This window comes from Ursus maritimus, unplaced genomic scaffold, assembly GCF_017311325.1.
Source record: "Ursus maritimus isolate PB19 unplaced genomic scaffold, ASM1731132v1 scaffold_27, whole genome shotgun sequence".
NCBI lineage: Eukaryota > Metazoa > Chordata > Mammalia > Carnivora > Ursidae > Ursus > Ursus maritimus.
The window spans coordinates 5,078,386-5,222,564 of NW_024425230.1; the positions used below are offsets into that span (position 1 = coordinate 5,078,386).

At 40.3% G+C, this 144,179-nt stretch overlaps 1 protein-coding gene across 2 annotated transcripts; it reads right to left on the reverse strand.

Annotated features, from left to right (window-relative positions):
• Window positions 1-5,928: 5,928 nt before the first annotated feature.
• Window positions 5,929-110,821, reverse strand: CHRNA7 (cholinergic receptor nicotinic alpha 7 subunit). 2 transcript variants are annotated; one of them, XM_040642664.1, is made up of 10 exons: window positions 110,776-110,821; window positions 110,369-110,508; window positions 65,839-65,883; window positions 53,872-53,981; window positions 20,848-20,927; window positions 15,521-15,688; window positions 14,331-14,525; window positions 13,288-13,374; window positions 10,440-10,549; window positions 5,929-6,447 (listed from the first exon to the last, which is right to left on the reverse strand). In XM_040642664.1, the coding sequence occupies exons 1-10, from the start codon at window positions 110,819-110,821 to the stop codon at window positions 5,929-5,931; spliced, it is 1,500 nt and encodes a 499-aa protein (XP_040498598.1). The 2 variants fall into 2 exon arrangements, with proteins under 2 accessions (XP_040498598.1, XP_040498596.1); XM_040642662.1 differs by having other exon boundaries at window positions 110,686-110,821.
• Between the last annotated feature and the right edge of the window lie 33,358 nt (window positions 110,822-144,179).

Sequence of the window (144,179 nt, forward strand, 5' to 3'; positions counted from 1 at the left end):
AAAATTAAATTTAGGAGAGTGTACAATTTTAAATGAGACATTGGAGAGTCAGACAGGAAAGGCTGAAGAACTGGGCAGAATTCTGGAATATTGTGCACGCCTGTGATTCCTAAAACGGGGTGTGCTGAAGATACAATGATGTTTGACCACAGGAGTTCAAAAAGTCTGAAACCGTGAACAATTCCCCCCTCTTCCCCTTCCCCCAGGTGTGAGACATCAGGGCCCCCTCCCCATATTATGATAAGCTCTGATATTAGAAAATCAAACCCATATGCAAATGAAGTAAACGGTAATTAGTTAAGAAGCCATGAGCAGTGAGGTCAGAAAGAATGTAGCAATGAGAGAACCTTAAATTATGTGAGAAAGGGTTACTCCCAGAGGCCTGTGCCTCAAGATGGCTTCTGCTTAAAGCTCTAAGTCAGTCTCTTCTCCAACTAACTGGTGATCATCTTACCAGTAACATGGCTAGTCACGTGTGCCACATTTGTGCTGCCTGGCCTGGTCTGACCCTTTAGCTCCTGCTGCCAAGTGACACTCCTGTCGAGGCACCCAGAAGCCAGTGAGGAAGGTGGCTCCTCCCAGCTATGGGTCCCCTTGCACAGTGTGCAAGCTGTCCCAGGACAGCTCAGGTCAGCACAAAGCCAACAGGGGCTTCAGCCAGTTCCCCAAATGGATGAAAAAGTCTAAGGGTTTGGTGTCTGAAAATATAAAAACAAAATCCTTGGTAAGCCACATCAATAAAAACAGAAGAAAAGAGAAATGTACACAGTTAGAAATAAAAAACTGCGAAGTAGCCACCAATACAGAGGAAATTAAGAAATTCTAAGTGCCTGTATTGTAAAAACTATGCAAATATGTCGAAAAATGGATCGTAATTAATTTTCTTAAAAATATGTAATTGAAGTTGACTCCAGAAGTGCTTGAGGACCTAACCTTCCCAATGGGAGGAATTCAGAAACATATCAGTGGATGCCCAGACAGCCCCCAGGCGAGTTCTTTTACACTTAAAAAGATGATTCTAAAACCAAGTAACCAGTTGCAGAATATAGAGATTTTTGTTTAGCACACAAAAGCAAGCGGCAAATGATTAATCTCAATTATCAATATTAATAGGAAAAATCACAAGTAGGGATCATCTCAGGACCCTAACAGTGGTTTGGTCTTAAGGAATCTATTAATATAATGCAACATACTACTAGAGCAAAGAGGAAAACCTTCTGATCATCTCCATGGATACTGAGAGGCTGTGACAATAATCTAACATCTACATTTTCCCCAGAAAACCTTAATAGTTTGAGAATACATGGATACTTTTTTTATTATGACAAGGAAAATACATGTCTTCATACAAGTTGAATAGTGAGACACTGAACCATCCCATTAATGTCAAGAACAAGATAGGTATGCCACCTGAATCGCTATTATTTGACACTGTTCTCAAGTGAATTGCCTAAGGGAAAGAAATAAGGGAAATTATTGGAAAGGAGAAGGCAAAAGAAAATCTTAGAAACAATAAGAAAATACAATTAAAGTGGTTGATTATGACATTAATATACAAAATCAACTATATTCCTATACATCCAGTTAGCAAATAAAATGGAAGAAATATTCCATTGAAAATGGTAGCCAAACAACTACCTAGAACCAGACAAGAAATTCATAGGACCCATCTGAACAAAACCATAAAAATCTACCAAGTGGCGTAAAATTAGATTTGAATATAAGCCTAGACTGCAGCACTCTTGAATAGGAAGACTCATAAATTCATTGTGACTTCAATGAGGGAGACAAACTATGAGAGACTCTTGACTATAGGAAACAAACTGAGGGTTGCTGGAGGGAAGGTGGGTAGGGGGCTGGAGTAATTGGGTGATGGGCATTAAGGAGGGTACATGATGTGATGAGCACTGGGTGTTTTTTTTTTTTTTTAAAGATTTTATTTATTTATGTGACAGAGAGACAGCCAGAGAGAGAGGGAACACAGCAGGGGGAGTGGGAGAGGAAGAAGCAGGCTCCCAGCGGAGGAGCCCGATGTGGGACTCGATCCCGGTACGCCAGGATCACGCCCTGAGCCGAAGGCAGACGCTTTAATGACTGCGCTACCCAGGCGCCCCGAGCACTGGGTGTTTTATGCAACTGATGAATTACTGAACTCTACATCTGAAACTAATGATGTACTATATGTTGGCTAATTGAATTTAAATTAAGAAATGTCTGTATGAGAGATGGAAATATAGAAGAGAGAGAGAGAAAGGGAGAGGCAAGAAGTGTTAAGGGGATGGTTAACTTGAAAATACCGATGCATGAATATTGGATATTAACATGAATAAAGCTTCAGAAATGAAAGGCATTCACAGAGATAAATCAATCGGTAGAAATAGCCCCCAAACACTTAACAGGTATTTAGTTTACAAACAAGGAGGCATTTTGAACAAAATGAGGAAAAAACTAACTGTATTACAGGGATACATTATTATATATTTTGTTGGCACAACTGACCAACCATTTGGAGAGAAAAAAAAAATGCATTTTTACCTTCATTTCCTGCAGTAAATGAATTCCAGGGAGTGAGAAGATGTAAAGGCAAACAAATGAAACCATAAAAATTTAGAAGAAAATACGAGTAAATTTATTTATAATCTCAGAATGGGGAAGGCCTTTTAAAACTGGAAACAAATCCCAGGATCCACCAAGGCAAATATGGATAAATTGACAACATAAAACTTCAAACCCTCTATATGTTAAGAAATAAATAAATCAATAAATAGCATCAAAAGACAAATAATAAACACATAAAAATATTTTCTAAACAAATAAGAATATTTTCAAGATATAAGACAGAAAAATTCTAAATTACACCAGCAAATTAATTAAGAAAAATCCAAATAACCCAAAATTATATAAAGGACATAAATTTACAAAAATTGAAATTTCTAAAAAATATCTGAAAGATACTCAACTTCATTCATAATAAAATGAACTAAATCAGAATAACATTACAATATAATTTTTCACCAGGTTGGAAAAAAATATATTAAGTTTGATAATACCCAGTACTGAGAAAGTTGAGAAACTGGCCTTTTCATTATACTCTTGGTAGGTATATCCATTGACTGGTATTTGGACGGTAATCTGGCAATATCTACCAAAATGTTTAATGCACATAGCCTTAAATCCAGCAGTTCCATTTCCCACTTAGAATTTATACCAAGATATGGTCACAAACGTATGCTAAGATACAAATCAAGTATGCTAATTACGGATTTGTGTATAAAAATAAAAACTGGAAATACTCTCTACATTCACTAATAGACTAGCCAAAGACATTATGGCCACCAAGACAATGGAGTGCTAAGCAGCTATTAAGAATGAGGTAGATCTTCACATGTTCTTACGGAAGGATGAAACACTAATGGCAGAAAGCAAAGTGCAGAGTGCTGTGCATAGCATGAGCCCTAGTACAGGAGTCTCTCTCCAAGCCCCCTTCCTCCCCCTCCTGGCCTCCCGCCCTTTCTTTTTCTTCCTTTCTGGAAATGCCCCCAGTCCTCAGAAGCTTATTCACCGGTGGTCCCTGTAGCTATGCATGCTTTTCTTACTACATGGGCATCTTTTCCTTATTATTACTTTTTAAAACGGCAGAGTATTAGTCGAGTGGTCAACACATAAACTACTTTGTTTGCTTTTTTATGTTTTTCTGTATAAAATACAAAATCAAAAAAGTTTTTTTTTCCAAGCAAAAGTGTTGTAGGGGTTAATTTCGGGTAGCAATAAGAAATGAAGCATTCTCCTATATATCAAAACACTTCTACTTGTGTCTACAATAGAAAAACAAGGACTGTGCATTGTTCATCCATCTCCTGTCGAATGGCTGAACTCTGAGTACAGCCCTGCTGCAAACGGCGTGATGCTAGCCACAACGCCCTTACTTATCAATCTCCTTGTTGTAAACAAGGTGTCCCCCCTGCAGCTGCACACTCAGTGCTCACGCGCCCACACACACAGAGCATGCACAAGCCTCCATTCTCCTCAGTGCAAATACATCCACGTGCATTACCCAGAAACGAGCGAAATAAATGGCTGGAGAAAGGTATGCAATTTCTTTTGCAGTGAAAATCTAATCTTCCCTCATAATACACCCATCTCAGGGGTCGGAAGCAAATTAAAGATCCCCAGGAGCTCAGAGCTTTCTGCAGTTTTGAGCTCTCATCTGTTACTAGATGAAACAACAGAACGGGAGAGATTTTGTTGTGTCTCCCTCTGATTGCATTTAAAAAATTAGGAAAACGGGAAGAGGCAAAGTGACCATTGTCAGCTAGATAATGTAAGTGGAGAATTGTGTCACCACACAGGTTTAAAACGGAGCATGAGAGACTATGGACTCTGAGAAACAAACTGAAGGCTTCAGAGGGGAGGGAGGGGTGGGGGAATGGGATAGGCTGGTGTTGGGCGGTGGTGAGGGCACGTATCACACGGTGCACTGGGTGTTATACGGAAGTCATGAATCATCGAACTTTACATCAAAAACCAGGGATGTACTGTATGGTGACTAACATGATATAATAAAAAAATATTTAAAAAATTAAATTAAAGTTTCCCTTGCTTTCAAAAACGCTTATCTCCAGTGAAGTTACCTGTTTGAGCCACCTTTCTGGGCTAATGTTGGGGTAGGTGAGCTGTGGGAAAGCAGATCCCTTAAAGCCAGAGACTGAAGTTACTGGTCATACAGCCACTCAGCCTGCCAGCCCCTCCTGCTGACTACCATTGGCCTTGCATCCAGGAAAGCCACTGGGCACATCCTCCCCTTCCCAGTTCCTGCCATACAAGGAACCAGAAGAGATCCCAGATCCTGCTCCTTGGCCATGACACATAAGGAAAAGCATAATATGCTTTCACTTTATGTTGTGCATTTGTATGGACCCACAAGTTTCTACGACTAAACAACTCTAGTACAGGAGAAACATCTAATGCATTATCAAAACAAAACAAAACCGAGAAACAAAAAACCACACACACACACACACACACACACACACACACACATAGCTGGCTTAACTTAACTTTAGCTATTACATTGGGCTGGTAATTCTAATAGAACTCTATTTGTCCTGGTTTTTCAGAATAGAGCAAACTCAACTGCCCAGTGCCCGAGGGCAGCACAGAAAGTTTGGGAGTCTCCTGTATCTGCAGAAATCCCCCTGACTTGCCCGGGTCTGGTCCTAGTTCAGAATCAACAGACATCTGTGTCCCTCCTGATTCCCACCACAGGGTAGGTTGGTAGAAATCAGGCTGGTAAAAGCATAATTTACAAGACCAACTAGGTCTGTCTCTCTCTAATAAGATGCAGGAACAGTGTGAAATTGTTTCTCTCCACCATCTTTGGTAGAGAACATAAAATCTGAATCACAGAAAAATCTGCAGTTAGGTTTTTAGTTTTAGTTTTGTGTCCTTTTACCAATTATTAGCATGGATCTAGTGACTGTGGTTTATTACTATTATTATTACTTTCAATCTAGGTTTGTAAACAGGCAAAAGCTTATGCTGAATTTTCACGTAGGCCTTCTTGGCAAGTGACATGCAGGCATGCAAAACCAACTGTACAGGCCTCCCCTGGCCATCCTGAGCCACCCTGACCTCTCCGAAGGGCTCACCAGGCATTGGGGAAGGGGCAAAAGGACCTCTCAGTGGTCCTGGTGACCCTAAGGATGTTCCAAGAATATCAAGCAGCCCATCTGAGAGGATTAAACAAAAACGTGCTGAGATCCTATTACTGAAAGTAACAAGGAAACTGTAACGGACATGACTGGCAGCGAGGCTACAGGTACTTCGGCAACCTCACGTCTAGTGTGGCTGTGGGATTAGCACCCCAAATTCTCCCCAAGCCAACGGCATCGCCTGTGTGTTTCCTACATGCCAGGGACCAGAACCAGGTTAAGCAAAGTCTTTGGACACGGCCTCGACGAAGTTTGGAGCTGACATCAGGATGCCGATGGTGCAGATGATGGTGAAGACGGAGAAGGCCATGAGACACAGGCGGTCCACCACGCAGGCCGCAAACTTCCACTCACTGCAGATGGCCTCGCTCTCGTCCTGGCAGCGAAAGCGGTTGGCGATGTAGCGGACTTCCTCCAGGATCTTGGCCAGATCCGGGTCCCCCTCGGAGGGCTGCCCGCTGTGCAGAAGGTGCTCGTCGTGCGTGGGGGAGCAGGCCATGCGGCCGCACACTACACCCGAGTCGGGGGTGGGGGCGCAGTGCACCCCGTCCAGGCCGCGGAAGCCGATGTAGAGCAGGTTGCCGTTGGTGGTGGGCGGTCCTGCCACTGCGCTCATCTCCACGCTGGCCAGGCTGCAGCGGCGCTGCTTGTGCTGACAGGCCGGCCTCACCTTGTCCTCCCCCGGCCTCTTCATCCGCAGGAACCACGCGCACCAGTTCAGAAGGATGACTCTGGTCTGGGGAGACAACAGGGCGGTTAGGAGCAGGCGGAAGCGAGCATCAGCGGGTCCTGATCCCAGCCCTAAGTGGTGGATCCTGGGGGAGACCGGCCCCCACTCCTTCCCAGGTGAGTTTACACAGGCAAGCAGTGCCAACACGTCGCAATGGTTGAGTCAAATGTGAGCCTAGAATAAACCAATGCAGAAAGTCACCCTGGGAATGAGCGGATTTCTCAGTGGCAGGCACACTGCAGTCTCGGGGCAGACAGGCATGTGGGAGGAGAGGGCTGTCTTGCAAAAAAGCACCCTCCCTGAGCTGTGTGAACAAGACAAGTCACTTTCCCTCTCCAACCTTTCCTCATCTGTCACTAGTAACCCTCATACTTACTGCCCGTGAGGCACCCCAGCGTCATGCAGACTCGCAGGGGCCCACCCCTGCAGATTTTGTGACACCTATGAGATGCTGCATTAACCCCTAGCTTGAAGCAGTTCCGACTGTAACATCGGGTCCCTTGCAATGATGGCATATCATTGCAAAGCAGGTTTGTGTCCCGATGAAAAGGAAGTGCCAAGAAAGTCAACGTGGAACAGAAAATGGGGGCACTGTCCTCCTAAGATTTGAAAAGGTGTGCTGTACCAACAGGTGCCCAGGGGTCAGGGCGTAAATACTTCTTGTTTTGACCAATTTAATAAAGAGAGCCATTAGGGGTTTCTTTTGCCCTAGGGGCTGTGAAAGAAATCCCTGAGACACTAAAGGTGCTGTGAAACAGGGAGGTTTAGGAACCTCTAACCTAAGTCGTTAGGTTACAGTGAAGACTGAGTAAGATCATGTGCAGGAAAGTACTTGGAAAAGTCTAAAGCAGGGGTTGGCCGACTTTCTTTAAAGGGCCACATAATAAAGTCCATATGGTCTCCGTTGTAACTACTTAGCTCTGTTACTAAAGTACAAAATAGTCAAAGAAAGCATTTAAAGAAATAAGCATGGCTTTTTCTAATAACATATTATTTGCAAAAGCAGCTGGTGGGCCATAGTTGGCTGACCTCTGGTTTAAAGTGTTCTATCAACATATACTGCCTACATGCATAGATGATGCTGGAGAGAAATCACTGATATTTCTTGTTTTTCCCTCTAATGTAAAGAAGGAGCCATGTGAAGCCTCAATCCAGGTTAAAAAAAAGTCTTGGAAGCTTATTTAGACAAGTGTATGAACAGTGGGCCCTTTCGCTGGGATTATCCAGATACTGACATTAAATTTGGTTTATGGTTGTAGGCAAATTCCATCAGCAACATAACAGGTATGTTTCCCATCTGTAAGTACAGGCAGTAAGTGGTGACGTTTGTGTCTGTAGCACTTTTTGTGGCATCTTAGAGATAACTGCAGTAGACCGGTCTGGAGACAGGCAATGAAAAGAACAAGAAGGCCTAAGAGCAGGTTCAGTGCAGCTGTAAAGACACCCTTTGCTCCGAGCAGACGGCACTGTGTGTATCCTGCCCACACCCTGTGGACAAACCTCAGAGCCTGGAAAAGCCTGTCTGCATACCCTAGAGGGCTGTCCGTGATCAGTAAGGGGCAGGGACACATGGCCCCACGGGAATCTGCAGGTCAGTCTGGCCTTCCACAGGAGGCTCACGAGACATGCTGGCACACCCGGGCCTCTCGGGGGCTCTGGAAAGGGAGTATAATCCCCCCACCCATTTTACAGATAAAGAAACTGAGGCTTCAAAGAAGCTGATAAATTGGCTCGAGGTCACACGAAAGCAATGTGTTTATGCTTCCACAGCTCATCTGTAAAAGGGTCTACGAGGTCTTCTTCAAAACTCCTGTGACTTTAGCCCAACCCCCACTTGGAAGGCACTGGGAAGACTGGATCAGAGCTCAAGGGAATGCATTGGGCAATGAGTGCGTCCAAACCCAGAGACAGCGGGACACGTGGAGTATGTGTGTGTGGGGGCTGGGGAGAGGGGGTCTGTGCCTACCCTGGAGCACATCTCAAGCTAATGCGATCCATACTAGCAAGTCTAGTTTGAATTCCATGGCCTGAATCATTAGCTTTCAAAGCTAAAGCATCTCAAAGGATGAAATTATCCTCTTGGCACTTATCAAACTGTGCTTATGACCTCTTCTGTTAGGTTATGGTTTTGTGTCTGGCTGTGTAAATGTCACATAATGCCACGGCATCGGCACTATCTTCTTCATAGCAACACATCATAATAAAAGTTGGAGGCTGTTTATTTTTCAAATACACACAGAAAGAAAGAAAAATGCAGGAGGCTACATAAATGAAAGCGAGACATACAAGCTTCATATTCCATTTGCAACCATTGGTTTTAATACACTCCTGTGCTGAGAGGTGAATAATTAGCATAGGCTCTTAATTAAGATTTTTTTCTGGACAGTAAAGTACTACCAGGTCATTAAAAATGGTTTTGTGTCTTCATGTCTTAAACATAAGAAATAATAATATGTGTTTTCAGTTTTACATTTGCATAAATAAACACTTGAAGGATAATGGAGAAATTACTTAAAATGGCTATCAGTATTGGTGGTGAGGGGCAGGAATGAGAGCAGGATTTCCTTCCGTATGATTTTACTTTTATTTTGACTTTTGAAACATGTGAATGTATTACCTATTTCAAATGGAAGGAGGGTAGACAGAAAGTGTGTCAGGGTTATAAAAGTCAGATGACAATGTAGGTGAATGTGTGCAAATGTGTCCCAGTTTTTAATGGAGGGACCTTTTCAAAAGATGCCCACAGACTGCAGTGATGTGACATGTGTGGGAGACAGCACCATTTCTCGGAGCTCACTCCACTGCTGATGCAATGAGCTATGAGAGAAAGTCATTATTAAGTGTATGAATTTGCTGTGGAAAAGGACCCAAGAGGACACAGCAACTTGGTAAAGTCATTTTTTTTTTTTAATTGGTCTTTCCTAAGTTCACTTTTGCGTAACTATAAATTATTGCACAATGAATATTTTTAGAAGGCCTGGGAACTCTCTGTTCCTGGAGGTTAACAAAGTGCACCTTACTTCTTGCACCTGCATTTGGCATGCTGGGGAGTCTTAGACACCCTTCTGAACTTGGATGCAAGGTTATAGGTCTCCAAAGAAAACAAAGACTTGTTTTGATGTGAGAGGGTTCCTTTAGCACCTACTGTCCCTAGGCCATGCTGTCTGGACAAGAACACTGGAAGGTTTGCAGGGCCCAACTAAGAATCAGGGGTAGGGGGCATCCTTCCCCTGGCCTTGGGTGCTGTCACACTGTGCTGAGGTGAGGAAAGCCCAGGCCACATGTGGCCCTAATCAAGGTTTCCTGAGTGTCAGGTGAGGATGGGCATACAGCTTCAGATCCTGGACACCGAAGGGCACAGCATGGGTAAGCATCCGCCCACCTCCCAGTGCATGGTGCTAAGCAGGGGCTAGGAAGGTGTGGCATGCCCCCAGGCTGACACAACAGGCTGTGATATTCAATAATTTATCTTTCATCCTTTTGCTTTTATCCTAGTCCCCTTCCCCACTGGTAACGACTAACCTTTTTTTTTATAGGCCTGTGGTACAATTACATTCCTATGTGTATTGACTGCATGTATTATTACATGGTTCACTCCCTCTCACCCTATTTGCTCCTCATTCTGTTTGGAAGATCCAACCACATGGCGGGGTGCTGAGCTAGTCTGTTGCTTCCAACCACTGTACTGTTCTCCTTTGTGTACGTGCAAAAGTAGTTCTAGAAACATTCTGGCAGCAACATGCACAGAGCAGTCAGTGTGTGGGCCCTGTTCTGGAATGTCAGATTGCAAGAACAGTGCCCTGGGCCCCTATGAGCATGCTCACCATAACGGTCCAGGGATAATGCAATAGTGCAGACAGGTGAGGTGGTATGGAAAACACGGCTCTGTGTTTAGGAAAACTAACTGTTTGTGGGATTTCTAAAATAGATAATTCATCTGTGGAGCTGCCCCCGGCAAGGGCCCCTGATCCCTGTGGGGAAGGGCAGGAGGAACGCACCCACTTGGGCATCTTGCCGCCGTCAGGGTCGTGGTGGTGGTACTGCAGCACAATCACCGTCACCACCACGGAGAGGCCCACGATGATCATGGTGCTGGCAAAGTACTGGGCTGCAGAGACAAGAGATGCAGGGTGAGCCCCAGCCCCTCCACAAGCATCACAGCATGGCAGGCAGACCAAGACGGCACTCTCTCACTGCCTGGGACCAGGCAGCGAAGCCTAGAGCAGGGCAGGGCTGCCTCCAGGCGTGCAGACCCCCTGCCCACATTCCCAGCAGGCAGAGCACGGAGACCTGCTTTCCCATCCATGTCAGCAGCCTGGCCTGGCTGACTGCACTTCTGTGAACGCCATCAGCCTCCTCCTCCAGTGAGGATTAACAGTGCTACACAGGATGCCAATAAGGTTGTTCCCAGGAGAAAGCTGTGGACTGTTATGGGAACTGAGAACACTGAGGTAGTGAGGGTCTGGTCCCCATCATGATAACTGCAGGCCAGGGACATGCTGGAGGCAGGGATGTAACAAGGGCACACCTGGGCATCACTGGCTGGGTACCTAGTATTAGTGTGGAAAACGAGTCTGGTCCCATCTAACGAGAGATAGGAGGAGGTGCCAGTTGTCTGAGGAAGACATGAAAGACAGTGACTTTCCCAGGGGAGAATATCAGCTCCAGCTCCGAAGGGCAAGGACGCATTTCTCCACCTTGGCCCAGGTGAGAAGCAGCATGGAGTATCTGAAACAGCTCCCCCCTAACCCATTGCCTCCATGCATGAGTTCAGACATCTCTGAGTTTAGACAGGCTACTCAGCCTGTCTGGGCCCCAGGTTCTTCACCAGTATGACAGGGATGGCAATGGCTTCTTTTGGCAAGGTTGGTGCAGAATTAGCAATTATAGGAGCCAAAGCTCTAGAAGAAAGCCTGGCAAAGGGAAGACATTCCTTGATTGGCAACTCTGATTATTAAACCTTCGGTGTGGCTTTCAGCTCAAGGGGGCTGAGCTCGAAGCAGAGAACATCCTGGTTCAGAGGCTAAGTGCATGGCCACATGCTCGGTTAAGAACATCTACTTCTCTCCAGGTGGAAAGGAACTCACTGTCCCCCTGGGGGAACCAAGAGGTACCTGTGAGAAGCTGCCAGAGATGGATGTTTGAGACTCCAAGTTAGCACCAAGGACCTCTAAGAAGGGGAAGGAGGGTGAACAAAACTGTGACTGCTATGGGCTGAGTTGTGGCCTCCTAAAATTTCTATGTTGAAGCTCTACTACCTGGTACTTCAGAATATGACTGCATTTGAAGACAGAGCCTTTAAAGAGGGGATTAAGTTAAAATGGGGTTCTTAGAGTGGGACCTGATCTGATCTGACTGGTGTCCTTGTAAGAGGGGAAATTTGGACACACAAAGGGGTACCACGGAATCACCCAGAGAAGAAACACCCTGAGAGGGCACAGCAAGAGGGTGGCCATCTACAAGTCAAGCAGAGAGGCCTCAGTAGAGGTCGAACCTGCTGGCACCTTGGTATTGGACTTCCGACCTCCAGAACTGTGAGCAAATACATTTCTGTTGTGTAGGCACCCGGTCCGAGAGATTTTCTTATAGCAGCCCCAGCCAACTAAGACAGTGACCTGTGGAGGTATCCAGGGTCAAAGGATCCCACAGCTGAAATCTCAACAACAGAGGTCAGAGGCCAACAATATCCCATCTTTCTAGACATGGGCTATGCATCAACTATGCCTTTTCCCCACCCGTCCATCAGTCAAGGCCCACTGCCCCACGGAGGGTGCTTTCCATTGCAAGTCTCTACTGAAAGCACTGCGTTGGAAGGTAGGAAGAGTGGGTCAGACCATCAAGCTGAAACATGGTTCCTCGCCCTCTGGATGGTGGTGAGAGAACTAGGAATACCCACAAAGGCTTTTCATACCAACACTGTCTCTGGCCAAAATATTACACATTGAGGGAACAAAGAAGAACTGTGGCTTCTTAGCTTGTGAAGCCTGGGAGTATCTGTGTAAGAGAAATAGGCTCCCCTACTCCTACCCTCCCCTGTTAACCACATAGGGTGGCCCTCTGGTGGCCTGTGCCAACAGGAATAATCATAGACTCCATTCTTCTTTCTGAACTCCATTACCAAACTGGAGGAGTGATTCTCATATTAAACCTAATATCCACTATCAGACTGTTGCTCCCCATTTCCAAAACTGGCTTGGAGGTTTGGTTCCCTGACCAGGAACAGAGCCCTGGGTGTGGTGGCGAGAGTACCAGACCCTGACCGCTGGACTGCTGAGTACCCCCGCGGGGGCCAGAGTACCGGATCCCAACTGCCGGAACTCTGAGCACCCCTTTGCACATTCCTGCTTACTCCAGTCCAGGGAGGGGCACAGCCACAAGCGATGCTGTCTCTTGTCATCCTGCCCTGGGCAGAAGGTCATGCCTTACATCTGTCTTGGCCAAAACATATTTGTCCTGTTTACATTTCCTCACAAACTTTAACTTTATCCAGAGACATTGAGGTACCTCAGGAAACAATGGCCGAGAGTTAAAACATGAGCTCCTCCCATTTTGACAAAGGATTTGTGGAAGAACAATGACTCAAAGCTAAAGTAACAGATCTCTAATGGTAAAATCTCTGGCTGCATAACAAGTGTGAGGGGGAGGATGATGGGAGAAAGGGTGCACTTCTGCCCCTTCAAGCCAAACCACAATGCTGGACTCCCCACACCCCCCTTACAGGTGCCCAGGTGAGCAGAGGCCATAGGTCACTTGAACAGTTACAGAAAGTCACTCCTCCTGGGGCCATGTGGCTCTCCAGGGCCCTCTCTAGCCCGTGTCTTCCAGAGAGGCCCGACACTTGCTTACCTATCAAGGGCACTGAGTCGGATGTCGCAGGCATGATCTCAGCCACCAGCAACATGAAGACAGTGAGAGAGAGTAAAACGGTTATCCCTGAAACATGAACACAGCAGTGCCTGAGACAGAAGAGATGATAAGGCCTCAATTCCATCTAACTGTGCCTAATCTGAGGTTCAAAGACTAGGGAGGTGTGGGGGAGGGGCCAGTGACATCCTGAAACCAGATGCAGTCTTCTCTGTCTGTGTGGGCATGGCCATTTTTCTGGGGGCTGTTCACATCATTTACCAGAGTTTCAGATGGAGGTAAGTTTAGAAGCCGGAACTTTAGAACAACAATACAGAATGAATTACTGAACTTAACACAACTATCTCTCATTTTCTTAATTACATTAGATTGAGAGGTACATACAGCAGGGAAAAAAAAAAAAAACAAAAAAACCAAACATGCAATCTTAAGACCTCACTTTGCTCTTGACTTTGTTACTTACTAGCTGTGTGACCGTGGATAAGTCACGTAACGTGCCTGAGCCTCGCAGTCAGGAGATATGGGTTTGAGGATGATTTCTACATGTACTAAATATGACTCTTTAAGATGTTGAGAAATTCACTTCACCATTCTAAGTCTTAGTTTTCTTATCTTCCTATTGGATGATGGTAAGGAATTACCCTGTTACAGTGATATACAGATGCAAACTGATATTAAGCTAACCAAACTGTTTCCTGCCCATAACAAATGCTGGCCAGCTGTCCCCAAGGAACAGGACAGGGTGGCAGGAGAGGAGAAAGTAAGGCCCCTCAGGACAGAACCCAGTGGCCTCTTCCAGGCATTCCCATCTTCTGTGGAGGATCAGAGGATCCTACAGAGTCTCAGGAGTGCACTGGGCATCTAGCAGTGGTGGCGGGGCAATGTCTTGGGCTGGGAGGTCAGTGTGTGATGCCCCCAGAGCCGTGGCATGTCCTGCACCGTGCACGGTGATCCCTATGGAGCTGACCTCAAGGCCAGGCCCTCCCATCCTGTCTCAGACTCCCGCCCAAGATCAGGACACTTACCCAGGGAAATTTTCTCCCCTGAATCTGCAGGGAGCAAGAAGACGAGGAGGGCCAGCGCAGAGATGAGCACACAGGGGATGAGCAGGTTGAGGCCATAGTAGAGGGTTCTGCGGCGAATGGTCACCGTGAAGGTGACGTCTGGGTAGGGCTCTTTGCAGCACTCATAGAACTTCTCACTCCGCTTGCCTGGGATGCCTCCATGAGCAACAGGGGAAAGGAACCGTGTCTGAATAAAATTACCCTGCTTGTTTATTTTAATGGGTATATCATACAAGCAACCATGGAGTTTGTTAAATGCTAAAAAACAAAAAAACTGGGCAATCAGTATTTGAATAAACTCCTTCTGGTGCATTTGAGTTGTTCAGGAATATCATAGTGATACTGGAGCAAATTGGGAGGATTTTTTTTTTTAATGGATTGCAACTAAATGTGGTATATAGTAAAAGTTTGGTCTCCCTCAATATTCATATGTTGAAATGCTCACCCCCACAGTGATGATATTTGGAGATGGGGCCTTTGGGGGCGGTGCGTAGGTCATGAGAGAAGAGATCTCATGATTGGGATTATCGACCTTAAATAGAGGCCCAGCGGACTCCCTAGTCTCTTTTGCTATGTAAGAACACAGCCAGAAGACAGCCAGCTATGAACCATGAAGTCCGCCCTCCGCAGACACTGGGTCTGCCTTGACATTGGACTTGATCTTGGACTTCCCAGCCTCTAGAACTGTGATAAATAAACTTCCGCTGTTTATAAGCCCCCCAGTCTATGGCATTCTGTTTTAGCAGCCTGAAGGGACTAAGACAGCATGATTATAAATAATACATTATGAGCTTAACACCATTATAAGTGTAATTATTGTTTTTCTATATAAAATCACCACATGCAGGTTCTCATGAACTGCAGTTTGCTATCCAACCTGATTCAGGAATGGAGCAGATTCTAATAATATAGGGATGCCTGTACTAGCGCTGACTTGTTTAAATAGCTGCACGTTTCTCATGGAAATCATCGAATTTTCTGTTTTTTGTTTCACATTGTATAGCTCTCAGTAAATTATAGAGATTGCTGCAGGGTTCAATAAATGCTCACACTGAAAAGCAGAGTGGAAAATCCCAAACTTTTAAAGCCAGCACAGGAATACAAAGTGGCTTTCTACAAGGCTGCTAGTCTCATGTCTTTGTCGGGCTTACCCACTAGGTCCCATTCTCCGTTTGGGATATAGCCACTGATATCTGCCTCTTGCATCTGTAGATCCAAGGACCACCCTCCGTAAGACCAGGACCCAAACTTCAGTTTGCACTGCTGCACATCAAAGGGGAACCAACGCACATCGATGTAGCAGGAGCTCTTGAATATGCCTACGTGGGCAACAAAACAGTCAGAAAACCAACGGGAATGGACCAAGCTGGGCTTCATATACACAGCACTCTCACGCTGCTGGAGGTGCAGTCATTATGAAAACAGTATGGAGATTCCTAAAAAAAAATTAAAAATAGAATACTATATGATCCAGTGACCCCACTTCTGGGTATATATCCAAAGGAAATAAAAATCACTAACTGGAAAAGATATTTGCACCCCCACACTCGCCACGTTCACTGCAGCATTATTTGCAATAGCCGAGGAATGGAAACAAGCTAAGTATTCATCAATGGATGAATGGAAAAGATTATCAAATCATACACACACCCAAACACATACCCACATAACAGAATACTATTCAGCCTTAGAAAAGATGGAAATCCTGTCATTTGCAATAACATGGATGAACCTGGAGGGCATTATGCTAATTGAAATAAGCCAGACAAAGACAAATACTGTATGATCTCACTTACATGTGGATTTTAGGGAAAAAAAAAAGGTGAACTCATTGAAACGATGAGTTGCCAGGGGCTGGGGAAGGTGGGGAAATGGACAGGCGCTGGTCAAGGGGTATGAACTTTCATTTACAAGAGGAGAAAGTTCGAAGAATCTAATGTACAGTATGGTGACTCTAGTTAATAATATTGTATAAAGAAGATGTGGTCCATATATACGATGGAATATTACTCAGCCATCAGAAAGGATGATTACCCAACATTTACATCAACATGGATAGAACTGGAGGAGATTATGCTAAGTGAAATAAGTCAAGCAGAGAAAGACAATTATCAAATGGTTGCACTCATTTATGGAACATAAGAAATAGGAAGATCAGTAGGAGAAAAAACGGAAGAATGAAGGGGGATAAACAGAAGGGGGAATGAACCATGAGAGACTATGGACTCTGGGAAACAAACTGAGGGCTTCAGAGGGGAGGAGGGTGGGGGAATGGGATAGGCTGGTGATGGGTAGTAAGGAGGGCACGTATTGCATGGTGCACTGGGTGTTATATGCAAACAATGAATCATGGAATGGTACATCAAAAACTAAGGATGCACTGTATGGTGACTAACATAATAAAAAAAATAATAATATCGTATACTTGAAATCTGCTAAGAGAGTTGATCTTAAACATTCTCATGAAAAACAAAACAAAACAAAACCCAACCAAGTAAGGTGATGGATGTGTTAACTTGATTGTGGAAATCATTTTACAGTGTATGTGTATATTAAGTCATGTTGTACACCTCATTACATTTTCATTTGTCAACTACACCTCAATAAATATGCAAAAAAATGGAAGTAATAATAAGTAAATAAATAAATAAACACAGAGCTACCCCTTGGGTCTCTAACCTTGTATGCTGTTCATAATATGTAGTGCCTCTTCTTCCTAGAAAGGGTTGGTGAGCTAGACAATATGTTTTTAATGTTCAGCATGTCTTTTTGACCAGTGCGTCCTGCACACACTGTGCTGACCCGCCTGTGTCCCGTTCAAGAAGCAGAGACGTAGGCTCTGAGGCTGCTAGACTGGGTGCGACCAGCGAGGGCTTCAGCCCATCCTGCTCCTCCAAACTATAGCTACACCTGTCCAGAACAAGCTTGGTCTTTTTTGGAAAAATCTCTAGAAAGGAAGCTCAGCTGAAGCTTCACTGTCTTTTAAAATTCACAGACCAACCGTCTTGCTCTGAAGACTCATCTTAAGGATTTCTGTGCAAAGAATTAGAAGTTCTGTAAACTTGCTCCTACCGTGTCTATGCGCCTTCAGACTCTAATAGCAGAAAAGTAAAAAATGTAAAAAACAGAAAAATTCATAAAAATGATGAAGGGTTTAGAAGCAGAATATAAAAGGGACATGCGTCTGTGTGTGTGTGCATCTTTGGTAAGGAGCAGGGTGGGCATTTCCTTAGGTTAAAAATTGAGAAAAAAATACTAGAGCGCCTGGGTGGCTCAGTCGGTGAAGCATCTGCTTTCAGCTCAGATCATGATCCTGGCGTCCTGGGATCAAGCCCCATGTTGGGCTCCCTGTTCAGTGGGGAGTCTGCTTCTACCTCTCCCTCTGCCCCCCTCCCCCACTCATGCTCGCTCTCTCTCAAATAAATAAATAAAATCTTAAAAATATTGAGAAAAATACTTGGTTATCTAGAAATATATGTGGAGGATAACTTTAACTAGTTTAGATTTTAGATTAAGAACAAAGACTGATAGGTTTAAGTTGAAGACAGTGCTTGGGCACAAGCAGGAGTTTCTACTGCAAAGAGTGACTTCACCCTAAGACAAGCTGGAGGTGAATTTCTGGCAGGTTATGGAGAGGAGACCAGATAAGCCCCCTCTGGCAATTTATGGTCATGTGCTTCTCCCTGCCCAGAAAAAAAAAAAGGCTTGAAGGCAATGGAAGGCACGAAGAGCTAAGGGGGGCTCTGTTCCTGGGGACAGGGTCAGTGCTCCATATATTTTTGCACTAAATTAAAAAAAAAAAAAAAAAAAAAGAATGGAGGAAGGGACTCAGCAGCCTTGCAAATATGAAACCTCACCCCACAACCAAGCTGGGAAAGGATAAAAAAATGTCCTGTCCTTTCAAGTTCCTTTAAGTACCATGTGCAGCATGATACCCAATGTTCATAGGAACATTCACAGATGCTGTCCTCCCATTAATGGGCGAAATCCCCCCAAACCCACACTGCTTGTAGAAAATATAACTCTATAACTGAATTATTCCATTTCTATGAAATGGCCAGAGAAAGAGAATCTCTAGGGATAGAAAGCAGATCAGTGGTGGCCTGGGGCTGGCAGTAAGGGTGGGGATTAACTGCAGAACGGCAAAAGGGATCCCTTCGGGGTGATAAAAAATGTTCTAACACTAGATTTTGGTAATGGTTGTACAACCCTGTGAATTTACTAAAAATCACTGAATCGTGTATTTAAAATGGGTGAATGTATGATATGTAAATTATACAATAAACCTGTTAAAAATAAAAATATGAAATAGAAATGTAATTTCATAACCAAGTCTCTATTTCAAACCTTGCACCCAAAACTGTGTTGTTGTTTTTTTGTTTGTTTGTTTGTTTTTGCCTGTGCTTGGTTGCATGAACAGAACAGCATCCCAGATCAGTCCTATATGACCCCAGGGCACAGGCTTGCTGCCCTAGGCCAGAGAGCCATGTAGGGGACTCCCACACTCACAGCACAACATGTCCTGTCCTTCCCAGGCTCCTGAAGGCCATGAAGGCTGGGACACAGGAATGAAGCCCCAGAGGGGGGTGTTGCACACAGGCGGTTTGGGGCTCACGGATGCTGCTTCTTATAGCTGAAAATAGCCTCAGCCTTCAAAACAATCTGCAGCACCATATTCTTGTATACTGATGACTACCAGAGATCCTTTTCTAAAATAGCCCTCATAATAGAAACTGCAGCTCACAGGCAGGGGAAAAAGAATGTAGGGGTGTGTGATGGAAGACTCATCCCATAGTCTCAGTCCCTCAGGGGCCTGCTGTTAGGCGGAAAGCTTGCTTGGGCTGGGGGAGGGGTGAAGGCACAGAGGAAGTAGCAAGGAAGCAGTTGCTTTCAGATAGAAAACCTGAAAATCTGTGGTTCTTCAGTCTATCCAAACCTGATTGGGAGGTATCTGCCTTTGATGGGTTTAATCACTCATGCATTCATTTATGAACAGGTGGGCCAGGCACCTGGTTGATTAGTGGTGGTTCTAAGGTGTGTAAACAGAGAATCTGCCCACGGAATGCTTATTATCTGCTAATGAGGAAGATATGTAAGCAACAACTAAGAAGGCAAGGCCAGCTTTGCTGTCTGCTGTGAAATGAAGGTGTGAGACTGGGGTTTACTGCAGCGGAAAGGCTGTGTGTGTGGTATGTGTGGTGTGTACTGTGTGTATGCAGGGGTTGTGGTTGGTGTGTGTGGATATGTGTGCAGAAGATATGCATGTGTGGTGTGGGGGAGTAGTAGGTGTATGGATATGGTGTGTGGGGTGGGGTGTGTGGTGTGTGTGAGGGGGTGTGGTTGGTGTGTGAATGTGTATGGATTTGTGGGGGGTACACATGTGGGGTGTATAGGTGGGGTGTGTATAGGGTGTGTAATGTGGGGGGAGTGGTAGGTGTGTATGTTGGTGTTGAGGTGGGAGTTGGCTGCAGATTGCCTGCGAACAGGAAGTTAAACAGTTGCAGTGGGGGAGATAATCCTGGAAAAGAACATGTAAAAAAATCATTTAAAGATTTTTAAAACTCTGTTAATATCTGCCTCACAGCATTAAAACGCAGGTTCCCCATGCTCTGTATTATTCAGTGAGCAGCCCAGGGCCCAGTGAATTGAGAGAAATGAGAAGCTGGTGGGGAAAAAAAAAATCAATCCCAGGAAGCAGTTAACCATCAACTGGTTGCAAAGGAGAGCTCAGTCAGGAATAAGGCAATAACGAGGGGCGCCTGGGTGGCTCAGTCGTTAGGTGTCTGCCTTCGGCTCTGGTCATGATCCCAGGGTTCTGGGATTGAGCCCCATGCCCGACTCCCTGCTCGGTGGGGAGCCTGCTTCTCCCCTCTCCTGCTTCCCCTGCTTGTGCTCTCTCTCTCTCGCTATCTCAATCTGTCAAATAAATAAATACAATCTTAAAAAAAAAAAAGGAATAAGGCACTAATGAGCCCCACTTTGAAACCACTTGCTCTTATATCTAACACGCAAGTGCTTTTTAATGCACACGCTCAAGAAGCCAGCAAGTCCACCATCTTGCCCCCAGCACCTGGAGAGCAGCACCAGCCGTAAGCAGTCTGGCAGGAGGGGCAACGGCAGCTGATGTGGAGGAGGGAAAGGCCGGGGTGTTTGCCTTGCAGGCTGTAAGGAGAACTGGCAGTGACCTCATGAGGGAGACTTGCTTTAGCTGTGGATTAACTTTAAAGAACACTTGGCACACAATAAGGACATATGACACATATCGGCAAAGACAGCTTGAGCCATGACCCCAAGACAAAAAAGAGGAAGATGGCATTGTCATGTTCAGGAAATATTTGCAAGCACAGAGGGAAAGAAAGCAGGAGGGGTTGGGGGTCAAGGAGGCCGAGGATGGCACTCGTGTCAGCACCGTCGGGACTGGCGCCCTGAACTGGCTTAAATTGTGTAACTATCGGAGGACAAAGGAAGCGGATCTTACCTGGAGGGAGGTACTGGCAATACCCAGAAGAATTAACTAACACGTTGGTGTGGAATGTGGCATCGAATCGCTCATCAGCACTAGAAACACGAAAAGGGTTTCATGAGTCAGCACTGCCAGGCGGTGGATTTCCCCGGGCCCTGAGGTCTGTCCTGACTGCAGCTAGAAGAGCTTTAAGAAGCACTACTCTTTGTGCTCGGATCATGACGACACCATTTGCAGTTGGCCTGGGAGATCTTCTCAGAGCACAGGTAGGTGGCGGCCAATGTCCACCCACCCCCACCCTTTCATACACACTGTGATTTTCATATGCACATAAAACAAAGTTTTCTTGGCAAAAGTTAAACCTGAAGACAATTTCATAGTACATTAGCAGATGAGACATTTCTTCTATCTGAGATAGAGTGTGTAAAGCACTCTGCCAATGACAGCCCCATGTGGGCAGGGATTTTGACCCACTATCTCCAAAACTCTAGTTCCAGCTTCCCAAATGCACCCAGCACTAGGCTGGTGCTTAACCAATACATCGTGAGGGACTGAGCTGCAAGTACAGGAGGCTGCTGGGCATCGGCAGAGCCCAGAGGCATCCTGGGCTCCACGATCAGCGATGACAGGAAGGAGGGCAGGGGAAGAGAGCAGAGTTGGGTACAGGTTCTAGACAGGTGCACCCCAGCACTCTCCCGTGTTCAGAACCTCCCACAGCCAGGAGTTACCAACTTGAACAAAGAGGCTGAGAAGAAGACACAAAACAGGAAAAAAAGAACAATTAAAGCCAACAGCCCTTATTATCCATGTCTTGTGTCTTCTGTATTCTGATGCTTTGCCAACCCTGGAGGAACTGTCCCCCCTCCACTCCCAGGTTAGCCAGTTCCTAGAGATAGGAGACAACTCGCTCACCCAGTGCATCTCTCAAATGCAAACCATCTAATCCAGAGCCCATACTCCAGCCTCTTCCTCCGGGTCTCACACTCCAACCCTCTATCCCTCTCACCTAATAACCTGAGGGCCAGGTACCGAGCAACCAGGGACAGCCCCTGTGACCCAGTGCCCACTGAAATTCTTCAAACTAGCCAATCTGAACCCTGCTCACCCTGCCTCACCAGTTCCAATCCACAGAAACCACAACAAAGGCTCTTTTCCATCCAAGAAGACGCTGTCAGCGAAAGGAATAAAAAATTGCTCCTTAAAAAAGTAATATCCTCACAGAAATTCAAGAGGATACTGCATTTAGTAAAACAAAGAGCAACATGAAAGTTAAAATATGATTTATGAAATAAATTCTTATAAATGGGTGGGAGGTTTGGCTGAGAAGAATTACAGAGCTGAAAGGTAGGACAGAGATGAGGAAAGCCTCCAGAGTAGAAGGCCAGGGGAACTCACTCGACAGATGCTGGAGAGACAAAAGGGCAGAAGACAATTACCCAAGAAATCACACAGAGAAATGCTAGAGCTAAAAGAAACCAGTCACGCATGAAGGCAAAGGGAGGCATTTTCACGAACCTTAAAGGCTCAGAGGGCTTGTGTCCCACGTATATTTTCTTGGTTATGGATTTGAGGATAAGCTCTAGGAAAATGAGGGTGAATACTGAAAAAATAAGAAATAAACTTCTGGAGTAAACCTGGGGATCAAGAAAATGTATTTCCATGAAGAACTCTGCTGTGGGCCTAGAACAGGCAGGGGCGGAGGACGTGTCCAAATTACAGCAAGAGATGAGGGGTCTCTGAGGAGAGCGAAGTAGATTCAGAGCAATGAGAAGAGAAATAAGCTGGAAAATACCATGCAATCTATTAAGGACACATTTTTTAAAAAATTACTGTAATAAGAAAGAAAAATATCAACCAGAAACTTCAGGGGAAAAAAACTATACAAAAAAGCCAGGTTTGAATATGAAACAAAAATGTGATGAAGTGCAGAGGAAGGAGGGGGGGAGAGAGACTAAGCTACCATAAAAGGATAATCCTTTCAGATGAAGGACACCCCTACCTCCTTACTTGCAAGCATGCACAGGGAGAGAGAGGAGGAGGAAGCAGGCTCAAGATGCAAATATTCTTTGCTTGACTGTGGTCTGCACCCAACTGTCTCCATGAATCACAAGGTAAACAGTGACTGGGCACAAAATAGCTGAACACATGGACCTTCACAAAATCGCTCTAGATCAAACCATGATTTTCAAACCGGGTTCTCTGGAACCCTGAGATTCTCGGCGTGTGCTCTGGAGTTTTTGTACACGTGGATTCCTATATTCTCTTTTCCTTGTATTCTAAAATGCTAATAGAAATCCAAACGCACTTAAATGACTTTTAGAAAATTTTACCTCTTCAGACTAGATGACCGATGGATTACTCCATGTGGCCCATTTAACTCCCTTTTGGCTGAAAGTTAAGCTAAAACTTCTCTTGCCAGGCATGGACATGTATATAAACCTCTTGTAAGTGAGTTAGCCAGTAAGATTTCAGTTTTGCACTGCTGTTTTTAAAAATCCACACTGGACCCCACTGCACACCACCTGTTCCCACCACTGCAACAATGGAAAAGGTCTTGTGACTCAGGACACAGGATGCATGGTTTTGCTTATTTTAAGCTTGGGCTTCTTCTTGTCTGATTTTTATATTTATAACAAAGACTGTGAGCATCTGTTAGATCAGTGACTTAATTCTGGAAGGAAAAAAAAAAAAAAGAATTCCTCCCAGCTCTTCCTCCACACATTTGGATCAATTTAATTGAAGAGACTCTTGAGATCACAAGACAAATGAGTAAAAACAAGATAAAAATCGGTTCCCATTAGCAACAGTTTACCTGTGTGACTCACTGATTTCTAAATACAGTTCAACCCAAACAGAATATTGAGATAAACAGAACTGTAACACTGTTATCATTATCAACATTCAAATCTTAATATTCATTTTGGCAGTTTTAGAGTTCTTGGCTGTTTTACACATAAATAATATAAAAGTGAACTGCTGTAATAATTGTATGCTAATACCGCTTCATCTGTTTTGGCCATTAGAACTGGAGACGAGGTTTGTTTGCAAAAGGGCTCTATTGCTAAAAACTGAGGCTGAACACAGCTCTGTAAAACATAAGGGGCCCCAAACCACTACCATGACACAGGAGGCGACAGTATCAGCCCAGCACTAGGCGGCCCAGCATTAGCTGCCTGCAGCAATGTACAAGGGGTGCCAGGGTATAGGGAGCATGAGGCCATGTGATAATATAGCTTTGCAGCCAGCAGACACCGATAACCGTGGGAGCTGCGGTGGGTCCACAGGACTCGGTTCGCTCCTCCTTCCGCTCTGGTATGGATGTGAAACTTTCTGTATTAAACAGTTTGACTATATATACTATTTATGTACTTAAGACGTGATGGACCCTCAGAATTCTTGAAGACTCAGGCATGTAGCTGCTTCATTCCCTTTGACAGCTCCTCTCTCCAGCTGCCTGGGTCCTTGTCCAGCCAGCAAAGGACAGACAAGCTCTCAACTGGTGTGGGGAGAACCCCGGGAGCACCCCCTCCACCAATGGGGCAACAAAGGGCAATGGGGCCTTGTCACTGAAAAGTAACCATGGAAAGGAGGGATATTTAGCCCAATTATTCAGGGTGCAGACCCTAATGTCTTTTGCGGGGTGGTCAGGAAGAAAGGGCAACTGGACAGGCTCTAAAGATGGGCATAACTCCAGCACGTGGAAAGGAAGATTGGTACATCCCCAGCAGAATACATGGTCCCATCACACACCTGGAAGTAAATTAGACAGAAGTAAATTAGACATGAAGGTGTCATTTGCCTGGACGCTGGGGTGAGTGAGGTATTGCCCCAACGCCTTACCTTAGCACCTGCCTTAGCAGGAAGGCTAGCATGAGGGCTTGAGAACAAACCATGGGTAGCCATGCCTGCAGGGTCCAGTGTTCAATGCTTAGGGAATTAATTGCAAATTGCGTTTTCAGAAGTCAGTGAAGGCACAGGCAGGCAGAGGTGAACCTGGGGGTCTGGGATTAGATTTCTTCCTGTTTTCCATTCCCCTGGGGCTCATGAACTGCTTGGTTCCACCCCGGCTCCTGACCAGGGAAGCAGAGCCTCTGAACCCAGCTCAGTGCAACCTCCTGCTCAGCTTGTCCTGTAGCACTGATCCCCACTGCTGAGCCTGGGGGAGCTCAGCCCTAAGTCAGGGAAAAGAAAGTGGCCTTGCCACTCACAGCGTCATCTGGCCCTGGACTCCAGCTGTCAGTGACCTGAGAGAGAAGAACAGGGTGGCCAGCCATCAAGGAAGCCCAGAAAGACCAACTCCCAACAGGACACATGCTCACTAAACTAAGACTCTGCATATCAGTAATCCTGAATGATTAGGAAAAAAAAAAAAAAATCCAGGGTCACCCTGCAGTACCAAAGAGGGCACTAAGTGTGTGGGCTCATGAGGACTCTAATGAATAAGGACTCATGTGCAGCCCATCCTGTCCCCTCTGAGCTCACATCGTCCTTGAAAGAGAAACGGAAAAGCAGAAGAGAAGAAAAATGATCTCAACTGTTCTCACCACAAAATGAAATAATGATTATGTGATGTGATAGAGGTGTTACCTAATGCCACAGCGGTAATCATATTGCAATATACACATGTCTCAAATCAATACATCGCACACAGTAAACTTTCATAAGGTTTTATGTCAATTATATCTCAACAATAATAAAATTAAAATGTTGAAGGAAGAAAAGTAAAGGAGGAAGACAGAGAGAGCCAATCTATCTCAAAAGACAGGGGATCTAAGGTATCATTTATTTTAAATTTCTTTAAAAAAAAAAGTTGTCAATTCCATGTGAAGACCCCTCTGATGTAAGGTATGCCCAGATGTCAGAGGGAAACGGTCTGTTTAAAATAGATGATTTTTGTTTCAAAAAAAAAGTAATACATACTTTGATTTAGTTCTGTATTTTAATCTAAGATGTTAAGGGTCTAGAACCAGCATAGTGGCCAGTCATAGTCCATGAACAAAAAGTCCTGAGCAGAACTGAAATTTTATGGTCATTTCTACCTGTCAGAGATCCCAGGAGGCAGTTATCTGGGCATCAGCAGGAGGCTTCCAGAGGGATGCATTCAAGATCCTTTCTTTATCCACCAATTTCCATGTTAGGTGGCATATAACACGAATGTTATTATAATAATTGAATGTAGCACTGGATGGATTATAAAATGTTATAAATAGGATAATGTAAGTATAATATATATATATATATATATATATATATAATGTAAGTAAGTATAAAGTTTCTGAGCTCCCTATTTTGTTCCTTGAACTATATGACTATCCCTGACCTAGTACAATATATATTTTGTTTTTTAGAGAGAGGGGTTGGGGGAAGGGCAGAGGGAGAGGAGAAAGAATCCCAAGCAGTCTCTATGCTCAGCACAGAGCCTGATGTAGGGCTTGATTTCCTGAGATCATGACCTGAGCCAGAATCAAGGACCGAATGCCCAACTGACTGACCCACCCCCGCACCCCTAGTATAATATCATCTTAATCACTATAACATAATGAAAATGTTGTATTTAGCAGAGTAAGGCCCCTAACTTTGTTCTTTTGTTTAAACGTTGTATGACTTATCCTCGACCCTTCACTCATCACTATAAATTTTAGGATCCACTTGTCCAGTCCCACAAAGACCTTGCTGGAATCACATTAAATTTACAGAACAGTTTGGGAAAATTGGACATCTTTGTGATACTGAGTTTTCCCAGAATTTAATACGATATTATTCGTCATTTGCTTTGGCCTTTCTTATATTTGTTTATTGGTAATTTTTACCACTTGCAGATATTGGAAATAAAATTTATTAAAAATTAAATTACATTTCCTAATTGTCACAAGGGTAAAGAAATACATTTGATATTTTTACACTTGTTTTGTATCCAACATATTTTGTCTAGATAGTCTCTAAAGAGTTCTTTTCAATGTAAAAAAAAAAAAATCACAGTCTACGAATGATGGTAATTTGGTTTATTCCTTTCAAATCCTTGACATTTTATTCCTTTGCTTTTATTACTACTTAAATTCATACCATTATTAAGATATGTGATGACAATGGATATTCTTCTTTTGTTCCACATACAGAAACTTCTAATGTTTCAGCATTAAATGGCCTTTGGTAAAGGCCTTACATCAACTGAAATCAAATTTTATTCTATTTCACAAATGGGTATCAAATACTGTCATTTGATTTTTCTCCACTTACCAAGGTGATCACATGACTTTTCTCCATTCTGTTAATAAGATGAATTATATAAATTGACTTTTCTAAAATTTAAACAAAACTTGTATTTCTAATAGAAAACTAAATTTGATTGGATTTATTTTTAATTATTGTCAGATTCAGTGAGCTAATATTTTAGTTAAGATTTATACATGTAGGGGCGCCTGGGTGGCACAGCGGTTAAGCGTCTGCCTTCGGCTCAGGGCGTGATCCCGGCGTTATGGGATCGAGCCCCATATCAGGCTCCTCTGCTATGAGCCTGCTTCTTCCTCTCCCACTCCCCCTGCTTGTGTTCCCTCTCTCGCTGGCTGTCTCTATCTCTGTCAAATAAATAAAATCTTTAAAAAAAAAAAAAAAAGATTTATACATGTGTGTTCATAAGTGATATTGTACAGTAGGTGGAACTTGCCTATAAAACCCACCTTTTACGATTTCTTTTTCAAAACATGTGAATCAAGAGAATGAAAAGGCAAGATTCAGATGGGGAGAAAATATCTGAAAAAAGATGTACCTGATAAAGACTGTTATCCAAAATATACAAACAACTCTTGAAATTTAACAATAAGGATAAAAACAACCTGATTTAAAAATGAGCCTAGGGACCCCTGAGTGGCTCAGTCAGTTAAGCATCTGCCTTCGGCTCAGGTCATGATCCCAAGGTCCTGAGATCGAGCCCCACGTTGGGCTCCCTGCTCAGTGGGAGCCTGCTTCCTCTCTCCTTACTGCTCCCCCCCAACTTGTACTCTCTCTCTCCCTCTGACAAATGAAAAAATAAAATCATAAAGAAAAAATGAGCCAAACACCTAACAGACACTTCAGCAAAGATAAACAGATGTCAAATAAGCATAAGAAAAGATGCTCCACATCATATGTCATTAGGTAAATGCAACTTAAAATAGATTTTGTCCAATCTCTTAGATTGGTCAAAATCCAGAACACTGACAACACCAAATGTTGACAAGGATATGGAGCAACAAGAACTCGGATTCATTTCTGGTGGGAATACAAAATGGTACATACAACCACTTTGGAAGACAGTTGGGCAATTTTTTTATAAAACGAAGCATACTCTTACCATAAAATCCAACAATCCAACAGTTATACTCCTTGGTATTTACCCAAAGGAGCTGAAAACAGGTACACAAAAATCTGCACATAGATGTTTATAGCAGCTTTATCCATAATTCCTAAAACTTGGAAGTACCAAGATGTCCCTCAGTAGGTGATTGGATAGATCAACTGTGATACATCCAGACAATGGAAAAGTATTCAGTAATAAAAGGAAATGAACTAACAAGCCATGGAAAGACATGGAGGAACCTTAAATGCTTATTACTAGGTAAAAGAGGCCAAACTGTAAAGGTTGTGTATGCATGATTCCAACTATATGACATTCCAGAAAAGGCAAAATGATGGAGACAGTAAAAAGGTCAGTGTTTGCCAGGAGTTGTGGTGAGGAAGGGAGAAATAGATGGAGCAGAACATTTTTAGGGCAGTAAAACTACTCTGTATAATATAACAATGGTGGATATATGGTATTACACATTGGTCCAAACATAGAGAATGTACATCAAGAGTGAACCCTAATGTAAACTATGGACTTGGATGATAATGATGTGTCAATGTAGGTTCATCAATTACATCAAATTTCCCACTCTGATGTGGGGAGGCTGTTCATGTGTGTGGGCAAGGGATATAGGGAAAATCTTTGTATCTTCCACTCAGTTATGCTGTGAACCTAAAACTGCTCTAAAAAGTAAAGTCTATTTTTAAGAAATATATATTGATTCAATCTTATCTATTTTTTTCTATTTTTGTCTAGAACCAGCTTCTGTTTTTCCAGAAAAAAATAATTCTGGCTAAATTTCCAAATTTATTGGCTTAAAGTTATCCATAATATTCTCACTTGTTTTAAAATACTTGTCTGCAGTTATAAACCCTTTTTATCACTAATAAACATTTGTTTGTATCTTCTTTATTTTCTTGGTAATTATTCTGAGGTGTGTTCATTTTATTAGTTATTTTTAAAACCAGCTTACTGGGGCACCTGGATGGCTCAGTCAGTTAAGTGTCTGCCTTTGGCTCAGGTCATGATCCCGGGGTCCTGGGATGGAGCCCTGCCTTGGGCTCCCTGTTCAGCAGGGANNNNCTGCTTCTCCCTCCCCTTCTCCCTCTGCCACTCCCCCTGCTTGTGCTCCCTCTCCCTCTCTCTCAAATAAATAAAATCTTAAAAAATATATATAAATAAATAAATAAAACCAGCTTATTCCTTCTTGATTTCTATTTTTCTTATTTAGTGTATTTCTACTCTTTGTTCTTCCTTCCTTCTACTTAGTATTTTTTCTAACTTCTTGAGATTGGTGATTAAATCACACATTTTCCCTTTTAAACCTTTTCTAATGTAAGCATTTAAGGCTATGTATTCCCCCTACATACACATACACACACACACACACTGAAGATTTTTTTATTCATATATGATATTTAGTTCTCCAGATATTTATTTTTAGTATAGCAAGACTAAATCTATTCCTATATCTGCATCTATCTCTATAACTGTTTCTATATTTATATATTGGATAAGTCTTGTTAACTGTGTAGTTCAAAACTTAGATATCCTTATGCTTTTTTCTCTTCTTTAACTATCAATTACTGAAAAAAAAATACATCAAAATCTTCTACTATAATTATGGATTTGTTTGCCAATTTTCTTCATTTGTTTCAAAGATATTTTGTATTTAGTGCACACATGTGAGATTTGTTATATATTCTAAGAAAATTTTTTTACCTTGACTTGGCCTTTAATTTTAATTGTATCTTTTTTTTTTTTTTTTTCCTTACAGTTTGTGTTGTGGTTTTTGGTTTTCTTTTTTTGGGGGGTTTATTTTCCTTTTTGTTGTAGTTGTTTTTCTGTTGTAAACATAGCCATTCTCATTCCTGGTTCCTCTTTGTCAGGTATATCTTCTCGTTTTTTACTTTTTATTTTAATTAATGTGTTTATTTTCGTTTCTTGTGTGCTTAAATGCTTTAGTTCCATCCAAATGGCCTATAGCTAGATTTTTAAAAGTATATATAATATAGTTAGGAAATCTTAGTACTTTTAACCAGCTGCCCAATTCATTTACTTTTACCTTCTCTGGTGTTACACTTGGTTTTATCTCTACTACTTAATTTTGTGCTTTTGATTTCTCTCTCCTTTGATTGCACTTTTTCCTCCCTTCTTTGGGTTTATCATGTTTTCCTTATTTTCCCCCACTCTCTCCCTACCTGTTTGAAAGTTCACTATGTTATTCTTATGCTTTTAATGGTTATTCTTAATTTTTAACATGTGTCTCTTACTCAAAACTGACCACTCTGTGCCGTGTCAGAGCAAATTTTATTTTTAATACCCCCAAGTACATCATTATTATTTTATGTATTCCACTTTGTTTATATTTACCTGAACATTTTTTTAAGACTTTATTTGAGAGAGAGAGAGAGAGAGAGAGAGAGAGAGAGTGTGTGTGTGTGTGTGTACGGGAGGGGGGAGGGGCAGAGGGACAAGCAGGCTCCCCACTGAGCAGGGAGCCCATCAGGGGGCTCCATCCCACAACCCTGAGATCACAGAAGGCAGACGCTTCACCAACTGAGCTAACCAGGTGCCCTTATATTTACCTGACTTTTAAACTAACTGCTTTGCTTGCCATTCCTTCTTAAACCTTGCTCCTTGTTCATTCTGGTAGTTTCTTTAATAGTAGTATTTCTGGTCATTTCCCACTTCATGGGAAACTCTTTTAGTCTTTGTTTTCCTGAAAATGTCTGATTTTGCCCCTCACATAAAAAATGGTTTGGCTAGGAAAAGAGTTCTAAGTTGATAATTATTTTCTTCCAGTACTTAGAAGATACTTCCCCCCCCACCCCCCCAGCTTCTACTGTGGCCTCTAAAAGGTCTGCAGTCAGTCTAATTGCCGTCTCTTTGTTAAGAAGCTGCCCTTTCTGTCTTCCCTTGCTCCCAGGATCTCCTTAGCTTTGGGTGTTCTACATCTCTTAGCACAGTATGTCCAGGGGCTCATTTCTTACTATCTACCTTTCCGCAGGCTTGTTGTATGCCCTGAATCTGAGGATTTATGTTTTTCATCAATATTATTAAATTTTCAGCCATTCTTTCAGAACATGGCTTCTGTTGGAAAAAAAAAAAAAAAGGTGTTGTGTTTCAATGGAAAACGGCATCGTCTCTAACACACAGTTCTGAGTTAGCCTGTCCTCGTGTCGAGCCATTTAGCAGTTCTTTGTAAGCCGTAAGCAATTGATAGATCTATAAATTATATGTTGTCTGGTAGTGATTTAACTGGCAGTGATTGGACTTTCTGTGCCCTGTAGATAAACAAGTTTTGTGTCCACTTATAATTTATCTCAACATTCCCAGTCCATATAAATTTGTCCTGATTTGACTTCTCCTTTGAACTGGTTCTAACATCTGCCTGGTTCCCTTGTGTTTTAGGAGTAAAATAAATTCTTTAACATGTGTTCACTTTTTATATCTGTACACAAGTCACAATTTTATCTTTCTTCTGAAAATAATCTTTCAACACTTCTCCCACATTCTTTCTATTATTTCCTTTTATTGTACTAGCAAACGTGTGGGAACACTAATCCTTCATATGAGAGGAACCCATACTGCAGGTCTTGCAGGATTAAGTACATGGTGTCTCTTGGGTGGTTTCACGCCTCTGTAACTGTTTTCTGCATGACCTCAGACACACTGTAGTTTATTATGATTATGATTATTTATTCCTGTTTTGCCCTATTGGAAAATAGGAATAATAATAGTACTTCCTCATAAGGTTGTTAATATATATAAAACTTCTGGCCCAGGACCTGGCAGAGAGAAGCATCATAGAAGCATCAGATATTTTTCCAACTGTTCACTATTCTTTCATATTTTCCTCTATTTAGCTTGCTATGATTCATCTGGGAAATAGCTTCTTCTCTTTCAACTGTGCCTCATCTGATAATCAATGCCTCTACTGAATTTTTAATTGACGGCTAAATTTCTCACTCTATTAATTTTACTTGGCTTTTTAAAGCTGCTTTTTAGAGGGTGTGCTGTTCTTTTCTTGTGTTTTTGATTCTTAATCATGTTTAATTATCTTAAAAGTATTTGTTAGTTTCTATTACCTAAGGTTTAGATATAAATCTGTTGTTTGCCATGTTTACTATTTGCTCCAAGTGAGCTGTTTCTTTCTAATTTTTATAATTCTAATTTTCAATTCATCTTCAGCAGGGTGTGTGTGTGTGTGTGTGTGTGTGTGTGTGTGTTAATTGAGTTCTGTCTTACTTTCTCTACAGTGTTATTCCTGATAGCGTCTTTGTAAGATTTTCTGTAAGAATGAGACCTCGGGGTGCTAGGGTGGCTCAGTCGGTTAAGCATCTGCCTTCAGCTCAGGTCATGATCTCAGGGTCCCTGGATCAAGCCCCACATCAGGCCCCTGTTCAGCAGGGGAGTCTACTTCTCCCTCTGCCTGCCTCACCCCCTGCTTGTGCTCTTGCTCTGTCAAATAAATAAATAAAATCTTAAAAAAAAAAAAAGAACGAGACCTCAGGAGGCATAAATGCAGCAAGTGTTGGTGGGAAAGGATGCTGGGGAAGTGAGGGGACAGTGGGGAAAAAAAGAGTCCTGTGGCTTTCTTCTCACAGCTGTACACCCCCGACTCCAGACACTTATCTAGTTGTTGTGCCTTGTAGTATTTGTCAGGCTGCACAAAACTCTTGGCTCAAGCACAGATTTCCCGCCCACAGAGCTTGAACTGGGCACACTGAAGCTTCTTGATGGGACAGACTGGGATGAACCTTCAGCCTTTTAGCCCCAGAAGGCAGCTTCCCCTAGCACAGCCTAAAACAGGCAAGCTTCTTTTTCATTCTCCTGCACTGAGAAGTAAATGCGTTTTCAGTCCAGTTTCTCACTGAGAGCAGCATTTCCACAGCAGGCCAGCTTTCTCAGTTCCAACCTACCTCGTCTGGGGCAAGAGAGAGGAAGCACCAGGATAACTCCTGCCTTGGTGGGTAATTAGTTTTATGACACAGAACAGTTCATTGAACTCTCCAGGGCTCAATGTGGGAAAGAGAGAGCTGATCTCCATTTTCCTAAGTCTGCTTGTAGCCTGGGCATTCCCTCTAGCAGTGTTTTAGGTAGCCCATATAAATCGACATGAAGACGTCAGTGAAATAAAAAGTAGTTTTTCATCCCTACACTATGTAACCTATGACAGCCCTTCTGACTCTAGATCTGTGAAACAAAGAGAAAAGAGGAAAAGCTAATCACTTCTGCCAGTGGAAGACAAAGTGTTCTGCCACTGCTGTAACTATGTATTAAAAGACTGTAAGTCATATGCAGAAATTCACGCGCGCGCATGTGTGTGTGCGCCTGCGTGTGTGCGCGCGTGCAGAGTGACTGGAAAACACAATGGTAAAGGTAACAAAATCACACTCTGCCCACCTGTACTCCAGCGATCTCTGTGAGCTTAGGAAATGCCTACATAAATGGGGGCCCCGGTCCATGCCTAGGTAACTGCCTAAAAAGTGACCACAGAAATTTTTTAAGGGAGCGTTTCTCTTCAGATTGAAGACAGTAAAGAAATTCATCAGCATTAATCTGAATGAATATGACGTCTAAATAAACTAAGCATATCCTTTCAAAAAATACCGAAAAATACCACTTGCTATGACATTATAAAAAAATGATAAAACAAAAACATTGTTTTTGTCTTTAAGAAGTCAATCTAAAGATTTCCTGCCCATTATCATACCAAGTATTTCCACCAAAAAACTGAAACAGGTTAATAATTAATTATAAACACCTAACTTGATTTAGAGTAAGTGGAATATAATATGGGGGCCTAATTTTCTTTCTTTTTTTTTCTTTTTCTTTCTTTCTTTCTTTCTTTCTTTCTTTCTTTCTTTTCTTTTCTTTTCTTTTCTTTTTTGAAATTATGCGAAGTTTAGGACAAAGAGGTAAAATAAAAAAAGCTGTTGAGAATGAAGGGGACCTATTTTCTTTATGAGTAAACCAAGTTGGTATAACATGCTTGGAAAGAAATTTCACAAAATATAATAAGAGCATTTAAGAGTCTTAAAAATTCCATGCTTTGTCTGGAAAGTTACCTAAGATTAAAGCAATTATAGTCACATGTTTATTACTATTATGATAGAATAAAAAATAGAGCTCAGACTTTCAATTTTAGAAAGACAGAACATTACCACGGAATGATTTGTGTCCTCCCATCTCCAAAATCCACATGTTGAATCCCTAACCCCCAAAGTGACTGCATTTGAAGATAGAGCTTAAAGGCTTAAAGGAGGGAACTAAGGTTAAATGAAGTCATAAGAATGAGGCCCTGGCCCTACAGGATTGGTAGTCTTATAAGAAGAAGGAGAGATCTCTCTTTCCATCTCCCTTCCCGCCCCCGCCATCCTGTATATATGCCATATGAGCACACAGTGAGAAGGCAGCAATCTACAAACTGGGAAGAAAGCTATCAGCAGTAACTGAATTGGCTGGCTCCTTGATCTTGGACTTTCAGCCTCCAGAACTGTGAGAGATGAAAGTCTCCATCTTTATGTATCCATTAAAATTACTTTGAATGCTTCTTGGGAGCAGCACAGTACATAAATAAATAAGAAATAAGCTTTAATGGCTTGAGGATTCAGCCCTCCAAAAATATCTACTTTGGTACAAAAAAGAATAAAATAAAACAAAAACAAATACCACACCCACTGTATAGTACTTTGTATGGCAGCTCAAGTTGACTAATCCACAATCCCCTCTATTAATTTTGACTAAAAACTCTGAATATATAAATAAACATAGGGAGACTGTGAAAAGTGCAGAGAAGACAGAAGGAATGACACGAGGTCCCTGTGTGTTCCATTTGTCTCCTATATTCCAAACTGGGTACTTGAGAAGCACCAATAGGCATAGACCTAAAGAAAAAAAAAAAAAAAAGCCTTGAGAAAAGACTGCTCTATCTAGCCCAGTGACGAGAAGGGCAGCAGGGAGACAGAAAACTTTTAGACAATATCCATGTATCAGCTAAACACCAAAGAAGAAAATCATGTTCCATCACCAACCTCATCAGCAACAGCCAAGTGAGGACTCTAGATTTCCAACGAAATTGTATATACCAAGAAAACAGTATCCGAAAAAGCAAGAATGACTATATTATTATCAGATCAAATAGACATTAGAGGAAAGAAAATTACAAAGGGCAGACATAAATTTACACATTGGTAAGGGCTCAATCCACCAAAAAGACACAGTAATCATACGTTCTTTCCCACAAACAAGTTGCAGAATATGTGAAACAAAACCAGATGGAAGTGAAAAAAAGGATGAGACAAACCCACAGTTATAGCTGGGGACTTCAACACTCCTCCCTCAACAATGGAAGACAGGACAAATAGACATAAAATCAGCAAAGATACAAAAGAACTTAACACACCCTCAACTGAAAGGACCTAATGGAGAGAAAACCCTTCCCCCAACAACAGCAAAAACACATTCTTTTCTTTCTTTCTTTCTTTCTTTCTTTCTTTCTTTCTTTCTTTCTTTCTTTTTAAATTTTATTTATTCATTTGGGGGGGCAGAGAGCAGGAGCAGGGGGAGTGGCAGAGGGAGAAGCAGGCCCCCTGCTAAGCTGGGAGCCCGATGTGGGGTTCAATGCCAGGACACTGAGATCATGACCCAAGCCAAAGTCAGGTGCTTAACCATCTGAGCCACCCAGCCACCCCAACAGATTCTTTTCAAGACCCTATGGAGCATATACTAAGACCATATCCTGAGCCACAGGACAAATCTTGACAACATTTATTAGAATTGAAACTATACAGAACGTGATTTGTGCCCACAACAGAATCAAATCAGAAACAACAGGAAGTGTCTCAAAACACTTGGAATCAAACACCAATTTTCTAAATAATCTATGAGCCAAAGAGGAAGTTTAGAGGGAATTCAAGACATACACTGAACTGAATGAAAATAAAAAATACATATCAAAATCTGTAAGTTGTAGGTAAGGTGCTGACACGGACATTTATAGTAGCAAATTGCTTACATTAGAAAAAAGCCTCAAGTCTATAATCTATGATCACCTCTCAACTAACTAGAAAAAGAAGAGAAAAATAAACCCATAGTAAGTAGAGAAAATGGAACAACAGAGATAGGAACAAAAATCAGGAAAGCGAAAAGAGAAAAAAAGTGGGGGAAATCAATGAAGCAAAAATCTACCTCTTTGAAAAGATCAATAAAATTGACAAACCAGTATTGGGAATGAATCTGAGTATATCACTACATGCTCTGGAGACAATAAAAGAATGATAAGATGATAAGGGGATACTATAAACAACTCTTCATACATAAATCCAATTCCTTGGAAAGCACAAACTACTAAATTTTAACCAAGAAGAAACAGATAAGCTGGATAGCCCTAAAACTATTTCACAAACTAGATTAATAATTTAAAAACATCCTTAAATGAATTCTCTAGACCCTGATGGTTTTACTCGAGAATTTTATCAAACAATTAAAAAAGAATTAATACTAATTCTAGAACTCTCTCCCAGGAAGCAGAGGATGAGAGAATGTCTATTAACTCATTTAAAGAGGCTAATATTCTGAAACCAAAACCACAAAGATAGTACCCCTCCAAGAGAAAGAAAAAATAACTACAAACTACATTCCCTCATAAATAGACATAAAAACCCTTAACAAAATATTAGCAAATATAATTCAGCTGCATATTTAAGTAATTATACACATGACCAAGAGGGGTTTAGTCCATGTGTGCAAAGCTGGTTTAGTAATCCAAAAGTGATCAGTGGAATCAACCATATTAAGAGCCTAAAGAGCATGATTATATAAATTGATACAAAAAGAGAGAATGATAATATTCAACACTCATCCATAATAAAAACGTTCAGAAAACTAGAATAGTAAGGAGATCCCTCAGCCTGATAAAGAACATCTACAGAAAAACTAAGCTAGAGTTATACTTAATGGTAAAAGGACTGAATGTTTTCCCCCTAAGATCAGGAACAAAGCAAAGACACCTGTTTTCAACACTCTTATTCAACATAACACTGGAAGTCCTCACCAGGAAAATAAAGGAAATAAAAGGAATAAAGATCAGAAAGAAGGAAAATTGTCCCTATTTGAGTCGACATGACAGTAGAAATCATCCACATGATTATGTAGGAAAAAAATCTGAAGTCTCTAAAAAAACCCAAAAAAAACCCCAACAAAACAACAACAACAACAAAATCCAGCTCCTAGAATACATGAGTTCAAGGTCAGAAGATACAAGATCACCATTAAAAAAATAAAATAAATTATGTGTCTAATATACTAGCAATAAACATATGGAAACTGAAAACAATACCATTTATAGTCACTCAAATAAATGAAACTCGAATATAAATCTAACATTAATGGGACTTTTATGCTGAAAATTATAAAATGCTGATGAAAGAAATCACAGAGGATTTAAATATGAGACACATACTGTGATCATGGATTGGAAGACTCAACATAGGATGTCAATTCTCCCCAAAATGATGTGTAGGTTTAACAAAATTCCTATCAAAATTCCAGTAAGTTATTTTGTAGACATAGACAAGGTCATTCTGCAATTGATACAAACAGGCAAAGGAATAAAAGTAGCTTAAACAATTTTGAAGAAAGAAGAATAAAGTGGGAGAAAATACTCAATGTTTAAGTCTTACTGTAAAGCTAAAGCAAGGAAGACTGTAGTATTGGTGGAGGGAGAGACACAGAAATCAACAGAACAGAGAACCCAAGCATAGACCCACATGAATACAGTAATTCCCCAGCCCTTATCCAAGATTTAACTTTCTGTGATTTCAGTTACCCGGCATCCAGAGGCAAATCATCCTCCTTCTGATGTACTGTAAGAAGGTCAATAGCAGCTTAAGTCTATGTTACAATGCCTACATCGTTCGCCTCACATCATCTTAACAGTGAGGCATTTTATTATCTCCTATCATCACAAGAAGAAGAAAGGTAAGTACAGTACAACTGGATATTTTGATAGAGAGACCACATTCACATAACTGTTATTACAATATATTTTTATAATTGTTTTATTTTATTATTAGTTATTATTGTTAATCTTTTGCTGTGCCTAATTTATAAATGGAACTTTATCATAGTATATATCTACAGGAAAAATAAACATAGTATATTTAGGGTTCAGTACTAACCGTGGTTTCAGGCATTCAGATCGCCACTGGGGGACTTGGGAATGTATCCCCCATGGATAAGAAGGGACTACAGTACACCCAACTGACTTTGACAAAGGTGTGATGCACAAAGGAGGAATACAGCCTTTTCAACAAATGGAGCTGGAGCAATGGGAAAAACCATAAGCAAAAAATGAACGTCTACCTAAGCTTCACCTGTTATTCAATAATTAACTCAAAATGAATTACAGACTTAAATGTAAATCTTAAAACTATAAAGCTTGGGAGAAAATCTTGGGGACTTGCGTCTAGGCTAAGAGTTCTTAGACTTGATACCAAAAAATAATCCATTAAAGAAATATTTGATGAACTAGACTTCATTAAGTTTTTTTTTTTTAAATGCTCTGTGAAAGACTCTGATAAGTATGTGAAAAGACGCCCCACAGAAGGGCAAAAGGTATCTTCAAGTGGCATGTCCAACAAATGACTCATATTTAGAACATATGAAGGACTCTCAAAATCAACAGTAAAAATTAAATGAATAATAAAAAAGCAACAATCCGATTAGAAAGGAGGGCAAAATACATGAACAGAAATTTGATTAAAGAGGATATACAGATGACAGATGAATATATGCAAAGATGTTCAGCCTCATTAGCCATTATGGAAATGCAAATGAAAACCACAATGAGATATCACTACATGCTTATCAGAATAAAAAATAGTAATAATATCAAACCCTGGCAAGGACACAGAGTAACTCAGTCACTCATACATTTCTGGGGGTAGAGGGGAATGTAAACAGTACAGATACTCTGAAAAAGAGTGTGGCAATTTCTTGTAAAACTAAACATACACTTATATAAGCCAGCAATGGCCCTCTTATATAATTCATACCAGATAGATGAAAACTTATATTCACATAAAACACGTACACAAATGTTCACAGGAGATGCGTTTATAACAGCTAAAGACTGTAAACACCCCAAATGTTCCTCAACGGATAAATGGTTAAACGAACTGTGGTACACCCATACCACTGAGTGCTATTCAGGATAGGAAGATAGATCTCGGTGTACACTTTTTAAAAAATTTCTTGTGAATCTATAATTATTTCATAATGAAGGTAGTTTTTTTTTAAATTAGAAACTTACCAAATATCCAACAATGATCAACTAAAATCCATCTTTTTTTTAAATAAGTTTTTACTATGGTATGTTAGTCACCATATAGTACATCCTTAGTTTCTGATGTAGTGTTCCATGTCCTCAGTGAACTATTATGTCACAATTAAAATGATGATTAGGAAAAGTCCATGGAAACATGGAAAACGTTTATGATGACTGAAAAATACAGTCATTATAGTCACATAAAAGCCTATTAAGTAGATGCACTGAAGGAAGACATATAAAATGAAATTTAGCTGTCTAGGGAAGGAGGGACAGAAATTAAGCATTTTAATTTTGTTATGGCCATTGATGGTAGTCTTCTGAAATATGAAGAGGTCCTTCTTTACCTGGCCCTCAATCTGAAGTTAGCTTTCATAATAAAAAAGGGTCAACAACGACAAGATAAAAAGTGACAACATCTGCTGGAAGGTCAGAAGATACTATAACCTTCAACCCCAGATGCTACTGCCACTGGTCTTCAGTAAGTCTTTTGGAGGCACCATCTGGAAGACCATAAAATGAGTGGAACCCATACCACATTCTGCTTACCAAGAACATCAAAGGACTATGTTGTAATCAGAACACATCTGTTGATTACAAAATGTGTAGAGAATCCTGTAATCATTCACTAAAGTTGTCTAGCGTTAATGCATCCCTGGGAAAAATGAGAAGCGCTCACTAGGTAAGTACCGGAGAGAAACGTTCAGATGACTAGACTCAAGTTCTCATTGGTTCTTTTGCCGTAGCCTCCAACGGCATGAGCATAATTCAGCTTTCAGTCGGTCTTTCTCTGGACAGCAAGAGGCAGACAAGAATATAATTGAGGTTAGTGTATGGGCTGAAATTCAGGACTTCCAGCCACCAAATTTTCGCTAGCTTCCATCTAATTAAAGGAATGTAAGCAGGAATTAGTGCTCAGCCAGCTGAGTCTTTCAAAGTTTGGTCTGGGGACCACATGTGGCAGAGTCCTGAGCTGTACTTCACACCCGCTGTATCAGACCCTGAGGGAGGTAGAAATGAAGTCTCCATTGTTAACAAGTACTCAAGGAGATTCCTAAGGCAGAGAAGAAGCTGGAAAATCACAACAGAAAAGTCAAAATGGGCAGCAGGATGTAGAAGACCCTTATAGGCCACAAGGATTCAGAGGGCCACCAAAGGAACCACTGAGCAAACAGCCTGAGAATTTTCAAAGCTAATCTATTGTCTCTTTGTGGACCCTTTGACCTGGTACATACGGACTGTAGATGTGGTTCTAGAGCCAGACCCAGGAACCTTCCCTAGCAGAGCCTGTGCTGCATCCTGCTTCCAACGTCTGGGTGGCCACATGGGGAAGAGGGTTGGGAAGAACACACATGCCACTTCTGGCTGTTTTACTCTCTTTGAGGTGCTTTGGTGAATTTTTATAGTTTTCCTCACAACGGTACGGTGCATTTGTACCAGATTTATTCCTCTGTATCTCAGGGTTATCTGAGATCCTTTATTCCATGTTGCTATTCACTGATGTGTAACTCAGCTGTTATCTTGTCCTCCTTGCTCTACTCTCTTATTAGCTCAAAGTTTGTCAGCTAATTCTATTTTTAGGTAAATAATCAACTAGGAGCAGTGACAGTGTTATGTCTTCCTCTGTAATATTTAGATCTCTTATTTTTAATTTGCTCTGGCTAGGGCCTTCCAGCAGACCGCTGACAGCAGGAATATCTGGCATCTTTATGTCTGACTTGGATGTGAATCCATCTAACTTTTCAACAGTTAGCTTTATGTTTGCGGGAGTTTTCTTGTGATAATATTTATCCAATCATGAAAGTTTTCTTCTAGTCTTAGTTTATAATGTGTTTTGATCAAGGATTGTAGCTGAATTTAAAAAGTTTTCTGTCAATTGAGATTTTTGTCTTTGCTTCTTTGTTCAACATGGATATGGAGTGAATTCCATCAGCAAGCCTACCAAGTTAATCCATCTTGGCATACCTGGGATAAAATTTATTTGGTCTTTTTCACCTAATGCACTGCTGGAATTTATCTCCCAGTATTTCATTTACAATATCTGCATCCATATTCACATGCAAGATTTGTCGATAGTTCTCTTCTATTGGGATGTCTTTACCACGTTAATTTATATCAGTGTTATACATTTTCCATCTTTTATGCATGTTCTAGAATAATTTATATAATGTAGATTTATTTATTCTTGAAGATGTAAAATTCAAATGTAAAAATGTGTCTTGTAAAATGTAAGTCTTTGCCTACTTTTTCCATTTTTAGTGTATTTTTAAATCTATCCTGATTTTCTACTCTTTAGGTATATTTAGTAATTTATATTCCCCTAGAAAATCACCCATTTCTACCAGGTATTATATATGTGTGTGTGTGTGTGTGTGTATACTTTCAATTATATATATATTTTTTCTTCCATTTATTCATCTAGGGTTTTTTTATGTTTTCAAAGAACTAGATTTTATTTTTATTTTCTTTTGTCTAAATGTGTATTTGTTTTGCATCTTTTAAAAATCATTTCTGCTTATGTCTTCATTAATTCCTTCCTTCCGCTTTCTTCAGGTTTATTTTTATGTGCATTTTCTAACTTTTTGATGTACAGATTTACTAAACAAATTTCAAACTTCCTTGTTTTCTAATTTGTGCTTTGACAATATCTCCCTGGTCTGGTTATGTTCACTCTCATTGTCATTCATTCCTTAAAAGATATTTCTTGAAAGGTTCTATAAGCCAAGATTAATTTGAGAGTGTCTTTTAAAGACTTAAGAGCAGATTATAGATACATATGCACACATAATATCCTATCCTCATCCCTCTGTTGTTATTCATCTTTTATAGCATTTGACCAGAGAATATGAGCTATACGAGGTCTATTTTTTAGAATACACTAAATATTATTTGTGGTTCAAAAATAATTTTTGACAAATATTTCAAGTGTTTAAAAGCATTTTTTGTTTGTTGAATATGAATCTCTATTTCTTGGTTCAGTCTTACCAACTATTTTATTTCATCCTAGTAACCATATTTTTTTTTCTCCTGAGATTGTTTTTGTCTGTGTCTCCTATGTATTTCATCAGGATTAGTTGCAAATATCTTGAAGCTACATCGTTTGCCACATAACTGCTCATAACCACTTTGTTTACTCAGTACCTTTGCCTTTAACCAATATAAAAAGATTCATTTTGTTCTTTTCATGCCTTTTGTGTTTTATTTTTGTTTTTATTTGTTGAATAAGAACACTGCTAAGTTACGTGTCTTTTTCTGGCCCCTTCCAGACATAACTTTTTCAATTCCTTTATTTTCATTCTGCTGCATCATTTTGATTATGATTGACTATTTTAACTTAGTTCTGCTTTTCTATTAATTGTCATTTTACCATAGTTTCTTATATCGTTTCTTATTTTGCTATTCAGGCATTTGGCGTAATGGCTGATTTCTTTGTTTTGTGTCTAGTGGTCTGGAAGTTATTATATCATTCCTGTCCCTCTAATATCTACTGAAATATGCAACACATAAATTTACTTGTACTTTTTGTTCATTCTGTACATTTAACTACGGTATCTATCTCTACCATACACCAAACCAGAAAACAGCAAACTTCCATGTTACTCCTCTCAATCTCCTACTGACTCAAACCTCTTATTATTTTATTTAAAATAGTATCGAATATTTATTTTCATTTTTTAAAAGACCTCTATTTATTTGACAGAGAGACACAACAAGAGAGGAACACAAGCAGGGGGAGTAGGAGAGGGAGAAGCATGCTTCCCGCCGAGCAGGGAGCCTGATGTGGGGCTCAATCCCAAGACCTTGAGATCATGACCTGAGCCGAAGGCAGATGCTTAATGACTGAGCCACCCAGGTGCCCCTAAAATATTATCAAATATTTAAACTTAACTATGACTTCTAGTGTTTTCTTTGGTCATAACTGCTGACTGTATTCCATGCTTGCCTCTTTTTTGGTTTCATCACATTTTGTTGAGTACATCCTTGAGTAAATCACTCAAGTCTTCACAAATTCGAAACTACCTTAGTTTTTGCCAGAGTTGTTCAGTTCAGTGAAATATTTTATTTTGAAAAGAATTTACCTCTAATACTAGAAAGTAATGCTCTATTAACTTTGGCAAGTCTGTTTCTTGTTATAAAGATCTTTCACTTTGAGAGCTCTGAGAGGTTTTCCTTTCATCCTCAATGTTTTTAAATTTCATCATGATATTCAAGATATAATTCTCTTTTTGTTTACCCTACTTAGTATTCAGTATGCTATTGGTACATGAAGAGACAAATACAACTGTCCCATTTCAATTCACTGGGGAAAAGATGGAATGCTCACTAAATCATGTTAATCATTTCCTATTCTTTAGAGTGAAATAAACTTAGACTCTACCTCATACCATACAGGAAAATTTCAGGGGAAAAAAAACTTCACAAAATAAAAATCAGCTCTTTGGTTTACTTTGGCAGTCAGTTTAGTTTAGTACAAACTTTTTAAAGTATTAAAGGAAACTATAATAGAATGCATGTGTAATCTTCTGGTATGGAATCCCAAAGTCTTAGAGGATACATAAATAAAATAACAAAACAGATCTGATTTACTAAGAATGCAAAATTTATTTTAAATAAAAGACCATAAATCATGCTAAAAGACAACTTGAGTAATTTAAATTGACTAATCCTTCATGGCAGAATGGAAAGTGACAGAGAAAAGAGAAGGACAATGTCTAGATTAATTCGTTTCTCAGGCGACATCCATGTATACTTTATGGCCTATACCAAACACTCCCACCCCAAACAACCAGAATCCATGTATGTATATATGCATGTATGTATGTATTTGTTGTTGGGAAGAGCGATCGGTCCATCCAGACAGTGTGAGTTCCCAGTGCTATTACCCAAGTTGTGGCCTCCAGCTATTTATTCCCCACTGGACCCACCTAATGGCCCCAGTAGTGAACCTGTTCACAGTAATTTAATGCTCTCCAGTGCTATTTGTCACACTAACTTTTGGGGATAAAACATGTGTACAGAACATGGCCTCCCTGACAGCGGTCACTGGCCAGTGGGGAGGAAGGATAGTGTTAAACCTGATTTTCCATGGAGCATGCTGATCAGAAATAGCAAGTCCCTCCATGGCCCGTAGTGGCCCAGGCAGAGACAGTCCCAGCGGAGAAGGCTGGCCAGATTGATATGGATTCCCATTGTAGTTCATCCTGACCTTATTATCTTATTCTTCATTCCCCTCCCTTGCATTAAAAGCAAATGCCTGCAACATTTGATCCCTTCCAAGATCGTCTCCTACCACCTCTTTAAGAGTCTTCTGCATGCCATGGTCTAACTTCATATTTTCTCATGAAAATGCCCTATCATGGCTCCCATGTCTTAATCTAACTGTTCTCACTAGGTAGCCACTGTCCCAAAGTGAGAAGACCACATAAATTATTGTCTAAACTGAGTTACTCTTGGAAGTGAAAGGGGCATTATTATTAATAGGTGTGCCAAGACAGCAGGCTGAACCCAGGACTGTCCCAGGCTCCCAGGCAGACAAGTCTGGTACAGCCACCCTCCCACAAACAAGTACTCCCCTCCTCCCTCTGGAAAGGGATCTCCCTCATTCAGATCTTTCTAAGATGGCAAATCCCCGACACATCATTTCTCTTCTGAAAGACGATCTTTTGAGTCCTTGTCATACCCACGAAGAAGGTGTCAAGTATTGGGAAAAGTGAAAGGGTTTGGAGTCAAGGCTGTGGTTCTGTGTTAACAGGCCATTTAGTCTCAGAAATAGCTGAACTTGGAATAGTAATTTCATGAAATCAAATCAGATGAGACCTCCCAGGGTAAAGTGATTTTTTACTGATTACAAGTGCCTTCAGGGCATTGAACGTGTGTCCTTTTAGAAGCACAGCATCTCACACATAGTAGGTCCTCAGAAAATTCCTCTGAGCTGAACTGATAGCATCAGCCACATCAGACCTGTGGCACTGGCTCACAAGTAATGTCCTGGTTCCTCCAGGTTTTCATACACTCCCATACACTCTAGGGAGCACATTCAGCTAGGGCCCCAAACTCTGTAGTTGAGGTTGTGAGAGCTTGCTGAGGAGGACCAGTTTCTCTCATGTGTCTCTTCCTGTGAATCACAAACCCCTACTTGCACCTCCAGACAGGCAGCCTCGAGCACAGCCCTGTGTGGGGGCAGTGGAAATTCACAGGGACCCGCACAGCAGTCTGAGGAGCACAGGCAAGGGCTGACCTTGCCCCTGCCCCCAGCTGTGCTACCTGCCCCGCCCCTCCCTCAGGCAGCCCATGATGATGACTGAACTTCCCATTGAATTCCTGTCTCACATATTTATTACACAGACCCTTACAATCCTGTTGGCTCTGTGTCCGATGTCACTAAGATCAATAAGCTCATCTCCAAAAGCCATGCTCTTGGACTCAATCAGTCTCGCAGGCCCTCAGGGTACAGGGAGGGGGCGGGTGCTCAGTGGACTGGCCCTGCGCCACAGGCAGAAAGACCATTTGCCTGGGCCATCTGGATGCAAAGCCCTCCCTAGAAAACTCTGCTCGCTGCAGTACCTGGCTCTGTTTGAAATTCTGCTCAAACCCTTGCACAGTGGTTTGCATTTTGTCATCCCACTCTGGCTGGCAAGGGATTTGGTGAAAGAAAAGTTGGATGTCAGATGCTCTGAAACTGGGAAGAGACAGACTCACCTTTCCAGAAGGAAAGACAAAAGAGAGGCCCAGAGAAGGTCTAAGAGTAGAGTCAACTCAGAGGGAGGGAGAGAGGAATTATTTTGGTTTGTCTAATTTAAAGAAAAATAAAGGATCTCTAAAAGTATGACCAGAGGCAGGCCAGCCTGAGGTACATCAGACTCTGGAGTTGGGCCCACCCTGCTGGGTGACTTTGGGCAAGTGGCTGAACCTTTCTGAGCACCAGTTTCCTGTCCTGAGAAATGTGGATACTAAAGACTGACTTTGGAGTCATTCAGCCCTTTGCAGAAAGAGTGGAACCAGGCAGAGGTGCTAAAGGTCCAGTAGGGACAGTCTGTGATGTCCAGTGCAGACAGGCTAGCCTCTGAGTCAGCTTGAAGTAGACAAGTATCTGGGCTGACAGTAGCTGAATGACGGCATGTGTTCACATGCCCTCCCCCTCTCAACATGATCAAGAACCTAGAGGAAATAACAGAAGCAAAACATATCCACTGCCATCGGCTGGGAGCCGTGTACCAGCAGAGCACAGGTAACTTCTGGACAAAATAACCATGGGACGGGAATCAGTTGGTAGCAGAGGAGAAGTCAGAAGGAAAATATGAATAAGTATTTTGACAATTATTCAGAGCAAAAAAGAGATGAAATTCTACAAAAAGGATGAGAGCCTCTCTCATCTCACTCATGATAAAAGCCAAGACCTCCAACACTTAGGCCATATCCCGTCATGTCTCTGACCTTCTCTACCCACGCGCTCCAGCCACACCCCCCTTGTGTTCCTGGACAGACTTGATATCATGTTTCTGTCTCAGAGTGATCAAAAAAGATAATTTTTTTCAAAGATAAAAGCATGACACTTGCACAAAATATAAAATGAACATGTATCAAAGTTTTTACTTAAGTCATAAATTAACGAGGGAAGAAGCAAGGTGTCAAAAACCAATTCCAAGGAATATCCAAAAAGCGGACACATACAAAGGCAATCAGGAGTGCAGATCAGATCTGTTAACAGGGCAATCAGTGCACCAGACAAAATTCATTTGCTTCTCTACACACTGCAGTCACTTGTATCACCATTGTTTCCTAGAACTAGCAGAGTTGAAAAGTAGTTCAAAGACCATGACAGAGTCCAAGACAGTTTCTGCTAACCTGGAAGGTGCATGTGGCCGCTTGGTCATCTTTCTCTGGTCTGCTTTGTTCTCACATTTCAAGGCTTTTCACAACCTTTCCTGATAGGCCTTGCTCTTTCCATCAAAAACGTTCACCTCCCTGACCTGTTCCCCTACCTCCTTCTGGACCTTCTGTTGTCCTCATGTCCTACCCATGGCTCTACCACTCACTGTGTGCTCTCCCTGCTTTCCTTTTCTTGGAGCTCCTATAATCTGGCATGTGTGCTCCCCTCTTTTCTCTCTCCCTTTCTCTAGAGAGCAGGGATTTCTGTCTGGCTTGATTGCCGCTGTGTCCTCAGATCCTAGGACAGTGTGTGATAATAGCACATAAGCCTTCACTAAATATTGGTTCAGTGAATGAACAAATTAAAAACAAACATCAAAGGGACAGGGATAAGAAAGGGGAGGTTTGGGCAGACAGTTCAGAGGATAGTTTTGGAGATGCACACATAGATTGGCCAGTTCCGCTCACTTCTTGAAAACAGGGGACTGCTCCAACCTCTTCCTACCATACCTTGTTAGAAACAGCCTCCCTCCTGATTAGGTCTGAATGCTTGATAATGCAGATAATGCTGTAACAGCACATCCTAACACCTCCTTCTCTGGGAGGTCCAAAGCTGCAAAATTACCTTTGCTCAACTGGAGATTCTTTTGCATCCAAGAGCTGCCACTGATGTCCTTTCAGGGATGGCCTCCTGCCCCAGCCCCATCCCCACACCAGCCATGACTGCATTCTGGGACTTTGAGAACCAGCTCTTTAACCTTCTTTAAGAGGCATTAACAGTGACAACACTGAATAAGAGATTTGATCCCTAAGATCCCATTCCATACATAGACTGATGTGAAACCATAACACATGAAGCCCACAGTGGGGCTACAAGCACTCACAAAGATGTAGGTTCCGGCTCTTCTCTACTCTTCTTTGTTACCTGTCTGTCTCCTCTCTACTTTGGCTGAGAAACCCACTGAGTCCCTATGATGCTCTCCTTCCTACTTGCATCACTGCTGCCTTCCCCATCAGGAGGGGGAACTGGACTGGAACTTCAATCAGGCCGAGGTGACAACAACTGAAACTTGAGTGCAATTCATCTGCACTATAGCTGACCATGACAGCAGCTGTCCTTCCCAGGCCTGAGGCCCTGACAGCTGCCTATTCCAGGCATCAGCAGGCCAGCATGAGGTTCTGGTCACCAGTGCACACTCGGTCCGTGCACGGAGCAGGCAAGCAGAGGTAGTGTCAGGGAGCTAACATTCCTGGGAGCAGCTGTCAACCTATGACAGACAGAAGGCAGTTGGCAGATAAAGACCCCAGAGGTCTCCAGTGGGAATGAGCCCCACTGCCCAGAGCAGTATCTTGCTTTTTAATGCATCCTATATTGGCTTCCCTCCCTTCCCTATCTTGCTTCCTCTTCCAAATAAACCAGGTGCTGAAATAACTTGTCATAGGTTGACTTCTGGGGAGAACCAAAGACACTTGGAAAGGAAATAAATTCTATTTCACCAGTGACTCACTGATCAGCACACAATTATTGGCCCTCATAGGCTGGATAACATTGTACCCGGGCTTGTCCTGCACACATCATCCTTTCCCTAGGCTATGCTATCAGGTACAGGGTCATGGGAATAGGTTACAGAAAGAGGGTGATAGCCAGAGGACTCTAGTATCAGAGCCAGGCACGAGCCTGAAGACACACAAATGCAGGTTTGTAATGCAGGCTGTAAGAAAGGGACGGTTGACACGTCACGCTGTCCTAAAAATACCGAGCCAACAAAAACATCTTTGAATACATTCATCAACAAAGATTCCACTACTATTACTGACTGAACATCTCAGGAATGGAGAAGCCCAGAGTGGCTGAGACAGTCGCCTGTGGCTGCACAGTACAGGGAAAGCCAAGGCGTCACTGCGGTTCAGGCTTTCTTCTGCAAGCCGACTGCTAAGTGATGCCATTCATTCCATCCAAATGGGAAAATCATGAAAAGCTATCCACCACTGCTACTCACTTTGAGCAAGACTGTGTCCAGAAAAATCCTTGAACTGCACGCTTAAAGTAAAGCAGAATAAAGCAACCAAGAAACTACTGGGATCAGCATCCAGCAGCGATGCTTTTATCAGCGCCCGTCCTCTCCTCGGAGCAACCCGGCCAGCTGGCTGGCAGCACTGGAACTTGTTCACCATCCATCAGGGAAATAAAGCAGCCCATCCCAGAAATGATGCAGAGATGGCTGCTTTGCAGTGACCCAGCCTCTTCAATGCACAGAAAATGTATTATACCCCAAAAACCATTAGTGGCTCATGCTTGGACTCCATTATCAAACCAGAATAGAGCAAGAAATGTGATGGACATGTTTGTGATGCTCTCCTAACCTGATTCAATGCTCCTTTCAAAACCATGGCTTACCCAGAATGATGGCATGCCCCCCTCCTTAAGGAAAAGCTCCCCCTGCAAACACAACATGTTAATGACCCATCACGCAAGCCTACTGAGAGAACATACCATTTGGAGTGCCTGGAAGCTGGCAGAAAGTATTAAGCTCAACATCTCTCAAAATCCCCAATAACAGAATATCAGAAGGTCGGGATCCTATTAAATTCAAGCCTGTTTTTGCTACTTCCTGTGTCAAATTTTTGGCTCCGTCACAGGTTCATATTTTCCACCTTGCCAATAGGATTTCTTTCCTTTCTTCTCTTGCTGTTTTTAGCAGCACCCATGTCACATGGACCCATCCTTCCTCCCCGTAATTCCTGCCTCCTCCCTCCCTCCTTCCATCCTGTCTGTGCATAAACACTTATTAAGCACTCTCTAGCACATGGGGGACAGGAACGCCTTTCTATGACACAGCATGACAGAGAGACACACCAGGGACTCAGTGGGATAGGGCGTCAAGCTGAGGCCCCCAGGATGACAGAAGGGTGAACATTCCCTGTCAAGAGCGGAGCTCATGAAGTTGCCCTGTACTGGGAAAGAGTCCAGACACACCAAGGAGCCGAAAGACAAACTTCTACCTGGGGAGCAGTGGGTGTAAGAGGCAGCTGCAGGAGGTGGGCCAGGCCACTCCCACCTGCTGCCCAGGCCTTGAGACTTGTGTTCAGATAGCAGAGGTAAGCCAGTGAATAGAGTCAGGGGATAAGGGGATCACTTTGTATTTGAAAACTATCTCTGCTTGCCTACCTGTGCTCTCTCTCCCTCCTACATGTCCCTCCACGGTGCACTTAACTGAGTGCTCCTTCATTACAAATGTCTATTTTGGTTCTTCATCCCCTCCCCCCACAACTCTCTAGTCTGGCCTTCCTGCTTCACCACTTCCCTTCCATAGAGCATACCTTTGTCTTCCTTTCCCTCCCTCCCTGTGTCCCCTGGAGAGGTGAGGTTGACTTCTGCTCCCCTGATCCAGGCTGAGCTCCTGCCTACTCTACCCAACAGAGTGCAGTGAAGGGGCTGTTCTGGGGTTCTTATGATCAGTCCCTACAGAGCCTGGTTTCCCTCATTTCCTTCCTCTCTGAGCACTCCCTGCCACCCCACTGGGGGATGCCTGTGCCTAGTGGAAAGACTTTAGAGGAAGCAGAGACAGCTCAGGTGACAGCCCCAGCTGAACTCTCACCAGCAGCTACCATCACCACCAGCCATGGGACTGAGGCCCTCCACATTCCAGCTTGTCTGAGCCACAGGCCCCTGCTTTTCACCAACAACTCACACACACAGACAGGCATCACATGGGTCCAGTCAGTCCACAGCCTGGTGAGAAGTAATATGCATACATTTTTTAAGACACTAAGTTCAGGGTAGTCTGTCAAACAGCAAAAGATAAATGACACTGTGTCTATGACTGGCTTAAAATATATTCTGTAACCTGCTTGAGCTGCACCATGTTCGTGCGGACACACAAGCCACATATTTAACAGTTACTTCAGAGAGGAGGTTCAACATCCCATTTCTCAGGAAAATCTGAAGCAGAAGAGGAGGCAGCCTCTAGAGATTCCACAATAGAAGCTAGTGGACATGAGGGCACCTGGGTGGCTCAGTCATTAAGCATCTGCCTTTGGCCCAGGGCATGATCCCAGGGTCTTGGGATCGAGCCCCGCATTGGGCTCCCTGCTCCACTGGGACCTGCTTTTTCCTCTCCCACTCCCCCTGCTTGTGTTCCCTCTCTCACTGGCTGTCTCTCTCTCTGTCAAATAAATAAAAATAAAATCTTAAAAAAAAAAAAAAAGAAGCTAGTGGACATGGCCAATAGGGAGATGGGGAAAAGAGGATAGAAAAAGATAGTTATTTAGAGCTCAAGGGGAAACATGAGAGGAAAGGGGTTCTGGGACCATCAGTTGGGTCAGACATGTGGGGGGTAGCATTATTTCTGAGAGCCTGCTCCCTGGTGATGGCATACTCTACCTTTGCTTCTTGAAATTCAGTTTATGTAATATAGAATTCTTGGTAACTCTTCCTTAGCCAGAACATTAGAATCATTGAACAGCTTATTTATTAGGGTTTGAGGTCCTACTTATAAACCATAAGAACCATCTCTACAGCCTTATTAAAATTCTACCACATTGTAATATTTATTCTTGATTTCAAATGAAAAAGAACTAAATTAGGCACAATGCAAAACCATTATTGACATTTCCTTCTGAATTGTCATACCATCTTACTCTGAGCAGAAATGCTCATTACCATGCCTGTAAATGCACAACTGCCATTCGGTCTTTGCCAAGTACCACACTAAGCATGCTAGGTACATCCACAGAGTTATCCCTTCCAAACTCTGTGAAGCTGGCATCTCCTCCATTCTGCAAAGGAGGAGTCCCAGACTTCACAGTTACACACATAGTAAATATTACAGCTAAGATTCACAATCCAGACTTCTCCAGTCCTGACTTGTCTTTAAGTAGTCAACTGCAATGCCCCTTAGGGGCTAAATTGTGTTCCCCCAAAAAATTCACCTGCTGAAGTCCTAGTTCTTATGTTCAAGTACCTTAGTATGTGGCTGTATTTGGAAAGAGTCTTTAAAGAGGTAGCTAAGTTAAAATGAGGTCATTAGTGTGGGCCCCAATGGTCACGCTGTTTCCTAAGTCAGGAAGGCATGGGACTTCCTTGTCTTCCAGGTAGGACCAAATGACAGTTGCCCTCATAAGAAGAGATTAGAAAGCACAGACATGCACAGAGGGAGGACCATGTGAAGACATGGGGAGAAGATGGACATCTACAGGTTACAGGAGAGGAGCCTCAGAAGAAACGAAACTTGCTGACACCTTAATCTTGGACTTCCAGCGTCCAAAAGAAAATACATTTCTGTGAGAAAACAAACTTTGTTGTTCCAGTCACTCAGTCTGTGGTATTGTTATGGCAGCGCTGGGACACTGACAATCCAAAGATGAGCCATGGGACTTCATAGGCTTCACCTACTCAGTAGGGGACCACTTACTCTGATTTTAGACATGCTGCAAAACTCAGGTGTCAGAACTAATTTAAGAAGCTGAAGAGTGGCAGCAAATCAAGAGGGAATAATATTCTTCTAGAAACAGGCCCAATGATTCAAATGAAATTTGCCAGCAAATTAAATTAATAGTTGATATAAGATAAAGAATCACCCAGCCTCCTAGAAGCAGTCAGTATAGGACAAACACGTCAGCTGGTCCCAGAATCACTCTGTGAAAACCACGGGCAGTGGCCAATGGTCACGCTGTTTCCTAAGTCAGGAAGGCATGGGGCTTCCTTGTCTTCCAGGTAGGACCAAAGGCGGCAGTCACCACTAGGAAATATCTTTCTTTTATATTAAGCTTGTTATCACATTCTAGACCTTATTGGGAAGAGATGCTCTGGATCTCTATTTTGATTATGCAGTTTAGCCAAAAACTTTACCTATCTACAAACTTACCCTGCCTGAATACTTGCCTTTTGGGCATCTGGTCTACAAATCAGACAGTCCTGGATTACTGATGAATCCCTCATTTCTTGACCTCAGGAGCAGGACTATTAGAATACGACTGTTATATGCCTTCTGTCAAGTACTCAACCTGCGTCACAAGCTTCCAAGCACAGCTGGAGGAGACAATCCTCATGCACTCAGCTACAGGCAGCAGGGCTCTCCCAATGCACGTTGGGGAATGCATCAAATGAGGACCTGGGTCCAAACAGTGGATTCCAGTCATGCATGCCATGGGCCAGCAGCTTATGCTGTGACCATAACTGCTGCCATTCAGCTGCAAAGGTACTTCCACATGCAAAAATGCCTCGGTGCCAATATGCACAAAAGTATATATATACCTATAATGCACAGCCCTATAGACATGCCCATCATAGGGAGAACACCAGGTAATGCAAGCCTCCATGCCAAGCCAGAGAACACGGCAGAGGGGGACAGAAAACTTCTCAAAGGCCTGGCCATTCACAAAGCATCATGGGCAGCAATGATCCCAAATTACGGATAATGTGTCCGGCATTTCTATAAGATAACTCAAATATGCTTGGTTGTTACATGTGTGCGAGAATAAAGTCATTTTTCCTTTTGTCCAATGTGCTTACCTGTTATAGAGAAGAATGTCTGGCTTCCAAATCAGTCCATCTGGGAAACGAACAGTCTTCACGCCCGGATATTCTGACATATTCCATTGCAAATAGTGATCTGTCCAAGACTGACACACACAGACAATGACATTAGCAGCACTTTGCTTCCCTGCCTACTAATATTTCTTCTACGAGATTATTAGATACATTCAAAGCCAAAATGAGATCCAGATACTTATTTACATAATTGAATTGTTAACTACAAAATATAAGGAAACTGGGAATTAAATAATCTCTTCCAAAATGACCATGAATACCATAAAAAATCACATTTAAAAACCTGCTGTCACCATGACCACATTCAGACGGTAGCATTAAAGTTAATTCTGGTCCACTGCATGCCCGCAAGCCTTCCCCTCCCACAGCAGATGGGGTTCTTCTAGCCAAATGAGTGACTGTTTTGCTTTCAAAGTTCTCCACTGAAAGGACACTTGGGAAAAATAAATTCACTTATTTCAACTGGAATACGAACTAAGCTGGAAAAAAAGGAGAATATTTATTTCCATGAAACAATTTGGTGCAGCTGCTGGGGAACCTCTCAGAACCTTCTAAGGAGGGGTGTGTTTTTGGACTGGAGTTTGTATTTTCATGCAGGAATAGTGCTTCAGATGCCATAACCCAAAAATGCAAATACTTGGCCTTGGTGGTCGAACACAAATCAGGACAAGGGTGCAGATGAGGACTCAGGAAATAGTCATAAACACACCAGCAGGGGTGCATCTCCTCAGGGCCAGGACTTAAATTGGTTCTTGAGTGACCTTTACCAGAGGAAGGTCCATCCCTGGGGTCCCTTGTCCCAGGACCACACACCCCAGGCCCACCTGGTGTCCACTAGCTCTATAAAGACTGGTCAGGTAGGATCCCACCTGCAGCTGCTATGCAAACAGCACCACCAAGCTGGGGTTGCAGAGCTGGCGCATTTGGACTTAGCAGCTCCATAATCAGGGCAGACCCCAGTAAAGGCCCCATCCTGTGTCCAGTCTCCGTGGGGCCACCTGTACTCTGGAGCTCAGACCTTCTCAGACTTAGAAAGGTATGTGATGCAACACTTCCAGCTGGGACCACGGCAATGCCCCATAATCAAACATATCATTATTTCTGCAGCAAAACATGCATACTGATACTAAGTCAGAAAAATAAATGCCTCCACTGCATATCTATTTCAGTTTGATTTTTAAACTCCATGAGTCTGATGCAAAGTTACAAAAACAACATCAAGGGGGACAAAAGTCCTTTAATTTTCAAAGCTGTTGAGATTTGGGAATTGCAGCCAAGTGGTAGTGGATCACAGAGCATGTCCCAAAGATCCCACCATCCTCTGGAGAGGACAGGCAAGCATCAGGAATGTTGTCCCACTTCTGGGACCATCTGAAGTGAGATGAGTGGGAATAGTCAGGTGAGTAATGTCACTTTACAGACATGAGCCTCTGAGAATGAAGACTTGTCAATGTATAATGTGCTGGAGAATCATCTGGGGCATTGAAGATAGAAAGCCACCCCACTGATATTTCTAATTGATGTGGGTGGTTGGTGGAGGGGAAGGGAGGGGAGGGGAAAAAAGGGGAGGGGAAGGACAGTTCCCAGAGGGCCAGTCTTATTGAAGCCAGTTTGCAGGAATGCCTGGGCATCAACCAAACTGTGTTTGCTCCAGCCTGCTCTGTCTCTGCGCCATTGGCCCAGCGCTCCATTCTTTTTCCTCCTTCGTCCTGGGAATGAGCCCTTCCATACCAAACACCGTGATTTCCTTATTAGGATCTCATCTTAGCCTGGGATGCTTCTCTGGGTTGGTGACTAATTATCACAGAGCCCGTCGCTGTCACTATCACCACCATGCTAATCAGGGTCATAGGGCTCCCAGAATGAAGCTGGGCATAGTAGGCAAATGCCCATCCTCCCGCTGGCTGAAATGATGGGCAGATCAGGGAGGGAAGGCAGGGAGTGGGACTGCTTGGTTGGTGAAACCTCAGCCTCTTCTGAGGGTACCATGTGTGAACTGCAGGATGCCTTGCCAGCAATCTTCCCCTACCTGACTCATGATCTTAGCGGCACGTGTCCCGTGGGCATGTATCCTGTCTTGTTTGCTCTGTGTTGTGTGCACACCTCACTTCCATGATCCAGGAATGCCAGCATGATAACTATTCCTATTTACAAGAGGAGACTGGGGCACAAAGTAGCAGCATCCTTTCAGTCCGTCACTGGGTCAGGACTCAGGACTGTATTGTTTGGCTTCAAGGAGAGTGATAAGTAGGCTCCACCATGGCTGGTTCTTCCAACCCAATGTCTCTGCACTGGCAGACCTCCCACCACAACCAGGTAGCCGCTCATCATCCCAGCAGGTGCCTCCCATCTGCTCACTTGGCAGCCAAGCTGGGTCTTCCCCCACCTGCAGGACAGAAAAGGTGGGCTGCAGGGAGAGGTGGAAGTCAGGCAGACCCCAGTTTTCACCAAGGCTGTGGCAGAGCTAGCTGTGTTAGCTCAAGCAGGTTGTTAAACAAAAACACACAGGCCCCAAATTACTTAGGCCAAGTCACCAAAGTGGGGCCTAATACTTAACTGCAGTTTCAATCGCCCCAGAAATGTAAGTCTTAGAGGGTCAGTCCTGCAGGACTCTTCTGATCGGCATCAGTGAGGTCAACTGTCAAAAGGCCCTCTCCATCCCCCAGTGGAAGATGAGGCGATCTGCTTGATAGGGACTCCTAAGGGAGGCGACCTTGCCTAAAACAATCCTTTTTTTTTTTTTTTTAAGATTTTATTTATTTATTTGACAGAGAGACAGCCAGCGAAAGAGGGAACACAAGCAGGGGGAGTGGGAAAGGAAGAAGCAGGCTCCCAGTGGAGCAGTGAGCCCGATGCGGGGCTCGATCCCAGGACCCCGGGATCATGACCTGAGCCGAAGGCAGACACTTAACAACTGAGCCACCCAGATGCCCCTAAAACAATCCTTTCTTTTCTCTTGCTTGTAACTTTCCTACCCGGCCCTCCTTCCTATAAAAACTTTCCATTTTGTACAACTCCCAGGAGTTCCTCTCTACTTGCTGGATGGGGTGCTGCCCGACTCACGAATTAATCGTTTAATAAAGCCAATTAGATCTTCAAGCTTACTCGACAAGGTAAATGCCCTCTCTGAGCTGCGGCTTCCTCACAGGGGTCCTGCCTCACAGGGCAGGGCGGTGCTGTGAGAATGAAATGCGTACAGCAGCAGGTCAGTCACGTGGCCCTGGTAGGCATGTGACAAATGATGGCTTAAAAGAAAAAGAAAAAGAGGGATTCCTCCATTTCAAAAGATACCACAGGACAGGAGAGCTATAATAACCAAGCTTCAACCAAAGGTACAAAAGCACCATCAACTGGGCACAGGGAGCTGTAGAGGGAACCTCGGTGCTGTGTGCCCTTGGAGCAGAATCAGAGTCCAGGACCCCACAGGTTTCCATGAACATATCTGAAGAATGAATACGTAAAAAGGCTTGTAAACAAGCATGTTCCAGAAAGAGGTTTTCTATCCTCTCGAAGCACTCACTCCCTGCTCAGACAGTAGGTCCCTGGAGGGCAGAGGTCCTGCACAAAATCTTCCCACAGATAGAGCCTGGCACGTTGGGTACCTGATAATAAGTGTCAACCTAGAAACAAGGCCCACATTCTTCACCTGAGATCAAAATAGTTGACTAGAATAATTTTCAAAACACATATGTATGGAGTTTTCCAACGCCAAGTACGTGCTGTCTTTCACACCAACAACCAGTTCTCTGATTCTCTGGACAGGAACTGGGTGTGCAGCCATTCAGTTCAATTCTGATCTTCTCTACCTGGAGTTAGCGTCAGATCAATACTCCCAGATCATCTGGAAGAGTCTCTGCTTTTCCTTCGCTTCCTATTTTTGTGGGATCCCTTCTCATTAAATCTTCAAGATATGATTATGTAGGGTTGTTACGGGGACATACAAGGGATGAAGGGGCCCTGGATCTGAAAGACACCATAGGAATCCCAACCATGGGTCTGAGAACTGGCCTCATTAGCATCCGCCTTGAGCCGAAAGTTAACTTTTTAAGTGTGTGTGCATGGAAACATTTATAGCAGGAGAGTGACAGAGAAGAAAGGAAACATTTTCTTTGTTTAAAAAAAAAGTACATATGGTATAATAGAACACATATTTGGTTTATATCCCAGGTTCTTCACACACGGTTTCTAAACCCTCGGGAATTCCCTGAGGATAGGAGTGTCTCTTGTTATTCATAGAGAGCTCCTTCTGAGCTTATTCTAAAGAGGTTATTCTAAAGATGTGAGGTAACTTAGAGTGGGACCCCTAGATCACCTCAGATTGCCAGCATGCAGCTGGTCATCAGAAAGACCAAGCTTTAACTAGTGGGTGGGAACTTTCAGCCCCACCCAAACAATATCGAGGGTGAGGACAGAGAATGGAGGCTGGGTTATAAAAACTCTTTAACAAGGTTTAGAGAGCTTCCAGATTCATGAACACATCCAGGTGCCAGGACAGTAACTAGCCCACAAAGGGCAGAAAAGCTCTGTGCCTCCCCCACACCTTGCTCTATGCCTCTCTTCCATTCACTTGTTCCTAACCAGTATTCTTTATAAAAAATCAATAAATATAAGTTTTTTCTTGAGTTCCCTGAGCTGTTCTGAATTTGAACTCAGCTGGACAGAAGTGGGGGTAGCCTGGACACCCCTTTTGCTGTTGGCATCTGATTGGGGGTAGCCTTGTGGGAAAGAGTCCTTAACTTATAGGATCTGATGCTAACTTCAGGTAGAGAGGGTGAAAATAGAACTGAATGGTTGGACACCCAGTTCCTGTCCAGAGAATAAGAGAATTGGCTGTTGGTGTGAAAGACAGCACGTACTTGGCGTTGGAAAACTCCATACATATGTGTCTTGAAAATTCTTCCAGTCAACTACTTTGATCTCAGATGAAGAAAGTGGGCCTCCTCCTTCCTCCTGCCCGGGAACTTTTTTCTCTCAGTATGGCATAATGATTGAAATCATCATTAACTATGGGTTGTTAGGAGGGCCCTAAGCATGCCACTGGCTGGCTTGTGTATGAATGTAACGTGCGGCATTTCTGTGTATCAGAGATGAAGTGGTAGAGAATGCAGAAATTAAAAAGGTTAACGTTTTAGAAATAAACATGGTTTACGACCTATCATTCTACAATGTGAATAGTATCCATTCCATAATGAGGACCTCAGAGGGGAGGGGGGTGGGGGAATGGGATAGACCGGTGATGGGTAGTAAGGAGGGCACGTATTGCATGGTGCACTGGGTGTTATACACAACTAATGAATCATCGAGCCTTACATTGGAAACCGGGGATGTACTGAATGGTGACTAATATAATAAAAAATCATTAAAAAAAAAAGAATCAGGAAATAAAAAATAGAGAACATAAGAAGGATGGGAAACATAGAGCCAGAAGACTGGTCAAAATTCCAAAAGAAGAGAGGCCAGATTCTTTTGAAAAGCACAGGTAAGTCTTTGGATGGCTCAACTGTCTCTTCAGAAACTGAAATGGTTCTTCCATTTCTTCTCATAGATTAAATCAGATTATATCTGACAGGCCTCCCAAAATGATAAAACTAATCTATAGAGAAAATACCCCAACTGCTTCCTCTTAGGAATAAGAGGAGGTAAACAGAACAGCAACCTTCTCTTCCTTCGGGTTATTTAAATAACTGGAAAGTCCTACAAATCAAGGGTAAGTGAAAACACATTAACAAACTTAAGTCAAAAGAAAATTTAATTTATTTATTTGACTTTCCTTCCCTTCTATGCAGACTGTATAGAAAATCTCTCATTTGCAGAATATTGACCTCAGAGTTTCAATACCCCGGGGAGAAGATTATGTAGATTCAGATTTTCAGAACCACAATTCAGCAATGGGAAGCTCTGGGAAAGAAAATTTGCTGAAGGCAATTTCCTTGATTTTCTGTCCCCTCCTGTCCATAATTCTGCCCTCGTCTCCTGCCCTGTTGGCCTTCAGTCTCAAGCTTCACTTCTTATATGTGCCCATTATTCAGGCTAGGTCAGGCCACGCTGGACACCAGCCAGAGGACACAACAAGCAGGAGTCACAGGGGTGGTGGCCTGATAGATGACCCCAGAGCAGCTGCCAAGGCCTGCCGTGGTGACATCTAAGTTCCCCATATCCATGCTGTGGCCTCAGCAGGAACTCCAAGACTTTCCAGAGGGAAAGAAGTTCAATTAACAAACCTGTTAATGTCTGTTCTAAAACCAAGATACTAATGATTCCTTAAAATTCACTCAGGAGCAAGTGTTACAGACACCATAGGAGCTACAGGTGCCACCTTCCAGATAAATGTGCCACCCAGCTTTGTAGGGACACATGGCTATAAAGGCACCCAGCATGTTTCCATATGCTGGGCATGTGGAACGAAGTATTAGTTCCCGATGCAACACCTAGATACACCAATGTTTGCTGATGTTCACATTTGGAAGAGTCTGTGCCTTTCCTTCTCTCCCTTCCATTTCTGTAAAGCAGAAATTTTTCCCACCTGTGAACTCCACTGTCCACACCACCAGCCTGCCTTCTGCCGTATCTCTAGGGAGTCACTTGATCACAATATTTTAACCTTTTTGTTAGAATGTACACTGCACAGCCTGATTATAAATGGCTCAAGAGAAGAAACTGGGTCTCATCCACTTCTGGGTCCCCACCACATGACCCAGTTCAATGCCTTCCACGTAGCAGGTGCTCAAAAAGATCCACTGAATAGGTGAAATAGCAAGGTGAGTTTTAGAATAAATGAAGTTGCAGACACTTCTGCAAATGTAAGAATTAATTAGAAATAAGCTGTGCTTGAGAGAAATTTACAAGTCTCCAGTGATGTCCTCCAAAGCAAGCATGTTTATTTATGGAGCCCCTGAACTCAATGCAATAAGTAATAATCTGGTTACTATTTTCCTGGAAAACACCACCCTTTGAAAAAAAAAACATTTGCCAAGTCATATATGCCACTGAAGATCACTTCCTTACTGTGGAATAAGGAATGCAGGCATCAGGAAGACAGACCTGTCTGTGACCTAACATGCAGTGAGCATATTAGGTGTTTCTCTCTATATAAGAAAAATGTCAACAGCAGCTCTGCACCATAGAGGACATGGGTAATGTCTGGTTTTATGTTAAAAAGGAAGCATTTGCATTATCTCCCAGAATTCCCAGAGCTTCAACCTTACACTACGGTGTTCAGATGTTATTTGGAGTTGGCTTTATTTTGTGTCATGATATCGTAGCCCTTCCTAAGTTCCCAGGTTGAGTTTTCTGTTTCATATATTCATTCCACAAAAGTTATTCAGTGCCTGCTGGGGTAGAGTAGTGAATAAACGCAACGGAGTCCTGTCCTCCCTGTGTACACATCCCACTTGTGCGAGGGAGACTCAGAGCCAAAGAACAAAGAAACAAAGAATGGGGCAGCAAGTGCTTTAGAAACAAAATGGAATACATGTTTGTGTTCCTTCAAACCGCTGTGTTGAACCCTAATTCCAATGTGAGGGACGTCAGTGGAGGGGCCTTTAGCAGGTAATTAAATCACGCAGAAGGAGCTTTCCCAAATGAGAGCAGTGTCCTTATACAAAGAAGCCAATGGCTAGCTCACTCCCTCTCCATCGTGTGAGAACACAACACAAAGGCAACTCAGTAGAGGGCCCTGAATAGAACCCAACCATGGCGGCACCATGATCTTAGACTTCCAGCCTTCAGAACTGAGAAATAAATATCTGTTGTGAGTAAACCCACCCAGTTTATGGTGTTTTTTATAGCAGCCCAAACAAAGACACCAGGTAAGGAGAATGGCATGGGTTGGGGTAGTAGGAAAGGGTTGAGACAGTACTCAGGGACTCAGGGACTCAGGGAAGACCTCACTGGAAAGTTGATCTTCAGGACGAGACTAGTAAGAAGTGAGGGAGAAAAGCAAGTGGTTCTTGGGGAAAGAGACTTCCAGGCAAGGGGAGCAAGTGCAAAGGCCCTGAGGTGGGTGTGTGCTTGGGTGATGTGTGCAGGGCAACAAGCAGGGCAGAAAGCACAGCCAAAAGAAGAGGGCTGGAGGGGATGTGGCCAAAGCAAGGGCCAGGCAGGCAGAGTCAGAGACCACCTCAAGGACCAGCTTGCCACTGGGTGAGACAGTGGCTGCTGGAAGGACCTGAGCCAATGAGGCTTGTGGCTGAACCTTCATCTTCTCTTATTGGGATCATACTGACTGGTATATTGAGAACAGACATCACTAGGCGAGGTAAGGGCTGAAACACAAAGTTGGGCTAGGAGTCTCCACAATAACATAGGCGAGAGATGATGCTGGTTTAGACCAGGGTGGAAGCAATGGGGTTCCACTGCTTCAAGACAAGAGTTAAGGGTGACTCTGAGGCTTCTGATCTGAGAAAATGAAGACATGGAGCTACCATTTATCCAAAATGGAGACAGCTACTGCAGGGGCCAAGGGCAGGCTGCCCAAAATGTTCCACTTTGTCATACTGATTATTTTACCTCATTTTATTAATTTACATTCAATTACCCAACATATAGTACATCATTAGTTTTTGATGTAGTGTTCAATGATTCATTAGTTGTGTATAACACCCAGTGCTCTTCACATCACATGCCCTCCTTAATGCCCATCATACTGATTATTTTAAATAAAAGTTACTTAAAAGGGCCTGTGCAAGGACACTCAGACCCTCCTCTGTCCCCCTGAAAGCAGGAAATAAATTCCTCCCATGAAATGTACCCTCCCTGTACCATGAGCTAAAGAGACACCCTCATCACCAGCAATAGGAAATTTAGAGCCAAGAAGGCTACAGAAACAGCCCTTGTTAGTTTTTACTAATTTCCTAGCACAGTCCAAATTCTTTTCAGAATTCTTTACTAATTAAAGCTCCCGAAGTTAAGGGTTTTTGTCCTGTCAATTCCTCATAAATTTATTGTCTCTTTGTCTAAGAAGCTTAAAAACTATCTGCCTTGGTCATTTCTGTAGGTCATAATGTCATTATTGGGCCTCTGTGTGCATGTAACAAAACTTGTTTGTTTTCTCCTGTTAATCTGTCTCATGTAAATTCAATCTTAGTCCAACTGGAAGACCTTAATGGGTAGAGAAGAATTTTTCCTTCTTTTCACTATGGAGGGGGCAAGTGTGAAAGGGAAAGAAGGGATGGTCTAGAACACACTGGGGTTAAGATCCTCCTGGGTGCCTATGTGGGGACACCAGGGAGGAAGTTGGGTTGGTGCTGTTAGCTCCTGAATGGTGCCTTAAGCCAGGATACTGGGTCCTCCAACTCCTGAGTCAAGGAATGGCTGGACAGACATGAAGAGATAGCAGAGGGAACTCAGGAGTCATGAGTGAGTTAGGAGACAAACCTAAGGAGAGGTATCCAGACACTAAATGAAGAAGGATTTCAGGAAGAAGGAACAATCAATTCTACCAAATGCTCCCGAGAGACCCAGTAAGATAAGGGGGGAAAAAATCAATCCCTGGAAAAGGCAAAATAATGGTGTTCTACCCCTGGTGGGGAGTGGAGGGATAGGACAGGTATTGGCAGGTAAGGGACACAGGTATCACCTGGGGTGATGGCAAAGTTCTGCTTCCTGAGGGGGTGAGACTAAGGAGCTGACAGCACTCCTGGCAATTCACTGACCAGTACACTTAGGATCTGTGCGTTTCATTGTGGGCAAAATCTCTGCCTTGAAAGACACCCTAGTCAAAGAGCTGCATAAAACACATGGGCGAAGGTGACCACTGTCTGCCATTCTACTTTGAACTGAACTTAAGAAGCTAGATCTATAGAAAGATGGATAGATGGCCAAATACGGGAGAAAGCAAGAATTATAAAATGCTAATTACAGAGTCTAAGAGATGAGGATACAGACTCACTGTAAATTCAACTTTTTGGTACGTTTGAAAATTTTTATCAAAAAACTGGGGAAAATTGTTATTCATAGTATAGCATTCAGCAACCTGGGGATTAGTGGCTTACTCACCCCAAGCGAGGCAAGGGTGAGTTGAACTGAGAATGCATGGGAAGAGATGGGGGACAGTCTGGGCCTGGGGAGGCACCACTTGGAGGAACACTGCTGTAAAGGTGAGGAGGAAACCAGAGTCACTGGGGAGGGTGAATGGGGACAAACTGAGGTTTGTCTGTATGCTAAAGAGAACGACCTGCAGACCCTATTATGATGTTAGAGGCAACAGGGACAACTGTAAAAGTAAGTTTCTCAGCAGGCACCAGGAGAGGGAACCTCCTCCCAGGAGGAGGACCCTTCTCTAAGGGGAGCAGTGACCCTGTGCCCATGACAAAAGGAGGGAAGCTAGAGCAGGTGTGCAAAGGGTTTGAGGGTAGGATGTGGTCACTAAAGAATGTTGCTTTAAATACTGCAGGGAAATCTCTCAGAGGTTCTGCAAGGGATGTCATGTATAGCAAAGCGTACTCCCGGGACACATAGCAGATGGCTTTACATGAATCTGTTTTCCTTCTCTCAACTTCCACATGCATTCCCACTAAAACTCACCTGCCCAAGAACCACCTGGGAATATCCCTTTCCCCACATTTACCTCTCTCATTCCTGCCTTACAAAGAAAGGCGTATTTCCCTTATCCTTATCTCAACTCCTATCTTGGGACACTGGCCCAAGAAGCAAAGGGTCAATGTAAACTACCAGTGTTTATGTGTTAAAACTTGGGTGACAAAAACTTTCAAAGATCAGGTGGGTTTTAATTCCTTTAATTCCTTGCTTCCAATGAAACTGAACGAGAAACTAATCAAGCTGTCAGCTGATACATCCTGATAAAACTGTATTATTTTTGTCATGGCATCTGGAAGAAGTTCAAGGAATTGATTAACATTGCTGTAACAAAATGTCTTTCATTATGAATGACACATTACTACATCTATTTTAAAAAGTCACAGAACTGATGGTGAAATCTGCATCAGTGTCTCATTTCTGACAATAAAAAATAGTCATCTATGAATATATGAATTAATTTAAAATAAAAAGCCCCATCTTTGGTAGAGAGATGAATGTCACCTTGATGAATTAAGCACCAATAGTCATTGTAAACCTAAATCAATCTAGAAAAAAAAAATGAACACTTATTGTCTAAAGGAATAATTTTTATGTACATATTTACATTTAAGAGAACCAAAACAGAGTGATTAATAAAAGACCTGCAAACACAGAATTATATCACGTTAGGATAAAATTCTGTGTGAAAATTGGAAATGCAACACCAGTGCAAAGAAGACGGGGATGGTGTGAAATATCTGGCAGTTAAAGAAGGCCTTGTTTATATATTTCTTAAGTGAATGATATGGACATCAAATTATTATGGCATTTAGATTCCGCTTAAAATAGAGACTAACAGTTTTACTTTCAAATGTCAATATTTACAATTTGCTGAAGAGACATCATTTGCAATTCATTAAATTTAGGTGAGAATTTAAGATGTCAAGTTAAAAATCCATGAATGGAATACAGCATTTCAAAACTTTTGCAGGGGCCACTGGAGCACTAAGTGTGGAGGCCTCAGGCTTAGGCAACTGCCTAGGATTCCAATATGCATATCCAGAGGGCATGGGGAGGGAGGCAGCGGTCCCTGAGCCCTGGGGACCAGTTAGTGCAGGTTACAGACAATGCAGATCTTAATCTTATCTTATTATTTGTCTTGCATGAAGTGCTTTTAAAATACCCCCAAATCACCCTATAGTGAAATACAAGCATGCACTCAGTCCTGCAGGATGCAGTGAGGAACAGCCCAAAGTGGACGTCCTGTTTCACATACCCTGGCATGTGTGCAGTGAGGACTGCCCTGGCTTTCCTCAGGGGCCCCCTGCTTCCCCTGCATTTCAAGCACCAGCCTCTGGGAAGCAAGAGCAGGAAGACCCACGGGAGAGGACTGCCATTGTCTCAACTTACCATCTGCAGCCAAATGTTGGTGGTTAAAACTTGGTTCTTCTCATCCTTCAAAGAAAAAGAAAGAACCATAAATATGGTTTATACAGCTTACAGAAGAGGGAGTGATACCATTATTCATGCAGGAATCGGGCTGCTGGGACTGCTGGAATGTGTGGAAATTAGGAGGCACCACGTGCTTCCAAATACACGCAAACAGCATTTCCCCAGAGTTAAGCTTTTCTCTTTATTCTGAAGTAATACACATTTATTACAGAGCACTTACAAAATATGAAGAAGCATAAAGAAGAAAATAAAAACCCCACAGTCCCACCATCTAGAGATGACACTTGCTAATGATTTGGCTTATTTTCCTTTGTACCCTTTACGATAATTTATATGCTTAAGAAAATAAAATTGCACGCATATTCTAATTCTTTAAAGTCAAGTTTATTACTGGAATGTATACAGTTTTAAACAAATATAAATATCTGTGCTTCCCTCCCCCAGGAAAGGGAGTACGACCTGTGACAGCTGCTACACTGTATGCCAAGGGTGCTGCGTGGGTCACATTTCTGCCTGGTCCTTGTGGATCTGCCTGCCTTTTCTCTCATCTTCTATTACCAAGAAGCATGCCTGGCCCCTGACACACACCTACAAGGTAAATTCTGTCCTAATGAGCAAACCAAGTTTCAGAAAGGTAAGATGCCTCTCTGAAGGAGCTATTAAAACTTGGATCTTTCTGACACAAAGCACCTTTTTCTGCATTTCCAAACCACCTAAGGATGGGGTCCAACAGGGTGCCAAGTCTGTGCTCTAACCAGAGCTTGGGATAGTGTACCACCCATGGCTTTGCCCCAGCACAGGATATCTAAAGAAAATTCTAGGGAACGTCAACCTTTCCAACTGGGATGCAAGCAGCATCTTATCACAGTTGGCCAGCCCAACATGGCCTAGCAAAAAGCCCGTGTGAGCAGACTAACGAGCAAGTTTCATGCAATAGTTCTACTGAGACGGTGTTATTCAGAACCTAGCACCCAATTCCCACCTAAAGGACTCTGTAAATTGGCAAGTGCCACTCTCTTTAGGAGAAAGTATTTACTAATGCCTCCAAGCAGATGTGCCTAGAAGCTGAGAGTGAGAGCTCCTCCATCAGGAGTTACTGGCTCTGTTAACTGATGGCATACCCAAAAACAGACCCAATGGCAGAAAGAATGCGGCATCTGCTGGGGTGTGGTCAGAGAGCTGGGATGCAAATGAGAAATACGTGCTGTTTCTCATTAAAATAAAAATGTGTTGAACATGTAAAGAGTTGGCAAAGATTCTTTGATGCATCAATGCCCCTGGCTCAGCAGCTCACACTCTGAGCAACTTTGAGAGGTGAAATTGGCAGGCAGGGAGGTATGTGAATCCCAAAGAAAGAACAGAGCTGCTTGGGAAGGGACAGGCGACAACATCCTAGTAGGGTCCCAGGTCACAGCTGTGTCCAGAAGAAGGTGTCAGTTTGGTTACAGGAAAAATACACCCAATTATTCAAAATAAAACATGGCAGAGTCTTTTTGGTGGAAAAAGTTACGTAGCTAATATTTCTCAGTATTCTGTACTGAGCAAATGGTCCCCGATAGAGCCATATATCTGAACTGCATGAGTACTCTAGTTTCGGTTCAATCTCCAGTATTATTTGAAAGCATCAGTGAACTCTTTTAGGACATATATCCGTTGCATCAACTTATTAAGGAGTTGTTGTTTTTAATGGACTTAAAATTAGCCAGTGTTCCATTTGGGTGGCTTTCCTTCTTTTAATTGCATCTGCGTCTTCAGCTTCTGAGAAAAAGGCTTCTCAGCCTCTGTGGTTTGGGAGCTCAATTACTACCAATCTAATTAAAAGGCTTTCTTCTTTCCAACATTCTAACTGAAACCTCATTAGAGTGAAACGGAATTTCTGTGGTGTGTAGCAGCATGGGACTGAAGTGCCGGCATTTCAAACTGTAATCAACACTGAGCGGCAGCCAGACACCGCCGGAGAGCACAACGATGCCAGGTAGGGGAGCCCTCCGTGGAGACTCCGGGGGAACAGCCTGCAGACCAGCAAGGAGGCTGCTGTGTGCATTCCCAGAGTGGGTCTCTTTCTTCTGCTTCCATCCCAGGGCCACCTGCTGGCTGTGCCTCTCAGCTCTCTCTGTCTGCACAGCGACCAGATGTCCTCCCTCTTTCCCACCCCCGTGTACAGTGCCCCCTCTCCATCACACACTGAATGTTTGTGTCCCCCCGAAATTCACATGTTCAAACTTAACCCCCACTGTGATGGTATCTGGAGGTGGGAGCTTTGGAAGGAGATTTGGTCATGAGAGCACAGCCTCCGTGAATGGGATTAGTGTCTTATAATAGAGACCCCAGAGAGCTCCCTTGCCCCTTCTGCCACGTGAGGACACAGGGAGAAAACATGTCTATGAACCACGAAGCACATGCTCACCAGACACTGGATGGGCCAAGTGCACTGATATTGGATTTCCCAGCATCCAACCCATGAGAAATATATGTGTGCTGTTTAAGACACCCAGTCTGTGATATTTTTGTTATAGGAGCCCAAGCTGATGAAGACAGTGCCCCACCACACACTGACCTCTACTCAGCTCCAGATGGGGCTCTCTGCCCTCATCCAGCTGCACTGCTCAAAGAATAAAGTCTAAGGTTCTTAGTGCAGTACACAGCCTTTTCTACAAGCCACGGTCCAGCCAAGTGTTCATTCATCCACTCATTCATTCACTCATTCAACAAATGTTTACAGGGCACTTCCTTTCTCAGGCATTATGCCACCCATACATATAGAGTAGGAACTGAAGATCATTCTTGAGCTCATGGAATGTAAAATGTGAGTTGGGGGTGTGATTACACAACTCAACAAAATGATACAATTACAAAAGGTGACAGGAAAGGAGCAGGGTGCCTTCAGAGAGGATGACAGGGGTGGAGTCCCAAGAATGAGCCTTCATTTTCACGCCCTATGATATCGGAGACCAAAAAACATGGATCCCTCACGTCATCACCTGTATCACTTGCCTTTTTAAGATGTCACTCCTCCCAGCTCCCAGGGCCTGCCCTCCCCCCACCCTTCTGTGTTCTCTTGCCCTGGACTGAGGTTGCCTCCTGGCTCACCAGGGGCTCCAGCATTGAGCCAGCAACTCAAGCAGACCCTGGCTTTGCATAGGAGAATGAGGAGCAGAGAGGAGAGACATGAGAGCATGAGAGAGACAGATTACAGTTCACCAGGAGGAAGAACCTCCCTGGCCTACAATAGTCCAGATTACTTCAGAAAGCACCTGGGAACCGGCTCCTGGAGTTATAAACACAGAGAACAGCCATCTGCCTGCAGAGGACACTGACACCCCTCATGGTCCCCCAAGGGTGCAGCTCAGGTGACCCAGGGCCTGTGCAGTCTACAGTGGCCAGGTCTCCCACACACCCTGGTGCCCGTGCCCACGCTAGCCTCTAGCTCTTCCTTCCTGCCACCCCCAGAGTACCCACAGTGCCCTGCTTCCTGAGCCTTCTGCAAGAGGGTGCAAGGCAGAACTTGAGCCTGCATTCAACTGCCATGCCTCAGGGTTTGCATTGCTGTGCATGCTGCGGTGTTGTGGAGAACTGGGCATGGAGACCGAGGCTTCAGTTTAGAAAGTTGGCAGATGGAGCTGTGGTTCCCAGATGCCTCTCTGGCCTCGGGCATTAGGATGTTCCTGGCAGTGTATGCAGGGGCTCCACTCCCATTGCCCAGAACCTACTTATTCAACCCAGGAGGGAAACTTCCTTCCCTCTCCTCTAAACATCCTCCACTGACAGCAAAGCTACCAGCCTCCTGCACTGCACCTGAGCTCATTTAAATCCTGAATTCGCCGATGAAGCTGCATTCAGTAGTCTCTTTCCTCATGAGCTGGATGGCGCACTGGTCAAACACTGGGATTCCTGCGGGGAGAGGGAATGGTATCTCCAAACCTGAGCCCCAAACCCTGGCCCAAGGGTGTCTGAATGAATCACCAGCAAGCAGCACAGAATCTGAACATGGGTTTCAGTGATCCCAGACCCTCAGGCTGCCACCTGGCCATTCCTGTCCTGACCCAGCCCGGCAACACAGCATGGAGGGGCCGACCTCATACCAGCAGAAGGCCCTCCAGGCTCCACTCTCAGAACTCAGTTTCTATGGCTTTCAACTTTCTCTCCTGGGAAATAAGAAGATAAGTTGCCCTGACCACCTCCCAGAGTGGGAGAGGCAAGGAGAGCATCTCACAAGCCGCGACATGTGCCTCAGTGCCAGTGGCTGTCCCTGGGGGGCTGCTCTCACCACACAGCTCTCCTGCAAGACCCATACTCCTTCCTGACCCTGGGATAACATAGGTGGAGACAGGACCCACGGTTGCCACAGAATCACAGGAGGCCCTTGTGTCAAAGCACCCCCAAAGCCAACTGGTCTAATGCCTCGTTGGTTTTTGTTTTTTGTTTTTATTCTGAGCATTTCAGAATATTATCCAGCCTTAAAAAATACGGAAATTCTGCTATTTGTGACAGCACAGATGAACCAGGAGGGCACTATCCTCAGTGAAATTAGCCAGACACAGAAAAACAAATACTACATGATTCCACTTATATGAGGAATCTACAATAGTTGAGCTCTCAGAAGCACAGAGTGGAATGGTGGCTTCCAGGGGAATGAGAGGTCTTAGTCCACGGAAACAAAGGTTCAGCTCTGCAATATAAACAATTCCTAGAGATCTCCTGTGAGGCATGGAGCCTATACTTAGCAATGCTATATTATATGCTTAAAAAGCTGTTAAAAGGGTTGATCTTACTTGTTATCACAGAAATAAATAAATAAATAAATAAATAAATAAATAAATAAATAAATAAATAAATAAATAAATAAATAAATAAATAAATAAATAAATAAATTTTTGTCTATCAATCACACTTCAATAAAGGCAGTGCTGTTTTTTTTTTTAAGTACACTTTGATTTAAGCAGCCATGCTTTTTGAATCAATCTCCCAGAATAATCATATATCTGTTTTGAGTACAACAGTTCTGATGATGTGTAATGTGCTATCTTGCATTTCATATAGCAATTATTCTTCTGGAAGTTCTACAGCAACATTATTCAACATTGTTTTGCAGAGTTCCCAACACTTTTCCTTTGCTTTTGTAGAGATGCTGAGAAAAAGCAGATAACATTACATCTCACTGTGTCTAAATTCTTGTTTGCAGAGAAAATTGCTGCATAACATAAATTTCTATTTATGTAGTCTCTATAGTTTATACCAAGGATTACTTCTTTTATCTAATTTAATTTTACACCAACCATATTTTTGTCCTAGTTTTACAGAATAATAAACTGAGAGTCTGTGATTTTCCCTAAGTCAGCAAGATAGTAGGTCTGACAAAAAAACAAAACAAAAAAACAACAACAAAATAACACTCATATCCTGAATAAGAAAGAAACTCCTACAAATCAATAAAAAAGGGCAGACAATCCAATCGAAAAATGGGTAAAAAATGAACAAGCACAGAGAATATCAGTAAATGATATCTGAAATAAACCTTCACCAGACATTTGCATTCTTCCAAATGTCACGTGTGCACGCACACATGCACACACTTTTTTTTTTTTAACTCATTCAGTCTTGTGACAACAACCCAGAAAAGTCAGAACTATTATTATTCTCATTTAATAACGGGGATTATGGGAGAGCTCCCAAATTTAACCTAATGTGTCTCTGTTCTGCTTGAATGTTTTCAGGTGAGCATATATCTGCCTACTTTATAATCAAGAGGGAAGGGGTGCATAAAGATATCAATGGTGAAACAAAACAAGCTCCTGGTCCTAGGTCACGCAGCTCAGTGCGGAAGCTGAGATCCAACCTCTTACCTGTTATCCCAACACCTGTGTTTGAGCCACCATGAGACTCCGCTCCCAATGTCATAACAGTAAGCACCTTGGTGATGTTAATGAAACGTGGTTCCCTTTGGTATTTGTATCATATAGGAGTTCTCAAAGTACGGTCTGGGAACCTCTGAGGTTCTGAGATGCTTTAGAGGATCAGTGAAAAACTTTTTTTCATAATCGTTAGAAGTTATTAGGCTGTTTCCCCCTCATTTGCTCATGAGCACTGAGTAGAGCTTTGCAGAGAGCCCATGGCATATGATGTCAGCAGCAGACTGCAGAAGCAGATACGAGAATCCAGTTGTCTTCTATTAAGCCTAGCATTAAGGAGATTTGCAAAATATAAAACAGTGCTACCTTTCTCACTAAAATTGTTTTGCTTGGGTAAATATAGTTACTTTTCAGAAAAATATTGGTTATGTTAACATTGCATGGGTTTATTTAATTTTAAATAAATTAATGAACTTAAACTGTTTCCTTAATTTCTCATTTCTAATGTGGTAAATATTGATAGATATAACCCACATAAAAAAAAATTGGGGTGGAATTCCCAATAACTTTTATGAGAGTAAAGGGGTCCTGAAGCTTAAAAGTTTGAGAGCCACTGCTAAAGTGCTCAGCACTCCTAAGACATTCTGTTTCTCGTACCTAAAGACCTGGCCCTCTCAGGGTGCAGAGCCCTACTGCATCTCTGTTCTCATTTTGGGGTTGCTCATGGTCTGTGACATGGGAGTACAACTGAAAAGTCTAGACATCAAAGGCAGACCTGGGTGTGTCACTAACAAGCTGTATAGACTTGGGGCAGTGACTGAACTTTTCTGAGACTCGATTTCCTATACATAAAAATAGGAAACTGCCATCTCTCCAGCAAGTTGTGAGGATTAAATGAGTAGCATACAGAAAGTACCTGAAACATAGGAAAGTTTTCCACCTTTCTCTCTCTTTTTTTTAAAGAATTTATTTATATATTTGTGAGAGAGAGAGAGAGAGAGAGAACATAAGTGGGGAGAAGGGGGAGAGGGAGAAGCAGGCACCCTGCTGAGCCTCCCCCTCCATGCGGGACTCAATCCCAGGACCCTGGGATCATGACCTGAGCCAAAGGCAGATACTTAACCGAGTGAGCCACTCAGGTGCCCCAAGTTTTCCACCTTTCAAGGATCAGAAACAAGTTCCTCCAATGAAGCATGAGAGACTATGGACTCTGAGAAATAAACTGAGGGCTTCAGAGGGGAGGGGCGTGGGGGAATGGGATAGGCTGGCGATGGGTAGTAAGGAGGGCACGTATTGCATGGTACACTGGGTGTTATACACAACTAATAAATCATCGAACTTTACATCAAAAACCAGTGATGTACTGTATGGTGAATAACATAATATAATAAAAATATTATCATGAAAAAAAAAGTTACATACAACTAATTAGCAGAAAAAGAAAAAAAAAAAGAAACAAGTTCCTCCAACAAAGGTACTGGGGAGACTTAGAAGGTTGGCCCACACAGGCAAAATCTCCTCTCTACCCCCAACTGCCTACCTTTGGAGCTGGTACATAATTACATTCATTTTATTCTCACTGAAATCTGGCCCTAGAAGGTAAATGTCTTGATGTCAACATTTAATTTCCCTAATGGGTTAAGGGTGTTCTGTGATGTATGAATGTGTAGATGTGAATCTTTTCAAAAAGAATGTGTGCAACACAGTTTTCTTCAAGCACTGGATGCTCGTGTCCTTCCACCAGCTACCCAGCTTCTCAGCGGGCTTGGCCCAGGAACCTCACTATTCTCCTACTGAGGTTCTGGAACTCCTTAATCATCACTGATCTGTTTAGAGATATATCCTTAGTTCTAACAGTATCGTTAAGTACTAACAAATAAAGGAAATGTGTTATGCTGTGGTCCTTTAAAACACAGCACTCTGAATAGCCTGATACTTGTAGACACTGCTCCAAAGAACTCCACTGAAGCAAACTGTGGTCCTTGGAAAACTGCCTCTAGAACTCCTCAAAGTGATTTTGAACCCTTTTATTCTATATTTAACTACCAAAGTTAATCCTGCATAGCTCTAGAACACTGTTTTCAGGAGCAATGCAGAGAAAGACTTGAAAAAATCTGTAAAATCAGGCCAGACACACACACACACACACACACACACACACAAATATATATATATATATTTTCCCCCCTTCTAACAGGTCAGTGTGTAATTCCTTACTGACTTAAGCCCACGTAAGACACATCATAACCAAAGGTGCAAAACTGGCCCATTAGGCTGACTCCTTGGAAAGTATGTATGCCAAGCGAACTAAGAGCAAGTGTGTCTCCTGAGCTTGGGTCCTTGATTTGGCCAATGCCAACAGATTTTCTTTTCCCTATAAAAACCACTGCCCAGTGCAATATTGAAGGGACTGGGGCCTACCGCCAAACCACTCCCGCTGCCTGTGTGTGACGGTATGAGAGGGATTCCCTGGGGAAGTGACCCACCCTGACCTTGCATGGTTCCTGCTGGTGGACCCCATCCCCAGAACTGCCCAGGTTCCCCAGGGAGAGGGGGTGGTTTCAAGAGTGTACTTTTAACTGGGACTGAAAGGCCTTCTTTCCACTTCTGTAAGAGGGAGGGCCTCCCTATCTCCCCCAGAAGACCTAAATCTGGAGCAACAAAGCCGGGGAAAGTGATCATGAGAGTGAAACCAACAGAGAAAACACCACACCTTGAGTTAGCAGAGCTGGGAAGTGGAGGACACGGTGGCAGGAGCAGGGGAGATTATGGAGTGCAGTAGAGGGAGAAGGCCTTCAGTGGCACTGGATGACCCAGGAATCAAGCTTTATCTCAACTCTCTTTGAACAGACACAATCAGTTTCCCTTTACGCACAACCATCATCCTAACTGAATCAGTATCCAAGTATTCCCTTCACTACCACACATGCAGCACATATAACACATTACCTTTGGGCTAAGAGCAAACAATCACATGCACCACCAGACCCTCACAAATGCCTGAGAAATTACAGAAATGTGTGCAGCATCAGCACCAGGCTTTCCCAGTCAACTCGGGGAGGAACTGATTGTGGTGTATCTCATTACCACTGAGGTCCTCTAAAGACATGAGCTAGAGATACAGGGATTCCAACAGAACACCCCACGAGTAACTGGTGCAGAGGTGGATTCAAAAGGCCAAAGAGGAGGGGATGAAGTACATGAAGGGAAGGTGGGAGCATGATATAAAAGCAGTAATGTTTTCTTTGTTGTTATGTGGCGTTTCTAATATTTCTACAAGTAATGTAGATTAATTGGTTTAATAAATTAAGGAAAAATAAATAGGACCACAAATAAGGAAAGAATGATACGAAAAAATACAGAAAAATAGTTTGCCACCATTACAACCCAGAAAATTAAAAATTATGAGTAGACACATTATGAGGATAAGGCCTAGGCAAAATCTGGAATGACAGCTGCATAGACAAAATATGGCAATAAATGAATGAACGAGTGGATGGATACATTTTTTAAAACAGCAAATACAAGGAAGAAAGGAAGGCAAGCAGATAGGCACAACTGAAATATAAAATATAGTCTGGAAAAAAGCCCAAACAAGAAGGGCAGGCTTCCCATGAGTTCTTTAATACTATATAACTTAATAAAACCTTGGATCAAATTAAACATGATTTCAAAGACAAGATTATAAAATAACCAAACAAAATGAAAGGGAAACTGCAGAGTTAAATAAATAAACCGAGAACCAAAACAACACGATTACATAGATAATAAATTAGACACAGAAAGGGACAAAACAGGCCCAGCTAGAAATTGAGTTACTGGCATGAAAGCAAGGCATGAGATAATCGCAGTTTGTGCAGAGGAAAAACACAAAGACATTAAGTCAATTAAGGAAGAGGTCGGAGATGGAGGGACACAGGAAGACAGAAGCAGAGCTGAAATGGAGAATAGACACATGAGAAAAGAAAGTGCACAGGAGACATACTCCTAGTTCTGCCAACATGGTAGACTCCATAACCTGAACACCATCGTGCCACAAAACACCTAGAAATGCCGGAAGAAATAAAATATTTTTAAATGCAAACCTAAGCTCATTAAAAAAAAAAAAAAAAGTACAAGAAATCCCTCGAGACAAAAATCCAAGAGAAAACTAGAAAGAACATTGTGAGTGCATGAGTTGATGCTGCCAGAGGCCTGGGGGTAGAACCCTGGTGCCAGTTATATGCACAGAGAGCTTAAGCCATGCCTCAGTGGGACTGAAGACAAAGCTTCGATTCTACAGGAGGAGGGGAACTGAACCAAAACCCCACACCACATCCATCCACAGGACACAGGCCACAATCCTGTGGACACCCCTACACTTCCATGGATTTTTATCTCCAGCAGCATCCCCCCCACCCCCCCGCCCAAGTTCTCATGGAAAATATGCAAAAAAGATCACCTTACCACTCTGACACCAGGACCGAGGGAGCAACTCTAGGGAAACAGGCCTCCCAGAGCCTTCTCCTTAGCAAAGGCCTACTCTCCAGACTTTGTCNNNTCCTGCTGAGGAAAGGGCATCCAGCCCACACCAGTACCCTGTCGTCTCTCTGTCTCACCAGAGTGGGGAAGGGAAGAGCTATATCACCAAGAAACACCTGAGAAGCTCATGCATGGCCCAGGAGCACAGACCCACCAAAAGACTGAGATTTTATCATAAGATTACAGAATGTTTTCTCTCCCCCACACCTCTCCAACACCACAACACTCCAGTAGGACACCAGTGGGTACTGCTGCAAGAACTTCAGACTCCTGGAGCAGGAGTGCCAAAGGCAGGCCAAGGTCAAGCAAGGAGACAAAAATAAGAACACTAGAGGAATGTGAAGCCTCTGGCACCTAAAGCTACAGCAAACAGTAATGTCTAACCACTAGACAAACTAACGTAAATTCTCATACTAAGGTATAGTATTTCCCTCAACTCCTATTACCTTATAGGTCATTTCTGACTTATGACAGAAAAACCAGAAGGCAACTAAAAGACAAGAAAAAATAATCTGAAGAGATGAAGCAAGCATCAGAACAAGACTCTGACATCAAATCTAAAATGCCATTCAACTTTGTAAGACATGTATTTTCCATAAATGTTAAAATGCAAAAAAAAAAAAATCTTAGAATTGATGGACTATGGTGTAAAATGTATTTTACAGATAATGAAAATTTAAAAAGGTATGAGAAGTAGCAGAGACTTCTAATGATCCATCTCAGCATCATTCATTCCAGGGTTTGAAAAACAAATGGGGTCAAAGAGCCTACATGGGGATTTCTTTCAGAATCAACGTTGAGATTTTTACACATTATCTGAAAGGCAGAGAAATTTCTAAGTTTTCAGATGTTCCTAAACTCATTCGAACAGAGAAGGCTAAAGAGAATAACTTATAGGAATATGTTGCTAAACTATAGGAACTAGAAGGCAATGATTTCATTGTGGTGATTTCAGAGCACTAAGAACTAAAATTCAGGAAAAGAAGTTGAGAGTCCTTGTCACCCATTTCCAAACAGCATGTTACCCTGAACACCTTAATCGAGAAGGAGATAAGAAGCAAAATGGCAGTATTTCCCTCCTCCGAATATTTCAACAAAATACAACAAAAAAAGGAAAAGATGGGCACTTAAAGCAACCAAAGATCTAGTAAAGGAGAGGCCAGATGGTGGGAGCTTCTGTAAAAAGATAAGCCAATGTCTACCTCTGGACCACATCAGAGGAGTCAGAGGTCAGGTGATGGCTGAGAGCGGGTGGTGTGGGTGCAGTCTATGCAGCGGGTCCCTGACACATGTGCATGGGGGAGTCAGCACTGCTGAAGTAGTCTAAAGGTCCTTCCCACAGCAGCTGACCTGAAGTGTCTTCCTCTTCAAGCTAATTATGGGACCAAATGCCCACCCCTGGTGATGCACTTGTATTAAGGACCTGCTCTCTGCCATACAGATACTTGAGGGAGAGGCAGGAGCATTATATGGCAACACTTCATCCTCTATAGAGGCTCCACAAGTCCCCCCTGGCCTAAAGGTGGCCCAAAATGGCCCAACATGGCCTAACATGCCTGTTCTGAGTTTTTCATGTTCTCATGCATGCTGCTACCTAGGCAGCCCCCAGTGCCAACTCCAAACCTAAGAACACAGTAGCAGAGAAGTCTGCATTTAAGGTTCTACCCTTTAAAGAAACCAGGCTGGGGTCACCTTGGAAACCTGAGGGCTAAAGATTACTACCCAAATGATGGACATCAACAAAGAGAAAGCACTACTATGCTCTCTCACAAATCCCCAGTTCATGCTGTTATCACAAGGATTTTGAGAAATCCCAAAGAACCTGACTAACTTCGTGGCTCCCAAATGGAATTATAGGATCCTTTTTGTTCCTCTATACAATCTATAAATAATGAGTCCTCTATGGATCTTTAGGCTTTTCTTATGGACTTGTAGAAAGCTAATAAATTACCAGTGCCCAGAAATAACCTGGCAATTCATTCTAACTAATCACCACAGAGTTCTAACACTAAGAAAGGAAAATTCTACACCTCTCCCTTCCCCAGCCCAGAAGTCCATTTCCCATCTAATACAGAGCATATTCAGATGCCCTATTCTACATGGAACAATGAGGAGCTAAATAAGCCAAATTCAGACTATTCACAGACCTCATTTCTTCTTCTGGGAAGTACAATGAAGTGATTCGTGCCATAAAGCACACTATACCAATTACCAAGAAAAATGTTCCTATCACAAAATCAGGAACAGAATGACTTTGGAACTTTCTCGTGATTCCGGTGATTAAATAGTTTGCATAAAGTTCCAAAGTATCTCCTTCCTTAATAAATGACCTTTTGTTACATGTCAGACACTTAATATTTCAGGGAATTTTTTTTTCATTATAAACCCTGAATTTGCTAGGAAGAAAATGCTCAGTACAGGGGATGCCTGAGTTGAAATCTACAACAACTGCAGTTGAATCTCTCTTCCACAACTTCCATCTCCTAACCCCTCTCTATCTATAATCATGCCTTCACCAGTAGATCAAAATGAACCTGCACCTATTTTTATATTCATTATAATCTAGAACAACAATCAGTTTCTCTTCAGTTTAACAAGGGGATGCACTTGCCCTAACTTGGATTCCATAAACAGATTGTTATAAAGGATTAGGTTATGAAATAAGGAGAGGTTCCCAGGAAGGAAGTACTCCCTTGACATTTCTTAAGAACTTTCACCGACTTCCAGAGTGAGTTGCTCTCTATCTTCTTCCTAGCTCCCAAAGACACTTCCCTAACCTTCCCTGACCAACCACATGCTGCAGCACTCACTTCCCCTCCTGCCCCCAGTAGGACCTTCCCAAGATGCTACCTAACTTATTTTGCCAGGAGTTTAAAGCCACCCCTCTGTTCTCAGGTCTCCCTACAGTCTCTGACAGTGGTCAGCTCCATCAGAAAGCACAGGGGAAGGATGGTTAAGAGGATCAGAACACACCTTCTCTTCTGGCTCTTGCAAACTATATAAACACACAGTAAGAAAGAAAATCTTGCCCAATTAATTCATAAATGAAAAGGAAAGGAATAATACCACAAAGATTACGAATATGTATTGCTGATTTGGATGACAGGGATAAAATGAGACTTCTCAAAACATACAAATGGGAAAAAAAGCGACAGATTGCCATTGAATATGTTTGTCTTCTCTCATTTTACTGAATTCTAACATCAAATTTATAAATAATGAACAAAACTTTGAAATATTGTCACATTTCCACATCCTGGACTTGTCCCCCTTTGGGTATGGGCTCATGGATAGATAATAGAAAATGATCCTGGGGGGCGCCTGGGTGGCACAGCGGTTAAGCGTCTGCCTTCGGCTCAGGGCGTGATCCCGGCGTTGTGGGATCGAGCCCCACATCAGGCTCTTCTGCTATGAGCCTGCTTCTTCCTCTCCCACTCCCCCTGCTTGTGTTCCCTCTCTCTCTGGCTGTCTCTATCTCTGTCGAATAAATAAATAAAATCTTAAAAAAAAAAAAAAAGAAAATGATCCTGGGAAACTGAAAGAATGATTGGCTTCCACAACTTTGGACCATTGTCTTAAATCTGTACCAATGCAAAGGTGTATGTATATAAACTAAACCAAGTCACCTTCTAAGTAAGTATTTTAAAATGGTAAGACCCAGGAGCTGATGACAGAATAGCAAAACTGGTAGCTTCCAACACTTGAATCAATGTGTAAATTGCTACATACTTTCTTCAAAGCAACATTTAAATTTGCCTTTATGTCAAGAAACTTAAAAAAAAAAAAAAACCACTACTAAATTTTTGGGCTAATTCTACATCTAAGAAATGACCTTAAAGAAATGGTCAGGAATCAGAATTAACAAGGAAGTCCAAAGGTACTGATTATATTACTTATAGTGCTCACAATATTATAAATAAATTACCTGCCCAATAATAAATTATAGCATATCCATAAAGGGGAATACTGTGTAATTACTAAAATGTTTTTAAAAGAATGTAATTATCTGAAAAATACATTAAAATGTGTTTTGGGAGAAAAGCATCCCATCAAATTGTACTTATAGTATTACCCATTGTTTAAATTCTATTCTGTGATCCTCCTATTTCTCATCCCCTGTTTACTCATGAATATGATCTGATTCTTCAATACTGAACTGCTCTCTGAAATCTTCTCTCACCTTGAACCTGCTTTACTAAGAGTTACTTGACCTCTCTAAATAAAATATATGCAGGATGGGATACTGACCTTAACATATGCATAACTATAGGAGTTATGATTCTTATCTCATTTTGATACTATATATTTTGACTTACTATAAAATTTTTAAGTGCTCATTGCAAGAGCACTAAAAATGATTAAGTTCCAGAAAGATGGAGTAGATATACTTTTTCCCATTCTTACCACTAAATGCAACTAAAAGCAACTAAAAACTCTGGATGTTATATACAATGCAAACACAAAAAGACTCTAAAAAGTGTACAGGAGAAGGCAGACTGCCTATAGACCTTAGTACCAAGGAATAACACTGCAGTGAATTCCCTAGTTTTATTTTTGATTCTTATGTACCAGAAGGACAATTTGGAAGCCATGACTTTCATTTCCACTAAGCAGTAATGTAGGGGGGAATAGAAATCCATATCTGCCTAGAAGTAAGAAGGGGCCCATCCCTCTCCCCTTTCCTCATGTCAACCAACAGAAGCCAAGTAGGATATCTCAACTTCCACCCTCACCTAGCAGTTAGTCAATGCCCCCTCTTTCTCTATTAGAGTGTTGCCAGAGAAAGACAGGTAGACAGAAAGTTTAAATAAGACCCAGAGTCTCCTAACATAATAACCAAAATGTCTAGGTTCCTTGAAAACCACTCATCATACAAAGAAACAGGAGGATCTCAGAGTGAATTTAAAAAAACATTTAACAGATGCCAACAAGGTGAACAACTGAAAGATGTTAGAATTATCTGATAAAGATTTTAAAGCAAACATCATAAAAATGCTTCAAAGAGCAATTACAAGCACAATAGTAATAAATGAAAAGACAGTCTCAGAAAAGAAATACAAGATGTAAAGAAAAATCATGAAAACTTCAAAGGTGAAAAATAAAATAACCTAAAAAAAAAAACCCAAAAAACTAAATGGATAGGCTCAACAGCAGAATGAATGAAGAATGAGTGAACTGGGGGATAGAACAATGGAAATTAACCAATTTGAAAAACAGAGAAAAATTAAACTGAAAAAAAACGAAAAAAATGAACAGAGCCCTAGCAACCTATGGAACTACAACAAAGATCTAACAATTGTATTATTGGAGTCTTGAATCAAAAAGAAGGTGGAACTGAAAAAGTACATGAAGATATAATGGCTGACACTTCCCAAATTTGAAAAAGATACAAATTTACAGTTTCAAGAAGTGAGCAAATTCCAAACAAGATAAATCTAAAGAAGTCCCTACCAACACACATCATAGTAAAAAACTAAGGACAATGAAAAACCTTTAAAAACAGCAAGAAAAAAACAATACTTCACCTATAGGGCAAAAGCAATTCAAATGATAGTGTATTAGTCATCAGAAACCACAGTACCCAGAAGAACTTGGCATAACACTTTCGAGTGTAAAAGAAAAAAAAAAAAAAAGTCAACTCAGAACCCCATATGTAGTGAAATATATTAGTCAGGATTGAAGGGGAACTCAAGATATTTTCAGGTGAAGGCAACTAAAAGAATTTGTTGCTAATGACTCTATCTTTAAAAACTGGTTAAAGAAAGTTCACTAAGCAAAAAGGAAACATAAAAGAAGAAAGCTTGAACATAAAGGAGGAAAAAATAGAGCAAGCGAAAATACGTGTAAATATGATCAAATTTCTCCTGCTGAGTTTTCTATGTTGTGTTTGATGACTGAAACAAAAATTAAAAAATCTGAGATGGTTCTAAATGTATGTAGAGGAAATAGTAAAGATGATATTATAAACAGGCATGGTAAAGGATGAGAACAGAGGTAAGATTTCTACTCTGAGCTCAAGCAGATAAAATGACCCCATCGGCAGACAATGATAAGCTATTTATATGTAAAGCAACACCTAGAACACCCACTAAAAATCTACATAAAGAATTTCACTTAAAAACACTATTGATAAATCAAAAAGGAAATTCCAAAAAAAAGTTTAAATAACCTACACAAAGCAGGTAAAACAAAACAGAAAAATGTAAAGGGAAGATAGAAGCACCAGAAAACAAAAACAAAATGACAGACTTAGGCCCTAACATATCAATAATTATATTAAATGTAAATGGCCTAAATATAGTAATTTAAAGAAGGAAACTGGCAAAGTAGATTAAAAAACATAACCCAGGGGCGCCTGGGTAGCGCAGTCGTTAAAGCGTCTGCCTTCGGCTCAGGGCGTGATTCTGGCGTACCGGGATCGAGTCCCACATCGGGCTCCTCTGCTGTGAGCCTGCTTCTTCCTCTCCCACTCCCCCTGCTGTGTTCCCTCTCTCTCTGGCTGTCTCTCTGTCACATAAATAAATAAAATCTTAAAAAAAAAAAAAAATAACCCAACTATGCTGTCTAAAAGAAACTTAACATCAAATAAAACAATATAGGCAGGTTGAAAGTAAAAAGATAGAAAAAGAAATAGCACGCAAACCTTATCCAAAAAAATCAGAAGTAGCTATATTAGTATCAAATAAAGTAGCCTTCATAGCAAAGAAAATTACCAGAGACAGATAAGGACCTTACATAATGATAAAGGGTCAATTCACCAAGACATAGCAATCCTATATGTGTGTGCACAAAACTAGAGAACTTCAAAACACATACAAAAAAAAAAAAAAACTGAAAAAACTTAAAGGAGAAGTAGAAATATCCACTATTATAGTTGGAGCTCTTTATACTTCTCTCTCAGCACTCAAAAGAACAAGCAGAAAGGAAATCAGCAAGCTTACAGAAGAACTTATCAAAATACCTACCAACAGGATATAACGACATTATACAACACTTCACCCAACAAAAGCAGAATACTCTCTTTTCAAGTGCCCACTGATTGTATACCAAGATAGAGCATATTCTGGGCCATAAACAAACCTTAAAAATATTTAATATAACTGAAGTCATACAAAGTGTTTGGTTTCCAACCACAATGAAAGTAAACTAGAAATCTGTATCAGTAGGACAACAAGAAAATATTCAAAGGCTAAAACACTGAAGAACATATTTCTAAATAATGTGTGGCTCAAAGAGGAATACACAAGAGAGACGTTTAAAAATACATTGAAAATGAAAATATAACATCAAAATTTGTAGAAGTGAAACAAAGCAGTGCTGAGAGGGAAATTTATAGCACTTGATTGCATACATGAGAAAAGAGGAAAAGTCTCAAATCAATAGTCTAAATTACCATCTGAAGAATCTATAAAAAAAAGAACCAAAACACCCAAAGCAAAAATAATAAAAAAAAAAACATAAATAAAAAAACAGAATCCAATAAAATTTAAAACAAGTAGAGAAAAATCAATGAAATGAGCTAATTATTTTAAAAGACCAATAAAATTAACAAAAGCAAGACCAATAAAGAAAAGAGAGAGAAGATACAAATAGCCAAATCAAGAATAATATGGGATGTAAAAATAGATCCTGCAGACAACCAACAGATAATAAGATGGTACAATACAAAGAACTCAGTGCATATAAGTTTGAAAATTTAGAACAGACCAACCCCCCCAAAGAAAAGAAAGAGAAAGAAACTATCACAATATATCCAATATGAAATAAATAATTTAAAAGCCCTATAGCTAATAAAGAAACTCAATTTGTAATTTTAAAACTCCCAGAAATGAAATATCCAAGCCCAGATGATTTCACTAAATTATACCAAACATTTAAAGAAGAATGAACAACAACTATACACCGTTTCCAGAATTAGAAGAGGAGGTAATACCGATATATTTATGAAATTATTATTACTTTGAAAACAAGATTAGAAAAAGATAAAGTATAAAAAAAGAAAATATATGACAATATCTCTCATGAACATAGACAGAAAAATCAGTAACAAATGTGAACAAATAGAATTCAGCAATATATAAAAAGAATTATCTGTCATGACCAATCAGAGTTAATTCTACGGATTTGAGGCTGGTTTAACATTTTTTTTTTATTATTATGTTATGTTAGTCACCACACAGTACTTCATTAGTTTTTGATGTAGGTTTAACATTTAAAAACCAATCAATATAAAAATCAGAATATTAACAGGAAAAACAAGAAAAATCACACAATCATATCAATTGCATCAGAATAAACAGTGAACTCTAAAAAAAAAATAGGAATAGAGGGAAATGCCTCCAACTTCTTAAGAAACATCTACAAGAAATCTACAGCTAATGCTATATTTAGTGATAAAAGAATCAATAATTTCTCCCCAAGATCAGAAATAAGGCAAAAATGTCTGTTCTTTATACTCTTATTCAATATAGTGCTGGAAATTCTAGCAGTGCAATAAGTTCAAGAAAAAAAAAAGGCATACATATGGGGAAGGGTGAAATAAACTGTCACCATTTGCAGAAAACATAACTGTTTGCATAGAAAATTCCAAGGAATCTACAAAAAAAGTTCCAGTAATAAAGGAGTTTAGCAATGCGGTAGAATACAAAATGAATACACCAAAATCAATTCTATTTCTACATACTAGTAATGAACAAAACATGAACAAAATTAAAAATACATTACCATTTATAGTTGCTTACAAAAAGAAAAGAAGGCATAAAGGAAAGGAAGGTAAAGGAGGAAGGAAGGAGGAAGGGAGGGAGGGAAGGAAGGAAAAGAGGGAGGGTGGGAGGAAATCTTCAAAGCATCTATTGGACTTATGCATTAAAAACTAAAAATACAGATGATAAAAATCAAAGATCTAAATAAATGCATAGTCATAACATATTCATGAATTAGAAGACTCAATATAATACTCTCCAATTTGATACATATATTTCAAATTATTTCAATTATATCAAAATTCCTGCAAGATATTTGTAGATTTCACAAGATTTTAAAAGCATATGGAAAGATGAAAAAAATAATAACTAAAACAATTTTCAAAGAAGTGTGAGAAATGATCCTACTATATTTCAGTTCTTATTAAACGGATTCAGTAATCAAAACTGTGTGGTATCAGTAGAGGGCTTAACATACAGATCAATGGAATAAAATAAAGAATCCATTAATAGACCCACAGAAGTGTGGCCAATTGATCTTGACAAAAGTGCAAAAATTCAATAAATAAATCTTTCTAACAAATAGGGCTGCAGGAATTATATATCATATAAAATAAGTCAACCTAAATCTCATATCTTATACAAAAAGTAACTCAAAATGTATCAGAGATTTAAATGAAAAATGTAAAACTGTAAACTTTTAAAGAAAACATAGGAGAAAATCCTTAGGACCTTGGGCTTATCTTTTTGCTTTCTTATAGTATCCTTTCATGCACAAAGTTTTTAATTTTGACAATATTCAGTTTATTTTTTGTTTCAGATGTGTTTTAGATGTCATATCTAAGAAAACATTGCCTAATCCAAGGTCACAAAGATATACCACATAGATTCCCTTAAGAGTTACATAGTTTTAGCAGTTAAATTTAGTTCTTTGATACATTTTGAGCTAAATTTGTTATATGGTAGGAGGTAGAGGTCCAATTTCATTTTTTAACATAGATATGCAATTGTCCCAGAACTGTTTATTAAAAAAAATCCTTACTTATCTTGGCACCTTTGTCAAAAAGCAATTGACCAATAATTTGTAGATTTCAACTCTAATCCATGGATCCATAAATCTAATCTTATGTCAGTATCATACACTCTTGATTACTGGAGCAAGTCTTCCAACATTTTTTCAAGATTCTTTTGTCTAAAAAAGCCAGCTAGAAATTTGATAGGAATTGCATTGAAACCACAGATTCATTTGGAGAGTATTCCCATTTTAACAATACTAAATCTTGGAATCCATGGACATGGGATTTTTTCCATTTATTTAGGTAGTTTTTTACTGAGGTATAATTGACATATATTCGTTTCAGGTATACAACATAATGATTCAATATTTGTATGTATTGTGAAATGACCACCACAATAAATCTAGTTAACATCCATCACCATATACAGTTACAAAATGATCTGGAGTTTCAAAATCTGAGAATGTACTAATTTCTCCTTCGTTTTTGAAAGATAGTGTTGCTGGATATAGAAGTCTTGGTTGAGTTTTTTTTCTTTCAGTATTTTGAATATGCCATCCTACTGTCTTATAGCCTTTATGATGTGTATAGATAAGTCAGCTGTTAATCTGAGGATCCTTTGCATTCTACTGTTTTCAAAATTCTTTCTGTATTTGGCATTCAATATTTTGATTATGAAGTTTTTTTTTTAAGTTTTTATTTTAATTCCAGTTAGTTAACAGTGTTATGTTAGTTTCAGGTGTACAATATAGTAATTCAACACTCCCAAACACCACCTGGTGCTCATCATGACAAGTACACTCCTTAATCCCCATCACCTAATTAACCCAACCCCCCCACCCACCTCCCTTCTGTTGACCATAAGCTTGTTCTCTATAATTAAGAGTCTGTTTCTTGGTTTATCTCTTTTTCCTTTGTTCGTTTGTTTTGTTACTTAAATTTCACATATGAGTGAAACCACATGGTATTTGTCTTTCTCTGACTCATTTAATTCACTCTCTAGCTCCATCCACGTCATTGCAAATGGCAAGATTTCATTCTTTTTTAATGGCTGAATGATATTCCATTATATATATATATATATAAGTATATATAATAGTAATATATAATATAAATACACAAGTATTATATATAATATAAAATAATATAAAGATAAAAAGAAAAAATATATATGTGATATATATATCACATCTTCTGTATGCATTAATCAATTGATTATGAAGTGTTGATCCCTTTGTGTTTACCTTCCTTATAGTTCAAACTTTTTGGATATATAGATTAATGTTTTTCATCAAATTTGGGGAGTTTTCACCCATTATATCTTCAAATATTCTTTCTTCCCCTTTTTCTTCCCTCCTTCTAGGACTCCCATTTTACATATGCTAATATATGTGTTGATGTTGCACAGGTCTCTGAGACTTAGTTCATTTATTTTTTTTAAGTTCTTCCGATTGGATAATCTCAATTGACTTAAATTCAAATTCCTAGTTACATTGTTTCACTTGCTTAAATCTGCTGTTGAAACTCTCTGGTGAGTTTTTTATTTCAGTTACTGTAATTTGCAACTCCAGAATTTATATCTGGCTCTTTTTTATAATATTTATCTCTTTCTTCAGTATTTGGTGAGACATCATTCTTATACTTTTCTTTAGACAAAAATTCTCTTTAGTTCATTGGAAATATATAAATTCAATCTGTGTGCTTCCTCAGAATAGTTTCTATTGATTGCTTTTTTTCTGTGTATTGGCCATACTCTCTTTCTCACTGCATGTCTTGTATATTTTTGTTCAAAAGTGGACACGTTATATAATATAATGTGACAACTCTGAAAATCATATTCTCCCTCCCCTAGGTTTGATCTTGTTGTTTATTTAGTAATTTTTCTCAATTAATTTTATAAAATCTGTATTCTTTGTTGTGTGTGGCCAGTGAAGTAATTGTTTGATTACTTAGTTTTCAGTTAAGGATGGAATAGGGATTTCCTTAAATGCCTGGAATGAATAAGTCTCCTAGTCTTTGTCAACAGGCTTTGTTATGTGTTGAAGGAAGTTTTGAACAGTCAGCCGGGCAGTTCACTACTTTTCTTTGGCATTCACTTCCTGCTTACACATAGCCTCAAGGTCAATCAAAGGTGAAAAGTAAGGGCTTCTCAGGTCTTTCCAGAGCATGTGCATAGCCTTACATGTGCTTTATGGAGGTTTTCAAAGATCCTATGGGCATCTAATTCCTTAGCTTTCCTTTTATAGTCTTCTGGTTAGATAGTGTTTTCCCCACATGTCATCCATTGACTCAGGCAGCTACAAGCTTAAGCAATTACTTCTAAAATTTTCAACCTGGAAAACATATAATTCAATAGCACAAACAACAAACAATCCAATTTAAAAATGGGCAGAAGATCTGACTAGACATTTTTTCAAAAGAAGACATAGAGATGGACAAGAGGTACATTAAAATATACTCAACATGATCAATCATCAGGGAAATATAAATCAAAGTCACAATGAGATATTACCTCACACCTGTTAGAATAGCAAAAAAAAAAAAAAAAAAGAAAACAAAAGAAAAGAAAAAAGAAAAGAAAGAAATGTTGGCAAGAATGTGGAGAACATAATTGGTGGGAACATAATTTGTTGCAGCCTTTATGGAAACCAGTATGGAGATTCCTCAAAAAATTGAAATGGAATTTTAATTCACCATCTGAGTATTTATCCAAAAACACTAACTCAAAAAGGTATCTGCATTTCCATGATAATGGCAGCATTGTTTACAATAGCCAAGATATGGAAGCAACCCAAGTGTCCATCAATGGATGAATGGATGGAAAAATTGCACATATATATATATATATATATATACACACACACACACACACACACACACACACACAATGGTATATTATTGAGCCATAAGAAATGAAATCTTGTGATTTGTGTCAACATGGATGGACCTAGAGGGTATTATGCGAAGTGAAATAAGTCAGACACAGAAAAACAAATACAATATGATCTCTGTTATATGTGGAATCTAAAACAACAACAAACAACAAGCTCGTGGATCCAGAGAACAGGTGGGGGTTGGAGGTAGGGGGGAGAAAAGGGTGAAAGGAGTCAATAGATAAAAAGAAAAAATACAAAAACAAAGAAATTATGATGGCACCAAAGGAATATGGAAATGGGAGTCAGAGGGAAAACATTTTTTTTCAACAAATGCTCCTAGGGAAAAGGCTTTATAGACAGGGCAAGCTCTGGATTAGATCTGCTAAAGATAACTTTGCAAGTAGGGGTTTTCTAAAGAATCACTGGATGAAACAAATAATGACCATTCTCTGGAACTTAGACTATAAAGGAACCGTAATGCTGTTCTGTTCCCTTCAGTGCTGGTAGGCTGATGGCTTTCAGTATGATTGCAGACTAAAGGTTTCAATGCTACTGGGCTGCTGAAGATAGGGGAATGGAAATAGGGAGAGTTACAAAGTTCACTGTTACTACCAAGATTCAGTTGATTTTCTTGAATAAATCTATAAGCCTTTGACATCTATAGGCGTTTGGTTAATTTCCAAAGTTTTCCAAAAAAAGTTGTTTTTGGAAAAAATGTTCACTTTTCTTCTTTATTTTTGTGGAGTAAAGAATCTTCAGGGGTTCCTTATTCTACATTCTCAGTTATATCCTTCAGGCACTCATATTTGACAAAGTTCTTCATAGGGTTCTGGCACATAGTCCTGGGTCAGTACCACCATTCAGAAAATTCCTATTAAGATGCAATCTGGACATAAGCATACATCCTTTTCTTCCCAAATTAAAAAAAAAAATAAATGTGTCAAGGCATAAATTCACATTTACAATAAAAGGCAAATATGAAAGGAGATAACATAAACAACTTGGATCTGAAACAGAAATGAACAAGAAATGAAAACTTGTCAGAGTCTACAAAGTGCAAATCTAAGTCAACATAGAGGAAGCTGACACAGAACCCAGAACAGCTTACAGATTAAAGGTAGCACCTAACTGTGACTGTGAAAGTATAGATGGCGTTAAAACAGGAGGATTAAGGAGGGCACATATTGCATGGAGCACTGGGCATTATACACAAATAATGAATCATGGAACACTACATCAGAAACTAAGAATGTACTGTATGGTGACTAACATAACATAATAAAAAATTATTATTAAAAAAAAACAGGAAGATTGGAAAAAAGTATAAGAATCACCTAACTGTCCCAATATACTCGCATGCACACCTGGCAATTGCTCCTCCCTGCCCTGGCAGAATAATAGAACTCTCTGGTCTCTATATGAGAGACACAGGTACAGCTACAACACAGGTAACATTCTGAAAACAGACATGGGGTTAAGAGTATTTGGCCTCTCTAGCCCCTGTCCCTTCTTGGCTCCCAAAACTTGGTGAGGCTCATACTGTCCAGGCTGTATAATAGCACTACTTTCTCTGGGCAAACTGATCATCCCCAAGAAAAGATCTAAAAATACCAATGTCCCCAAAATATCGTCCCGGCCAAATCATGTTATAGTGAAGCCGACTCCACCACCATCACTGAGATACTCAGACACGCACACACATACACACAACCTTCTTATCAAGGATCACTTCTCATTATGGTAAAGCCTCTAACATGAAAAACAGAAACCAAAATAAGCAAAGAAGAGACTTTGCAGAAACAGACAATATGGGGAGATGAAAACTTTTAAACTTTAAAACGATAACTTCAGAGATGGAAGAAAAGCTATGGCATCAATGTAAAAAGAACAAGTTTCAACAGGAAGCAGATACCACCACCAAGGAACTTTCAGAGCGCAAAACAGAGCTCTTGGAAATTGGAACACTGGAAGGTAGAAGACAAAGAAACGACAAAATTCTGAGGAAAAATTACTTAGTTTATTCCCAGCCAAACTATCCACCAAGTACAAGAAAAAAATAAAGTCACATAAGACCTTGAAAATATGTTCTTCTATTCTCCCTTTTCCAGACTGCTACTGATGGACACTACCCACCAGAATGAGAACAGAAACCTATAAAAATGTTATGGGTCCCTGAAAAGGACATAAATAGAGAACAGCAACAGGACTTCTCTACTTGATAGCTGTAGTATTATAAAAAAATAATACACACATATACACAATCTTTGTTCCATGTTCCTGAAATTACACAGAGTTTCAAAAATGTTTGCAATTTCCTGAATGATAGAAATGACTTCATTATGTCAATGAAGTACTTAAGGCAAAAGGAGGGGATTCCCTGAAAAGCTTCAGGATGGGGGCTGGTCATCAGAGAAAAACCTAGATGAGATTAAAGGGCTCGAACTTTCAGTTCAACCTTCAAAGAGGGGAGGAGGTATTAGAAATTGAGTTCAATAATGTGGCAAATAATTTAATCAAGCATGTCTACAAAATGGAATTTCACTAAAAATTCTGGACAACAAAGCTTGGGAGAGCTTCCTGGTTGGTGTATCAGAGGGTAGCACGATCTGGCTTCTGTGCTTGGGACCCTCCTAGACCTTGCCCTATATACCACTTTATCTGGCTACTCATTTGTATCCTTTATAATAACACAGCATTTTCCTGAGTTGTGTGTGTTGTTCTAGTGAATTATCAAACCTGAGGTGGTTTTGGAAAGCCCTGAATTTGCTGTCAACCACGCAAAAGTTCTGATAGCCTGGAGACCCCACTTGAGAGCTGACATCTAAAGGAAGAACAGTCTTGCTGGGCTCTGCGCCCTTTATCTTGTCAGATCTGATGCTAACTCTGGGTAGTTGGGGTGAGAACTGAATTGAATTGTAGGATACCCAGTTGCTATCAGAGATTTGTTGACAGAACCCAATGGTAAAAGAAAATACCAATTTGACAGCTGTGCAGCAGACCTAGGGAACAACCAATTTAGTTCCAAATAGGAAGACAAAATGCTTCAAAAGATATGTCTCTAAGAACCAGAAAAATACAAAACTACATGTGTCTGAACACAGAAGAACAATTTAGACGTCTACTAAAAAGTAGGGGATGAAACTGATTTTTTACATGAAAAATTCAACAACTGAAAAAAGATAATAGCATTAGCCCTGAGGAAAATTTTTAAAAATGCTAGAAAATAAATATAATCATAGTCTACTACATGGCTCAAATGTGAATATCATAATTATTTTGACATACATACTATACATTAACTTAACCAAAAAACAGTGATATAATTCCATTGAGAGAAAATGGGAAGAAAAGGGGAAATGTATTACTTGTTTGGGGGTGGGGAGTGAATGGAGAAATAAATCCTCACCTTCAGTATTGGGAAGTCCTTGGATATTGAACATAACTCTAAACCAAAATGTAATGGTTACTACAAGGATCTTATTTAGAGATATAGATGTACATCTCAAAGAAACAGCTAAGAATTCAAAGTGGTTGCTTCTGGGAAATGCAAATGGAAGCAGGTATATAAATAAGCCATACAGATCTATTTCAGTGCTTAATTTATGTGCAAGAACTATATTAACAAAAATACAAATTTTTAAAAAGTATCACCACCTACAAGAGTACTGTGACATTATCACAGGAAGTATTATTATTTTAAGGGACAGGATCCAAGAGGTGTGGTGGCATTCCTGAGCTCAAACAATTACAGAAGGTGTGAGTTCAGTTTTAAACTCTCTTCTTATGATCCCAAATCTTATGTATCTCTCTGGATCTTCCCCACAGCAACTTGTAAATAAGTGAAGTGTTCTGATATCACCAAAGGGAAAAAGACAAGTTCTGGCTAGAAGGGACCAGGAAATCTCTATTTGCACTAGGCCTTCAGCCATTTCAGGCTGCTTTTTTGCAGGCAAGGAAAGTGCCTGGATGAGTCTGCTCCCTTCTCTCTTGCCTCAACCTGGCTTCTGGTCTGGGCTGGGTGAAGGATGGAGAAAGGGCAGTCCACAGCATGACCCCTGATACCTGATGAGCTCTCAACAGTTTGTATGCCTTTTGTAGTTTCTCAGTGCATCGTGGCCCCACCTTTATAACTCCCGTGGACTTGCCCCACCTTTACAACTCCCTTGGACTTGCACCAACTTTGGTGTTCAATTAACAAAATAAGTTGAATAGCAGTATATCTGACAGGGCTACAGCAAGGACTAAATGGAAAGCCAGGCATTGACATTGGCTACTGCTGTCATCCCTCTGATCTTGCAATCCATAGTGAGCATCCAGAGCCCTTGAGGCCCACTGTGTTCCTCAAGGTATACAGCTCTGTCATCACCCCTTGACATGTATGCTTTTTCCTCCCACTGGACTTTGATACCTGCGTCAATGCCTTCACACCTTAGTGAAGCCACCTTCCCACCCAGGCCAGTTACAGATGGCTTTCCTTAATGAATGCATTAGTCAGGGTTCCCCTAAAAAAAAAAAAAAAAAAAAAAAAAAAAAAGAAGGAAAAGAAACCAAGGATATATATAAAATGTATTACAGGAAATGGTTCCCACAATTACGAAGGCCAAAAAGTCCCATGATCTGCCATCTGCAAGCTGGGGAATGAGGAAAGCCAGTGGTACAATTCAGTCTGAGTCCAAAAGCCCAAGAACTGGGGGGCCAACAGTGGAAGTCCTTCCAGAACTGAAAATTTGGAAAGCCCATGAACCAGGAGCACTGATATCCCTGGGTAGACGATGGATGTCTCAGTCCAGGTAGAGAGAACGAAATCCACCCTTCCTCTGCTTTTTTGTTCCATTAGGGTCCTCAATGAATTGGCTGACACCCAGCAGCATGGATGAAAGTTCTTCTTTACTCAGTCTATAAATTCAAATGCTACTCTCTTCTAGAAGCACCCTCAAAGACACCCCCAGAAATAATGTTTTACCAGCTATCTGAGCATCCCTTACTCCAGTCAAGCTGACACATAAAATTAATCATCCCAGTGAGCCTCCAAGAGAGGAAGATACAATAGTGAGTCTACTGTTAACATCTCCCTGTTGTAGCTTTTTCCCATCTAATATTTATTTTGGTCTGTTTCTTTTTACCTGAGTATTTTTAATTTAGAAGTAGCATAATTTGATTAATTTGAAAGTAGCATATAGCTGGAACTTTTAAAAATGAATCTGGGGTTTCCATTTATAAATAGGTGTATCTACCATTTCACAATAGTGATTATGGATAAGACTGGGCTTGTTTCTGTCATCAAAATGTGTTGCTGTTTTCCCCCACAGCATTTTGCTGTGTTTGTTAAAACCATTTCTATATAATCCTGGAGTGTTTAAGTTTCTTTGCTTCATTTTTTTCCCCTTCAAGGTTTGAAAATTTTATAATTTTCTTATGGTGGTTATTTAAAATTTTTTATTAAAAAAATATATATATATATGTATGTATATATATATATACGTATATATATATATATATACATACATATATATATAAAGAGAGAGTGTGTGCAGGAGAGATCTGGGCTACAAATTGCTATGAACATTTCAAACATTTCAGAGATTGTTGTTGCTTGACACTTTAGGCTTAATGGGAATTTTTTCTGGTCTCTGGCTACTTACATTTCTTATACCCCACTTATAAGGATTTGGTTAGGATTTGGGTTTTTTTGTTTTTGCGTAAATGAAATGCACGTCCTAACAATTCTTTTAGATAGTTTGTGGGTGGTAAACCTTGAATCCTTGTATACTTAATTTGTGTGTGTGTGTGTGTGTGTGTGTGTGTGTGTGTGCTTTTCTACTTGACTTTGTAGAGATTTGGGGGATATGAATCAGTTTGTCATCTGAGCTTTGACATTCTAGCCCACTGTCTTCTCAAATCCCAGGTTTTCCTTGTAAGATGACACATGTCATTTTGGCAATCATCCTTTGGCAAATGATTTTCATCTGTTCTAAATGAATTAAAGATTTTCTTTTCTTATACTCAGTGTGTTGAAATTGAAGTATTTGGTGTGACTGCTTTCATGTTTTCCTTGAACTCTAGAAGCTTTTTTAAAAATCATTTTTTTATTTTTCTTACTTCCCATTTGTTCAGTTATCTCTTTCTGAGACATACAGTAGACTCGAGTCAGAAGTCATTCTACTACCTACTATCAATCAGTGATTTCCAAACACAATTTCCCACTGACAAATTTCTTGATAAAGGGGGATCCAGGTCTGGAGAGGGAGATATACTATAAGCCTGGTACATTTCATTTTATTTTGTTCTAGAAACAGAGAAAATATCCACGGTCACAGAAACTACACCAAAAAGACATATGAGTCAACCTGACAATTTGAGCATTAGAAACAATAACCGCAGTGAAATAAAACATATCAAATATCCCCCCAAAATAATTCAAAATGGTAATAAAATCTCATTGGTCACCTATTTAAATATCTTGAATATTGTATATTTTTTAAAAATCTCCAAACGAACCTGGGTTCAAGTCCCAAGGCTTCTCTGCGTACATGAGAATGATCATAATGTAGCAGACTGTTCACATGATCATTGAAGAGACACAAATAAGGTGTATTACAGTGTTTGAAAACCTTAAAGTTATATACATACAGATGATGACATTTTAAGGTTCTTTTCATATTCAGATATTGAGATACACACCCAAAGTCAAACCTATTAGTGGGGGAGCCAGGCCTGAATCCCACCCACCTCGGGTCATAGCCACAGTCCTTTCTAGATTCCCTGACAGATACAATGATAATTGTCAGAAGGAAACTCATATTCCTTCAAAAAGCAGATTTCTGAAATCAGTGCAATCTTTCCAATCTACACAAAGCTACAACATGTGTCCCATCTTGCTATTCATTTCCTCTGTTTCAGATCAAGTTTCAAGCACTTTATAAGCATTTCTCTCTAATTTGGTGTGCTTTTAAAGTGATATTTGGAAAAATGCAGGAAGCCAGTGGAAAGATGGTTTGTGATGAGACATCAGTGACCAGCTGCTCCCCACTGATGCAAACCACCACTGGAAAGGAAACAAATTTCCTGTCATGAATATTCCCTTTCAGTTTTTAATTTAATCCACTGCCCATAATTTTCCCTGTCAATGACAATGAAGGTGCCATCTGTACGCTGCTGTTTTAATACGCACGCGATGGTTACTGACAAAGGATCGTCCGGGCCATGACTGTTCCATTAATTGCTTCATACACAGGAAGAAGATGAGGGGTCCAACTGGCCTGACTCCCGCTGAGGGATATAAACTAAGGAGAAATTCCCTGTGGCTGTGGACCATCTTCCAGTTCAGCTCCAGGTTACAGAGAGCAGCATTAAATGCCTCTCTCATTCCTAGGACCCTAAGTCAGTACATATCAATCCCTGGCCTAACCACTTTGAGAAAAAAGCCTCTGATGCAGTTTCTGCTTACTCTGGAGCAATAAAACACACAACTACTAATATAAAGAACAGGGAAGCCTCAAAGCCAGATTTAGAGACATTCTCCTGCTTTAACTATCTACAGTCTGTTCTTTACCTAACTTAAAAACAAAACAAAACATTGACTTCCAGTTGTCTCGGGGATGTACCGCTGAAAATTAACCAGAAATGTCTGAATGTTTGCAAATATCAAGATTTTATGTAATCTGTCCATTTTTAGTCAACATTCCTATTATTCCTTAGTTTTCATCAATTAGAATTTTATGATCCTCAATCTATAGATATTTTAGGCAAATATAAAATATTGTCCTAAGTGATTCAGTAACAATTTGCTGAGTATGGCTGTAATAGTTAATGAAAAATCTAAAAGTAACACTTTTAGTTTTAAGTAGAAAACCTTGTAAGGAAGTTTTTAAATGTGTTTAAGTATTTTAAAAGCTTTGGCCAATTCATAAAATAGACACACAGATCAGTGGAACAGAACAGAAAACCCAGAAATGAACCTACAATTATATGCTCAGTTAATCTTCAATAAAGCAGAAAGAATAGGGATATCTGGGTGGTGCAGTCAGTTAAGCCTCTGACTCTTGGTTTCGGCTCAGGTAGTGATCTCATGGTCATGAGATAGAGCCCTATGTTGCGCTCCATGCTCAATGCAGGGTCTGCTTAGAGTTTCTACCTCCCTTTCCCTCTGCCCCTCCCCCAGCTCTCTTCTCTCTCAAAAAAAATAAACTCTTTAAAAAAGAAAAAGCAGGAAAGAATATCCAATGGAAAAAAGAGAGTCTCTTCAACAAATGGTTGGGAAAACTGGACAGCCACAAGCAAATGAATGTGGATGTTCATTCCACTGGACCACTTCCTTATACCATACACAAAAATAAATTCTAAATGGGTGAAAGACCTAAATGTGAGACATGAAACCATCAAAATCCTAGAGGAGAACATAGGTAGTAACCTCTTTGACATTGGCTGTAGCAACTTCTTACTAGATATGTCTCCTGAGGCACAGGAAACAAAAGCAAAAATGAACTATTAGGACTTCATCAAAATAAAAAACTTCACAGCGATGGAAACAATCCCCAAAACTGAAAGGCAACCTACAGAATGGGAGAAGATATTTGCAAATGACATATCTGATAAAGGGTTAGTATCCAAAATCTATAAAGAATTTATTAAACTCAACACCCAAAAAACAAATAATCCAGTGAAGAAATAGGCGAAGACATGAACAGACATTTTTCCAAAGAAGACATACAGAGGGCCAACAGACACATGAAAAGATGCTCAACATCACTCATTCTTAGGGAAATGCAAATCAAAACTACAATGAGATGCCACCTCACACCTGTCAGAATGGCTAAACTCAAAAATACAAGAACTAACAGATGTTGGCAAGGATATGGTGAAAGGGGAACCCTCTTACACTGTTGGTGGGAATGCAAACTGGTGCAGCCACTCTGGGAAACAGCGTAGAAGTTCTCAAAAAGTTAAGAATAGAACTACCCTATGATCCAGCAATTGTACTACTAGGTGTTTACCCAAGGAATACAAGCATACTAATTCAAAGGGACAAATACACCCCAATGTTTATAGCAGCATTATCTATAATAGCCATATTATGGAAACAGCCAGTGTCCACTGAATGATGAATGGATAAAGAAAAGTGGTGTATATATACAATGGAATATTAGTCATAAAAAGAATGAAATTTTGCCATTTGCAATGGAATGGAGGAAGCTAAAGAGTATTATGATAAGTGAAATGAGTCAATCAGATAAAGTGAAATAAATCAATCAGATAAGTGAAATAAGTCAATCGGATAAAGACAAATACCATATGATTCCATTCATGTGGAATTTAAAAAACAAAACACATGAGCAAAGGGAAAAAGAGAGAGAGACAAACCAAGAAACAGGCTCTTAACTATAGAGAACACACTGATGACTAGCAGAGGGGAGGTGGGTGGGGGATGGGTGAAATAGGTGATGGGGATTAAGGAGGGCACTTGTGGTGAGCACTGGGTGTTGTATGGAAATGCTGACTCACTATCTTGTACACCTGAAGGTAATATTACGTTGTATGTTAACTAACTGGAGTTTAAATAAAAACTTAAAAAAAGAAGGAAAGCTTTGGCCAATTTTTAAAACCCATAAAACACTTCATTTAATATATAAGCTATGAATATACACTAAAAATTTTTCAAGCTTACATAATAAAAGTTCATTACCTCATTACAGGCTCTCTTTGAAAATAGTATAGAAAGGTTTTACATTGCTTAGGACACTTGGGGAACTTTATTTTGATTTTTCTTCAGTATTGGATTATAAGCATCCAAAAGAAAGATAAAAACAGAAAATCCATCCCCCATCTCATTTAACAGCCACCAAACTTCATCATGAGACCCTACTTTGAGGTACACCCTGTCATTCCTAATAAACAAACTCATCCTGAAAATAAAAATATCCCTACTGAAAATTTTCAAATAATAGTGCTTTAATCCTAATAGGAGTCCAAAAGTATTCAACAAGTTAGTAGTTTTGTTAGAGTAAATGCATCATTTTCTACAGTGACTACTTTAAAAGAAAATATTTATTTACATTTAAATAAATTGTATATGTAAGAAGTATGAGAAAATGCTTATTATCTCATTCTTGGTAAAGTCAAAGGTGTTGCCAAGGAACAGGGAATTATAACTTTCAATTGTATTTTTGAGACAGGACGTTTTAAGCATATATTCAAGATGTCACAAAGGCCATCTGAAAGACATGATCATACACCATTCTGAGGAGCTGCACTGATCTAAGATGACAGAGACAACTTCACCCAAGTGTTCACTGCTCAGTTTAAAGGATCCCATTAAATATCAAAATGTATTATAGAAGTATCAACATGGACATGTGAATCAAACAATGGATTAAACATACAAAACAGCATATTTATGCCATTGGCTGAGTTGCTGGTAAGAATAAACTGCTTCTAGTTCAAGAGGTCAGCTTAAACATACCCATTTATTTCCCCTTTCCCTCTAAGACCACTGAAGTTAAAATAAAGGAGCAAAATGGTATAAATGCTCCCAAAACAAAGAGAATGGAAATGGGATCACAAAAAAGTAAGATATTTCAATACATTACGTACAGGGAGAACACATACAGGGAGGCTTAGTATCTGCAAACGTAGAGTGAAGGGAGCCATATGCTAAATACTAGTGAGGGGGCTGCAGGGTGAGAGGAGCAGGTGTGCCCCATGGAACCTGGAACCTCACTGAGTTCAGAAGTGAACTGAAGGAGGCAGGGAGGACGGAGTGGAGTTGACATGGGTGAAGTGACAGAGAGCTGTGGAAGAGAGAGCTGTCGGGGTGCCTGGGTGGCGCAGTCGTTAAGCGTCTGCCTTCGGCTCAGGGCGTGATCCCGGCGTTATGGGATCGAGCCCCACATCAGGCTCCTCCGCTATGAGCCTGCTTCTTCCTCTCCCACTTCCCCTGCTTGTGTTCCCTCTCTTGCTGGCTGCCTCTATCTCTGTCAAATAAATAAATAAAATCTTAAAAAAAAAAAAAAAAAAACAGGAAAGGAGAGCTGTCAACTCCCTTCTGAGAATAACCATCAGCCAGGGTTTCTCCTCACACAATTGAGTCAAAACTCAAAAAAAAAAAAAAAAATGGATTGGTTAGAACTGGCTAGTCTAACATGGTGGCCACCAGCAAGCTGTGACTACCGAGTCCTTGATACGTGACCAGTGCTGAGTTGGGCTGTGAGTGTAACACACACACTGGATTTCTAAGACTTCGCTCTGCCCTTCCCAGAAATGTAAACCATCTCATTAACAAGGGTTCTACATTGGCTATGTGTTGAAATTTTAATAACTAGATATATTTCATTAAGTAAAATACCTTATTAAAATTAATTATACCTATATATTTTTATTTTTTAAGTGTGGCCTCCAGAAAATCTAAAATTACATCTGTAGCTGACATTGTATTTCTATCGGATAGCACTGAATTAGAGAATAAAGAAGCTAATGTGATGAGAGATGCCCCTGGACAAAGCATCCAGCCCTTTGGCACTTAGCGTCTTCAAAAAAATGTAACAGTCCTCACCCAAGCCCTAAAACCACAGATGACACTAAAACCTACTCTCAAACACAGCACTTTCACCAATGTTTCTCTTCCCTAGTTTTAAAATACGAAGAGAAATCTAAGAATCAGAAACCAGTTTAGGAAAGCTTGCAAACAAATCGTAAAAATAAACAGAAAAACAAATAAGTAAATGAGCAAAATTAAAAGAAAAAGGAAAAATCATCTTAGAAGAAATAATATTATTCAGTTTAAAACAAATGAATTAAAAAAATAAAGAAATAAACGATAACCCTCAACCGATATCCTCTGAGAAAGGAGGTCAACTGTATAATGAACAGAGAGAATAAACAGCATGACTAAAGACTTGGAAAAAGAAAGGAACGATAAGATTTGGTGAAAAGTATAAAAAAGGAGTATATAAGTATATAAAAACAATCATCTGAACTTGACGGCAGGATAGTTGACAATATGCTCAACCCCATTGAATAGCACAGACGTCACAGCATTAGACCCAAACAGAAGGAATTATAGGCTCAGAAAAAAATGGCTTTGCAGAGAATACAGTTTACATTGTCACAAAATCGTGAAGGCAGCTTTAAAAAAAAGAATCAAGATACAATAGAATCAAGTTACAGAGAAAGTACATATGGTTACAGGAGAGAATGTAAATGTTACCAACATGGAGAAAGAAGGAGGTTAAAAAAAAAAAAAGTAGGGGCAGCCCTGGAGTGCTTACAGACAGGGAAACTAAATTATGGTTAACAGAAATGACCGTCTTAAGACATCTTTTGAAGGAATAAAAGTGATCAGTGAAAGTGACAACAGTAGTGTGAGAGCAGACAGGGAGAGCTGTGAGTGAATCAAGTTCATATCTCATCGTAACAAGAAGTCAACAGCAAATGGATAAAGCTGATCAATCAACGATTGATTTAATAAATGAGTATTAAAACAAGATTCATAACCAGAAACAGAGGCTGCTGAAGGACTCTGGGGAACAGACAACAATGGGCAAAGTGGGATAGGGCTAGGGGTTCTCATAAATCCTTACTACTGTCTCCGTAAATGTTGCATGCCACGTCGACATTTTTAAATATTAAACAATTTCATAGCCTAGGGGCACCTGGATGGCTCAGCTGGTTAAGGATCTGCCTTGCGCTCAGGTCATGATCCCCAGGTCCTGGAATCTAACCCCATGTCAGGGTCTGTGCTCAGCGGGAAGTCTGCTTCTCCCTCTCCTTTTGCCTCTCCCCCTGCTTGTTCTCTCTATGTCAAATAAATAAAATCTTTTTTAAAAATGTCATAGCCTGGGGCGCCTGGGTGGCACAGCGGTTAAGCGTCTGCCTTCGGCTCAGGGCGTGATCCCAGCGTTATGGGATCGAGCCCCACATCAGGCTCTTCTGCTATGAGCCTGCTTCCTCCTCTCCCACTCCCCCTGCTTGTGTTCCCTCTCTCGCTGGCTGTCTCTCTCTCTGTCGAATAAATAAATAAAATCTTAAAAAAAAAATGTCATAGCCTATAAATTTTCTGCATAGTATACACACATTAAATAACTGAAATATCTATCCGGGGGCCAACACAGTGGATGATAAAATGTCCAAGTATGAAATAGCTCAACAATAATGCAGCAATTACACAAACAACCTTTCAAATTAATCATCAGTCAAGATTTCCACAAAGCTGCTTAAAAGTGATACTCTAAACTACACTAAACTAAAAATCAATTCTAGGTGAATGTACATAAAATATGAAAGGTAAAACAACAACAACAACAAAAGGCTCTAAAGGAAAGTATCTTCATGAGGGTGAGAAAGGGAAGGAGTTTTTAAATAGAACACAATAAGCATTAAACATAGAAGGAAGGTTTTATGAATTGGGTCACATCAAAATGAAGAATTGCTTTCCATCAAAAGACACCATCTCTCTACAAGTATATAATACTTCGATTAAAGATTTACAAAAGACAGAAAAAATAAACCTCAAAAGAGCAAAAAGACAAGCCAAAGGGTCTGAGAGAATATTTGCAAAAGCATATAAGTGCCTAAGGGCTTATGTCCGTAATACAGAAAAACTCATACAAACCAATAAGGAAAAACTCAACAAACAAACAAGATAAAAATAGGCAAGAGGGGCGCCTGGGTGGCACAGCGGTTAAGCGTCTGCCTTCGATCCCGGCGTTCTGGGATCGAGCCCCACATCAGGCTCCTCCGCTATGAGCCTGCTTCTTCCTCTCCCACTCCCCCTGCTTGTGTTCCCTCTCTCACTGGCTGTCTCTGTCAAATAAATAAATAAAATCTTTAAAAAAAAATAGGCAAGAGACATGAATAGACACTTTTGAAAAGAAAATAACCAACTTGAAAATTAAGAAATGAAAATGTCCTGGACTCCACTGGTAATCAGGGGAACTGCTAACTAAAATCACAAAGAAGTATCACTCCGCACCCACCATAATGGTGAACTGAAAAGACTGAAAATACCAAGGGTTGGTGAGTGTGTAGAGCAACAGGGATTTTTCATACACTGCTGGTAAGAATGTTAACTGGTATATAACCATTTTGAATTCTGTTTGGCTTCATTTGGAAAACTTAAAAGTTATTGCCACCTTATGACTTAGAGTCCACTCCCATATATATATTTATATGTGATAGACAGAAATGCATTCACATGTGCATCAAAAGATATGTAAAATAAGAATATTTATGACAGAATTCTTCATCATAGACAAAAGCTAGAATCTAAATATCCATCAATAGAATAATAAATGTTATATTCATACAATAACGATGAACAGACTACAACCACAGGCAACAACTTGAGTGACTCTCATAAAAAATAAAATTAAGCAAAGCAACCCGACCCAAAAGAATACACACCGTGTGCTTCTGTTATTCCAGCTGTATAAATTTCTGGAGAAGGGCAAAACTAAACCCTGGTGCTCAAAGCCATGCTAATGGTTTCTCAGTGGGAAATAAACACATTTTTATTGCTTTATCAATATGCCTTCACCCTCGAATACAGACACTACCTCTTTTATCCCAAGACAGGAATCTTTACAGACAGTGATCCGAGAGTAGATTCCCCACTTTGAGAATCATCTCTCAGGTGGCCTATGTGAACTATAAGTCACAATTCCATCCCTCCTTGCCAGCTTCCACCTGCCGCTAGGACAGGTCAGCCCCTTCACCTACTACCTGACCTGGAGCCTGGAGTCAGGCACAGATCTAAGACTTTCCCACAGCCCACTCTCCCTCAGTGGCTTTTAATCCATAATAATGGATTTTATATAATTCCTTATTTAATCTCGTTAGTTTCGGCCAATTATTTTGGCATCCTGGGAGCTCTGATTCCTCAGCTTTTGCTGTAACTTCTAGCTTTTCTCCATGGAAATTTAAGCATATTATGTGATATCTTATTTTGATATATCAAAAGAAAATATTCAACAAGGAGAGATAAGACAACAGGTGTGTGTGTATGTGTATTTACATACACATAAATATGTACACAGACACACTTTTACAATAGTTTGGTTGGGGGGGTTGTATTTTTTGTTTATTGCTAAAATAGTTTATAGCTGATATGGACTGTCAAAAAGTAAATCATTGAAATAAATACCATGGGAACTGCTATTAGAAGGTTCTAAATGACTCTCCTCTCCTCTGAGGAGTAAAACACTACCTAATCCTAATAAATCAATATAAGGACAGAGATTTTCGTTGGCATCCCTCCATAACAAGACTATTTCTCTTCCTTTAACAGCATGTCAGGGATGAATCAGGAGCTCTGAGAAAATTGAACCCTTTGGGGAATACCTTCAGTGGTAGACCAGAAAAGCAACACTTACAAGAAAGATTCCTTTAGTAAAAGTGCCCATAATCCTCAGTCTATAAAGCTAAAGCATTTTGTATGTTTGTTTATGTCCCAAAGCCATAAAGAGGTTTAAGAGGCATAAAATTTCTACCATAATAAATCAGGATCAATTACAAAGGTGCATTGTAAACAGGTTTTAATTTAGAATTTCAGTTCTGCTCCCAGCAATGATGAACTGAATGGTTCTCACAAATCCTCCAGTAAGAACAATTAGGATGGAAAATGAAATGATCACGTGCATAAAAACACCAGAGAACTTAACAGGGCAATGAAGAATTGCAGAGCCAAGATCCAGGAAGGGAGGGAAGCCCTGAGAAGATAACACGGCTTGCGGAGCCACTTTTCAGCAACTCTTTCATGATTCTTAAAGCAACGCCTAAGAGGCCAAATAATTAAGCAGACCTTGATGAATGTGAGAGCAGGGGGACAAAACAGGAGTTCAAGATCCACTGAAAAGAGGGAAGACTCTTGTAAATTCTCTATATTTACATCCAAGTATGTATAAGCAAAAAATCAAGAGCAGACCAGCCCTTACAGGAATGGAAGGCCAGCTCCCCATCTTCTCAATGACTAACTGGATTGGGGCAATTTGTGCTTGCTGGTACCATGACCTGGATGTTGGTCAGAAACAAACAAAAACTGGAGGAAGGTAGTATCCTCAAGACCTTCAAATCATCTCTGCAATTTTCCACGTGTACTGAGGCAAAATAAAAAGGCAACCAGGCTTAGAAGCAACATCATGAATCATTTCATGTAATTTAAAAGTAACATCATGAATCATTTCAATACACACGTTTTAAACGATCTCTAAAATAAAGAGAGGGACAGAGATTGAATGTGCCCTGATGGTGAGAAATGCATGATAGTGGGAAAAGAATTCAGCTTTAGTTTAAAACTTATATTTGTTTACTACTTGGCGTATTTGTATCACTTTAAAATTAATGCCTGCTAATATTGTTTAAAGTGCTGTAATGTGGTTATACAATTTTAATTTTTAAATACTTCCCTACACACTCTATAAACACAGAGAAAAGAGAGCATGAACTACACCAGAATGTCTTGAGTGATGGTGATTTGGGTGATGAGCTTCCCCCTCAGTCTTTTTTTTAAATTTTGTTTCCTGCACAAAATATAGATATTACATTTGTAGTTTCAGGAAATACCATGTATAAAAACATTATTAGGATACTTACTTATACCTTGGGCTTTCTTCATAGATGGTGTTCAACATGTACAATTTTTACACTTCCTATTGGATAATATTAAGTTACAGTTATAGCATTTTAAATAGTGGCTGGTAGCTGCAAAATCATAGGTCTGACAAAAGCAAAGCATCACCATGGGGATGTTAGATAACACACAAGCCCTTAAGATATTGGGCTCCGCAAACACACCTGCCATCAGTTGTAGCAAACCCCAAATGCGTGACCACTGAGTTCTACTGTCTTGTGATTAAAGCTTCTAAAAGTTTGAATCTAAAAGTAGAATCTATAAAATACCCAAAATCATTCATGCATAATTATGTGTTTTACATTGTGTATAATTTTATGTGTTGATTCACATTATTCATTTTAAATGCCTTGCCTTCTGGACATGCTTTCATAACCGGGCACATTTATTTTATGCAAATCAACACCTAGAATGGCCTTAAGATGTATGCCTACAGGTGAATGACTACATGGCAGGAATAAAGGAGGAATATTATGGAAACGGTTGGCAGTTTAGAACCCTGTATTTGCATCACTTCAAAATGATTTCTTGTGTACCATCTCATTCCCAGCCCAGTTACAAGCCCAAGAAGTAAATTAATAAATGCCATGAGTCAGAGTTTGCATTTAGAAATAATTTAGACACTTTTACATAACAAATTTATCTATGTAGCTACATGAAGTTTATATAAACAGTTATACATCATGGGTTGGATATCCAAAGTGTCTCTGGATTCCGTCCACTTCTCACTTCCCCACAATGTGGGAAGTTTCGACCTCTTCATCCCTTGTCTACACTTCTCCTCCTCTCCAATCTATCCCACGCACATACTGCCCTCAGTATCCTCTATCTAAATAAACACAGATCTACTTACATCCCTCCTCTGCTTAAAAATACACCACACCTTCCCACTCTCCACCGAACATTTCACCAAGGGGCCTATTAAATAGCTAGAACAGACCACAGCAGGTAAAACAATCCCTTTGAAAATACGTGCTTTGTCTTTAAAATGTATGCATTTTTTTTTCATTCTAATCTATAATTTATACTTGTTGGATTTAATACAAATATCATGGTTTGGATTGTTTCCATTTCTAGGAAAATATGCTATGGCAAGCTGATCTTGCAGCTTCACAAATCCCCTGGCACACTGCCTCCCCATGCCCTCGGAGATATCCAGACTAGGGCAAAACCTCAACTCTGCAGAAACACTCAAGACACCTCTCACACTCTGTTCCTCTCCTGTCTCTGAACTCAACGCATACTTCCTCCAAAAACATAATCCTATCCTTCATCTTGTAAGGTGTGTTTCTAGAAAATAATTCTTACCAAAAAAGTCTGTAAAGAAAAATTAGTTTGGTCAATACTATGCCCCTCTTTTAGAAATTCTCAATAAACATAAGAACACTCAATATTCTAAGAAGTCTTGCAGCAAAACCTGTAGCCAAGAATAACTGAGAGCCAGCACTTCTTAGAACCTACCTTGCTGAAGGTGTTCTGTCCTCCACCAAAATCCTCTCACCCTGCCCCCATCACCTACCTGGAGAGTCATTCCTACTTTCTCCAACTGGCAAATTACTGCTCAATTTTAGAAATCTAACTACCTCCGCTTTGAAACCATTCCCAGCCACCCTTGCTGGAAATAAATGTTTTCCCCTATGTGTATTTGTAGCACTTTGTATAGGCATGTATGTTAAATTACACATGTGGTAATCTTGGATCTACACATCAGTCTCCCCAGCCAGACTGTGAGTTTTAGAAGTGGAAACCACCCCTTATTCATTTATGAATCCCCAGAATCAAGCAAAGTTCACAAAATGAGCTCAGTAAATATGTGTGGAATAAATTGGTGAAATAGAAATGATCTTTTGTGAATATAAAATATGCAGCATCATATGCCATCTCCCTATCCCAGCCAGGAAATCTCTGCTGGAAGAAAGGGGAACAATAAGAAGACTTGGAGGGCAGGGTAATGGTCTCTAGAACAGCCCAAAGTAAGTAAATGACACCTATTAACCAAATTTATGAAGAGAATCTCATGCCAGTCAAGACTGTCACATGAATCTCTTATGAGAGCCACCATATCTCTGTCCAGGGTGCAAAGATTCCAGCTGGAGAGCCCTGGCTCTGTTTCAAAACCAAGCAGAGTCAAGTCCGAATAGAATACAAATGTTTGCATATTTCATTATTTCTGATATAGAGACTTCCTTTTCACCTAGGATCTCAGGACCGTCACACTCAATCAGCTACGGTTCAGCCAGTTTAAATAAATTAAGCCAACTGTTCTGCAAAAGAAGTTACCAACTCCAAAGATGCAAAGGACTTGCAAGTCAGATGTTTTCCTTGCAGCCCTGCCTCCAACCAATGAGCAACTTTGGGCAAGTGACCACACCTTTCTAGGCATCAAATTCCCTACCTCTGAGTTGAGTAGCTACATAATTGAGATCGCGCAAACCTTCAGTGAATTAACAGTGTATGTCAACCACTTTTTCTTATTTAATCCTCTTGAAACCCTGTGAAGTGGGTATTACTATTCTCATTTTACACATGAAGAAACAGGGCTTAGAGAGGTAAAGTAATTTGTTCAAGGCCACACCATGAGCTTGCAACATTGCCTGCCGGGGAAGTTCAATGGGTTCATGGCTGGATGGCCAAGGTGAGACCAAAGTTTTTCCCTTCTCGCCTTCCCATGACCACAGGCTGCTCATGGCTGTCTTCACGTGTGTTTCTCTAACACTGGAATGATGATGATACCCAGTACTCATGGTTTTTGTTAGTTTTTAAAATTTCCTAACTTGACACAAGCTTGTGTTTTATTATTTCTTTGTCACATTATGTAACTCTAGCTGACACCTAAGCTTTTCATAAGACCCCCAAATCCCTCATTTAACCTGATTCCTTAAGGATCCTTAAGGAGGCAAAAGCACCCAGAAAGAAGCTTGCAGCTGCACAATGAGGGATCTCTACTCCAAAGAGACTGCCGCAGCCTTAGGAGGACGGCTCTGCTTGCTCCCTGTTCCTGCTCCTTGGCTGGCTAAGCAGCCACTCTACCTTCACATGCCATCCAGCCAACACGAGGACCACTCCAGAGACAGCTGTGGAGCATACCCAGGTGAGGCCATCTGGCTGGCTGGAGCCAATCCTGGGCAAATGGGGTGGGGGTGGGGGCACCTTCTCAGCCTATCACATACCACTTGTGGAGTGTGTTAGCTTACCTGACAGGTCCTCTCTCTGTGTGTAGGGGTGGGGCAGGGAGTGTTGTTTGGCTTGGTGCATTTTGAGGAAAATAACCACAGTCATGTGCTAGCTTTGTGGTCTCTCAAAGTTGCCTTCATATCTTTAGCTCACCACGGTCTATTTCATTAACAGGAGAGTACAAACTCAGGACACTTACAGAACTTACCTAAGAGCAGCCATCCAGAAACCATCACAGCTGGAACCCACCAAGGCTCTCAAGTACAAATCCTGAACCTCTCGAAGTCACAGAGAAGTTGCTCTTTAATAAAGTGGTTGCCTCCCCAAACACCCAGAGCCTTGTGCCGCTCCCAAAGCCTCCACACTTCATTTCTCTGACCTGGCTTCATTCAATACTAGAGCTTCCTTTTTCAGACTCTCTTCCCCTAACTCCAAATCTGCATCCTTTCCCCTCTCCTGTAATCCAAGCTCTGTAAACAGCAATTTTTGTTCTTTTGTAACCTGTACAACAGCACGTGTCTACAGCCCTCCTGATAAGCCATCCATGTCATCACATATACACTGAATACTTTAAAGCATAGTTCTGTCTGTAGGAGGAAGTACACATTTAACACAGGTATAGTGTGGAAGAAGAAGTCATTCATCACGGCAATTCTAACTAGGTTAAGTGATGTAACATGCATCATCGTGGTAGTGTGGGTATTCTTTATTTGTGGGGTTATGAAATACCACCTGTCTTCTTACACCACTTATATGCACCCCTCTGGTGGGTCTTAGCACTTTCTACATGGAACTGAGGCTATCTGCACACCTCTTTCCCACCAGTCTTCCCTCCCCCGAACACCATTGTCCCTGTGCCCCAGAACAGAGTCTAATGTCTTGTACAGACTAGACACAGAAACCCATTTATAATGCATTAAACACTTTTGTAAAATATTTGTATCGTATGAAGGATATGTCAATGAACTCTGAACATTCAAGGCAGTCTAGAAGAGCAAAAGAAGAAAAAAAAAACTTACACACATTACAGATTTGTCAACGAAAGTGAGCCCTAATAAGTCCACAAAGAAAGAACCCCATGGGGCTGGGAGCAGCTGCCTGAAGGAACAGACAAGTGTATCTCGAGTGTGGAGCCTTGCTCACCATTCAGAGCGAGACTACCAGCACTACTCTCACCAGGAAGGAAAAAAAAAAAAAGTCCATTATTGGAATTGGGGCGAGGGGCGTGTAAATGCTCACAGCTGGCCATCTGCCTGGACAGATTAACCAGCTGCAAAGCCCAAGGCCAAGCCCCTACCCAAAGAAGCTATATACTACAGGCAGCAGCAAAGTCTAGAGATAGCTCAACTGACACGGACAGCATGCTAACACTTACACCATAACGGGTACTAAAACGTGATCATTTGGACCCTATTCTTGCTGATACTGGCTCAGGATGGGGATCCGTTCATCCTGAGTTTCCAAGCTGAGGGAAAGGTGGAACTGAAGTACCCACGCACAAGTGGCTGGGGCAGTGAAACATGTTTCCCCGGGTTCCTTCTGGGCGGGTGGGGAAACTGAGGCACACAGCAGCGGTTGGGCCCAGATCAGGGGCAGAGCGCTAGCCTTCCTGGCCTTGAGCCAGCAAGCGTGTCCCAGTCAAGCTACACCGCCTGGCCGCCTGATGCTTCCGCCACCCCTCGGAAACCTCAGCGGGGAGAGGACAGCCTTGCGGCCGGGGCGGACTCACCACGTCCATGATCTGCAGGAGACTCAGGGAGAAGTAGACGGTGAGCGGTAGCGAGTCGTTGGCCACCGGCCTCTCCAGGGGGTTGTAGTTCTTGACCAGCTCCTTGTAGAGCTTCCTCTGGAACTCGCCTTGTAGGGACACTTAAGGAGAGGAGAGCCCGGCGGGCTGCTCAGGGAAGGCCAGCGGGGGTGCGCCCCACTCCCCCTGCCCGTGACCCCTGCCGCCTAAAGCAAGCAGCCCAGACGAACGGGGCTCGCCCTTCCCGGGCAGCCCCGGGTAGCGCCACCCACCGTCCCTCCTCGCGCGAGCCCCCAAACCTGGCCCCGGCGCGGGGCGCTCAGAGCCGCCAGAATGCGCCCGGCATCCCGCGGAGGAGGAGTAGAGGACTGGGAGACCGGCGGCTTTACCGTGCAAGAGCGACGCGGCCAGCGCCAGCCAGACCGACCCGCGCATGTTGGGACTCGGAGCTGCCACGGGCCGGCGCGCCCCGCGTCTCGCTTGTCGGCCCGGGCCTGCGCCTGCGGCCGCGGAGCCGCCTCTCCCGGCTCGGCTCGCGCGCCTTTAAAGAGCCGAGCGCGCGCCCCCGCCCCGCCCCGCCCGCCTCCGCGCGCTTCTCCACGTGACGAACCCCGCCCCCGCCCCCACCTCAGCCGGCCCGCGGGGGCCTGGGCGGCTCGGCGGCTGCCCGGGGAACTGCAGCCAGCAGGTGTAAGTGGGAAGTGCACCCCGGCTCTGGTTACTGTGTGGGCACCCCGCTCCGCCTCCGTTTCCAACGCGCTGTCCCTCTGCATCGCGCCTCGCACCAAGCCGGGGGCTGTCCAGGGCCAGGCTCTGTCTCTCCCTTCTGTTCTTGGTCCCCACACCGCTCCCTCCTGCTCTCAGACAGAAGCTATGTGGGGTCGTTGGGAGAGAGCGGGACAATTCTGGCGTGCAGTCCTCCAGGGTCCTCCCTCCCTTACTCCAGTGGCTAGGTGACAGCGACTGGGAACCAGGCTCCCACAGGTTGGGAAGTCTCTCCAACCAGAAACAACAGACCTGAGAGGAAGCCCCCCTCCTACCCCCAGCCCCGGTGTTCTGTCAGCAACCATTTGCTGGGCATCACCAGCCCGATTCTCATTTAGGTTCTGGAAGTGTTGAGAAGAGAGAGGAAATCTCTGCCTGGAGACATTCTATAGGGGAGGAGAAAAGCTGCAAACATGTGTGATGGGATTCCCAGTAGACATCCTCTTTATGTCTCATTCTCTTTTAAAGGAGATTTAAAAGATTGAAAAGTTACTCCCCCAACCCCTTTCTGGAAGACCAGCCAAAATTTGGTGGTGTGGTCTAGGCTTTTTTTTTTTTTTTTTTTAAACCAGGGAGTTAATTGACAAGGGGAGGCTCAGGGGGAAAAACAAAAAAACAAAAAACAAAACAAACAAAAAACAGTCAAAGGGTCAAAGGCTAAGCCGAGTCCTAGATGTTAAAGAGGGGGGCATGGTTTTGGATGGGCAAGAGAGTGAAGGTACCGAGGAGGGGCTTCTAGAGAGGCAGAAAGCCCTGTCCCATTTGTTCTCAGCAAGCAGGTTGCAGGAAGCTGAGCTCGGCAGGTCCCCTACGTAGGGGGCGCTGCCGCTTGCCTTGGTTCAAGCCCTGGAGCGTTTCAACTACGTTAAGAGCTCAGGCACTGTGGACCAGCCTAGGCAATGCCCACATTACTGAACTGAGTAAGACACGGGATTCTTGGATGACATTAAAAACTAGAGAAAGGCTCACCAAAACATAGCTAACCTTGAATATACCCAGCAGCAGGAATGGGCGACTGAGCCAGTTATTTGATTTGGAAAAACAAAGAAATGTGACAGTCTTGCAAGGAAGTGTCTGATACCAAATTCGCACCTGTTAACTGATGTATGTATAAGCAATCAGTGTAGGCTTTGATAATTGCGATAAGGTCCTCGCGGAAGGAAAGATCCATTCTTTCCAGAGAAGCGTTCATAGAAATGACAGCAGACCTGGGCTTGCCACAAAGGAGGTATTCAGCCAGAAGATGGGAACACCGGGCAGGGTTTCCTGGGGAGCAGACAGGTGTGGTCTTAGCTTCAATCAGGGCTCCTGAATTACTCGACCTGTGGCCCTCTGGATACACACAGAGCTGGCACCACTGAAGAAATGAACTAAAGGATTGCAGCTGCTGGCAAAAAGGGAGTAAGAGAAGGAAAATAAAACAGCAGAACAGAAGAGGCATAAGAAGCATCAAAGGGAAGATTCTCACTGGCATGCCATCTCCACTGGTCGTGTGAATGCAGCACTGGCTCTCAAACACATTTCCTGAAAGTGTCTAAAAGAGCTGCCTTCCATTCTAGAGGGGCCAAGGGAATTCATATACTTTGAGTTTGGTCATTGGGATCACTTTTCTAAAAGCATAACTACTTCCTTACATCCCTTGTACCCATAATATCAGAAACCTATTTTCCAGTGAGACAACCGGTCAATAAGTTTTTTATTTATGCCCTGTGCTCTGTTAGGTGCCTGGAGGAACTCTGAGCACAATCCACTCACTCAGTTTGCAGTTTAGAGCTGACCTGAGTATGAAAAAATAAATTCCAGGCTGTGCTGTGCCAGTAAGTAGGTCTGTGAGTTTGGCTATGTTCCCCCCATGTATGGGACTAGGTTTTTGCATTTGTAAAATAAAGAAAGTAGTAGGACACTCTGGGAGTTGAGCCGACAGAGCTGCAGGTCTCCATCTCACTCCTATTCCCAACATGAATGGGAAATAAAACTTAAGAGCAGATGAATATATACTTGAGTGTAGAAAAGCAGGGACTGGAAATAAATCCGGAATACTTACTCACAAGCCAGTGCTGTTACAATAGTCCAGGGGAGGGGCACATCTGTTCATGGGTTCCAAGGATAAGAGTCTGAAATTTTAACATACCCCAATGAAGCAACCTGGTCTTCAGTCTATGAGAGGCAGGGAATTGGAATGAAGATATCCACATAAACCTTGAGTCTGGAAAAACCTCCCCTTCCATATAAAAGAGACCAGTAAAACCCAATCATGACCAAGGGTAATAGGAGGGAGCGTGTTCTCTGCTTTGACTCTGGATAGGATGGAAAAGGTAACTAAAACTCGAAAATACATAGTGGTTAGGTGTGTGTCCAAATGTATACTACCCACATGGTTGAAGAATTCAAGAATTCCTCTGAAGTAAGACTTCTATAATTTCACGTACATGGGACTCAAAAAAATTATGACTTTCATGAAAATGAACTCAAACTAAAAAATATATGTAAAACCCACACAGAAATAAACTACATGCCCTATGAGGCAATAGTCAATAATAAGGGAAAGTACACAGGCAGAATAAACAGGAAAATTAGCACCCCACAATTTGAAATAATAGGATGATCTGGGGGGGGGAATCCTATAAAATACGTATGTTTAAAATGCCGAAGTTATTGATCTTGTTGAGTAATATGAGCTGCAGTAATAAACCACAAATCCTGTTGACATAACACCATAAAGCTTATTGCTCCCACATATCATAATCAAAAAGTTCCAGTGACTTTCCTAGGTGGCTAAGCCCCTCAAATCTTTCAGAGATATAAGATCCTTTCAACAACTGGATTGACTATGTTCTGAGGACCAGAGGAGTGTGCTAATTGAGGTCTCTGCTGGAGCCTCAACATTTACACAGCTTGCGAACAAGTAGGAGTGTAGCAGGGCCAGGCCTGGAAGTTGCTTGTGGTATTTATGTCCACATTCCTTTGGCCAGAGTCACTTGACCACAACCTCAAGCAAAGGAAGCTAGGAAATGGTTTTCTTATCTGGACCTGAGAAGAGAAAACAAAGGTAAGCAGGGTTAGTAATATGGTATACAAGGAATAAAGTAGGAATTAATAGCATAGGGAGAGAACAAAGCACAAAGGAATAGAAACAAACAGAAAATAAAAAACCCTTGGCAATTAAAATTGAAAATCTCTGTTAAAGAAGAGATTGGCTAATGATGAAGAGAACATTGGTACTCTGGGAGCAAGAGCTGAAAAAGGCACCCAGAAAATCACCCAGATAAGAAAGGTTAACGGATGAGAAAGATAGAATAAGAACTCATCTAATAGGAGTCCTAGAAAACATTGATAAAAAGAATAGGTGAGAAATTATTTAAAGAGAAAAATGGCTAAGAATTTTCAGCACTGAAAAAAAAATGTAAATCTCAAATTGAGGAAGTACAAGAAGCAAGGATCATGTGAAATAAAAGATTCATCACTAGGTAGTAAAGCTAGTGAAACTACTAAAAGCAAAAATACAACACAGATTTTTAAGGGAGACAAAGAGTAGCAACCTACATGCAAATCTAAATAATCACTGACTGTTAAATAATAAGAATAATTTGGAAAGGAAAAGGTATAATTGAAGAGGACATTTCTGGTCCTTGCAAGATGGCAAATTCAGGTAACTGGCAAAATCTGCTGCAAAAATAAACCCACCTGGCCAAAATTACAAAGTATCTTAGAGATTTAAAAGTGTGCTTTAAGAGATTTGATCTGGTGGACATCTAAAAAAAGGATACGCACCCAACAGTTAGTGAGAAAACATTCTTCTTAAACAAATGAAATATTTCCATAAGGTTCCTCCTCTTCATTCTTAATATTATTTTTGTGTATTCTTTTATTTTTTCTTAATTACTCTACTTTATTAGTCTTCTAGTTTTTACAAATAACCACATTTTAATTTTGTTGGTCAACCCTGTTATGTGTTTGATTATTTTTTCATTAATTTCATATCTTATCTTTTTTAATTCCTTCCTGCCTATATGCTTATAGTTTATTTCTATTTCAACTTCTCAGTTAAATGATTACATCATTAATGTTTTTTTTCTTGTCTAATAAAAAAAACTGACCAAACTAGTTAAATACTATGAGAAGAAAGAAATATAGGGCTAGTTAAATACTATGAGAAGAAAAGCTAGTTAAATACTATGAGAAGAAAGAAATATAGGGCAGTACAACTTATAGAATTAGATGCAGGAAACACATTACAACTAGCATACCAAATCCAAAAAAAGCATAACAATTCATAATTATGAAATAAGATCATATTAGTCAGCTACCATAACAAAATAGTCCAGTCTTGGTGGCTTAAACAACAGAAATGTATTTTCTCATCTTTCTACAGGCTGGAAGTCCAAGGTCAAGGAGTTGTTAGGCTAGGTTTCTGGTTAGGCCTGGTTTGCAGATGGCCACCTTTTCACTGTGTTCTCACATGGCCTTTCCTCTGTGTACACACAGGAAGAGAGAGTGGAATACGTCTGTTTCCCCCTCTTCTTATAAGGACACCAGTCTTACCAGTTTAGAGCCACACCTTTATGACCTCATTTAACCTTAATTATCTTCTTAAAGGCCCTATCTCCAAATACAGTGATAATTGGGAGTTATGACTTCAACATATGAATCTGGGAGGATACAATAAAGTTCATCATAAGGATTTATCCCAGGAATGCAAGACATGAGCATACCTAGAAGATATTTTGGGATTTCGTTCCAGACCACCGCAATAAAGTGAATATCCCAATAAAGCAAATATTATAGGGGTGCTTGGGTGACTCAGTTGGCTAAGTGTCTGCCTTCTGCTTGGGTCATGATTTCAGGGTCCTGGGATCAAGCCCCGCATTGGGAGTCTGCTTCTCCCTCTCCCTCTGCCTGCTGCTCCTCCCCTTGTGCTCGCTCCCTCTCTCTCTATCAAATAAACAAATAAAGTGCTTTTTTAAAAAGGCAAATATTATAAATATTTATTTATTTATTTGAGAGAGAGAGAGAAAGTGTGCACATAAAGGGGAGGGGAGGAGCCTAGGAGAGAGGAAGTAGATTCCCTGCTGAGTGTGGAGCCTGAATTTAGGACCCTGAGATTAAGACCTAACCCCAAACCTAGAGCTGGTCACTTCTTAGACTGAGCCACAGGCAAACCCCCAATTAAGCAAATATTATAATAAAGCACCCAAATGAATCTTTTGGTTTCCCAGTGCTTGTAAATGTTATGTTTACACTATGCTGTAATTTATTAAGTGTGCAATAGCATTATGTCAAAAAAAATCAATGTACATACCTAAATTAAAAAAAAAACAAATACTTTATTGCTAAAAATTGCTGACCATCATCTGACCTTTCAGCAGCTTGTAGGCTTTTAGCTGGTGGAGGATTTTGCCTTGACGGTTGTGACTGCTGACTGATCAGGGTGATGGCGGCTGAAGTTGGGGTGGCTGTGGCAATTTCTTAAAATCACAATGACGTGTGTCACATTGATTGACTCTTCCTTTCACAAACAATTTCTCCGTAGCATGCAGTGATGTTTGATAGCATTTTACCCACAGTAGAACTTTCAGAATTGTAGCCAATCCTCTCAAACCCTGCTGCTGCTTTATCAATTAACTTTATGTGATATTCTAAATCCTTTGTTGTCATTTCGATAATCTTCACAGCATCTTCACCAGGAGTACATTCCATCTCAAGAAACTGCTTTCTTTGCTCATCCATAAACAAGAACTCCTTATCTTTTGAAGTTTTATCATGAGATTGCAGCAATTCAAATATAATAACAATAAAAAAGTTTCAAATACTGTGAGAATTACCAAAATGTGACACAGAAACACAAAGTGAGGAAATGCTGTTGGAAATATGGTACTAAGAGACTTGTACAATGTAGAGTCACTAGAAACCTTCAGTGTGTAACCCCCCCAAAAAAATAGCAGTATCTGCAAAGCACAATAAAATGAGATATTCCTGTAATCCTTAGCACATTTACAGACCAACAAAAAAATATCATCACATCAACATATATTAAATAAAATTCAACACATATTCAGGATTAAAATATCACCAACCTAGGACTGAAGGAAACTGTCTTAATCTGATTTAAGCGCATCTTCTAAAAGCTTACAACAAATATCTTTTCTTTGTTTTTGTGTTTGAAAAAACTTTTATGTTTAGAAAAGTTTTAGCTTTTCAGAAAAAAATTGTGGAGCTAGTACAGAGACTTCTCACGCAGAGTATCCACTACTGTTAACATCTAACATTAGTATGATACTTTTTTCCAACTAATGAAAGAATACTGACACAGTTTTAGTAAGGACCATACTTTAAAGATTCAGATTTTCTTAGTTTTCACCTCCTGTCTTTCTCTTCTAGGATCTCATGCGAGACACAATATCACATTTAGATATCATGTTTCCTTGGGCTCCTTTTGGCCATGATGGTTTTCCAGTAATGTTTGGTTTTTGCTGAGCTTGATAGTTTTGAGGAGTATTGGTCAAGTATTTTGTAGAATGTCCCTCAGTTAGGGTTTGTTGTTATTTTTATTGTGATTAGACTGAGGTTGTGGGTTTGGGAGGAAGACTACAAAGATAAAGTGCCATACTCATCAGGTCATATCAAGGATACATAGTATCAACATGACTTATCACTATTGATGTTGACCTTGATCACCTGGGTTGACACAGTGTTTGTCAGATTTCTCTACTATGAAGTTACTCTTTTTTACCTCCCTGTCTATACTGTGCTGTTTGGAAGGATATCAGTATTCACAACCCACGTGTAAGGAGTGAGGAGTTATGATCAACCTCCTTAAAGTATTCTCATAAATTTTAAATACTCCTTAAAGTATTTACATAAATTACTTGAAATCCTTCTGCATGAGAGATTTATCTCTCCTCCCTTACTTATTTATTCAATCATTTATTTATATCAGTGTACTCAATGATATTTATTTTATACCTTGGGTTATAATCCAATATGACTTTATTTTTTTACTCAAAGTGTTTCAGCTTTGATCATTCAGAGTTCTTTCAGTTGATTTCCATGTCTCTTTCATGCACTCCCTTGTGGGGTTTTCCTGAGTACTCCCATCTTTTCTAACACTACAAGAGACTCCACACTCATAATATTTCTGGCCCCAGTCCTAGAATCAGCCATTTCTCCAAGGATCCCTAGATCCTTTTCATTGAAAATGGTATTAGAAAGGAAGACCTGAGCACTAGGTATGCTTGTGGCTACTGGATGAGGTTGCTTCTAGGCCTCATGAAGCTGTCAGAGGAAGGAGATGTATGTTTATTTAACTCATGTATACACACATGCTTATCTATAGCTATTGCAAGCCACACATAAGTTTACCCTAACATCTGCAACTCTAACCTAATACTACATGGATCATTCTAGCCTCCTCCCCGTTGTCTGTGGGTAGCCTCTAACTCCAACAGTCAGAAATGACTCCCACCATTGCCATCTACTTACATGCTGGTTGAATTCCAGTACATGTACAAGGGTTTCAGATCTGTGCATTATCAATGGGAATGTAGTACTTACATTGTCCTTTTTGCTTTTTTGTCTTAAAGTCTTCACTCATTTCCAGAGTTACTTAGCTCAGTTCTTTCCCCCCCAACCTCTTCACTGAGGATATTTCAAATATTCTTAATACCATTAGACATTTTTGTCATAGTCAACATTCCATCATGGGATCCCCTGATGATGTTGATGATCCCCTAGATGATTTTTTTTTTAATTTGCATCCATTGAGGCTCATTCATTTTGCATAAAGTTCTATGGATTTTGAAAAAATGCATCGCCCCATGTCTTTAACATCAAAGTACTATACAGAAAAATTTCTCTATCCTATAAACTACTCCCCCATGACTCACTTATTAATATCTCAACTCTTCCTGAATCCCTGGCAACAACAGATCCATTGATCATCCTTATAGTTTTGCCCTTTCCACAACGTCATAGAAATGGAATCATACCATATGTAGCCTTTTAAGACTGGTTTCTTTCATTTAGCAATATACATTTAAGATTCATCCATGTTATTCCATAGCTTGGTAGCTTATTTCTTTTTATTGCTGAATAATACTCCATTATATGAGTGTAACATAGTTTGTTTACCTACTGAAGGACATCTTGGATGCTTCCAGTCTGGGGCAATTACGAATAAAGCTATAACTATCATTCAAGTTCAGATTTTCATGTATGTGTGGACATAAGGTTTCAAATAATTAGATAAATACCTAGAAATGTGATTGAGTATCATACAATCAGACTATGTTTAGCGTATTAGTTTTCTAGGGCTACCATAAGAAAGAACCACAAACTGAGGGGCTTAACAAAGATTTATTGTGTAACAATTACAGTGTCTACAAGTCTGATTATTAAGGTGTTGCATGGGTTGGTTTCTTCTGAGAGCTATGAGGGGGAATCAACTGCATATTTCTCTCTTATCTTCTGGTGGTTTTCTGGCAATCTTTGGCATTCCTTGACATGTAGAAGCATGACCTGATCTTTTCATTCATTTCTTTATTGTACTTTCTGTGCGCTGTGTATGTCTCCAACTCTCCTTTTTATAAGGATAACAGTCATATTAGATTAGGGGCTTACCCTACTCCAGTATAACTAATTAGATTTGTAGTGACTCTATTTACAAGCATCATATTCTGAAATACTGGGATTTAGGACTTCAACATATTGAGAGGCAGTGGGGAGGACAATTCAATTCATAACCTTTAGTTTTTTTTAATTAATTGCCAAATTATCTTCCCAGCTGCCATCCCACTTTGCATTCCCATCAGAAATTAGAAAAGTATGGTTGCATTGTATTCTTGCCAGCAATTGGTATTATGGTTTTTTGGGCTTTTGTTTGTTTATTTTGAGTTTTTTTATTTTGTTTTGTTTATGTAGTTTGCCATTCTAATAGGTGTATAGTGATAACTCATTGTTTTGTCTTTCCTTAATGACAAATGATGTTGAGCCTCTTTTCATAAAATTATTTCTCATCTATATATCTTCTGTGATGAGCTGTTTAGGTCTTTTCCCCATTTTTAAGGTCTTGTCATTTGTTTTCTTATTGTTGAGTTTTAAGTAGTCTTTGTATATTTTAGATAGATGTCCTTTATCAGATATGTGATTAGTTAATTTTTTCTCCCTATTGATGAATTGTCTTTTCATTCTTTTTTTTTAAAGATTTTATTTATTTATTTGACAGAGATAGAGACAGCCAGCGAGAGAGGGAACACAAGCAGGGGGAGTGGGAGAGGAAGAAGCAGGCTCATAGCGGAGGAGCCTGACGTGGGGCTCGATCCCACAACAGCTGGATCACGCCCTGAGCCGAAGGCAGACGCTTAACCGCTGTGCCACCCAGGCGCCCCTGTCTTTTCATTCTTTAACAACATTTTTGCAGAACAATATTTTTTAAATTTTAACAAATGCAAATTATCATTTTTTTTTCTCTCATGGATTATGCTTTTAGTGTTGTATATAAAAACTTCTCAACAAACCCAAGGTTACATGGATTTTTCCCTACAGTTTCATAGTTTTGTAGTTGTCCCCTATAGCTTGCTAGGATTTTTAATTTGAATTATGTTGAATATATAGATCAAATTGGGAAGAGCTGGCATCCTAAAAATAGTAATTCTTCTAATTCACGAACATGGAATTTTTTTCCATTTATTTATATCTTCTTTGATTTCTCTCATTGATATTTTGCAGTTTTCTGCATAATATATCTTCCTTTGTAATATTTTTTAAAGATTTATTTATTTGACAGAGAGAGTGAGTGAGAGAGCAAGCACAAGCCGGGGGAGCAGCAGGCAGAGGGAGAGGGAGAAGCAGACTCCCTACTGAGCAGGGAGACCAATGTGGGACTTGATCCCAGGACCCTGAGATCATGATCTGAGCTGAAGGCAGATGCTTAACCAACTGAGCCACCCAGGCACCCCATGCATAATATATCTTGTACATATTTTGTAAGATGTATTCCAAAGCACCTCATTTTTTTAGTGCAAGTGCACTCTTTCAATTTCAAATTCCAATTTCTTGGTATACAGGAAAGCAATTTACTTTGGTATATTGACTTTATATTCTGCATGCTTGCTGTACTCATTAAATTAATTCTACAAGTTTTTTTGGGGGGGGGGAGAGGATAGATCCTTTGGTGTTTTTCACATAAACGATCATATTGTCTGAGAATAGAGGTAGTTTTATTTTGTCCTTTCCAATCCATATACAATTTATTTCTTTTTCTTGTCTTCCATGATGATAATGAATAGGAGTGGTGAGAGAGGACATCTCTGACTTCTTCCCAGTCTTAGAGGGAAAGAGTTTGGTTTTTACTATCAAATATTGTTGTAGTTGCTTTCCATATATTCACTTGAGTAGAGGAAAGCCATTCTCTTGCACTCTTAGTTTTTGTTGTGTTTTTGTTTTTGAGAGATGTACTATGAATTGGTATCTAATTTCATCAGACACTTTCACTGCTTCTAATGATATGATATATTTTTAAAATTTAATTTTTGTTTAATATTCAAACATTGAAGGCATTCTTAAAATCAGGAACAGTATAAAGTTGCTCACTATTATAATTTCTATTCAATATTACTTGAAGTGTCTCTATACATCTTAACAACCCTGTAAAAAATTTTTTTTTTCAGTAGCTTATTCATAATACCAGCAGCCTACTACCTAGAAGTAAATCAATCAAGATTGCTTAACTTTTATTTTGAGAATATTTTAAGACATTGTTTAGTTTCCACTTAGTTTAATAAATGGAAAGATGACTAGGAGATTCACTCTAATAAAGATGTCAGTGGTCTCCAAATTAGACTATAAACTTAATGTCATCAGTCAGAATCCTGAAATATTATTTTGTGATGATTTACCAGCCAATCCTAAAGTTCATATTCCTAAAGTAAAGGAACAAGAAAGTTCCAATTTCTGTAATGGCAGAATTGATAATTCTGAAAGACTCATTGAGAACAATTAGAATATTAGTCAAAATGTACTTTAAAATTCTGTTTGGCATTATGTTTAAAGACAGAAGCCAGACACTCGAGTATGTATACTGTATGATTCCATTTTTATGAAGTTCTAGAAAAGATGAAAGTAATCTATAGTGAGAAAATGGATTAGCATTGCTTGGGGCCAGAGACGAGGGTTGTTGAGTGTAGAGGAACATGTGGGAAGTTTTATTATAGATTCATACCTTAATGTTGCATACCTTGATTATGATGGTTGCTTTACAAGTATATACAGTTGTTATAATTAATCAAACTATATAGCATCTTATTATATGTAAATTATCCCTCAATAAAGTTGTTTTTTTAAATCTATTTCAAGATATCAGAGGGCTAACATGACAGTTCACAAGACAGTGTCCACTAAAGACAAGGGTCTTGAGAAAGGCAGAGACGCAGTTAGGTTTCTGGAGAAAACTTTTCCAAGGTGCATTTACAGAAATTTTTTCTGAGGTACCATTTGCCACTTCCAGAAGAGGAAGCTAAAAGAGGATGAATTGATAGCTTCATGGAGGCTAGAAAGACAAAAACTGATAGAGGACCAAAAAGGAGAAGAGAGCTAGTAAACCCCTTTCACTTGGTATTAGGACCTGCATTGGCTATATCATATACCTAAGTATGAATCAGAAGTAGACAAAAACTTTCAGGGGATGCAGCTCAGTTTTGAATCATATCAGTCTGGGAATTACTCTGAAGTGAGCCCAGATTGCGCTCCCAGTTACTTGGTTGAGGTAAATGTGAATCTTCTATGGTGGGAGATATTATTGTAAGCCTCAAATTATTTTTAGTAACAATTTTGCAAATGCAACGTCCAACATACAATAAATAGTAACGAAGCAACATCCTAAAAACTTTCAAGTCATCAAAAACATGGAAAGTCTGAAAAATTGCCACACACCAGAAGAGGCTAAGGAAACATAATAACTAAATGTAATTTGGTATTCTGGATGGGCTCCTAACACAGAAAAAGAATACTAGGATAAAACTGTTGATATAGAAATAGAGTTTGGAGTTTAGCTAATGGGTATGTATCAATGTTGATTCATTTTGTCACAAATGCAGCATAAAAATATAAGACATTAACAATAGGAAAATGGTGATGGATATAAAGGAACTTTCTACACTTGCTTAGCAACTTTCCTGTGAATCTAAAAATCACTTAAACTAAAATGTTTACAAAAAAAGAAACCGGTCACACGAGGAGACAAGACTATTTAAATGACTAATCAATAGAAATAGACCAATGAACTCAAGAAATTGATGTTAACAGTAATAGCCTTTAAAATTACTATGGACAGAGGGAGAGGGATAGAGAGAGTCTGGAGTCTGCTTGAGATCTCACTGGGCTCGATCTCACCACCCTGAGATCATGACCTGAGCAGAAATCAAGAGCCGGATACTTAACCAACTGAGCCACCCAGGGACCCCCAAAATGACTATATTTAATGTGTTCAAAGGAGATTAAAAACAAAAGTGGGATGTTGTCTAAAAAGTAAACACTTTTTTAAAAACAAACAGAAGTCTAAAACTAAAAAAAAATAAACACTTAAGCTCAAAACTTAAATTAATGAATTCAATGGATGGGGCTTCTTCTATGATCTCTGACATGTAAAGAGCTTGGTAGTCACACTCCTGTCCTTAGAGCAAGAAAATTCAGGCAAACTGCCATACCAAAACCTGGAGTCATGCACAGCCAGAGAGATACAACAGCTGAAACTCATTTGCATTTAGAATATAAGCTGCTAGACACCCTAAACTAGTAGGATCACTGACTTAACTAGCAGTTAAATCAATTTCTGCAGGCTGAATGGGGACTAGCTTGAGAGTAAAAAATTCCTAGGGTCACATTCATAGAAAGATCCTCATACCACACCAGCTTCTCAAGTGAAGATACAAGAAACATTCCCTTGTGGTCATGGCAAAAGGAGAGGAATAACAGCCATTGGTAATCCCTTCTCCCTAACAAAGACTTACTTCCCAGGGGAAAGGTCTTCACCAGAGGGTAATGCCAAAACCTCATCCAGCCACATCAAGGAAAGTCCAATCTACTCTAGTATGCTCTAGGCTTTCTGTCTCACCTACAAAATAAACAGTCAACAGGGGACACAACTTCACCAAAATAGACTGGAAATACTGCAGGCTTGGAAAGAAGTAGGAGATAGGAAAAATATACACCAGTGAAAGAGGGACAGAAACACTTGTGAAGACCACACTCCAAAGACAGGAAAAGTACTTTAGGGATATATTTGAGATCTTTCCTTAATTAATGACAGATTCCACAGATTCACAGGTCTAGGAATCTCAGAGAACCCAAGCAAGACATATACAATAAATAAATAATGACAACTGTGCAAATTGTATTCAAACCGCAGAAACTAAAGACAAAGAAAATCTTGAAAATGTTAAAGAAAATATTCAATGGATGGATTTAATAGCAGATTAGACATGGCTAAAGAATGTATTAGTGGTCTGAAAGATAGGACAAAGGATAGGCTGAAGCATGGGAGGACAAAAGGAAAAATACCAAAAAGAAAAAGAGAAACAAAGGATCAAGGTCTAACTTTCATGTATTTGTTAACTCAATAGAAGAGGAGAGTGGATATGGGACAAAAGAAATATTTAAAGGGTAAATTCTGAGAACTTTTCAATATTGATTAAAAAAACATCAAATCACAGACTCACTTGATCATGAATTTGATTAATACTGAATTTTATTTGTTAATAAACTTTCAAGGAATTCCCCATCTCTTACAATGCCATTGTCCAGTTTTGGTAGAAGAACTACTACGGCCTCAATAAATTACGAAATGCTTCTCCTCCTCTATTTTCTGAAAGAGTTTGTGCAGGATGTTACTTCTTTTTGAAATGTTTGATAAGACTAGCTAGTAAAACTATCTGCCTGGATTTTTCTTTGTGGGAAGTTTTATTTTTTTTTAAATATAAATTCTAATTTTCATAGATATCATGCAACTCAGAATTTCTTCTTGCAAAAAATTTATGACATTTCATCTTTCAATTGTCTATTTTATTTATTGTATTTATTGGCATAAGGTTATTATATTCCTGTATTACCATATTTATGTCTGTGAGGGATGTAGTGATATTTCCTCTTCATTCCCATTTTCAGTAATTTATGTTTTCCCTTTTTTTGTTCCTGATGACTCTTGCCAGTCTTTACCAATATTATTAATCTTTCCAGAAAAACAACTTTTTACTTTGTTAATTTTCTCTACTTTCTTAAAAAAATTTCATTGATTTCTACTCTTATGTTGGTTACTTCCTCCTACCAATTTTAGGTTTAACTTACTAATCTTTACACATTTCTTAAGGTATAAACTGAGATCATTGCTTTCAGACTTCCTCTCAAATGCAAACATTTAAAGATATAAATTCCTTGGGCTGCCTGGGCAGGGCAGTTGGTTGAGCATCTGACTCTTGGTTTGGCTGTGTTTGTGATCTCAGGGTTGTGGGATCAAGCCCCACCTTGGGCTCCAGACTCAGGCTCTGCACTCAGTGTGGAGCCTGCTTGCATTTCCCCGTCCCTCTCCTTTTGCCCCTCTCCACTACTCCGCACCATGCTCTATCTCTCTCTAAAACAAATAAATCTTTATAAAAATAAAAATAAAGATATAAAATCCCATTTGAGTACTGCCTCAGTCGATGTGTTCTATACCCATTATCTGCAATTCAATACATTTTCTATTTTTTTGTGATTTCTTCTTTGACCAGTAGCTTATTTCTGAGTGTGCTATTTCTAAATACTCATATCTCTTCTAGATACATAATTTTCATTTAATTCATTTGTAGTGAGAATAAATATTTTATGATTTCAACCCTTTAAACTATATTAAGACTTATTTTTGGCCCAGCATATGATAAATGTTCTATCATAGTGAACATTCCATACGTACTTGAAAAAAGTATGTTTTCTGAAGTTGTTGAGTGTAGTGTCCCATAAATGTCAATTAGACAAGTGAGTTGATACAGTTGTTCTTTTACTCTGTATCTTTAACTGATTTTTTTTAATTTTTAAGAGACTATCTTTGATGATTCTTCTAATCTCCCTTTAGTTTTGCCAGTTCTGCTTCATGTATTTTGATTCTGTTATTATGCATATAGGTATTAATGACTGTTAGGTTGATAAATTGACTCTTTTAACATCATGAAATATTGTTCTTTAATTCCGATCATTCTCTTTGGTCTATTTTGATATAAATATGGTTACACCAGCTTTCCATGCTTACTGTTTGCATGTCACGTCTTTTAAAAATAATCTTTTACTTGCAATTTTGGCTTCATATTTAAAGTATGCCTTGGAGATAGCATACAGTTGTGTGTTGCCTTTTTAAAAAATACTTCAGATATTACTTAAAATGTTGGCCCATCTAAATTCAATATAATTATTGCTTTGGTTAGGTTAAGTCTATCACTTTGATACACATGTTCTAATTAACAAATCCATTGTACCTCTATTCCTACTTTCCTGCCTTTTTTGTTAACCACAATTTTATACATTATTGCATTTTAATTTCTCTGTTGCATTTTTAATTATACTAGTTTGCATTTACTAAGTGTTTGCTCTAGGAATTGCAATATGCATCATTAACTTATGACTGTCTATTATGGTTACTATTGTACTACTTCCTATAAAGTGTAAAATCTTATATCAGTAAAATTCTATTTACTTCTCTTGTCTTTTGTACAATTACTATCATATATTTTACAACTACATGGGTAATAAAACTCACATTACAATGTTATTGCTTTTTTATTTAAATAGTGAGTTGAGGCATGCCTGGCTGACTCAGTTGGCAGAGCACATGACTCTTCATCTTGGGGTTGTAAGTTCCAACCCCATACTGGGTGTAGAGATGACTTAAAAATAAAACTAAAAATAATAGTGAGTTGAGTCTTTAAAAAATAAAATTAAGAAAAAGAGATAATCTTTCATAATTATTAATAATAACTATTTGTGGAGCTCTTCTTACTTTCCAAGTTTCCATCTCATTTCCTTGTAAAACTTCCTTTTGGTATTTCTTATAGTGTAGGTCTCCTGGAAACACATATACAGAGCTATAATTTACCTTTATTTCATCTTCATTTTTAAGAACATTTTGGGTGGATACAGAATTCTGGGTTGACAGGATACAAGGTTTCCAATATGATCATTCTTTATGAATATATTTTTATGTCTTAGAAGAAACTGAAGAGCTGATTTAATGTCCTTGTCTGTTATTTCCAATGTCTAGGTCACCTTGGATTTTGTTTCTATTGACTATCTTTTTTCTTCTTAATTATGAGCCACATTTTTTTCTACTTCTTCATGTGTCTACTCATTTTTTAACTATGTCAGAGATTATAGATTATACATTGTAGGGAGTGCTTTAAAGAATAATAAGTTTTGTTCTGGCTGGCAGTTTTTAATACGGTATTGTTCTACTCCTGGTTTTATTGGTTTCATTCTTTGTTTAGGTGTATTATTTCACCTAAGTTGTGAACTTAGTCTAGAGCCTAGCTCTTACTCTAAAATGTGATCCTTAATCTTAGGCCTTGGCTTTTCTGGGATCACAACTGAATGGCCAAGTTTCTTGGCAATGTGTCTCCACTCTAGCTGGTCTAAAACACCAACATCACTCAACACATATCTGGCATCTCTGTTCAGTATTCATACCCATAGCAGGTTATCTCTTTTAGGTTTTGTGGAGCTTCTTCTGTAATGTGCAGCCAAGTTCTTGGCCAAACACTCCAGGCTAGCTCATTCACAAATTCCTGGACCACCATCCTCTGCATTACACCCTCTTCTTAGGTATGCTAACGTACAAATGCTAACCACGTTCTTCGGGTTAGAAATCCCATGTGTGCCTCCTCAGCTCAACAAAACCATGGTGCTGTGCTTGGATACCATCTCTCCATGTCAGGGTCGCAAAAGTTCTCCCAGGCAGAAAGCAGAAGGAAGTGCAGGGCTTGATTTTTTCTTTCCATTCTGAAATCAGTCCTATATTGTCTGTTATCCGACATCTAAAAACAGTTGTCTGATAATTTTATAGTTGTTTATGGTGGCAGTTACTCCTTCATGGCTTGAAAAGGATAGCTTTTCTACTCATAACATTTAAAAGTAAATATCTAGTTTCCCATGGTTTAAAGTTAAGCATTGTATTTTCCTTCCTCCAACACAAGGAACTTTAAATGTGATTGCAGCCACTTAAGTATTGTATGCTGTTACCACTAGAAGTTTCTTTTCTTCCTTGCTTTTTACCCATGAATATAGGCATCATTATTGTTGTTTAGTTATTATTTTTACTGTTATTGTTTTAATCTGTAAATATTTGTCTATATTTCTCCCCTGTTTCCCATGTATTTTAACTATGTAGTTTCTTTTTACATCTCAGGCTCTGATTATTTTACTTTTTCAGAAACACTTCCCTGTGATGTAACCACATTTAAGATCTAATGATTTTAAAATCATTCAAGCTTTTGTTTTCTAAATGTGCTTTATTTTGTCTCCACTTTCAGATAAATTTTGTTGATGAAACACAAAATAAAGAACAACCCAAATCTTAAAAGTACTGTTCAATGAGTTCACAAAATTAAAACACCTTGTGATCAAGATCAAGACAGTCAAACACCTTGTGCTTAGATCAAGACACAAAATATTAGCTACAAAAGCAGGAAAGTCCTTTTCAGTTACTAGCCCTTCCACCAAAGTAATGGTTAGTCTTACTTCTAATACTAGAGGCTGGGTTTGAATGTTTTTGTATTCATATCAATTGAATCTTACAGCGTATATTCCTCTGGGTCTTGTTTCTTTCACTCAACATTGTGTTTGAGATCCATCCATGTTGTTGGGTGTAGTTTTACTTTCTTCATCTTAATTGTCAGATAGTATCTGATTATGGTAATATACCCCAGTATCTACCATTGATGGAAACCAGTTGTTTCTAGTGTAAGGCTATAATGAATAATGCTGCAATGTATATGGGTGAACATGTCTTTTAGGGAATATGTGTACATATTTCCATTGGATACTGTGATATTGTGCATAATTTTACATGTTAACGTGACTGGACCACGGGTACCTAGAGTTTTAATACATATTGAACATTATTCTGGGTGTTTCTATGAGGGTGCTTTTGGTTTTTATTTGTTTTCAAATTTTTATTTAAATTCTAGTTAGTTAACATATAGTGCAATATTGACTTCAAGAGTAAAATTTAGTGATTCATAACTTACATATAATACCTGGTGCTCATCAAAAAAAAGTGTCCTCCCTAATACCCACCACCCATTCAATCCATACCCCACCAACCTCCCTCCACCCACCCTTAGTTTTTTCTCTATAGTTAAGAGTCTCTTATGGTATGCTTCCCCCTTTCCATATGTTCACCTGTTTTGTTTCTTAAATTCCACATATGAGTGAAATCATATGGTATTTGTCTTTCTCTGACTCACTTATTTCACTTAACATAATATTCTCTAGCTCCATCCACGCCATTGCAAACGGCTAGATTACATTATATATATACACTGTGTGTGTGTATAATGGAATATTACTCAGTCATAAAAAGAATGAAATATATATATATTTCATTCATATATGAATATATATATGAATACATATATATATACTAAGTAATATTCCCCCCAAAAACCAGTTGATGGACATTTTGGCTCTTTCCATAATATGACTATGGTTGATAATGTTGCTATAAATATCAGGGTGCATGTACCTATTTGAATCAGTATTTTTGTATCCTTTGGGTAAATACCTAGTAGTGCAATTGCTGGATTATAGGGGAGTTCTAGTTTTAACTTTTTAAGGAAATTCCATACTGTTTTTTAGAGTGGCTACACCAGTTTACATTCCCACCAACAGTGTAAGAGGGTTTCCCTTTCTCCACATCCTCACCAATAACTGTTTTTTTCCTGTGTTGTTAATTTTAGCCATCCTAACAGGTGTGAGGTGGTATCTCATTATGGTCTTGATTTGTATTTCCCTGATGATGAGTGATGTTGAGCATCTTTTCATGTGTCTGTTAGCCATCTGGATGTCTTCTTTAGAAAAATGTTTATTCATGTCTTCTGCCCATTTCTTACCTGGATTATTTGGTTTTTGGGTGTTGAGTTTGATAAGTTCTTTATAGATTTTGCATTCTAACCCTTTATCAGATATGTCATTTGCAAATATCTTCTCCCATTCTGTAGGTTGCCTTTCAGTTTTGTTGATTGTTACCTTTGCTGCACAGAAGCTTTTTATCTTAATGAAGTCTAATACTTCAGTTTTGGTTTTATTTCCCTTGCCTTAGGAGACATATCTAGTAAGAATTTGCTACGGCTGATACCAAAGAGGTTACTGCCTGTGTTCTCCACTAGGACTTTAATGGTTTCTTGGTCTTTCATCCATTTTGAATTTATTTTTGTGTGTGGTGTAAGAAAGTAGTCCTGTTTCATTCTTCTACATGTGCTGTCCAGTTTCCTCAACACCATTTATTGAAGAGACTGTCTTTTTTCCATTGGATATTTTTTCCAGCTTTGTGAAAGACTAGTTGACCATAGAGTAGTGGGTCCAGTTCTGCGTACTTTATTCTGTTCCATTGATCAATGTGTCTGTTTTTGTGCCAATACCATACTGTCAATGATTACAGTTTTGTAATACAGCTTGAAGTCCAGAATTGTGATACCTCCAATTCTGCTTTTCTTTTTCAAGTTTGCTTTGGCTATTTGGGATCTTTTGCAGTTCCATACAAGTTTTAGGATTGTTTGTTCTAGCTCTGTGAAAAATGCTAGTAGTATTTTGATAGGGATTGTATTAAGTGTGTAGATTGTTTTGGGAAGTAGAGACGTTTTAACAATATTTGTTCTTCCACCCCATGAGCATAGAATGTTTTTCCATTTCTTTGTATTGTTTTTAATTTCTTTCTTCAGCGTTTTATAGTTTTCAGAGTACAGATCTTTGACCTCTTTGGTTAGGTTTATTCCTAGGTATCTTATGGTTTTGGGTGCAATTGTAAATGAGATCAGTTCCCTCTTTCTGCTTCTTCATTATTGGTGTATAGAAATGCAACAGATTTCTGTATATTGATTTTATATCCAGTGACTATGCTGAATTCGTGTATCAGTTCTAGCAATATTTTGGTAGAGTCTTTCAGGTTTTCTACATGGAGTGTCATGTTGTCTGCGAATAGTGAAAGGCATCCAAATCTGCAAGGAGGGAGTCAAACTTTCACTATGAGGGTGTGTTTGAAAGAGATTGACATTTAAATCAGTAAACCCAGTGAAGCTGATTGTCCTCCACAGTGTTAACAGAACAAAAAGACAGACCCTCCCCCAAGTAAGAGAGAATTCCTCCTGCCTGTGTGCCTTCAAACTGAGACACTGGCTTTTTCCTATCTTTGAACTGGAACTACACCATTGGCTCTCCTGAACCTCCAGCTTGCTGACTCACCCTACAGTTCTTGGAACTTGTTGGCCTCCATAATTATGTGAGTCAATATCCTATAATCAATATACATATACATATACTTATATGTTTCTCTGGAGAGCCCTGCTATTCCTAGAACTTGCAAATATTCAGGTTTAGAAGATACAGTCAATTTCCCAAAGCACTTGCTCTAATTATACTTCTACCACAGTGTATGAGTGATCTAGTTGCTTTGCATACTTATCCACTTGTCTTTGATTTAATTTCAGACATTCTGGTTTATGGATAATTTGATCTCATTGTGGCTTTTAATTTGCATTTCCTTGAAGACTAAGGAAGTTGAGCAGCTTATCATATGTTTATTGATATTTTGAATATTCCCTTTTGTGAAGTGACTTTTCAAGACTTTTGCCATTTTTCTATTAGGTTGTCTGTCTTTTTCTTAGTTATTTGTAGGAATTCATTATTTGTTCAGGTTAGAAGTCCTTTGTCAAACATATATATTGCAAACATTTTTTTAACTCCATGTTTTTACTTTTACTTTTTTAATATTACCTTTTGAGGAACAGATGTTCTTACTCTTACCATTGTCTAATTTCTCAACATTTCTAATCACAATTTGCATTTTTTGTAACTTGCTATAGATTTCTTTGCCCACTCCCAAATCATGAAGATACCATCCTATGTTTTTTTCTGAAAATATTATGATATTACCTTTCACACTGAGACTTTTTGCCCATCTGGAATTAACCTTTGTATGTATGTACGGTAAGAATAGAGATTTATGATTTTATATGGATATTCTCTCAATTTCTCTCAATTTCTCTCAATAACATTTTGTCATTTTTAGGGGGGCCTATTGGCACAGTCGGTTAAGCATTTGACTTCTGATTTTGGCTCAGGTCATGATCTCAGGGTCATGAGATCTAACTACGTATCAGGCTCCATGCTCAGTGAGGAGTCTCCTTGAGATTCTCTGCCTCTGCCCCTCCCCCTACTTGTACTCTCTCTCTTTCTCTCAAATAAATAAATAAATAAAATCTTTAAAAATGTATTTTGTAATTTTCAGTATAGATATTCTGAGAAAAAACTTTCATAAGAATTATTCATAGACATTTTTAATGATGTTAAATGATATTTAAATTTGTTTCATTTTATAGTTGTTGCATGTATAGAAATATTTGATATTTGCATATTGGTCTTATACCCAGTGAAATTCTAAACCTATTATTAATTCTAAAAGTTTCTCTATAGATTTTTCTAAATGTTCTCAGTCAAAGCAATGGCCAACACTTTTTTTCCAATTCTTATTCTTCCATTTCTTTTTTTTTAAGATTTATTTACTTATTTGAGAGAGAGAGAGCAAGAGGAAGTGGGGGAAGGGACAGAGGGAGAGAATTTTCAAGCAGACTCTCCACTGAGCACAGAGCTTGACATGGGGCTCAATCTCATGACCCATGAGATCATGACTGAAGCCCAAACCAAGAGTTGGATGCTTAACTGACTTAAGCCACCCAGGCACCCCAATTTTTTTTTAAAGATTTATTTATTGTTTCTTTTTATTTATTTTTTCTTTTTCTTGACTTATTTCACTAGCTAGGGCCATCAAGTTCAATATTTAATACAAGTGATATCATACCATCTTGTTTCACTACTGATCTCAAGTGGAGAAGATATTCAATAATTCACCTGGGTCTACGAAAACCTGAGTAGTTTTAATCCCAGGAATTTATTGTCTTACAGTTCTGGAAGCTATGAGTCTGAAATGCAGCAGCATTTGATTATCCCTTAGCTTTATATCCTGGCAACTCAGGTAGTCCTGTTTGGCTATGTGACTGACCTGTTGTTTGATGCAGATGAAGCCCATTATTCACAGATTTGTTTATATTAAATATTGTAGACAATCCAAGTATGTCATGCTGAAAGTGCTCCTAGACAGTAATCTGTATCAAGCAACCCCTGTTGAATCTTTATTTATCTTACAGCTGGTAAATTTTATCACAGCAGCTATTCTTTGCTAGGAGTTTTGAGTCAGGATTAAAACTGCCTCAGAATTAGGGGAGGCACTCTTGGCCTGCTCCTACCTACCTTCTAGTCCTGAAAAATAACCCACTCAATCTTAGTTATTATTATTTATTAAATAGTGTTGAATTTGTTTCGTGAATATTTTCTTTAGAACTGTGCATCTGTGCTTATCAATGGAGCATACCTGAGATTTTCTTCTTTTAGTAATAGGCTTGTACAGTTTGGGTTATCTAGGTTATGCTGACCTCATAAAATGAGTTGGAAATTATTCCCAATTTCCTGTATTATAAAGCAGTTTTTGTAAGTTTTGTGTTATTTCCTCCTGAAATTATTAGAAAAATTAGCTGGTGAACCATCCAATTTGGTGTTACCTTTCTCAGGAAGTTTCATTTTGTCATTTGTTACGGAATCATAACATACAAAGAGAAAATGTCACAAGTTTGTGAAACTTGCATTGAAATCAAGAAAAAGAGTATTGCCAGAACTCCATTCTTTTCCTCCATTCCAGTTTTTATTTTCCAAAGGGTAGCATTATCTGTATTTTTAACATCATAGATAGTTTTACCTACTACTGAATTGCACAATGCACTCTCTTGTCAGACCATTTTTACTCAAATTTATATATGTAATATTTATCCATATTTTCTTACATGTAGCTGTAGTTCATTGATTCTCTTCACTATACAGTATTATGTCATAAAAATAGCCACAAACCTTTCTGCTGTTGATGGGCCTCTGAGTATTTTCCAGTTTGAAGCAATTAAAAATAGTGCCGCTGTGACCATTTCTTATAACTCCTCTTTTAGTGAATAGGTGTATCTCTGTTGAATGTGGTTACTCCATGTTCTTATGAACACTTGATTCCTTTCCCCTTTATTATAAGCATTTGGGATGGTATTAATGGTATTAGTTATCAGTTTCCTCATTAATTTCTGAAGCTCAGGACTTTTTCATATATTTATTCACAATTTGAATATCCTCTTTTGTGAAGGGCTTATTCAGAGCTTTTTACCTATTTATTTTTATTTTTTTTTATTTTTTTTTAAAGATTTATTTATTTATTTATTTATTTATTTTTTTCTTTTTCTTGACTTATTTCACTAGCTAGGGCCATCAAGTTCAATATTTAATACAAGTGATATCATACCATCTTGTTTCACTACTGATCTCAAGTGGAGAAGATATTCAATAATTCACCTGGGTCTACGAAAACCTGAGTAGTTTTAATCCCAGGAATTTATTGTCTTACAGTTCTGGAAGCTATGAGTCTGAAATGCAGCAGCATTTGATTATCCCTTAGCTTTATATCCTGGCAACTCAGGTAGTCCTGTTTGGCTATGTGACTGACCTGTTGTTTGATGCAGATGAAGCCCATTATTCACAGATTTGTTTATATTAAATATTGTAGACAATCCAAGTATGTCATGCTGAAAGTGCTCCTAGACAGTAATCTGTATCAAGCAACCCCTGTTGAATCCTTATTTATCTTACAGCTGGTAAATTTTATCACAGCAGCTATTCTTTGCTAGGAGTTTTGAGTCAGGATTAAAACTGCCTCAGAATTAGGGGAGGCACTCTTGGCCTGCTCCTACCTACCTTCTAGTCCTGAAAAATAACCCACTCAATCTTAGTTATTATTATTTATTAAATAGTGTTGAATTTGTTTCGTGAATATTTTCTTTAGAACTGTGCATCTGTGCTTATCAATGGAGCATACCTGAGATTTTCTTCTTTTAGTAATAGGCTTGTACAGTTTGGGTTATCTAGGTTATGCTGACCTCATAAAATGAGTTGGAAATTATTCCCAATTTCCTGTATTATAAAGCAGTTTTTGTAAGTTTTGTGTTATTTCCTCCTGATTGTTGAAAGGTATTTTCATTAGATAAAGAATTCTAGGTTAGCAATTCCTTCCTTTTGGTACTTTATTTTTTTTTATTTTAATGTTTTTTTTATTATATTATGTTAGTCACCATACAGTACATCCCTGGTTTCTGATGTGAAGTTCAATGATTCATTAGTTGCGTATAACACCCAGTGCACCATGCAATACGTGCCCTCCTTACTACCCATCAGTACTTTAAAAACATGGTGCCACTTCTTGGCCTTTGATGAGAAACCCGCTGTCATTCAAATCAATGTTTCCTTACAGGGTTGTGTCACTTTTCTGAGGCTACTTTTAATATTATTTTCTTTGTCTTTTGTTCTCAGAAGTATGATTATGACATGTCTGGGCATGAATGTCTTTGAGTTTATCCTGTTTGAGATTTGTGGAACATCTTGAATCTGTAGGTTTACAGTTTTGTTTTGCTTTGTTTTTGCCCAACTGAGGAAGTTTTCAGCCATTATTTGTTCAAATATTTTTTAGGCACCGCGCACTTTCTCCTCTCATTTTTGGACTCTGATGACATAAAATTGGGCCTATTGTCATTGCCCCATTGGTCCCTTGGGCTCTGTTAATTTTGTTTTCTCTGGATTTTTCAAATCAGATAATTTCTAATGATCACATCCCTTGATCCTTTCCTTTATCATCCCTTTCTGCCATGGAGTCATAACAGAGGGTTTATTTCAGCTATCAGATTTTTTCATTCTAAAACTTTCATTTGAGTCTTCTTCATATCTTCTATTTATTTGCTGAAACTTTCTATTTTAACTTGTTTCAGGAGGGCTCATGATTGCTCATGAGTAGTTTTTAATACCCACCTCAGAGATTTCTTTTGAATGAATGACAACATCTCATCATGGATATCTGGCAATTTTCTTAATGCAAGTTGAGGTTGTTTTGTTTGTTTGTTTGTTTTTGTTTGGGGTTTCTTTTTTCTTTTCTTTCTTTTTTTTTTTTTTTGTTTCTTCACATTCTGAATAATTTTGGATTTTTATCTTGCATACTTTGAATATTATGAGACTCTGGGACTTGTTTAAGCCCTATAAACAATGATGATATTTATATTTTAGCCTTCTGTAGACTGTGGTTCCAATACCAGTTCTGTTTTCTATGCCTTTCAGTGTGATTCAGATCTATCCTGTGTCTGTGCCATCCAGCTGTCAATCAAGTACCTAGACACAGGTCAACTGGTTATCTCAACTCTTAAAGTCTTCAGTATGCTGATTAGAATCAGATCCACAAAGGTATAGGTTAGAAAGTACTTTGGTGTTTCCTGCTATTCCCATTTTCAGCCTCCTGGCCAGCAACTGCCCAGTTCCATCATTGCACCATACATAAATGCCCATGCCATGGAAGACAGAGAGAAAAGAACCCTGAGACTGACTCTGCCTTCTTGGAGCTGTCTATGCTAAAGGAAGATTCCCTCCCTCGGAGATCTAGCTCCTGCAGTTTTCTGTTGCTGGCTACTTTTGTTGCTATTGCTCCATCATCACACAACCCTCTTGGGCACTAGGGTGCAAGAACCGAGAAAATGGAGAGAAAGCATGGTGTGTGTGTGTGGGGGGGGGGTTCTCTTGTTCTTCGTTTCTCTTCCCTAGCTTTTCAGCTCAACTAGAAGGCTTCAGTTGCAGCTCTCTCTGTACCACAGTGCTCAGTTCTGGCTTTCCAGCTGCATTGTTTTCAGGCTGGGGAATATACAAGGAAAATATGGCAAACGCACTGCCAGTTCATTGGTATTTTGAATTCTGATGGTTTCCTATGATCTGCCAGCTGATATTTACTTTTCAGAGTTTCAGATTGCTGCCTGTGCATTCTGTTCAAGTTATATAACTGGAGTTAAATTAGATAGGAAGATTGGCACGTTCCACCTTCCCTGGACCTGGATCTAGAAAGTTACTTTTCACACCTACTATTTAGTTAAGGACAGCAGTATAATTTATATAGGCAATGTTTACTTAATTTATCAACATATTGTTTCTTCGCTCACTTGCCTTCCTGCTAGGTTAAGTATTCATATGACTATACATCTTTAATATTTATTTTAGAGAGTGTCTTTATATGGTAAGTTCTTTTTGTTATATGTCTCTAAATGGTTAGGTTTTCTCATCAAATTTTCAATTTTTCAATGTCAAAAATATACAAATACGGAAAACTGCTTAGAGTAAATGTACCACTGAAAGAGTTATTATACAATGAATATCCGTTTAACCCTATTCATAGATCAGAAGTTGGCAGCAACCCCAGAAGCCTTATGCCCCTACCTCAAAACAAGCACCTTCTTCCCATAGCAAGAAAACTACTGTTCTAGATTTCATGGAAATCCCTTATCACTTTTCTTTATAGTTTTATTACCTGGCTGAGCAGCCCCAACCACTATGATTTAGCTTAGCCTGATTTTTAAAAATATATCTGTCACCCATCTGTGTCTTTTTAACCTTGAACATTTTCGTTGGGAAAAAAAAAAACACAATTCTGCAATTTTTCCTACAAAGTAGTGATTGGGTCTATAAACTTAATCCTATCTAGATTTTACTCTGGGAGGAAAATTACTTCGATGGTGCTGTTGGATTCATTGTCAAGAAGCATATAATAGTCTAGTTATCCCTTTTTTGTGGTTGGCAGCCATATATTCTAAGTTGGCAGTGCTTAGATCTTTAATTTATACATGTTGCAAAATAGTGATGCTCCAGCTCTTTCCTTCTTCATTTAAATATATCCCAACATCTGCCATTTATTTCCCAGTGGTAGTTTGCATAAGAAAGGCAGGATAGACGTTTGAGTTTTTCCCTTTATTTATGAGTTTGCAAAACAAAGAACTGGCACCTTAGTATCCTGTAATGTAATTAATCATGTGTGTGTGTGTGTGTGTGTGAGAGAGAGAGAGAGAGAGAGAGAGAGAGACCATGCAGACCTCCAACTTCAGATAACACCAGGGTCGCAACTATGAGAGCTATGAAATCCATCTCCTTGCCTGTGCTGAGGACATGCCTTTGACATTCTGCTCTGATAACCACCTTTGGCTGGAGGTCACCTTGGGAGACCTTGGCCTTGCTGAACTTTCCTGAACGGCAGTCTAGGCTTTCCACCCAACCTTTCCCCTCTCCTCCCTTCACTTGGGGTCAGACTTAACACTGCAGTTTGATAGCCACTCTGTTCCACTCCCTGTTTGCTCTCACATTGTCATTTCTTCCAATAAAACCCTCGCACATTTCCTCCCACCTTGGCATCTGCTTCTTGGAGGACCTGGATGAATGCCTTATATCATTATGAGCTCACAGATTTACACTTCTTCAGTGTGTTTCGACCTATTAGAGTCATTATCCTTACCAATGGTCAAAATGTCCTATCTTTGATGAGTGGGAGGTTCTTCAGGTTGACCCCCAAGTCTTTTAACATGACCGTACTAGTCCTTGATAATGGCCTTGCAATTTGTTGTAAGATATTCTGAGCTTTTCTTCTCATTTTGTACTTTCCCTACCCAAGACCTGAAATCAACTATTTTAACCATTTCTACAAGATGCCCTGTTATTTTTTAGTTGTAAATGTTATTTTGGGGCCTCTAGGATAGATAAATTTAGGATATCTATCTATCATCTACCTATTTATTATCTATCTATCATCTATCTATCTATCTATCTATATCTATCTATCTATCATCTATCTATCTATTATCTATCTATCTATCTACTCTATTATCAATGACAAAATGCCTAATGAGGTCCAATTCAAGATTACAGACTGCTTACTTAAGCTTTTCTAACTTACATTCACAGCTCCTAAAAATTCTGGTTCTCAAAAACATGAGCGATAATCAGATTAGAGTAACACCTACATATTCATTTGCTTTATCTCACAATACAAACAAAACACATTCAGAACAGCAATACCACCACTGTCACCAAGATGATTACTGAAAAACATTTAAAAATTGTTTTTTTGTGGGTATGATTTTTCCATATTCTCTTCCTCTTTTTAAAAAGTTCTACTATATTAAGGAGGGCACGTATTGCATGGTGCACTGGGTGTTATACGCAAGTAATGAATCATGGAACTTTACATCAAAAACTAGGGATGTACTGTATGGTGACTAACATAATAAAAAAATTATTATAAATAAATAAATAAATAAATAATAAAAAGTTCTACTGTGGGTCATGATTTCAGGGTGGTGAGATTGAACCCAGACCTCAGGCTCCATGCTCAGCAGGGAGTCTGCTTAAGATTCTCTCTTTCCCTCTCTCTCTGCCCCTCCCCCAAGTGCTCTCTCTCATTCTATAAAAATAAAAAAGTAAATCTTAAAAAAAAATTCTACTGTATGCATATTTTCAAAGCCTATAGCTATTACATGCTATATTCTCCCTTGTACTCGTATTTAATCTTGGTTCTACAAATAATAATAATAATAATGCTCACCAGTGGTCTTTATGCCAGTTTCTTCAGTAACACTTATTATCTAAAACTTGTTCTCTAGTACATTTCCAAGAAAGGACTCATGGAAAATATTGCCTAAGTTTTTGCATATTGATGACTGTTTGCTTCCTATAATTAAAAGTCAGTTTGCATGAATATAAAATCTTTAGCTCAGTTTTTAAAAATTTGATTACCTTTACATATATGATTTTTCTTTCTTCTGTCATAACGTACTGCTCTTTAGAAGTCTAACGGTAGTCTAATTTTCTGTTTTATGTGACTTTTTTCTGTTCTTTTCTTCCTTAATATCCAAAGGACATTTATCTTTTTCTTCAAAGTTCAATACTTTATGACCTGGTTTTGGTTGTTCTGAGTTGACTTTCTTAGATATGCACTGTATGTTTTCATTCTATAGTTTTAAATCCTTGTTTTTAAAAGGCTTATTAAAAATACAGCTCCTAATATTTGTTTTATTCTCATTTTGGTTTTTCTTCTTTGATCTGTATGTTGGGGTTTTTTTGTGGTGGTAGTGATCATTTTTTATATTATCCTTTTCATCCAAATCCTTTACATATCTTTTAAAAAAGTTAACTATCCTCTTCTTTCATTTCTCTTCAGATATAACCTGTTGTGATTATTTGTGCTGTATTTGTTTATCAAATGCAGTTCTTTTAAAAATATTTCCCCCTCAGCTCTATTAATTGATATTCTCTCATCTTTTGTATCATTTTCTTAATTATTTTAAAATATCAGAGTATACATTTCATTTGTATACATATGTATATATTTAAAGCCTTTTGTCAAAATGTTTTTCTGGCATGCTTTTAATTTCTGTTTTCTACAAAAGCTTTGTATGACTTCAGTCTTTTCCTATTACTGAGTTTACATGAGATTTGGTTCTTCTAAACTTTCGTAATGGAGGCATGATTTAGAATGGTTTCTCCTCACAGCTCTCAAATACTGTGGTGGCTTTTGATGTGTCTACTTGACAAAACCAAACCGTGTTTTCTAGAATTCTCTTCACTGTATTTTTCTGGTGAGGGCAGGGAGATTCTCCTGGGAGATTTGGAAGAAAGAAGTAAAACAGCAACCAATTTGTACCTCACGTGCATTGTTGCTGGTTTGCTGAGCTCACTTCGTGGGCATGAAACAGAGACAGGCTCCACTTTCTCCTGCATCCTCCTTCAACTTGTCCAACTCCTGGGCCAGGTATATGTTTAGCTCCATGGCAAAGAGGCTTTGCAGGATGCCCATAGCACCAGTTTCAAAGACAACAAGATCTGACCCAGGTTTCAGTCCATTCTTATGAGGTTTCAGCATGTGCTTGTGAGTTCTGGCTGGTTCTTGCTCTCCCCCTCTATACATGCATCTTCCAGTCTTGACCACCTGCCCTGAGAACTTAAGACTCCAGCATCATGTACAAGGACACAAGCCTTACAAAGTCTGCTTAACTAGCTCCCAGAATTTGACCTTATGCAAGTTCTCTCTCTCTCTCTCTCTCTCTCTCTCTCTCTCACACACACACACACACACACACACTGGTGTTTCTGCTTCTCTGAATCTTCACTGCTGATACAGTCAAAGTAATCTCTTTGGTTGCTTTTGAGAAGTGTTGGAGAATGTGACATCTTGCTTTCTGAAAGAGTCTGACTGTTTTCTTCCCCCACTTATAATCTGGACTCTGTTTTCCCTCTGCTTCTATTGTCTCTATCCAGTTCAATTTGGACTCTTGGCAGTTTCCTTTCTGTGTGGGGCTTTGTCTTGGAAGGGAGATTTGCCTATTATTGTTGGGAGTTTGTAGGACCTAGTCCAACTGGTGTTGGTCCCTTCAGACCTTAATGAAATCCTTGTCCCCTCACTTGCTTTAAGGGTTGGCAAACCCCTCCCAGTTCAGCTGCTTTCAAAAGATGACCTGCTGGGATTTCTAGGAAGTAACCATTGACAAGGCTTACCACATAATTTAGTAGGGTCTCTTGTTCAATAACGAAAGAAAAGCCTCTTTCCTTTTCTCTGTGATCTCACTCCCAACCTGTCATGGTGGTTTTTATTTGCTATTTGATGTTGTACTTGCTTGAGCACAGGGATACTTGGAGGGTGAGTCAGGCCCTCAGAGGCACCCAGAGCCCTAGTCTGTGATTCACCTCATGGACTGAATGCATCCCGTGCCAGGTCCCAGCTGGGGTGGAGGGTGGCTGTGGCCCTTGGGCATGGGCGGGTAAGTAGATTGCTGAGAACCCACCCCAGAGCTGCAGGGAGGCCACGGAGCACAGGACTACACATGAACTAAGTCTCCAAACTCCCAGTGTGTGCTCCATTGTCCCATTAGACAAATTTAAAAATCATGAAGACAGGGGCGCCTGGGTGGCACAGCGGTTAAACATCTGCCTTCGGCTCAGGGCGTGATCCCGGCGTTATGGGATCGAGCCCCACATCAGGCTCCTCCGCTATGAGCCTGCTTCTTCCTCTCCCACTCCCCTTGCTTGTGTTCCCTCTCTCGCTGGCTGTCTCTCTCTCTGTCGAATAAATAAATAAAATCTTTAAAAAAAAATAAAAATCATGAAGACAGCAATTTCCAATCATCAACCTCCAAGCTGGAGCCCTTCTGACTGTGAAGTCCTGTGCATCTGCACCAGTCATGTGCCCATGAAGTTGCCCTGCCTGGTGGTGATATTGAAGGTCTCAGACCCATCAAACGCCCACTGTTTCCCTCAGCTGACACTATGCCTGTCTTTTGGAAGGCAGGGTTTCACTTCATGATCTTCTGTTCTGGAGTTCCTAGGAATACTGGACTGTCTAGCTCTATTTCAGAGGTTGTCCACAGCATTTGGGTCTTGCTATCCCCACTTCTGTGTGTTCACAGGGATTTGGAGAAATTCAAAATGAATACTACTAGTTACACCAGCTTCCCAGAGGCCTTGAAAAAATATCTTAATTGCCTATAATTTTTTACTTTAAGAGTTGTTTACATTCAGCCCTTTGCAGATATTATTCCATAGGGTTCTGGGAATTGTTTTCACAAAATCCACCACTATTCTGTACCATTTTATCTTTTCTTTTCCAAAGATTTAAAAATTTTTAGATACAGTCTTCAGTTTCACTAGATGACACCTTGGTGCGTGTATTTTCACTTATTCTGCATAATACTCAGAGGAAATTTTAATACGAGAGCTCCTTGCCTTAGAAAATATTCTCTGATATTACCCGTCCTAAAATTGCTTTTCTACCATTTTTCTTGAGTCTTTTATTCTAAAACTCCAGCCAGCTTTATGTTGGAGACTTTTATTGTCTCCTCTCTCCTAAAGCCTGTCCTTTCGTTAACTTTTCTTCCCTCTGTGATTCCGAGGTGAGTTAAGGGCAGGTGGACTGCATTCCCCAGTTTGCTGACCACTGGGGCAGAGAGTGGACCTAGCTTTAGAGTGGTTCGTGCATGTTGTTCCCTTTCACTTTCCAAAGTGCCTCTGTTTGGAGGGTAAATCCTATGATCCTCAGTTTTAACTTCTAATTCATTCATTGTCTAGATATATTTTGTCAGTTGAGTCTCTGTAAATGTCATTGTTCATTTTCATTATTTTTCATTGTGTCCACTTGATCTTATTTCATTTTTGCCTGCTTTGTTTCATAATTTCTTATTCTTTCTTTTTTTTTTTTTTAAGATTTTATTTATTTATTCGACAGAGAGAAAGACAGCCAGCGAGAGAGGGAACACAAGCAGGGGGAGTGGGAGAGGAAGAAGCAGGCTCATAGCGGAAGAGCCTGATGTGGGGCTTGATCCCAGAACGCCGGGATCACGCCCTGAGCCGAAGGCAGACGCTTAACTGCTGTGCCACCCAGGCACCCCAATAATTTCTTATTCTTTCGATAATCATATTCCTTTCCTTATCTCTGAGGATCCTAAGCAAACACTCCGGCTTGGAGCTGAAGGGGCATTCTGGCACTGTATGGTGGGGGGAGCCTCCTTACCACTGGGTGGTGGTAGAAGTCTAGGGCCCCTGCATGGCTCCCAGTGACACCATGAAAAGGAGAGTTATTAGTTTTGTGTGTGGAGGCAAAAGTTCCAACTGCCTACCCCTTCTCTGATGGGATGGAAGGGGGCAATGGACTCCAGCCATGTCCACTTACAGTCAAGGGCAGTGAAGGTCTAGGCTCTCCACTGGCCATTGCTGATGAAGGTGGGTGTTTGCATGTTTTCTAAGTATTTTCTCTCTTGCTGGGTCTTCTTTCCTGGTCCATTGGCTAGAGAGAGCAAGCTTTTATTGACTTATTTTT

Coding starts and splice junctions, on each gene's coding strand:
- CHRNA7 (XM_040642662.1), bottom strand. CDS start 110,821: ATGCGCGGGTCGGTCTGGCTGGCGCTGGCCGCGTCGCTCTTGCACGGT. Junction 110,509..110,685: donor GCGCCCCGCGCCGGGGCCAG/GTTTGGGGGCTC, acceptor CCTCTCCTTAAG/TGTCCCTACAAGGCGAGTTC. Junction 53,982..65,838: donor CCAACATTTGGCTGCAGATG/GTAAGTTGAGAC, acceptor TGTGTGTGTCAG/TCTTGGACAGATCACTATTT.